Source organism: Bidens hawaiensis, unplaced genomic scaffold, assembly GCF_021521415.1.
Source record: "Bidens hawaiensis isolate Kalapana, Puna unplaced genomic scaffold, B.hawaiensis_p1.1 tig00005453_1, whole genome shotgun sequence".
Classification (NCBI taxonomy): Eukaryota; Viridiplantae; Streptophyta; class Magnoliopsida; order Asterales; family Asteraceae; genus Bidens; species Bidens hawaiensis.
This window is the reverse complement of record NW_027491347.1, coordinates 77,362-221,540: the sequence shown is the minus strand read 5'-3', so window position 1 is coordinate 221,540 and position 144,179 is coordinate 77,362. Positions and strand designations below refer to the sequence as shown.

General features: G+C 36.9%; 7 protein-coding genes and 4 pseudogenes across 9 annotated transcripts; 6 read left to right on the top strand and 5 right to left on the bottom strand.

Annotated features, from left to right (window-relative positions):
* The first annotated feature begins 30,032 nt into the window (after window positions 1-30,032).
* LOC143629768 (uncharacterized) lies at window positions 30,033-32,009 on the top strand. The gene is made up of 2 exons (XM_077098949.1): window positions 30,033-30,231; window positions 31,167-32,009. Exons 1-2 carry the CDS (start codon window positions 30,082-30,084, stop codon window positions 31,797-31,799), a joined length of 783 nt encoding a protein of 260 aa, XP_076955064.1. The 5' UTR covers window positions 30,033-30,081; the 3' UTR covers window positions 31,800-32,009.
* Window positions 32,010-32,540: 531 nt separating this feature from the next.
* LOC143629682 (UPF0481 protein At3g47200-like) lies at window positions 32,541-34,995 on the bottom strand (annotated as a pseudogene).
* A 39,601-nt stretch (window positions 34,996-74,596) lies between these two features.
* LOC143629767 (RNA-dependent RNA polymerase 6-like) lies at window positions 74,597-80,042 on the top strand (annotated as a pseudogene).
* Window positions 80,043-81,800: 1,758 nt separating this feature from the next.
* Window positions 81,801-83,621, bottom strand: LOC143629690 (mitochondrial fission 1 protein A-like). Its single transcript, XM_077098899.1, has 5 exons — window positions 83,583-83,621; window positions 82,541-82,679; window positions 82,337-82,458; window positions 82,156-82,219; window positions 81,801-82,069 (listed from the first exon to the last, which is right to left on the bottom strand). The coding sequence occupies exons 2-5, from the start codon at window positions 82,611-82,613 to the stop codon at window positions 81,930-81,932; spliced, it is 399 nt and encodes a 132-aa protein (XP_076955014.1). The 5' UTR covers window positions 82,614-82,679; window positions 83,583-83,621; the 3' UTR covers window positions 81,801-81,929.
* A 4,346-nt stretch (window positions 83,622-87,967) lies between these two features.
* LOC143629689 (uncharacterized) lies at window positions 87,968-90,465 on the top strand. 2 transcript variants are annotated; one of them, XM_077098898.1, is made up of 6 exons: window positions 87,968-88,117; window positions 88,957-89,164; window positions 89,236-89,314; window positions 89,393-89,572; window positions 89,648-90,139; window positions 90,264-90,465. In XM_077098898.1, the coding sequence occupies exons 1-6, from the start codon at window positions 88,029-88,031 to the stop codon at window positions 90,368-90,370; spliced, it is 1,155 nt and encodes a 384-aa protein (XP_076955013.1). In that variant the 5' UTR covers window positions 87,968-88,028; the 3' UTR covers window positions 90,371-90,465. The 2 variants fall into 2 exon arrangements, with proteins under 2 accessions (XP_076955013.1, XP_076955012.1); XM_077098897.1 differs by having other exon boundaries at window positions 89,236-89,572.
* Window positions 90,466-95,437: 4,972 nt separating this feature from the next.
* Window positions 95,438-96,038, top strand: LOC143629688 (dolichyl-diphosphooligosaccharide--protein glycosyltransferase subunit 4B pseudogene; annotated as a pseudogene).
* A 704-nt stretch (window positions 96,039-96,742) lies between these two features.
* On the top strand, window positions 96,743-97,952 carry LOC143629730 (uncharacterized). Its single transcript, XM_077098925.1, has 3 exons — window positions 96,743-96,841; window positions 96,917-97,010; window positions 97,250-97,952. Exons 1-3 carry the CDS (start codon window positions 96,743-96,745, stop codon window positions 97,873-97,875), a joined length of 819 nt encoding a protein of 272 aa, XP_076955040.1. The 3' UTR covers window positions 97,876-97,952.
* A 360-nt stretch (window positions 97,953-98,312) lies between these two features.
* On the bottom strand, window positions 98,313-101,390 carry LOC143629729 (uncharacterized). Its single transcript, XM_077098923.1, has 2 exons — window positions 98,780-101,390; window positions 98,313-98,712 (listed from the first exon to the last, which is right to left on the bottom strand). The coding sequence occupies exons 1-2, from the start codon at window positions 101,388-101,390 to the stop codon at window positions 98,384-98,386; spliced, it is 2,940 nt and encodes a 979-aa protein (XP_076955038.1). The 3' UTR covers window positions 98,313-98,383.
* Window positions 101,391-108,859: 7,469 nt separating this feature from the next.
* LOC143629728 (receptor kinase-like protein Xa21) lies at window positions 108,860-111,846 on the bottom strand (annotated as a pseudogene).
* A 23,831-nt stretch (window positions 111,847-135,677) lies between these two features.
* On the top strand, window positions 135,678-137,573 carry LOC143629687 (uncharacterized). 2 transcript variants are annotated; one of them, XM_077098896.1, is made up of 5 exons: window positions 135,678-135,993; window positions 136,782-136,839; window positions 136,912-137,029; window positions 137,107-137,224; window positions 137,455-137,573. In XM_077098896.1, exons 1-5 carry the CDS (start codon window positions 135,745-135,747, stop codon window positions 137,503-137,505), a joined length of 594 nt encoding a protein of 197 aa, XP_076955011.1. In that variant the 5' UTR covers window positions 135,678-135,744; the 3' UTR covers window positions 137,506-137,573. The 2 variants fall into 2 exon arrangements, with proteins under 2 accessions (XP_076955011.1, XP_076955009.1); XM_077098894.1 differs by having other exon boundaries at window positions 136,782-137,029.
* A 203-nt stretch (window positions 137,574-137,776) lies between these two features.
* LOC143629766 (transcription factor MYB3R-3-like) lies at window positions 137,777-141,562 on the bottom strand. Its single transcript, XM_077098948.1, has 9 exons — window positions 141,250-141,562; window positions 140,815-140,988; window positions 140,382-140,430; window positions 140,151-140,208; window positions 139,620-139,714; window positions 139,440-139,543; window positions 139,208-139,336; window positions 138,159-139,134; window positions 137,777-138,066 (listed from the first exon to the last, which is right to left on the bottom strand). Exons 2-8 carry the CDS (start codon window positions 140,961-140,963, stop codon window positions 138,171-138,173), a joined length of 1,548 nt encoding a protein of 515 aa, XP_076955063.1. The 5' UTR covers window positions 140,964-140,988; window positions 141,250-141,562; the 3' UTR covers window positions 137,777-138,066; window positions 138,159-138,170.
* Between the last annotated feature and the right edge of the window lie 2,617 nt (window positions 141,563-144,179).

The following is a 144,179-nucleotide window of genomic DNA, read 5'->3' as shown; positions in this document are numbered from 1 at the left end:
ATAAATGGTTATCTTGTGGCATATATCTACGCATTTGTGTATCTTATGTTTAATTTGACCCATAACAATAAGGGGTATGGGTAAGGGGTATATATATTTTAGATGTTCACAAGTCGTGGACACAGGTTTGATTGTGAACTTGCTTAATCTGCACCATACTATTTAGATCATTTTTATTTAAATGTTTTCATAACTTAAACTCATGAACTCACCAACTTTTTAGTTGACCAAATTATTTTAAGCATGTGTTCAGGTACCTTTTATTCGGTTATGGAGATCTAAAGTCTTAGACAAGAGCTTGCTTGGAGATAGAAGATCCTTTTAGAAGACTTATGTCAAATCGTAGAGCTTAACCCAAAGAAGCCATGATGGATAGTAGAATATTTTCACCTAATTATATGGTAGTTGAATTTCTAGCTTTGTAGGTGTATTAGATATTTTATTGTAACTTTGACTTAGTGTCTTAATATAAAACTGTTACCTTATTTCCGTTGTGTTTTGGTTGGTATTCAGTCGTCACGTCCAGCCCCCTAGTCGGGGTGTGACAATTTATAAAGTTGTAAAGAGTTTGGGCGTATTCACCTTTGTTATGATCAGCGTAACCCACTGATTTAATCTTCCTATTACCTCAGACCTATAGTACAAGAATAACCTTTAATAAATACTAGATCAATGATCTAGCTTTAGACATTTAGTCTATTTTCATATTCTTTACCATGGTAGTCAATTCTTTATAGTTGAACCTTTAGCCCAAAACGTTTATCAAATAAACACTACGTGTCTTCTTCATGAAGAAACGTATATATACTAAGTTTCTTCTTTCTTAAGAAACATTATAAAACTTTATTTTCAACAAATAATTAATATTTTATTAATGTACATAAAATTATACATCTTTTTAGCATCAAATAATCTCTAAAAACTACAACTTCTATCAAATAACATAGCTCAGAAGGCTACTTATCATAATAAAATGCAATTTCATGTAAACTCAAGCCTCAAACGAAGAAACAAACGAAAAGACAAAGAAAAAAGGAAGAAAACACAATAAAAACAAGAAACACGCCCCATGCTTCTGAACACAATAAAAGAAAAAAATCTATAAGAAAAGACAAACACTGAAGACAAAAGCACGGGGTCGTGCCTCCTCAACCACGGGGTCGTGGTCACCTTCAAATAAGACAAAAATAATTCAACACATGTCATTAAAAAGCACGGGGTCGTGCCTCAAGAAGCATGCCTCTGTGGTGAGTCATCATGTACGATCTGACAGCATGTGACTGGATACCTGGACACGGGACCACGCCTCATAAAGCACGGGGCCGTGCCCCTTTCTTCAGACAGCCTATAAATAGAGGCTTGTATTGCACTCATTTGGTGTGCATGAAGAAAATCTCTAAACGGGATTCTCTTATAAAAACACCCACACTACACTCATATTGAAGATCTTGTGGAGAGTTTGAAGGCTTGGAAGTTATTATCATCATCATCATCATCTACCATCATCATTAAGAAGGAAAATTTATTCACATGTGGTTAGATTGTTCTAGTTTAATCATGTGTTTGTTATCATCATCCATTTTAATGTTCATCACCATGCTCATTATGAGCTAAACTCCGTTTACCATCTATAATGAAGAAGCTTTGTTCTATTTGATGATTCTGTTTAACATGTGATTTAGTTTAGTAAAGTACATGGTTATTTTGCAATTATCCTTTGATGAGAAATGTTTCACTATCTTAATTCAACAATTCAAAGTTGGTGTATAACAATCATTCATGATTGATTCATATTCTTGAAAGAAAGAATACTTTGATAATAATTTATCGAAACATGCATCCTTATGTTGTACTTAGAAATGATGAGATATAATCTATGATCTATTTCTCTAGTTTTGATAATTATGAAATAACATCGTTAACACGATTGCTTAGGTTATCATGCTAGTTAAAGAAATCATATGTTAATGGAATGTAATTATAAACTACTTAAATCAACCAATGGGAGGTTGTGTGACTAAACTATAACCACCCAAAGTTGTTAGAATTGGTATTTGAGAAATCGAAGTCAATCCTAATCTTTCTACTTTACTAAACTACTTGCCAACTCAAATTGACATTCTTGTGGTAGCATGCCATTAGAAAAGGGTTGACTTTAAAATGTGCATGCTACTTTGTTTTATGTCATAGGATATGCTCACTTAGAAATGAGGGGCTATTCTATCATATATTATTACGGCAAGTTTATCACATGTTTACTTTATAATCATCAAGGATAAAAGGAGTGGATTCTTGATCTTAGATGGTAACCTCCATATATTTAAAACAATCATTTAGAATATCTCTTCTTGTCACCTATATATTATATATAAGTATTTCTATTGTATAAAAAGTTTAAAAATCAACCCCAAAATGATTAAAACTCTCCGAATGAACTAAAGCGAAGATTCATTATTAGAAACATTTGTGTCCACGGATCGATACTTGGTTCTTACCAATACTATTCTACATATACAATAGGTACACTTGTCTATTTTGTGTGTGTTTAGTCTTAGTAGAAATCACTTTTATAAATTTAAAATACGATCTTGTGTGAAAGCTAAAACCTCCCATCTTTCATATTTTAACCACACGCACGACAAACATCATTTATCTATATCCTTATGTTATGAAAATCATATTTCACTTATTTTATGCTCAAGGTATAGACTATACCGTCGACTAGTGTTGGGCCTATATTAGATTGGTTTGTACTTAGTCTATGTATATGTTTGGGCCGCGTATGTAAACCGAGATCCAAGGGATCTCGGTGGGCTTTTGGTTATTGTTGGGCTCGTGTTTTGGTTCCCTATATATATATAGAACGTATTGTATAGGGTTGAGGGTTGTTCATTGAGTTGTTTGTTTTGGCCGTCTAAGTACTTTACTAGACGTGTTTCTAATCATCGTGCTTAAGCACCCGACGTATAATAATACATGTGTTTTGAAGCAACTATTGTGTTACTTGTTTGTATTCCTTTGTGTTCTTGAATCACCTAGTATTGGAATTCCGTACCAATACTTAGTTTGTTGATATCATAATTGTAGTGATCCAGATTCGGGACTTACAATTGGTATCAGAGCCTTAGACCTTTTTAGGCTCGTTATTGTGATATCAAGGATTCAAGAAATAGAGGATTTGTGGCCATTATAGTTTTCTAACGGGTTCCTGATTGGAGAAGAAGAAAACAGTTTTTTTGGTAAAAGATTGACCTTAGTTTGGAAACAAATAAAATCCCTGATTCCTCGGAAATTTGTTACGATTCAGTTTGACTTTAGGTGCAAAACCAGTGTTCTCGGCTGAGATTTAAGTGTTCTCGGCTTCAACTAGTTCTCGGTTACTTCTAGTTCTCGGTTATAACTAGTTTTCGGCCAAGTCTTGGTCAATAACAAAGGTTCTCAGTCAAAGTTATTGGTTCACGGTCAAAGTTGTTGGTTCTCGATCAGAACTACTGGTTCTCGGTCAACTACAGGTCAACGACACCTGGTTCTCGGTCAACCTTGGTTTTCGGTTAACTTGGTTCTGGGTCAACAGAACAGTAATTACCTTTGGGCCAGATCGATCACATTGATTTGGGCCTAATACTTGGACTTCAAAACTCTTTGGACTGTTGTGGACTAATTTATAATGGATCAGTTGACTATTAGCAATGGTTCAACCAACACTTCACTCCATCAAGAACTCGATTCCATCATGGGGACCACCACTCGTATACCCCGTCTCTTGTCCCAAGAGGGGTTTAGTGAATGGAAATTTCTCTTTGAGAAATATGTTAAGATGAAAGATGCCAAAGTTTGGAGAAGTATTGCTAGGGGGCCTCAAAGAATTACTTTTCAAAAGGAAAACTCAACTGAGGTTATTGTGAAGCCCGCTGCATTGTATGACGATGATGACTTTGCTAAAGTTAAGGAAGATGAAAAGGCTCTTTCAACTCTAACCATGGCACTCTCACTGAGATTTCCATTGGCTTTAGATAACTTCAATCTGCTAAAGAGTTGTGGGAGGCGTTGATTGAGGTGTATGAGGGAAACGAAGATATGAAAAGGAGTCGCCAAGACTTGCTGCGACAAAAGTTCAACATGTTTAATCATGATCTGGGAGAAACGTTGGAGACTCAACTCCAAAGGTTCATAGCATTGGTGACTGAAATGAGATCAGCTAGTATTTATCTAGCAACCTCTGAGATAAACAACAAGCTGGTGAACTCTTTTCCAAAGAGTTGGGAAATGAATGTAGCCGTTATCAAAAAGACTAAAGATCTCAATAGAATGTCTCTCTCTAAGATGATGGCTACTATCAAGGCATGTGATATGTATGACAAGCAACGTTCAATAAATCATGCAAACTCCTACAGTGCATCTGGGTACAACGTTGCTTCCAACAGTGCTCTCATTTCTCAAGAAAGTTTCTCAATGTTTGAGGCTACTCAACAGCCACCTCAGGGAAACTTTCAAATGTTCACATCCACTCAAAGCCAACCATCTTCCATTCCACCCCAACCAGCTCTAGTATTTTTCACTAAGTCTGGTTAATCTTTAGCTTACAATGGAAAAGCTTCATCCTCGGGGGTAAATCACAGTCAGAACTCCAGTCAGATTCTGTCCGTTCCAAAAGAGACTCAGGAGAATATAGCTCTAATGGCGGGATTCATGAATTTTTATAATGCATTTTTAGCTGGAGACTTGGTTCAACCTGTGGTTGCTGCTGAACTCGATCAGATCCATCCCGATGATGTTGAAGATATGGATATTTCATGCAAATAACCATGGCGGTATTTCGGGCCAAGAAGTTCACTAAGAGGACGGTTAGAAACAACTGGAACATGCCTAATAATCAGAAGGTGGGTTTTAACAAAGACACTCTTAGATGCTACAATTGTCACGAGTCGGGTCATTTTGCTCGTGAATGTACTAACCCAGCAAAGGATGGAAACACGGAAAGGGCACTGGTTCCAGTGGTAATGCTAGAGGTGAAGCTGGAGGTGGTTCAGGAAATGGTGAAAGGGGATTGGTTGCTCAACAGTTCTCTTGGGAGGGTCAGATGGTTCCGCTCAACACTGGAAATCAGACCGCAAACTTGGCAAATATTGAAGACACTGGAGAAGAGAATGCTACTGAGGAGAAGATCAATGAACTTCAATTCGCATATATGGCGTTCACTTCCCCAAATTCATCTGAGGTAAGTTTTCAACCATGTTCTCTAGATTGTGTTGATAAGATAGAGTTATATAAGCTCCATAATGTTAACTTAATTAGAGACATGAAAAGAATAAAATCTGAAAATTTCAAACATAAGAAAAATGAAAAAGGGTTTCTTGATAAGATAGAAGCCACTCAAAAGGACCTTTCAAAACTTAAGTCTGAATTTAATCTAAAATGTTGTCACTTATTTGATGCCAAACAAGAAATCTCTGAATTAACTGCTAAACTGTAAGCCTCCAAGTTAGAAATTTTGAATCTAACTAGTAAATTCGAAAGGGCTGAACTAGACTTTAAAAAATTCGATGGTTCCAGTAAGGTAGTCAACTCAATGATTGAAAATCAATTATGGTGGAAAGAAAACAAAGGTGAGGTAATAGGATACAGTCAAGTTCCCCCACCCTACAACCACAATTATGTCCATGCTCCTGTTACCAAAGAACAGGAAGGAAAGGTAAAGGACATGAAGTACGGTAAACAAGACAAATGTGATGGAGTTAGTTCTGTGAATGTAAGTCTATCTACTTCAAAAGTGAACGATACTAACGTGTCTACTTCATGTGTAGAAAAAGTAATTGTGAAGGAATAGACTGATGAGGACGACGAACCTTGTTTTGAATTTAATAATGACATTGTTTCTGATGTCTCTTTGAAACTTCCTGTTTTGACTTATGTTATTTCGACTATTTGTGTGGGCTCTGTTTTAAAGAGCAAGGTTTGTGTGGTTAATTCTGTTGAAACTTTGAATTCTAATCATGTGGTTTCCAATAAGATTAAAAATTCAAAAAATTCCAACAAATACTTACCCCCTAAATTTGTTAAAGAGTGATGCTCTAATGACAAGCAAGGTGATAAGTTCAAAGATGTTAAAAATGGTCCTCGCAATTTTAAGCAAACTGGTCCACACAAGTAGTCCAGACAAGGAGTTGCCCAAAATGATTTTTACATAAAACGTCAAACATGTTTTAATTGTGATACTCCTGGTCATATTGCCAGAAATTGTCCACATCGTCCATATGTTCCCTATTATGGATTTTATCAGAGAAATATGCCCTATGTGCATCATAATTCGTACAGGCAAAGATTCAGGCATAGCCAGGTTAATTTATCTGACGATGATTGGAACCGAAACAAATCTGGCAGGTTTACTTCTCATCAGACCAAGCCTGAAATGTGTCGTAATAGGGTTAGAAAAGGTGCTTCGGTTTCAAAAGGGAACACACATCCTAAACCGAAATAGGTTGAGAAGACAAATTCGTGTCCTTCCAACCCAAAATCACCAGAGATGAAGTCAATCATTCATACTTATAATGTCAAATCTTACAATGGTAGGCATGAACGGTTGCCTAAGTCTCCGGTAAAAGAGTCTGCAAACCAAACGCTTAACGATCAAAAGGACATGCCATGGCAACCCGTGACAACCTTAGATGAGTCAGGGTCACCTAGTGTAACTATGGACTGGGTACCAAAATCTAACTAATCCCGCGCTTTGTGCAGGAACAGCTATGGAGGAATATCATCAGACCTTGGTATGTTGATAGTGGTTGTTCCAGGCACATGACAGGAGACATTACCCAATTACACGACATTCAAACATTTAATGGTGGGTATGTGTCCTTTACGGGGGGGGGGGGGAAAGGAAAGATCACTCAGAAGGGTACTATAAGTACCGGTGTTCTAAAATTCGAAAATGTTAATTTTGTTCCAGAATTGAAGCACAGTCATGTGAGCGTGTCACAAATTTGTGACAAAGAGTTTTCAACTCATTTTACTAAGAAAGAGTGCCTAATTTTGAAACCTGGGATAACTATAACAGAAGACTGGATACTTGTTCGATCACAACGAAAAGATAATGCTTATGTGATCGACATGAACAAAAATGTTACTGATGAAATAACGTGTTTGTTTTCATAAGTGTCAGAACATAATGCCATGCTATGGCATCGTCGTCTTGGTTATGCTAATACTAAAAACTTGAATCGTCTTGCTAAAAATGATTTGGTACGTGGTCTACCCATTAAAGATTTTGTGACCTTGAAATGTGTGTGGCTTGTGCCTTGGGTAAACATCATCAAAAAACTCATAAGCCGAAGTTGATCAATACTATTTCATCAATCTTTCAATTGCTACACATGGATCTTTTTGGACTTGTCCATGTCTTGAGTCTTTCTCGTAGCTCTTATTGTCTTGTTATTACTAATGATTACTCACGTTTCACTTGGGTGTTTTTCTTGTCAAATAAGAGTGAAACTGCAGATTTGATCAAGAGGTTTGTAGTGCCCATGGAGAATCAACTTAATTTGAAGCTGAAGGGAATACGTTGTGATAATGGCACGGAATTAAGAATGCATCATTGAATCATTTCTGTTCAGAAAGGGGGGGTACTCCGTCAGTACAACGCAGTACGGATACCACAGCAAAATGGTGTGGCAGAAAAGAGAAACAAAACTCTTATCGAAGCGGCAAGGACTATGCTGTGTGATTCTAAGCTGCCATTGTTCTTCTGAGCAGAAGCTATTAATACGGCCTGTTATGTTCAGAATCGGGTGATAATTAACAAATCTAAAATGAAAACCCCATACGAGATTGTCTATGGTCATAAACCCACTGTTGCACATTTCAGAGCTTTTGGTTGTCCTTGCACACTATTGAATCTTGAATCTACTCCAAAATTTGGGGCCACAGCTGATGAGTGTTACTTTGTTGGTTATGCGGGCAATACAGCTTACAGGGTCTACAATAAGTCAACCAAGTAGATTCTAGAATCCTATGAGGTTCGTTGGTTGGAAGAAAATGAGACTGATGCTCGTGTTGGTCCGGGCTGGTTATTCGATTATAATGAACTTTTCAAACCATTCAATGTGTTTCCGGTCGTCAACACAGAACCTTCAGGTGGTCCTTCAGTGGAAGCTGCGAATGATGACCCACATGCAGTATCTCACATCTCTCCATTTCTGGTTGATGATGCCACTGAATCAATTAATGACACAACTGCATCCGATAATCAGTCAAAAGAAACTCCAGAAACTGAATGTTCGCCGAATTCGTCTGAAGATGTTGCTAAAGTTGAGGGGGAGAGTTCTATTCGTCAGATCTTCGGGAGCACACTGTTTCCCGATGCCATTCCAGATGAATATGTTACCAGTACTTCGTACTCTCACAGTACGGCGACCTCTGGATGGAAGAACCCTCTAGCTGATGTTAATAACAACTTATCAAACTTGAAACCTACCGGTGATGTTTGCGATCAATTAATTCCATCGAGGATTCAGAAAAATATCCAATTGAGAATGTCATAGGTCCTCTTGAAACGGGCGTGTCCACCAGAAGTCAGACAGAACACATAAACAGCTGCCTATTCTCTTGTTTCATTTCTCAAATTGAGCCAAAGACGGTAGAAATGGCACTTCAGGAACCCAGTAGGGTTGATACCATGCACGAAGAGTTGAATCAGTTTGATAAGTTGAAGGTTTGGAGATTGGTTGAATTACCAGAAGGTAAGAAAGCTCTCGATACAAGATGGGTTTTTCGAAACAAGCAAGATGACACCGGGGTTATTGTTCGAAATAAGGCACGGTTGGTAGTTCGTGGTTTTCATCAGGTTGAGGGACTAGATTACACTGAAGTCTATGCCCCAGTGGCTATACTTGAGGCCATTAGAATTTTTCTGGCTTACGCATCATTTATGAGGTTCACAGCGTATCAGATGGATGTCAAGACCGCCTTTCTATACGATGAAGTCAAAGAAGAGATTTAAGCGGATCAGCCACCAGGTTTTGTTGATTCTAAGAAACCAAATCACGTCTACAAGTTAGAAAAGGCGTTATACGGGTTACATCAAGCTCCTCAGGCGTGGTATGCTACATTGACCGCGCATCTTCTAGATCATGGCTACAAGCGAGGAACCATTGATCAAACCTTGTTCCGAAAAACTGTCGGAAAGGATTTGATTTTAGTCTAGATCTATGTAGATGACATTATTTTTGGATCCACCCGCGCTGAGTTGTGTAGAGAATTTGAAGATGTAATGAAGAAAAGATTTGAAATGAGCTCATTTGGTGAAATGACAACATTTCTGGGGTTACAGGTTCGCCAAAGCTGGGCAGGAATTTTACTGCATCACGGGAAGTATGTTGAGGATATGCTAGCAAAGTTTGAACTTCAAGATTCCAAGAGTGCTAACACTCCCATGGCAGAAAGTCCTCTACTGTCATCTGATCCCGAAGGGAGTCCCGTAGATCAAACGTACTATCGATCAATGATCGGGTCTCTGATGTACCTCACAGCCAGTCGTCATGACATCATGTTTACAGTCTGCCAATGTGCTCGTTTCCAGGCTAATCCTAAACTCTCTCATTTAATTGTTGTTAAACGTAATTTTATATATCTGAAGGGACAACCGATGTTAGGTCTTTGGTATCCCAAACAATCAGAATTTGATCTTTATGCTTTTGTTGATAGCAATTATGGTGGAGATGATATTGACAGAAAATCCACATCTGCCGGATGCCAGTTCTTAGGAGATCGTCTCATTTCATGGCAGTGTAAGAAACAACATACGGTGTCTACCTCGACCGCCGAAGCGGAGTATGTTGCCGCATCAGCTTGTTGTTCTCAGGTTATCTGGATGCAAAACCAACTGCTAGATTACGGTTTGGAATTTCTTCATACTCCCATATTTTGTGATAATGATGTTGCCATTGCAATTGTTAAGAATCCAGTTCAACATTCTAAAACCAAGCACATCGATATTAAAATTCATTTTATTCATGATTGTTACGACCGAAAATTAATTCACCTTGAGCAAGTCCACACTGATAACAATGTGGCGGACTTATTTACAAAACCGGTCGGAACAGCCAAATTTAATGTGCTTGTGAGTTTTCTTAAAATGCTTCGTTTCGAGAATTGAGTCTTTTTGGGAATAAATTTGTACATATTTTATCAATTTGCACAATTAGGGGGGGGAATTCAAAAAGTCAAAAATAGTGTGTGTGCTTTGTTTATTTTATTGAAAAATCAAAAAGACAAAAATAGTGTGTATGCGTTGTTTATTTTATTATTATAATAAAAATTAACAAAAAAACTCACTCTCGCTTACAATTATGTAGGTTGCTCAAGTTTGAAGGACATGTACTTGTATATGTTTGTTCCGGTGTTCTACTCTTAGATTCACAGGACAGCCATTTACCTAAAGACTGAAAGCATCCGGGGCGATTGTGATGTGTTTTGTGTTTTGAACTTTTTCACTTAAATTATGTCTGTAACTCTAAGCTGGAAGGACATGTATCTTCATACATGTTTGGTCCGGTTAACAACTTATGGTCATTACAGGATAGCCATTTACTTGAAAGCTTAAAGTGACCGGGGTGACTGAATTCTTAACACGTGTGTCATCTGTAACTCCTTGGGAAATGATATTACTATTCAGTTAATTTTTAGAAGCTTCAATTTTTTTAAATGAAAATTGACCCAACCTTTGGAAAATGATAGGAAAATTGTTTTTGTGTACCTAACGGGTGAAGTTATTATGCTTAAAAGGCTCTAGAACAGTCATTGATTTGTATGGTAGCTTTCCATGATGCGTAAAAGTTGAAGTGATATAAACTAAATATGCTAAACTTACTGTGGAGAGTCATTTTGAAGAAATGTGAATGCCTCCATATACATCTCTCCGAATGATAGGCAGAAAAGCAATTATCCATTCATACACGAGCCCGTTAGTTTCTTGATCACCAAAAATATTGTGCTATTAAGTTAAAAAAAATGTTACAAAAGAGTTTATTTTATCTTGTTGAAGTTTATGTTTTTAAAAGCTTAGAGGGTCAAACTAAAACTAGATGGGGGCACATAAGTAAGTCCTGTCATGTCTCGAATGAAAGGCCTGTAAGTCTGGATGGCTTGTAAGTCCAACGTTCAATCTTAAAGCTTAAATTATTGTTCAATTATCTATAAAAATCTTTTGATCAATCATTAGGGGGTTGGAGTCAAATTGGGGTGATCTGGGGAAAGCCAAATACGCTTTGAGAAGATATAGGAAGCACCACAGGTCCATGCGTGATGTCCATCTAAGCTTTATGCCAAACTGAACTTAATTCATATCACTGATGCAATGAAAATCATGCTAAGTTTGTTATACATGCTATCAACCTGTCTCTTTATGTCATAATAACGCTGAACATGAATCCTTGTGACAGCAACTTAAACAATATGATTCCATGTTCAGATCTTTTCATAAAAAGGCGGCGTTTTTATCAAAAACTGAAATTTGATCCCAATCTGCAAAATTCGAAAAGTTTTTTTTGTACTGTTTTTTATCTTATTTTATTTTTTTAATGTTTTATCTCGAAACTACTCTCCTCGAAATGTGTGATTTAACTGGGCCATTTTCAATATGTGTTTAAGATAATTTGGGATGTCTGTTACTTTTGGGTCAACATGATTTTGGGCTGACTAGTTTTGAGCCCGCTTAGGGTTCTCGGCCCATGAGAGTTGGGGTATAAGTAGACCTCAACTTCCATTATTGTTCTCTATTGACTTTAAACCTTTCATCTCTCTCAATAATTCTGCCAACCGAGAACTATCACCGGCATAATCTAATCACATTAAGCTACCATTATTATCCGTGGTTGTTGATTCACATGTAAATGAGAAAAGGCTCAAGCTAATGTTTTTTTAAGATTCGTGGACTTAAAGTATTTGACAGATAAGATGTTTGATAATTTGGACGAGCGAAGCAACATGGGATTCGTGATTGATAATCTCGATTGGGTGTATCAGGGTTAATTGTTGGGAATTTCAAATGAGTTTGTTATAGGTTTCATGGAGTTTTCGGCCTTCTTGGAGAAGACAACACGTATCTCAAGGAGAAACCCAAAGGGTTTTCGGCTTCCAGCTGTAAACCAGTCAGAAGGATCTCGGTTGACTTTGGTTGATCGAGATCTCCTGGCTCTGACTGAGAACACACGTTCTCGGTTGATTTGTTGACCGAGATCTCCTCGCCCTGACCGAGAACACACGTTCTCGGTTAATTTGTTGACCGAAGTCTCTGATCTTGACTGAGAACTCATGTTCTCGGTCAATCTTGACAGAGAACTCCCTTCTTTGACCGAAAACCCTTGTTTGCTCAATATTATGTGGACAGAAAACTCATTGTTTGGCCTGACTTATTTGCAATGTTATTATTCGTGATCTTACGGGCCAACTGATGAGATGTTGGGCCTGATCATTATTCTTATGGCCCAATCAACAAGACCTTATGTTTTAAAATCAATTAACCTGACTAACTAACTCTAAAAATATAACTATAGTCAAGTTTACATTTACTAACTTGATTCGTTTGGTGCAGTAATGGCTGATCAGACTCCGTTAAAGTTTGTGGATACACATAATATTGCTGGATACTTATTTGATCCACCACTGGCTCACAAAGAGTTCAAGTCTATGATTGTCGGCCTCGACACTTGCAGGATTTCTCACGCCTTACGAGAAAATCCAGTCATTTGCAAGAAGATGATCACTGACTTTTGGAATAATGCATCAATAAATCAAAAAGGACCAGGTGGAGTCGTTTGTATAGATTCAACAGTTCAAAAGAAGCCGGTTGTTGTCACAGAGGCTATCATACGTGAGGTTCTTTTGTTTGGAGATCAACCCGACTACCCGACAGAATACTCTAATGCTGTCGTCTTAGAGATTCTCACCAGAATGGGCCATGAGGGAACATTCCTCCGGCAATCAAGAAATTATTTCATCCCTACTGGAAGTTTTTGATACACACGTTCTTCACATGCGTGTCGGGAAGAAAGGGGGGTTCTGACGAGATAAGTCATACTCAGATGTCTGCTATCACTGCTCTGATCATGGATTGGAATTACAACTATTCCAAGTTTGTTTTCAATGAGATGATGAGCAATCTGAAAGGGAAGAAGAAAGAGATGTTTCTCATGTATCCAAGATTTCTAAAGATGATTTTCAACTCACACTACACCGACCTCGTCAGATTCGTTGATACTTTAGATATGAAGTCGATGGGACCCAACTCCTTTAGGTTAATGAAACAGTCCAGGAAAAGGTCCAAGATTTTCTATCAGGGCCTTCATGCTTTGGAAAAATTTGGCAGATTTGCTGAAACTGAAGCTGTACAAGTTACTGCTCAAGTTGCCGACGAACATTTGACACCAGTTCAAAGGCGTTCTACTGCCTTTGAGATTAGTTCAGATGAAGAAGATGAGACAGAACATCGTGAGACAGATACTGCTCCGAATGCTGAGAAATTAAGTGATCTTGAAGCTGTCAAAGAATTATTACAATCAACTGCTCTGAAGCCTCCCCAGGCACTTGATGTAAATGAAGAAGATGATGTTCTCGAGGAACCAGCCAATAACCTCATTCCACGAAAACGCAGAAAGAAAGATCCTAGATTAGACGTGTTGGTTCCTGAAACTAAACAACAACAACAACACCAACACCAACTGCAACCATTAGCCTACAACAACAAACTCACCAACCTGAGTCACATTCTCCAGAGATTCAAGTTGAACCAAGTTCATCCACTGCAGAGCCACTGATTCAAGATCAGGTGTTAGATGGCATTGCTCATGATTTTGATTTTGAGTCAGATATTCCACACGCTGATAACGCTGATATACCATTCACTGCTGCTCCCTCCGGCTCATCAGGCCTAGAAAATCAAGGTCAGTCAAGTTCTGGTGTTCCTGATAAGATTGTTCATATTCTTTCCATGCAAGAAAATTTTCTACAGAACAAAGGCAAGGTTATTGTGCTTGAAGATGCTTCAGTTGATGTACAAGCTCTTCAACGTCGAGTCTTTGAACTCGAACAAGATTCTGTCGTTAAAGATGTACGCATTCAAGAATTGGAATCCAGCAACACTGATAAAGATTCCAAGATTAAAGATCTTCAATCTAGCATGGGAGAACTAACTATTATATATCTAGATCTCCAACAAAAACTTGTTTAGAAATTTGGAGATGAATTCAAGAGCAGTACTGATATAACTTCAAAGATGCCCAACGTTGATCAAGGTGGTAGCTCTACTATTCACCCAGCTGACAACATATATGAATCTGAGACGTTGAAGCAGTACATGTTTGCACCACCAATCACTAAAGAAAAGTCAGATAGAATTCAGAGAAAGCTGCTGGTGATGAAAAACTCTAATCAGAATGTCGAATCATCAGGTCATCCAGACAGGTTCGTTGTTACTTTTCAGAAGGGTATTTCAGATAAATATGGTGATCGTTCGGGAGTTGTGTCATGGGGTTTCGATTCTGAAAAGAACATGTGGTGGGTTAAGAGGAAGTCCGGGACCACTGAGTATTATAAGAAGATGAAAGACTGTGGTTCCTGGACTAAAGTGGATCTCAGTGATTTGATAAATTCTCCGTTCCACAACCCAACTAATGAAAAACGTGGGAGGGACTTCTGGAACTTCTTGAAAAATCAAGTTGATCGAGGTTTTCAGACAACGCCAACTACTGAGTCATCTTGAAGAAAGCAAAGGGGGCCGTGGACCCAAAGACAGTGGTCAACGTTATGTGGCCTCCTACAAAGAAGGCCACTCACATTCTTGTACCTGACGCGATTCCAGACAGTACATTGGACAACATGAGGTTCTGGATATATGATAGTGTAACTGCCACAGTTGTTGTCAAATTACAGAAGGGCAAAGGGCAATACATATTTGTTGATCCAAGGGATTTGCTAAAGTTTGGGAGGAAGGATATCAAGACTCTCAGCACGTTCCAGATAATAGTTGATCCAATTTTTGAAACGGCTGCCAAAGAATACACATGGTAGCTTCTATTATAAGGTGCAAGTTTTGGGCTGGTACTTTGAAAGATGCTGACATTGATTACATGGAGCATGCTTGAAGACCAAACTACAAACCAAGGGGGAGATTTTTTGGCCAAGATTAGATTGGTTAGTACTTAGTCTATGTATATGTTTGGGTTGCGTATGTAAACCGAGATCCCTTGGGATCTCGGTGGGCTTTTGGTTATTGTTGGGCTCGTGTTTTGGTTCCCTATATATATTGAACGTATTGTATAGGGTTCAGGGTTGTTCATTGGGTTATTTGTTTTGGTCATCTAAGTACTTTACTAGACGTGTTTGTAATCATCGTGCTTAAGCACCCGACGTATAATAATACGTGTGTTTTGAAGCAACTATTGTGTTACTTGTTTGTATTCCTTTGTGTTCTTGAATCACCTAGTATTGGAATTCCGCACCAATACTTAGTTTGTTGATATCATAATTGTAGTGATCCAGATTTGGGACTTGCAACTAGGAACTAAGCCATATATAATAAAATTACCTGGCGAAAACCCTACCTTATATGGCTTGTAGTTTTAAAAATGCCTAAGCTTGACGCGGGCTGTCACACCCCCATCTTAGGCCTAGGAGTGCGACCAACAGTTGGTACCATGTTTGTATATAAATCAGAGTTACGGGTTATAGTGGAAGACCTTTATAAAACATCAGGATCAAACTTATAAATATTTACATTACAAAAAAGACGAGACGAAAGTCTCGTTTGGTATTTACTTGTTTATATGTTTTACAAAAACATTATATTTTAATATTCAATCAAAATTATCCGAGCCATCGGATTCTTGAGCCCTTCGTCCGTCAAGCTCTATTCTTGGTTACCTGCAAAATGTTATAAAATACGTCAGCAACGAATGCTGGTGAATATACTGACGCTAAAATATTTTCTTTACTTAATCACCCCTCGAGACCACGTAAGTCTCGGCCCATCTTGGCTTAGGAATAATCAAGTTAAACAATCATCATAAACTCGAGTCTCTACACTAGGTCACCTCAGCAAAACACCGCAGCGTTTCGACATAACTTAGGTACCATAAATATACACATGGTCAGTTTCACTCGGACATAACTTAGGTTCGGCCCATCGTGGCTGGAGGTCGTGACCAAGCGTGGTGCGATGTGCCCACCGCGTTCCACATATGTAAGGATCCAGACAAACGTATACCACAGCCTGAGGGCTAGGCTTATACTCTTATTTACAATGGTTTTAGAGACACATAGCCTCATGTAAAGTTTTACACATAACACGTTTGTTTGTTTGAAAACAAGTTTATAAAAGTGGGGCGTATTCACCTTTTCAACGGGATCGTCTTCCAACACCGTCCGTGAGTCTTTCTCTTGCTATCTCGCACCTATAGTACGAGTATAACTTTTGTTAGTCAGATACATGATCCGGCTTAAGACCTTTAGTCTTATTTATCTCGATGAACCTTTAGTTCATTATCTCTTTTTACTTTAAAACCTTTAGTTAAAAAGTAATCTTTATAAACCTTTAGTTTATTTATAAAAACCCTACGTTTCTTCTTCTTTAAGAAACGTATTTCTTTCTTTATTATTTAAATATACTCATTATACCTAAATAATATATTTTATAACAAAGAATAATCATATACATATATATACTCACATATATATTTTATTTTTCTTTTTCTTTATTTTCTTTGTTATATATTTCTTTGTTTATCGAGAATAACTTCGACTTGGGGTATTAAGCCTATATAATATTTTATTATTATTTTATTCGGGCATTATGCCTACCTTTCTTAGCTCAATACTCCCTACTCACTCGGGCAGCACTTCGACTCTATCCTCCTTATCAACACAAGCTTAATCAACCCTTCGACACGCTTATCGAGACACTAACTCTTCATGGTACGTGCTTTGAGATGATCGTCAGGACGTCGGGGCAGCACCTCTATCTTGATTAGAATGTTTTCGGGAAACGGTACGTATATCGAGATAATGGGCACGGAAAATGAGGAATCGGGCACGCAAAACAAGGTGGATCGAGGGCACGCTTTACGAGGTTTAGAGAGAGACTAGTGAGAGAGTAATGTGTGTGTTTTGGGATGTGATGGATCTGAATTCGTAGCCCTCTATTTATAGGCTGAAATTGGACCCCATCGCGGTACGCGATGGGTCCCTTGGCAAGCCCATCGCGTACCGTGATGTAGGCTTGCTGAGTCAGTGTATAGACCTGCCACGTGGCGACACGTGGCAGGCGTCGCGCCACGTGGCGACACGTGGCGGACGTGTTGCCACGTGGTGACACGTGGCGGTAGACGTTGCCATGTGTCACGTTGTGTCAGATACCCCATCGCGGTACGCGATGGGGCTTCCTTCTGATCCATCGCGTAGCGCGATGGGTCAGGAAATTCAGAATTTTCATTTTAGCCCCTTGAGTTTGGAATTTGATGAATTTGGTCCCCTGACTTTAGAAATTGACATTTTTGGCCCGAAATTTACGTGATGTTACATCCTCCCCACCTTGCAATAAATCTCGTCCTCGAGATTTCTTACAAGAACAAGTGGGGGTATTTCTTTCTCATTTCGGACTCGAGTCCCCAAGTATACTCGAGCCCTCTTCGTGAGTCCCATCTTACTTTCACGATTTTTAATGTTCGTCTTTTAAGTTTCTTTGTTTTTGAATCTTCTATTTGTATTGGTCTTTCAATGAATTTTAAGTTTTTGTTAATTTCTACATCTTTTAATGGCATTGAAAGAGATTCGTCGGCTAGACACTTTCGCATATTCGAAACATGGAATACGTCGTGTATCCCTTGCATTTCCTCGGGTAGTCGCAATCGGTATGCAACTGTTCCAATTCGTTCGAGTACCTCGAAGGGTCCAACGAATCGAGGACTTAGTTTTACTTTCTTGCCTAAGCGAACTACGCCTTTCCATGGCGAGACTTTTAATAGAATATTGTCACCGATATTAAACTCTAACGGATTACGACGGACATCGGAGTAACTCTTTTGACGATCACGTGCCGTCTTAAGTCGTTCTCGAATTTGAAGAACTTTGTCGGTGGTTTCTTGGACTATTTCGGGTCCAGATAATTGATTATCTCCGGTTTCAGGCCAGCACACAGGCGTCCTACATTTTCGACCATATAACTCCTCGAATGGTGCGGCTTGAATGCTCGCGTGATAACTATTATTATACGAAAATTCCATTAGGGGTAAGTGGTCGTCCCAACTTCCACCTAAGTCGATCACACAAGCTCGGAGCATGTCTTCCAACGTTTGAATTGTCCTTTCGCTTTGCCCATCGGTTTGTGGATGATAGGCAGTGCTAAGGTTTAGTTTCGTACCAAGTGCTTGTTGGAAGCTTTTCCAAAATTGAGACGTGAATCGGCTGTCTCGATCAGAAATTATAGCGGTACTCCATGCAAAGCAACGATGTTATTTACATAAATACGCGCTAATCTATCCATTGAGTACGACTCATTGATTGGAATGAAGTGAGCGGATTTGGTTAATCTATCAACGATCACCCAAATGGCATTGTGTTATCGAGTCGTCTTTGGGAGCTTGGTTATGAAATCCATGGTTATTAACTCCCATTTCCATACGGGAAGTTCGGGTTGCTGAAGCAGTCCCGAAGGCTTTTGGTGTTCAGCCTTAACTTTCAAACATGTTAGACATTTCGCAACATGCGTAGCAATGTCCTTTTTCATCCCATTCCACCAGTAATTTGGCTTGAGGTTTTGATACATTTTGTCACTACCGGGGTGCATCATGTATTTGGACTTATTGGTTTCGTTCATAATATTTTCACGCAAGTCCCCAATGATTGCTATATATTTCGAGGTTAAGTGTGTGTGTGATTTGAGGTGTGAGACGGATGACTGGCGCATCACCCATGGCGGCCTATTTAAAGGCAAAAAAAGTGTCCCTTCGGGTCGTGCGAAGGGCTTTAATTTGTTCGTTTGCGTAGCGCGAAGGACTACTAAACCGCCATTGATATCTTTTGTCCTTCTCGTCGCGTGAAGTAGAGGTGCACAAATCGGTTTTTTTGAAAAAACCGGTTCGGTTTTTAACCGGACCGGTTTTTTTTATCCAGAAAAAAACCGGTTCGGTTAATAACCGGACCGGTTATTAACCGGTTATTATTGCTGAAAACTCAAACCGGCCAAACCGGTTTGGACCGGTTTAGAAACCGGTTATTAAACCGGTTTTTTTATAACCGGTTTTTAAAAACCGGTCTAACCGGTTAACCGGTTTTTTTTTTTTTTTTTTTTTTTTTTTTTTTTTTTTTTTTTTTTTTTTTTGCTTTAGGGTTTAGGGTTTCGTTGTTAGCATTCTTTGCTTGGAAGATTAAAAACACATAACTTTCATTTATAGCTTTTACATTAAAAATACAAACATTAAATCGTTATCGCATATTCGTAACTCAAAAATACAAACATTAAAGAATGTTTAGACACGATTACATTAACAAGTTGATGTTTGTTACTCATTTTCTTCGCTACCCGATCCCGAGCTATTCCTTAGGTAATCGTCGTACGCGGCTTCTTCATCGGTCATTGGTTGAGTGTGTCCTTGATTGACCTCGTCTTCATACAAGGCCGCCTCATAGTCCATTTCCCCCTCGAGTGAGCGTTGATGTTGTGCCCTGTCTAAAGAGTCCAAGTAATCCTTGTAGCAAATCGACATCTCTACAGCTGGTGGAGTGAGTCGAGTCCTCCTAATCGATATAACCCTGCCAGAAACAGAAAAAGCAGACTCCGAAGCTACCGTGGAAGCTTGGACCGTTAGTAAATCTTTGGCCATGGCGGCGAGGATCGGAAACTCATCCTCCTTACCTCTCCACCAAGCCAGCAAATCAAGACTTCTAAATTCATCCGGAGTCATGTGTTTCACAAAGTTGGTACCACCATACCTTCCAAGTTCACTGCTTGGGGTGTTTACCCTTTGACGTTTACCGGCGTCTTCCCAAATCATGTAGTACATCCCCATTTCAAGGTCGGTTTGGGATTGGGATTGGGCAACAGCTCTTAACGAGTCATGAATTTGGGAAGACGACCCGTATCTTGTAAGGTAAACATCATACATGTTTGCCAAGGTGGTGTTGAAATCATTCTTTAAAGTTTGGCTATAATAGGGGTTTTGATCGTCGTTTAACCCTAGCTCATCACAAATTTTTTCTATTAAAGCTTCAACACCACCAACATTGATGCAAGGGTTTAACGCAGCAGCACAGGTCAAAACAGCGGGTAGTTCTTGAAAATATTTTTTAAATTTTTCTTTCATTTTTACACCCATATCAAAATAAGGTGCACCCCTACAATGAAGGTCACTCAACTTTGTGCACATGACAGCAATTTTTGGTAAAGCAATGGGGCTTGTTGGATAGTAAACCCCGGATAAACTACTTGTGCAAGATTTAAAAATTTGAAGAACCTCCGTAACGATCTCAATCAATAACCAGTTTCTAGGATCGTACGGTGCACATTTACCCCTATTTGACAAAATTTGATGAAACGCAATTAACGATTGTTTTTGTTGGATGGCTTTCTCAAACATTTCACAAGTCGAGTTCCATCTTGTTGGACAATCCCAGTTAGGCCCCAACCATTGACAGTTAGCTTCTTCACAAAATTTTTTGTATCTTGAAAATGTTGAATTGTTGCTAAAAACATCTCGTAACATTCTTTTAAAATTGTTTCTTTGCGTTTCGATCACGTTTAACCCATCTTGCACGGCCAAGTTGATAATATGTGCAATGCATCGGCTATGAAAAAACGCTCCATCACAGATAGGTTTATACTTTAATTTTAAATGGCCAACCGCGGCCGTATTGTTGGACGCGTTATCAAACGATATTGAAAAGATTTTATCTTCAATCTTGTATTGTCGAATGACTTTATCCAAGAGTTTAAAAATATTTCTACCCGTGTGCGGGTAATCAAACAATTGAAACGCAACGGTTCGTTTCATCATTTGCCACGACCGGGGGTCAACCCAATGAGCCGTCACACAAATGTATGAGTCGGGCGAACCATTAGGTACCGACCACACATCCGTGGTTAAGTTCACACCAGTTTGTAAGTTTGAAAAGTATGAAATTAGTTCGGATTTAGCGTTTTTCCATGCTTTAAGCATATCTCTTCTAAGGGTCGAACGACTTACGTGTTGGTAGCGTGGTTGAACATACGTTTGCATCATCTGCGTGAATTGAGGGTTGTCGAAGTGGTTGAAAGGAAGTGATTGTTGAATCACAAAGTTGCCAAACTGTTGACGTACCGCTTCAAGGTCGTACGTAAACACCGTTCCTTGATTCGTCATCTCCGGCTGCGAACTACTTCCGGATTCGTCCTTCAAGACCTTGCAAGAGGGCTTTTCTACATGAGCTCTTAAACTGGAGTTTGCTTCTTTGTTATAAAACTTCAAACAATGTTTGCATCTAGCTTTTTGGGTTCCGTTAGACATTTCGCATAGGTCGAAATGTTGCCAAATATCTTGGTTTCGTTTCGTGGGGATGACCCGAACGACGGTTTCTCCCGTGTTCGAGGCACCCATGTTGACCGATGAAGCAGCACTTTGGGAGGCCATGATAATCGACTACGAATTAAGAGTGGTATACTCGAGTATGAAATAAACGACTACGAAAGAAGAGCGTTTGGAGTTGTATAATCGCGTATGAAATAAACGTTTAGAGCTTTTGGAGTTGTATAATCAAGTGTGATCTAACCAATACCCAACCTAAACTATATATAGATGTTTGTGGGGGTAAAATGGTAAAAAAACCAAAAAAAAACGGCTAAAAAACGGTCAAAAACACAAAAAAAACGGCTATAAGGCCGTTTGGTAACGTTCGAAAACCGGTTAAACCGGTTAACCGGTTATTAAAAAACCGGTTAACCGGTTTTTTTTATAACGGTAATAACCGGTTATTTTAAAAACCGGTTAACCGGTTTTTTAATAACCGGTTATTAAAAAAAACCGGTTTTTTTTATAACCGGTTATAAAACCGGTTTTGGGTCCAAAACTTATAACCGATACGTAAACCGGTTACGTAAACCGGTCAAACCGGTTTTTAAAAAAACCGGTTTTTAAAAAACCGGTTTTCGGTTAAACCGGCCAAACCGGTTCCGTAACCGGTTTTTTTGACCACCTCTAGCGTGAAGCACTAGTTTGCGTCGCGCGAAGTAGACTTGTAGGGTCGCTGAGTTGACACGTAGACCTGCCACATTTCTCCACGTGTCAAAAATTGTCAGGATAAGATTTGGGTTCCTTCGCGTCGCACGAAGGAATCACTTGTTGCTCCTTCGCGTCGCGCGAAGGGTTTAAATATCAAAATTTTCTTTTTAGTCCCATGACTCTTGATAACTTGTCACTTCTTGGTCTTGATTCCATTTTCCAAAAATGCTAAGGCGGCTCTCAAGCAGCTCGCGGTGATGCGAAGTGCAAAGTGCGCCACATTGCGCCCATCGCCCGAGCCCGTGCGCGTCGGGTGTTTCGCATCCTTTGCTAGGACCGCTGTTGCATGCGTGACATATAAGAATATTATTATAGAAACTCAACTCCTCATAAAGAGCTTCCAATTTTTTCTTACTTTTCATGTGGGATGGACTTCATCTCTCACATTTATATCCATGTGAAAGACTTCCATTTTTTTTCTTCTTTCCATGTGGGATGGATTCCCTTTTTCCCATTTCCTTAACATGGAATGCTTCCATCTTTATAACCTATATATCTCATTATTTCTTTAACATATTATTAAAATACTTTTGGGTCCATGGACTTTCAAAATTGACATTTTTAACCCAAAATAAATATAATATGTTCCGAGATGTTACAGAGTTTTAGTGTTACGCTCATTGACGTGTCTAGCGTCATTGTCAAAAGCAATATTGATGTAGTTATGGGCATGACCAGTTAACAGTCTAGTATGCACGTAACACATGTGACCAGTGATACTTTTATAGAGATCGAGACATGGAAAGTCTTGATTTAAAAATTAAACAGATGATTAACTTAAATTATCAACTAACTGATTGAGAGGCTTATTACAAATACAAATCAATGACTGAATCATAAGGTTTGTGTCATGGATTATTTGAGTTTGTTAGCTTCGAACTGCTCACTTGGAAATGAGTAGGGCTGCCTATTAATCTCATTTAAGTGGTTTATGGGTAAGGATAACATTTATGGCATGTAATCTTAACATAGAGTCTAACAATGATTCCACCAAAGAGATCGTATTTTTCTATGATTGGAATTTGCTCGAGAAACTTATGAAGATAGGTGCATCAAATTCAAGGTACGCATATGAGAATGTGCTCACTATTTGATTTTTACTGCAAATCATAGAAATCAACATGGACAACGAATGAGTATGGTTGCAGACGTTGAAGTTATTTCTTTTAGACTCAAAAGATGTCCTTTATGAACAATGATGGGTTTTGAGTTTATAATGATTGAAATGGATGACAAGACTCTAGAATGTGATAATCATGATTTATAATCCGTATCGTGGTTTAGGAAGTCTTATGTCATTCTGAGCCTACTGAGCCTATTGGTACTATCAATCATTTCAACCTCTAGTGCCAAAGTTTGTTTATTGGAGTCGATCAGTAGATAGTGTCGCTTATTCCCTAAGCGAACACTAGGGAATTGGTAGTTAGGTAAAAGAATGTTTAAATCTCATGTTGTGTTACAATTGAGTTCCAATAGTAAGATTGCATCATTATGGCCCTAGAATCAACCAATAGTGTTTTGGTTTAGAAATAAAGTAAATTAATTTTTCTAGCCCCTACGAAGTAAAAGTGTGTGCGTAAACAATGAGATAACTATGAGGTTAAAATGAGATTTGAATGATCATAAGAATTTTTGGTGGAGTGAAGTAGAATCATTTAAGGGAACCATTATACGAAAACTTAATGAAGTCAAGGCCTTTAAAATCTTATAAATAACAAATAATTTTCCATGGGATTTGCTGAGACTCACATTATGAAGATTGAATAAAGAAATGTGGATTAATTATTATTACTAGAACAAGTCGATAAAAGAATTTCAGAATTATATGGATGTTTATATGTTTCTTGAAAATTCCAAATATTAGGTAAGAAGTTTTAAAAATAGTTATATAGCTAATGTTTGTGATTTAGTCATTCATAAAATTTTTATATATGTATTACCAAAACTATATAATCTCTTAGAGGGTTTTGATAAATATAGTCATCATAAAAACTTGAAAATATTAACCCAAGAATTTTGGAAAACTTTTAAGTTTTATATAAAAATTTTCTTATATGACCAACGTGACAGTTTGAAAGTTCAAGTTTAAAAGATAGCGTATACACTTGCTATGATAGTCTTGAAGAAGAAACCTATCATATATATTTCTTCATGAAGAAGAAACTCAACACAAGATTGATAAATAAAGAGAAAGACTACATGTCTAAATATTTTATTCAAATAATTGATCAATCAATGTTTAAAGCTATCAAAACCAGACTAAATGTCTATAGCCGGATTAAGAGACGATCTGAATATATATGTAAACCTATTTTGTTATATGTTAAGCATCATTCATTCATAAAGGTTTTCAAATGAGATCACCACACCATTTGGAACAAACAATCACACGTGAATACGTTAAACCTTTTACAATCAGTCATTAAAATAAACGGGTTGTTTATCTCATCAAGTCAGACAAATTTTTATATGAGATTACATGATCTCTAACATATAAAGATTTTAAGGGATTACGTGATCCCTATTAAATTACAAGATAGAAAATAAAAACAACTCAGACTGAGTACACATGTGTTTGGATCAAAACATATATGTATAGCCTATCATGCAAGGCTACGTGGTCGCGGGCTAAAATTCATAACCAAGTTCTCCAATAGGCATCAGTTCCCGGAGAACCATAGTTGTGTGTGTATGGCAAGTCATACAAATTCCAGAAATAAGAGACGTTTATGCTCAGTTTGTTCAAGAAAACTATCTTGTCAGATAAAGATTTATTAAATGTTTTTTTAGAGTCAACAATTCATCATCATATCGCTGACTTATTTTCCCCACATTTTAGGGAAACAGATTTAGCACGGGTAGCAAGAAATTAGAGTCACTCATTGAGTTAAATGCTCGCTATATAGAAATGGTTCAGTTTTTAAATTATTAAAATGTTGCAAACAAGATCAAACACGGTTTGTAAATCAAACACTCGGGTATTTATTATTCAAGAAGTTTTTGAAATAAATTAATATTTTAATTTAAACAAAGTCTTCCGCTAAATAACCTGCAACTCTGATATATTTACAAAACAGGTACCAACTATTGGTCACACACATAGGCTTTATTCGAGGCGTGACATGCAATAACTTTGCATTTAGTTTAACTGTTGTTGCCTTGTTCATAGTGTTTTAAAATTGTTTTACCGGGTCGAATGAAGTACCATTTGTGATGGCGATTGTTGTGCATTGAGAGAATTATCGTACTAATGTGTCCGAAATCAACAAAACTGATTTTGCAATGCATCTCATTTTGTCTAAAATCAACAAAATTAATTTTGATGAATTGCATTACGATTTACGAGAGTAAATTACTGCAATGTATCTTAGTCATTGAAATCAGTTCGTTATAGTTCGTTGACATTGTATCCATCATTTCAAGTTTAACTGTTGTTGCCTTGTTCATAGTGCTTTAAAATTGTTTTACCGGGTCGACTGAAGTACCATTTGTGATAGCGATTGTTGAGTATTGAGAGAATTATCGTACTAATGTGTCTGAAATCAACAAAACTGATTTTGCAATGCATCTCATTTTGTCTAAAATCAACAAAATTAATTTTGATGAATCACATTACGAGAGTAAATTACTGCAATGTATCTTAGTCATTGAAATTAGTTCGTTATAGTTCGTTCATTGTATCCATCATTTCAAGTTTAATTGTTGCTACCTTGTTCATAGTGCTTTAAATTTGTTTTACCGGGTTGACTGAAGTACCATTTGTGATAGCGATTGTTGAGTATTGAGATTATTATCGTACTAATGTGTCCGAAATCAACTAAATTGATTTTTCAATTCATCTCATTTTGTCTAAAATCAACAAAATTAATTTTGATGAATCACATTACGAGTGTAAATTACTGCAATGCATCTTAGTCATTGAAATTAGTTCGTTATAGTTCGTTGACATTGTATCCATCATCTTCCTCTCAACTATGAAATCGAATCATATTTTCTTCAGTCGATTAAAACGAATTTGGGGATATGGAGCGACAAGAAGAACGATCGAGTAAATGAACGTTAAATATGCCAATAATAAGGGTATCGATAAATTTATAGTTTCACCATTATATGTGTTTCACGTGTTGTTAGTTAACACAAAAATCAATGGAAGTTAGATTAAAGGATGAAAATTTAAATAAAATGTAAACAAAAAGGATGAATAGAGTGTTTTTGAACATAAAGTACGAAAACTGTAAATGTTTATGAACATAAAGGATGATTGATGTAATTTTGACTTGTTCAAAATTTGAAATCTAGATCAACTGCGAACATGTGCTTCTTCAGTAAAATTAGTTCCCTCGCTTTAAAATTTAGGCCGCACACAAAAGAAGGCAAGCATCAATAGTTTCAATACTTTTGTTCAAAACTTATAGAATCATTTTATATCAATATATCAGGTTGTTTCAGAATACACAATATCGGCTTGTATTAGATTATTTGAAAATGAAAAGCGTTTGATGAAGGAGCTAAGAAGGCTTAATACTGAGCAATGTTACATTCCATCAATACTAAAGGACCAAAATGGCAAAAACGTGGCTACGTTCAGAATGATAGACAACACACGCCAAAAGATATGTAAAGACAACTATTGGGAAAACAATGGTTTAAACTTCAATCCATGGTTTTGTTTTCTCTTTTTTTTTTAATCAACTCTTAATGATTTTGATAATGATTAGTTAACTTAATGTGTCTTTAAATATTGCTAGAACACTTAGATTAATCATCTTAAGTCATAACAATCAACAACGAACAAGTCTAACACTCAATGCAACCATCCAAGTCTAAAAATAATCCACAAATGCCACAATCATCTACCAGTGATCAAAATATTTGTTAGTATCATCAGAGATTCAAAGCATAATATGAAGATTATTCTGTTTGAAACAATAACGCTAAACGACAATTGAGGTTGGTTATGTTTATGAGGATTGAATAAGATCCAACAAAAACACGACATGAGCAATCAAAACAACAAGTGACCTATTCATAAATTAGCAAAGTCCAAACTGCTTAAAAGATATAAAAAGATTGCTTGAAGAAATGAATCAAGAATGTAAGAACTTCGATATGAGCAGAGCCAGTGGCGCATCTATCATTTGTGTGTATGGGTCATTTTACACTAATAGCCGAGCTAAATAATAAAACATGGCCCACTTAGACGCCAACAAAACTTGCTGCCCCATCCACCTCGCGACAAGTGTAATATATTATGCCGACAAAGCACTTTTGCGATTTGTTCATTACATACAAAATTCATTTTTACTTTTTCTTCTTCCTCTTCAGTTTTTTCGGTTCTTTCATTTTGAGTTGCAAAGTATAATATTAATTCATCTAATTTATGTTTTTATTACTTGAGAATAATTATGGTGAATAAATAGGAAACTTTACCCTTTCGTAATGTTATTGTGATATTGTTAATATTATTGTGTTAAATCTTATAAAATTTCGTATTGGAGAGATTTGTTGATAAGAAACAGGTGATGTAAATTGTAAATCATAAATTCCATACCAATAATAAATTATATCTATAATTTAAGATCGTGAATAAGTAATAGTTTGATCATTCACAACATAGGCTTCAACCAAAGCATTTCCTTGTCATTCAATGTTATTTTGGGTTTTTAAATATTGGTTGCAAATAAAATATAGGAAAATCACAAGCATATCATATAAAATTAGAGTGAACTGTGGTTTTTGTGTTTATCTATATATACGGTTTTAGTCCAATAATTTTAAATTTGCGATGTTCGTTCTTGTGGTTTCATTGCACTTGCAATTAAACCCGAATTCACTAATCCCGTTATGGCCGTTAAACCCATCAGCGTGGCTTTCACGTGAGGGGCAGTTTTGTCCCTTTTTCCCCTAATACAACCCAGCCCTTCACGTAAGGGGGCTTGCTAATTAGGATTGTGGTTTATTTGAGGAGAAAAGGACAAAACTGCCCTTCAAGTGAGGGGCACGCTGATGGGTTTAACGACCAGACTTAACTAGGTTAATGAATTCGGGTGATATTGCAAGTGAAATGAAACCATAGGAACGAAAATCACAAATTTAAAACTAATAGACTAAAACCGCAGATTTAAACAAACCATAAGGACGAAAACCGCAGTTTACTCATCAATTTAACAAAATAGATATTGGAATTAAGCCACGGTTAAAATAAACAAATACAAACCGACACATTTTGAGAATACAAAATGGAAGCTAAGATAGCTAGGTTTCAACAGACACAAAAAACCTAATGGGTTCTATAAAAACAACCAATAAAATAACACATGTGTAAATCATGGGCAAATCTTATTTTTAGCCGATGTCATAGCCGACCATGAGGGGAGGCATGGTAGTTGACATCTATAGGCCTAACACCCCGCTAATCCTGAAATATTTTAAAAAATAATATATATTTATGAAAAAAAATATGTATAATCAATGTTCAACACAATTACATGACAACTAGATTGGCCTAGTGGCAAAGAGGTATGACATCTAACCAAGAGGTTGTGAGTTCTAGTCTTATTTGAGACATTTTTAAGTTGATTTTTATAAAAAAAAATATTAAACAACTCAAATAATAACCAAGTAAGCTTATTAAAAATTAAATTGTTTAAACTCAATAAAATATTACTTTTACTTATGGTTCACAAAATATTTCGCATTTAGTCCAAAAAAAATTTTGCCTTCTCAAAACCGGCGCTGGCCGATGTCAATAAGCGAAGGCTAAGCTTCAGCCGGTGGCAAAAGCAAAAGCTAAACTTGAGTCGGCAACAAAATATTACCATTCTTTATACGTATATTAATTTTCTTTGAACGACCGACAACTCGTACACCCATATTTTTTTTATACTTATATTAATTTTCTTTAAATGACCGACAACTCGTACACCCATATTTTTGTTATAAACAAAGTATTTTTTGAATGGCTACAAGGAAATTATTGTTTTATCAATATCAAAGAAAAGATCAATTTGTATATCTTCACGACTTTCCCATGCGTATAATACTTTATTAAAACATTGGGTAATTTATGTGTCTATAAATTCTAAAAGAGAAAAATTCTTAAAATAGCACATTTATAGAATGTGGTTCCAAGTTTGCCCTCCCAAATTCAAGTTTTCAACTTTGTCTCTTTGGTATCTCGTCTTCGACGACATGTTAGCGAACACCGACGATGTGTTAACATAATATAGGGTTGACAATGCGTTATGTTACTAACATAGGGTAGCAGCGATGCATTAATGTTTAAAGCAGGGGTTCCACGATGCGTTAGCTAATAACGCATCGCTGCTACCCTATGTTAGCAACATAAACGTATCTCGTCTTCGGCGACATGTTAGCGAACACCGACGATGTGTTAACATAACATAGGGTTGACGATGTGTTATCAACTAACGTATTGCTGCTACCCTACGTTAGCAACATAACGCATCGCCGCTATCCTACGTTAGCAACATAACACATCGTCAACACAGATTCCGGTCACGTGTCGTTATCCTATTTGTTTCAATAACGCATCGTCGGTGTTTGCTATCATGTCGTCGACGACGAGATACCAAAAGAACAAAGTTGGAAACTTGAATTAGTGAGAATAATTTTAGAAACGCATCCTTTAAATGGACCATAATGAGAATTTTTCCATTCCAAAATATCGAATAAGTCAATAACTCAATTTGTACCATTTGAGGCGACTGACAAAGATACACGAGGAGAAAACCCAATTTCCTAGGTTATTAAGTTATTAACTATGGCTGATCTGTTCTTGAAGCAAGCAAAGCAATACTGGAAGACACGACCAGGCTATCCACAACAACTCTTTGATTTCATCGCCTCCAAGACCCCCACCCACGACGTCGTTTGGGACGTCGGCACTGGCAGCGGTCAGGCCGCCACCTCCGTAAGTTATTCAACCCCCCCCCCCCTCACCGCTGCTAGTTTCTAGTTCTCTTATTTTTGGTGGGATCCGTACCAAAAAAATTAACTTACTGAACATATAGATAACTAGTGTAATTACAGTTTTGAAATAAATTAATTATGGTAAATAAATTAATTATGTTATAAAAAATAAATTAATATGATTATAATTACTCTAGTTCATAAAAAGTATTACAGTATTAATAGTTACACCAGTGTCAAGATAATAGTTATTTGTATATTTGTCAAAATAAAATTAATTTGTATTTTACCCCAAAAAAATATATATAAAAACCGGAAACAATGGAAAGTATAAACTGCAAAATGTATCGATTTTCTCGGCTTGACGCTGGTGGGTACCGGTATTGTAAATGCTAAAAATTACTGAAACCGAGTAATACCAAAACCGTAAACATGGAAAACAAATAGAGTTTGGCTTAACCGGTACCATACCACTTTACTGAATAGTGTATTGATTTTTTCGGTTTGATACCGGTATAATTGAAATTTGAAAATGTCTAAACATACCGAAACCAAAAACAATGAAAAACGAATGGCGGTACTGATACCACTTTACTACAGTATCGAGGTGGTACTAGTAGATGGCATAGTTTATGTGCACGTGCCAAACGGGTACCGTATATAAGAATACCGAAACCGAAAACAAGTGAATCTATGAATTGAATACAATACCAATTTTTTCGGTTCGATACTGATGGGTCAGGTATCATTAAAAATAACGTAGTGAATAATACTAAAACTGAAAACATAAAAAATGAATATGGCACTAGCTTATGTTCAGTCGGTTTGGTACTACGGTATATGAACAGTACAAGTATTCGGTAATAAAATGCTCATCCCTAATATTATGTTTACGAGCAACTGAATTTCGTGATCGATTGTACATGTTCCTCATAGCTTGCAAGCATATTCAAAGCCGTAATTGGCACCGATACAAGCAAATCACAACTAGATTTCGCTCCAAAGCTCCCGAACGTTCGTTACGAGTGTACTTCCGCCAATATTTCAAGGTCTGAGCTAGAAGAAAAGATCGGGACAGAATCAAGTGTCGACTTGGTTACAGTAGCTCAAGCGCTCCACTGGTTCGATAACAACGCCTTCTACAATCAAGTCAACTGGATACTGAAGAAACCGAATGGTGTAATTGCAGCATGGTGCTACACTATTCCAAAAATCGACGACCAGTTCGATCCTGTGTTCCAAAAGTTTTACTCGGAATCAAAGCCTTATTGGGAACCAGAACGCGGATTGGTGGATGACAAGTATACCAGTGTCAAGTTTCCTTTTGAACCGGTGGAGGGATGTGATAACACTGGCCCGTTTGAGTTTGAAACGAAGCAGGTGATGAATTTGAACGAGTTCTGTACGTATATTAGGTCGTGGTCAGCGTACCAAACGGCTAAAGAGAAGGGTGTGGAGTTGTTGAATGATGGTGTGATCGAGGAGTTTAGAAGTGCTTGGAAAGAAGATGATAATGGCGAAAAGTGCCTCACGTATCCGGTTTATTTAAGGATTGGGAAAGCTGGTTGAACAGGGCATGTGTTAAATTCGTAATATGAACCATAATTAGTGAAGGGTGATTGCTGTGTGTACCAACAATTAGCTTCTTTTCATATAGTTAATGATGAATAAAACATATGATAATAGTCATTATATATGTGTAATGACGAGTGTAATGATTTTGTAACTTTGGGGCGCTTTTAAACAAGAAATATTAAACGCAATGTGCAATTGGCTGAATGATTTGATAAAATAACCAGTAATCAGTATAATACATCTTGCCTAAAGAACTACTTTGCATATGTATGCCTGGTCCTATGTTGTGCGTGGAATATTATTTTGATCAGTGATCACATACATATGCAAATTAGCTATGTGTTTTGGAGCTAAAATGATCTATTTGTCCATAATCTGTTGATTCAAACTACCATTATCATTGCATTTGGTACATGATTTTGACAAGACCAATGTGGAGGGAAGCAAAAAGTAATAACTATGTGTTTTATCGTTTAACATTTACTTCTACCATTTTATAAAGAAATTAGAGACCCCATTTATATTACTTGTAATGCAAGCTAATCGAAGATAAAAATCAATGTCTCATACATCTAATTAGTTGCTTAATATTTATTTGTTACACTTTTATAAAAATAAAACGACCGGATATATAATTATTGGCCAAGACTCACCTTCTGAAATGTAAACGTACAGAGAAATATATTCAAGTTAAAACAATTGAAAAAAATGCCGTGATTTCATCTGAAAAGTAGCTTACGCGTGTTTTGGTAGAGGATTGGAGGCATCCGGAAGTGGGCTGATAGTGAAGTAAGTTTGCAGGAAAGTAGTAAAGAGAATAGCAGTAGCCACCAGCAAAGCCACTGTCTTCCATGGACTACTAAAGTACAATGAAACCAGCTCCCCCGCCCAAGTCTTAAACTTGCTATTGCAAAGCTCCTCGGTCCCTTGCCGGAGCTGATTAAGCATGTAAAGATTATCCTCTGGCGCTTCAATCTCCTCGTACATCTTCACCACTTCTTCATCACTACCAAGACTATGTCGCAATATGTTTTTTTCCTCAACTCTGTCACATCTTCACGCTGAGTAACCAACGATTTCATTACTCGAATGTAAGTCGAAATCCTAAAGTCGTTGGGGTTATGTGCACACATCTCATATGCGATCATGTTCATGTATATAGCTTTGGTATTTGAGGAGACTGCTCTACCCGCAAGCTCAAGCTCACCATAGCAACAATGTGACACAAACTTAATGCCGTCGTAGTTGGAAGATCGTTTCAAGAAAATCCCTTTGGCTTTGAGTTCCGTAATCGAAGCAAACGGTCCATTTGGCTGCACATTATCATTTTCATTTGAACTGATCGCAAAACTCCCTCCACTCCACAGGCTATAAATAGTGGAACTGAAAGAAGCCGAAATTGAAATGAAGGTGTTGTTTGTTTTTGCAGACATAAACTGTCTGCAAGCTGATTTCATCTGTTTTCATGTCTGCAAATGAAGATGTGGTCTGAAGATCTGCAAGCTGAAAATATAAGACTGTTTGTTTTTATAAGCTGATACTGTCTGCATAACTGTCAAACTTATCTCACAAGATAGAAGTCATTTATTCAAGTTACATCTAGTTTTTAGTCTTTGCTTGCCATGCCGATTTGGTTTTGGTGGGTGGTGGAAGGTGGTGGTGGTGGATGGTGGTGGTGGCGGCGGACGGTGGGTAGTGGTGGTGGATGGTGGTGGTGGACAATGGGTGGTGGTGATGGATGGTTTTGGTTGGTGGTGGACGGTGGTGGTGATGGATGGTGGTGGTGGTGGGTGATGGATGGTGGTGGTGTTGATGGATGGTGGTGGTGGTGGATGGTGGGTGGTGGACGGTGGTGGTGATGGATGGTGGTGGTGGTGGCGGACGGTGGTGGTGATGGATGGTGGGTGGTGGACGGTGGTGGTGATGGATGGTGGGTGGTGGACGGTGGTGGTGGCGGTGATGGATGGTGGTGGTGGTGGCGGTGATGGATGGTGGTGGTGGTGGGTGATGGATGGTGGTGGTGGCGGTGATGGATGGTGGTGGTGGTGGCGGACGGTGGTGGTGATGGATGGTGGGTGGTGGACGGTGGTGGTGATGGATGGTGGGTGGTGGACGGTGGTGGTGGCGGTGGATGGTGGTGGACGGTGGCGGCGGGGTACGGGGGTGGTGGTGGCGGCGTACGGTGGGTGGTGGTGTTGGCGGACGGTGGTAGGAGCAGTGGATGAGAGGGTGGCTGCAAAGGGAGAAGAGTAGGGTTTTTTTGTGAAGATGTTTTAAGCAAGATTTCCTTGCTTTTCTTTTAAGATGAAAGAAGATAACTTCAGATCTGTTTTAAGAAAAAAAACAAACAGTCTTCAAGGGTAATGTCTGCGCGCCTGCAGACATTAGCTCCCTTGAAGATGTTTGAAGAAAAAACAAACACCCCCGAAATAAGACCTGTAAAGCTCGAGGAGATGAAGTGGTGTTGTCTGTGTCCTGGTTTCGAGCACCTTATCGTGACTTCTAATGATCACCTCCCCATAGTTTAAGTAGTTAAAGAATCCGTTTAGAAGATTTTCACCTTTATCGTTGAATCTCATATCCAACAAGGCTTCGAGTACCAAAAACGGGATTTGGTTCTCTAGCAAGAAAATGTCACGGGTTACGTTAGCGACCCCTAACGCACCCAAATGCTCGTTACCTATCAACTTCATTTGGTTTGTAATCGATATGCACTCTATGAAGAACAAAACAAAGCAAGCATCGCGCAACATCATCCGAGTAAACTCCTCATCGTTGTAACCATCTGTAGAGCCATCGATATAGCACTTTCTGGCTTCATGAACCACCTTGTTGTATAAGTGACCAATGGTTTTACCGCAGCTCATTAGGAACTCTCCTAGTGTTATGAGTTTGTATCTCTCGGCTTGGGCGAGTTCGGGTTGGTTATGGTGGTATGGGCCAAGTGAAGCGACTGCAGGCTCGTAGTACTCTTGGTTTCTGCGACCTTTTTCGCCTTTTTTGAGAAGTGGTGGCACTCGGTCAATATGTCGTTCGCGTCCGAAGCTGTTGGTGACCTCTTTGCCTCTTATTAAGCCGTCCCACTCCTTGACTAAGCCGAAGTTGTAGTCGGCCGGATTATTGTTATCACGGATTTGAAAGATTACGTCCTCATTTTCGGACATCTCCATCATTTCATTTGGGTTTGTGTACGTGTTTCTGTTGCCCAAATGGTAGATTAATCATTAAAGAGTTAGTATCTAGAATCATTAAACTTATTTATAAATGGCGAACAAGGACCAATTACTCAGGTATGGCAATGGCCGGGCTGGGTATTGCTAATCTCAATTCCATACCCGACTCATTACCTGTCGGGTAATTACTCGTCAAGTATCGGATATACACGTTAGTTTGTTAAAATATTCCAGTTAGGATTAATACTGACGGCATCATTACCAACATTGCTTAAATTTGTTTTGCATTTTCGTTCTAGGGTTTAAATCGTATTTATAACTAGTAGTTATCAGTAGCACTAGCACTACAACAAGAATGCAAAATGAATAATTAATTAACTAAGTCCATGAACTCATATGATTATGTTTAAATTCGGCATATCAACTAATATGAAGTCCACCAGTATGATACGGATACAAATTATTAGTTAAGCTCACTATAGATACAAATAATATGTACACACACGTCTAAGGATCCGATCCGGTTTTATGTGATCGGCTTATGACATAAATGTAATTAAACCAAACTGTTTAATACGATTTGTAAATTTTGAAACCAACCCCGAAACTAAAACAAGAAAACCGACTGCGAAACCAAACCAATGATCAGTTTGGATAATTTTACGGTTTTAAACCAAACTGTGAACACCCTACCTAGGTTCTAGATATTAGGGACAATTAAATGTATTTATAATATGTATTATCTAGTCAAAAGTCATAACCAAAGTTTTAGTTAAAGTCATAGTAAAATGTTATTATTAGATTAATTCTAGGTAGGTTGTGTTTCTTTTCCATTGTATATTTATTGTATATATAATGTATAAAAAAATGTTGTTTAGCATTTTCTTATATGGTATTAAAGCCTTTCTTCAATGAGAAGCTCGTGATCCTGCAACCTTCGATCATTTCTTTGGCCAACACTCCTAAATATGTCTAATGTATTAGTAATGGCTTATCCTTCATTCCCACTTCAACGTCCCATTTAGTCTTTGATAAATGTCAATATTGATTTATCAAAGGTCAAACAAAATCTCCTTTCTTCTTTCTCCATTCAAGTAATAATATTCCCTACTATCACAATATTACTCCTTCAAACACCATCACCCTCTGCCACGTACATCCATTTTCCAGCCATCTTCTTCTCCTTAAAAAAAATGAAGTCGATCAACTGAGGTGCACCACTACTTCCGCACCCAACATACTTATGCACTAAACCATCTAACATTTCACATTCCATGCAACACAATGAACCCTCGTCACCTTTACAACTTATTAATTAAACTTCTCCACCAAACTCCTCCACTTCTCAGCATATTGATGATGAATCCATACCATCATCGCCTTCGTCCTCATTTGCACCTATCCCACCTTCTTCAAACGCAACTACTTTTCTCTCCATATCATTTAGGTTTCGGAAAACCTAAATTCATTTCAATACGGCAACCATCATTTTTCTGGCGAACTCTTTTTTTTTTCTTTTTTTTTTATATCCTATCTTTTGTTTCATTCACCCAAAAAAAAACGAAAAACAAAAAAAACCCACAAAATATGTTCGTCTTTCTTCATCAACTTCATCTCCGTTCAACTAAATCAACTTTTCCTCACCGCTATCATCTACTTTTATTCAAGATTGGACTAATATACGGTCGTCCGGACATATTGGGGCCATATTAGAGACAACTAAATGTATATTATAATATGTACTCCAATGTTACTATTAGTATCAATTATAGATGGGTTATGTTTCTTTTCATTTGTGTATATATGTTGTATGAATTATGAATTAGAAAAATGTGGTTGATATATCATTTTCCAATACTAGATTCATATGGGTTTGCATTCATATTCTTGATATGATGTTAGATGACGTAACTGTTAGACAATGGTAAATACAGACATGATATTACTAATAAACCCCAGTTTGTCCAATAGCAACATGACAAGTCACAATTTTGTTTTTCTAAAACTTTTTTAAATGAACGAGAAACGACATATTATGATTTTAACTGATTTTATCTCTGTAATTACGAGTCATCGGATCTAAACTTAAGGAGTGGTCCATTTCCTCGTGAACCCAAACTAAAGAGTGGCCCAATGCCCCCTAAATCCCGAAGATTGCATCAATATAAACAAGTCTTATGAATTTCTAGTATGACATGAAAAACAACACAGAATTCTCATTTTTTAGTTTTGTTGAATGGGTTACCCCTGTTTGGGTCGAGTCAAACACGTCTAATTAAACGTGTCATGTTCAAGTTGATTATAGATAGGGATCTTAACAGTAATTCCAAGGGAGACGATCAGGATTTTCACATACGAATAACAATAAATAAAATAAATTAAGGTGGGCGGCCACACTCCTCTCTAAGAAGCGGGTCCGCCACTGAACCTTAGGCAACTAATATGACAACATAATCACTAGTGATGAGAATAGAGCACACTATTCCCTTAAAAAAACAACCGAATGACATGTCCTTTGATTAGGACCTTGTCACCTAGACAAGTACAAACATAAGTGTGACTGTGTGAGTAAATATATAATAGAGAAATAGAGAGAGTTACCTTTGTGGTGCTATTGAACTATCGAAGACATTGCTTAAACTGGTTATTGAATTGATTGCTTGAAATGGAGAACTACGTGATTAAGTTGGTGAATATAAAGTAGTCAAAAGTGTATATTCTAGTTCAGGGAATAAGTAATTTGCTTGCAACTTTGGCTATCCTACCCCCTACACCACTCGAGACTTACTCCTTTTTGCTTTAAATTAATCTTATTCTTCACAAAATACACCATGGGTATGTTTGGCAAAACTAGCTGTTAGCTGTAAGCTGGAAGCTGAAGGCTGGAAGCTGGTAGTTGTTAGCTGTAGCTTTTTAAATATATATGTGTTTGGCAGAGTAGCAAAAGCTTTTAATAAAACTAGCTGGGTTCCCGCGTGGTGCGGCGGAATGGGCGCAAAACCTAACATCAACCGCATAATCAGTGTCGGTACATGATTCACCTGATGACAGTGCATACATAACCTGAATGTAGACGTGTAATTCATGGAAAAGCAGTAAGCTTGTAAATGAAGTCGAAAATCAAGAAACAAAGCTAAAATATACAATAATTTCAAATAGATAATTTTTTAAACCAACATATTTTGATATGAATCCCTTTCTGAACATGCACTGTTCTAATCTGAAACATGTTTTGACCTGATCTCTTTCGACTCAAAAGCGTATCGACACAAATCGAACTAATTTAACCTTTTTTGTATCGACTCATTTCTGACCCTAATTTGGTCTTACACGTGACTCAAGTTCATCTGACTCGACTCCTAATTTGGTCTTACACATGACTTGAGCTCACCTGACTCGACTTTTACCGATTCTACTCGATAATCACGTAGTATGTTAATTTTTTAAAGTTAAAGAAGTATGACAATATGATACTCAAATTAAAGAGAATAGAATGCTCGTTTTTATGATATAATTTGTTTAAAAAATTATTAACGTGTGAAAAAGTTATGGCTCCTAAAAAAGTCGTGGGGTAGTTAGTTTTGAATAAGGGTTGAATGTGTAACTATAATATAAATTAACAAAAGTTGATATAAGTTCAAGTACTAAACTTGTAAATTCAAATGTAAAAGCTTGTAGCTAGCTTTTTCACAAACGCTACCAATACTAGCGTTTGAAAAAAGAGCTTTTTCTACCAATTTAAAAGCTTGAAGCTACTTCAACCAAACAAAACTTTTTATTAAATATGAGCTTTTTCATAAAATCTTAAAGCTTAAAGCTCCTAAAAGCTCAAAAAAAACTCCTTACCAAACATACCCCATGTCGTTTTACATGCACGTTGTAAGATAAAGCTTATTGCCGATTATCAAATAAATATGGCTAGTTATAACTAATTAAAATAATATTTAGCAAAACTATATAAGAGTTTGGATCAAATACAAATTAAATTAACGTACTAAATACGATAATCAAATTGTGTAATTATATATAGAGCATAGTATAATTATAGTGTAGTGCAATCACAACATATTGTAATTACACAACTTAATTCTCACAGTTAACACGTTAATTTAATTTGTACGTTAACTTTTCCCATATTAGGTAAATCTATAAGACTACAATCAACTTGACTTTATTATAAGAACTAGAATTGAAACTCTTGTGTTAAAAATTGAAACTTGGAATAAGCCCCGCTTTCATGCATTGAACAAGAGCTCCTTTACCATTGGCTCGTAGCATTTCACATTTGCATCATCCGGCTACAATTTCTCAAGCCACCACTATAGTTGCCAATGATTCTCTATCAAAAGCCTCGTGTCGCTCCGAAGGTTGTCAATTTGTTCCCTACATTTGTTTCTTCGTTTTATGTTCCATATTAACTTGAGATTCGGTTACAGTTTCTACTTTGTTTCTCAAACATTGGTCTTGACTGAAATCTTGCCAAAAAAGAGGTGTTTTTATTAGGAGAAAACTGAGTGGTTATCTGGATGAAAATGGTTGTGATTTGTGAACTACTTTCAGTTTCAACTCTTTACACATTGACTTCAATTTCATAATTGGTGCATCTTTTAGTTGAATATTAGAAAGAAAAAGTGACAATACAAAAACAGTTTTATCCATTTTGTCTAGTAAAATTCTTCTTGATTACACTCGGCTCTTGCTACCTCTGACGATTACATAAAAAATATGATTATTAATGTTGTAAGGTGCTGATTGTGTTAAGCAATTTCATTTTGAAGATTGTGTATGATAATATTCTAAAACAAGAAACAAACACTAAACCAAAGTAGTAAAACTTAAGCTAGAAATAGTTTAACAAAATCTATTAACTTATAATGCTTCAGGTACCAAAACACCATTCTTATCATAATGAAGCGCACCCGAAACGTTCAACGGTCGGCACTTCTTCCCCATCATAATCCTCTTCTTACACAGTTCCAAACTCCCATCTTCTTCATCCTCATGTTTACGCATCGAAACCGCTCTACCAATCTTCTTCAACCCTCGGCTAGGAACCCGAGCCAACGACGGCAGCAACCCGACTTTATAAAACACAGGAGACTGCTGATGGTCAACAATATTGTCATGAACCTTGTGATCATGGTCTGCATGAAATGAAAATGACTTGAACTTGAAGTTGAGTTTGAACTTGTTGTTGCTGAGAAGTGTGCCGTGGATGATTGATCGTAAGAGTTTTGTTTTTTCCCTCCATTTCTTGGTGATTTGGAAGTCTGACATGATGGGTTTAATTTGCAATATTATTGATCTGAAATGGTGAATGAAGATAATTAACGAGAGTGGATGTGATGGTAACGGATGAAACGTGGGTACATGGAACGTGAAAGGTTTCTAAGCCTAAGGACGTGGGTTGGGAGTATTGGAACCGGTTTTCGGTTGGTTTCAAATTAGGAATCAAACCGTTATTATTATTATTATTATTATTATTATTTTCTATAATTTTCTTTTTTTGGTTTGGCTTGTGTATTGAAGAGGTAGGTCCCAGCAGAGCCCAGTTGGACTCGCAAGACTCACCTCGAAGAGGGACGTCTGCGCAGTTGCACTCGCAAGACTCCTTACAGGGACGTCTGCGCAAAGACCAACTGGATCCGCAGGACCCACCACGCTCAGAGAGATGACGTCCTTACGCGCAGTACGCAAGCTGTTCCCGCAGGAAAAGCCTCCCAATGGTCGAAGTACTCCGCCTGTTCCCGCAGCTGCGGATACTAGCCATCAGGGAAGGCTACCCGCACTAACAGCAAGGCTACACGCACAAGGCACTAACTCTCAATACTTCAGTGTCACCTGAAGAAGGAATGAGCAAGGCGGGAGGGGGAATACTCCCGCCCAAAATGAGCCAGTCTGTAGGCTTCTGGAAGATCTTTTGTACTATACCTGCCAAGGTATGGACAAAATAGACAAGATCTGACCAAAGCAGCCCATGAACCAATCACAGGGTGACAGCTCACCGACAATAGTACGAGGAGGAGCACCCTCTAGTACGAAATGTCACTATTAGCCGCTGCCTACTCACCAACCCTCATCGTGGCACGTACATAGCCTGCAGTTGGTGGAAAAGGAATAGTACATAGCCGGCCTTGTCACTATCAGCCGCTACCTACCCACCAACCAGCATGGCACGTAGCCCACAGTTGGTAGAAAAGGATTATTATACAGCTGGCTGTACCTGCTTGGAAACCTACCTTCGGTTATAAATACTCCAACACCTTGGAATGGTATGATCATCTGATTATCTTATATCTTCATATATTACCTGATATCTGCTCTAGTCATTCTCTTAATATACACTTATATTCAAGAGCAATCTAGTCTGATTCTCACGCCGGAGGGTGGTCACAAGGAGGTACCCCCCCCCCTTCTCAGTGACGAGCTCACGGTGTCTGTTTTGCAGGTCATCAGAAGAACCATCTTTGCCGGACATAACCCTCGTGGGAAACATCTATTTAACCCCCAGATTATCCGTAATCTGCCCGGGGTAGATTAGTGTTTCTTCATTGGCGCCATCCGTGCATAAAAGCTAGAACTTACTCTGTTTCAGTTTTTTCAAAACTTCTGGAAAGATGGTTAAGGTTACTCCGGTGCCAAGGCCGGCGAGTGACCAAGAAACCCCGGTAACCACAACCCCAGCTACTGGGGGGAATACCGGCGAGTACACAGTTTTACGAACACTACCCCGGTTACCCAAGCCGGGGCAAGTGTAGTAAATTTTACGAACACTACCCCAGTTACCCGAGCTGGGGCAAGTGCGGTAAATAATCCTTCACTGGGATTCACCGATACCCGGTTAGAAAGACAACGGACGAGGCTTCCCCGCCAAACACTTGATGAAGTTAAAGCGTGGGCGGAAGCACGTCAAAAGGAATTCCAAACTGAGTTGGATGAACGCTTACGTTCACTTCAACAGGCTGATGAATTCGGCGAGTACTTGGACGATGATTCGGAAGAATCCGATAGTGACGCAAACCCTCGTCATAGGGCGAAAGGGACGCGTAACGAAACGGACTCCCAACCGAGAAGGCATTTTGGAGAAACCTTCAAACCAAGAAACGCGGGTGGAAACCCACGTGACTTCTCCAAAACCTTTAGACCAACTGCTGCAAATGCGGGAACGTCCAAATTTGCAAGGGACATTGCGGAAGCAATCGCCCCGAAAAGTGCCAAACAGATGTCCAACATCGGCACTTATGATGGTATATCCGACCCAGACGATCATTTGAACAGATTCATAGCGGGGGCAACCGTTAGCAACTGGACGGAACCCACGTGGTGTTATATGTTCCAGATGACGCTGGTTGGAGCGGCTAGAGCGTGGTTCGACCGTCTACCGGTCCACCACATCTACGATTGGGCAGACTTCCAGCAGAAGTTCAGCCAACACTTCAGCCAACAAAGAAAGTATACCGAAGAGCAATGGACAATCCTCAACTGCATCCGAGAGGAAGATGAGTCTTTACTAGAATTCATCACGCGCTTCAATTCAAAGAAGCTAAGTCTGGGCACTATTAGCGAAGATCTTGTTCGCGCTGCTTTCATCCAGGGCGCGAAAGACCCAGAACTCATCCGCACCTTAACGGGTAAAGACGGTATGCCATCCACATGGGATGCCATCATGACAGCAGCTAAACGCTTTGCGGAAACTGAAAACAACTGGGTAGAGATCTTCCTCAGAGCACAAACCTCTACACCCAGAAAACAAGAGAAAACAACGTTCTTACCGCCCGACTAAACAAAAAGAGGAAGCTAGGCATTTGGCAGTCAAGGGTAAACTTTGACACCTCATCCGGCTCGCACCCTCGGTTGGGCGGAAAGGATAACATGCGGTCGTCGAACCGGAACTCCAGATGGACGCCACTCACCAAAGCGTCACCGAGATATTTGACACCGAGAGGCTCCCATGGCCAGAGGCTCCAATAATCCGACAGCGTCACAACACTGATCAAAGCAAATTCTGTGACTTCCACAGGACAAAAGGCCACACCACTGAAGAATGCACAGACTTGAAGGACATCGTCGAAGCATTTGTCAGAGATGGGACGCTCGCGCACCTCGTGGCGTAATGAACGCTGAGCAGGCTAATGCGTGTAGAACCCCAGTTGGGGAAAACACGGATGAAACTGCAGCTTCAATGTTGGAGACTACATACTGCGTAAACAACGAGATTCCGAACCAAGTGCATATCGGCTCGAAAGGCTCGATGACACTCCCATCCCAAGAACATGGAAGGGAGCTTAATTACACAGGCTCCATGTAGATTAATTCCAAACTTGTAAAGAAAAGGCCCAGAGCCACTTCTAATGGAAATGATTCTCCTTATCACATTGACGCTGATGGTCTTACATTTATATCTATGAACTTTCCGCACTGATATGCCGGTATTCACCACATAAATAAGTGGGGAAGTCGTTGCGTGTGGACGGCGGCAAAACCCGCATAAACACAAAAACCGACAACCTTCACGCAGGTCAGTTATAGGTGAAGTTTGGTCATCCCACTAAATGAATGTGCCGGTCCTATCCGCACAATCATGATAGAGGAAACTGAACACTAACCTATTAACAACCGCGCGTCGAACGGTTTAAATTATTCAAAACACTGATATGCCGGTATTCACCGCATAATCACGTGGAAAGTCGTTGCGTGTGGACGGCGGAAAAACCCGCATAAACACAAAAAACGGCAAACCTTCACGCAGGTCAGTTATAGATGAAGATTGGTCATCCCACTAAATGAAAGTGACGGTCCTACCCGCACAATCATGATAGAGGAAACTGAACACTAACCTATTGACAACCGCGCGTCGAACGGTTAACTTATTCAAAACACTTGGAAAATTGCAAAATTAAGCTATAATATGCATGAGCAAGTCATATAACGTTTATAAAGCAAGTCATCCACTGAAAATGGCGGTCCTACCCGCACAAACATTTATATTTCATAAAAAATTCAATTACAAGAATGGCCGGGTATCTACCCGCCTACAGAAATATAAATCTATCCTAATCTATCCTAACGGTGGGAAGGGATCTTAAGGTTCAAACTTCAGGACCACTACCCCCAAACCCACTTGAACCCACACCATCAGTTGGCTGTGGCGGTTCAAGGAAAGCCTTGAGGATAGCTAGCCTATCATCAGCAGCAGCAACTTCGTTCACCTTCTCCATCACCGGATGCGGGAAGGCAGCGTACTGGTTCACTGCTTGGTCGTAAGCAACTTCAGTATCTACGTCATAAAGAGGGAAGTTGGAAGGCGGGATGCCCTTCTCAACATACCCCAGACCAAGCAGGAAACCTGCCTTTTCCCCATCATCATGGGAAGCGTTGAGGGCTGCGCTCATAGCATCGTCATAAGATGTATCCGTGAAGACCCGATGCACAACCTACAAAAAAGAAAAAATGTGTCAACCTTTTCTAAGTACAAAGAAAAGCGTGAAGACATTATGAAGCTACGCATACCTGCGACAACGCTTCTCGAAGAAGCCATTCCTTGGTAACCAGAGCCTCCTGGAGGGCAGCTTGAGCTTGGTTACGGGCGCGTTCGGCTTCACTTTTGTTAAGGTTGGCAAGCAACACTTCCTTAGCAGCAGCCTCTTCAACGCCCTTTAGCTTACGCTCAGTATGGTCAAGCACCCCCCTCTGGTCCAAGATCTCTTGAAGCTTCTTGGCGTCTTCCATGGCCAAGGCATCATGAGCCTGCTGGAGCCTCTCTAGCTTGGCTTTAAGCTCCTCATTCTCGGCGCGCAGAGGCTCAGCAACAGCTTCAGCCTTGGTGGCCCTCTCGGTCGTGTTCCGAGCAGTTTCCTTAGCCAACCGAAGCTCTTCGTTAACAGCTTGGGCAGCCTTGGAACGGGCCTCGAGACGGGCCTGAACTTCAACCTCGAGGGCCTTGAAGGCCTTTTCCTTCTCCGCAGCAACAGCGGAGAGTCTCCTGTTCTCTTCCCGGATGGCCCGCGTCTGAGCCACTTCTTGGATACGCGCAGCCTTTAACTTGTCGTTTTCACGACAAAGCAACTCGACGCGCAGATGCATCCGGGCAAGGAGAATTTGAAGCTCAGTGGTTAGCCTACCCTCCTAGTAGCTAGCCATTGCTTCCCCCAACGCACCATTGGGAGCTGCGTGGCGCGCCCATTCCACGCAGTCCACAGACGTGCGAAGGGTTGTTTCTCGGCGGATGTTCCATCGTGGAACATACACTTCATTGGAATCCGACACTGCAAAAAAAAAAGCAGTTAGGAAAAGATGATATAGATAAAAAAAAAAAGGCCAAACTAACCCTACGCACCTGTAGGGTCAACAACTGGCCGGTAGCCGCCAAACCCATCACCCGAACCTAAGGGATATCCATCCAAGAGGTCAGGCAGATGGGAAGGAGGCAAAGATTGGCTAGAAGCCCCAAACATACCTGCTGGACCGGCCGGGGACGAGGTAGTCGCCGGTGCCGGAGGCACGGTTGAAGCCGCCGCGGTAGAGACCATCGGTGGTGAACTCACTGGAAGTGAACTCACAACCGTGGCCGCCGCTGCGGAGGAACCCGCAGAAAACATCACCGCCGGCTCAGTGAAAGATGCAGTGAAGATGGCACTGACAGCCGACGGAGACGAAGTTACAATTGGAACAGTTGCCTCAACCGGGTGACCAACCGAACCAACACCTGAAACAGGCGCAGTCGCCTGGGTCATCGCCTCGGGTAGGTTGACCAAATATACCGTCATGGGTCCAGGAACGATACTTCCCGCTCCACTCGGGAATGCGGTTACATCCACGCCTACACGAAGACAAGATATATAAGTATGATGGCGGAAATATATGCAGTTAAGATAAATAAAGAATACTTACGAGTTTTCTTGAGCTTGAAGGTTCTGATCGGCGGGGACGAACCAGATGGAGCCGGCCTCTTCACGCCGATCACCGTCCCCATACTGGGCTGCCCGGAGGTGACAGCAGTCTCAACATCCGGAACAGTGGTCTCAACACCACCAAGGTTCCCCGCCGCCTCCTCGCTTTCGGTCTCCGACCCAGACCGGTTTCCCTGATCGGCAGTGGAGGCAACCTTCGCCTTGCCCTTCGCGTCAGCAGCCCTCTTCTTCCACACGAGAAAAGGACCATCTGCGGAATCCTCATCAGAAGATGACAAGATTAGAGGAATTCCAGCAGAGGTTTGAGCATGGAGAGGGCGGGGGTTAAAGAGTTCCTTACCTGGCCGCGTGGCACTCAGAATATCGTGGCCTGGCGGGTAGACCTCCACAAACCGATCCGCCGTTTGCTCCAAGATGGGCAACTCGTTCTCATCAAGAGCGCGAGTACCCATCCGAGCGGGACCACCAGCCTCCCGCGGATGCAGGAGCGATTGTAGGTCATTCCCCTCTGAAATAAAAAGAAAGAAATGGTTAGAAGAAAAACCCTAAATCAGCAAAGAAGACGGAACATACCGTAAGGGATAGAGTTCAAACCGTATTCAAGGACGATGGGAATCTGTGGCACCTCTGCCCCAGCATCCTTCCATACTCGGCTCATCCCGAGCATCACCATCCCAGACTCCGCAAAGCGGTAGACCGGAGTCTGGATTCGGGAGATCTTAGTAAACCATTCCGCCTCCTCGTAGTTGGAGGCGTGAAGGTTCGGGAGTGCTCTCCCGTTCTTGAATGTCATCGCAATGGGGACGACACGGGAAGAGATGTAGAAGAACTCCCGCTTCCAAGAACGAAGACTGCGCTCGGTAGCGCAGATCTTCAGACCCTTGATCCGGGTGACCAAGGTATACCACCCCTGGATGCACCTCCATGAATAGAAGGTCATCAGGCGGTCAACGTGGGGCTCAACGCCCAGAATGCGGCACACCAATTCAAGGTGGCGAACCTTTGCGATCGCCATCGGGTGCACCTCCGTCAGATGTACACCGTGTCTCTCCAGAACACGGTAAACAAACTTCGTTAATGGGAACCTGAGATTCCCATAGACGAAGAATGCAGCATATACCCCTATCTTGCCCTTCGGGGCATCGTACACCGTCTGATGAGGCTTAGGAAACTCAGGCTCGAAAGGCTCGAGCATGAACTTCCTAACAATGTACTGGTACAGTTCGACGGTAAGAGCACACTGGCACTCGCCAGCAGTACTCTTATCGTCCTTGTCAGACGTGGACGACGGGTTCTCAGTATACACCTCCGACTCCTCGGCTGTAGCCTCAAGATCGTGAGTAGAAGACATCTTGCAGGTATGAAAGAAAACGATTTCAAGAGAATGCTCGACGGAAAGGTTAGAGTATTCGCCGGAAATCGTTGAGAAGAAGAGAAGTGAAAGTGTGGATTAAGACGCACCCTCTCCCCCTTTATATACTCATCGCAATGAATGCGATGAATTTAATGTGGAGGAGAGAGGAAAGTGCAGGTACAATGAAATTATGACACGTGGAAAAAGCAAGTTGGCAACAGCTGTTGACAGGATGCGCGCCGTAAACTTCGCGGCCACGCGCCCGAAAACTCGCGCCCACGCGCCTGAAAAAGCGTCTGGAATGACCATATACTGTCACGTCGCCATAACTTCCTGCACGTCCTGAAAGTGTCAGAAGAAACCGTCGGACAACGTAACCGTCCCTTCAACAGTTGGGACTGTTCTTATCCTTTCACCAACTCTTCGAATTTCAAAAAATTCAAAAAAGATTCAAAAAGATTCAAAAGTAAGCGGGAATATACCCCCTTACCTTGGCAACCAAGTAACCGTAAGACAGGTGCGGGTACAGTGTCAAGGCAAAACCCTTCACATACTCAGCACCCGCAGGGAATTGAAGCCAAGAATACCTCGGCAACCAAGTAACTATAAGACAGGTGCGGGTACAGTGTCAAGGCAAAACCCTACACATACTTAGCACCTGCAGGGAATTGACGCCGGGAATACCTTGGAAGTAAAGCAACTATAAGACGAGTGCAGGTACAGTGTCAAGGCGAAACCCTTCACATACCTAGCACTCCGCAGGGAATTGAAACCAAGAAGGATCTTCTGGGCAATGCTTGCGGAAAGGGAACTAACATCCCCGCATAGCGGGAACGTTGAGAACTAGATTGTTTGAAGCTCCAAGATGGAATTGGTTGTTTAACATAATTGATCACTATGTCAAATTACCAAAACCTCGTGGAGAATCTACAAGTGAAACTCAACGCTCCTGACTTGCGAGGAGGTTACACACCTACCCGCATCATACCCAAAGATCAAGCAGAACAGTGGGAAATTCTGCACGTGACATTAGGAAACCCGCGGGAAGAATCCCCGCGGAGAACCTTAAAACTAAACCCCTTTTCAAAACCCTTTGCTTAAGTCCAAAAGTTCACCTCACTTATTAACAATTCATGAGAAGAACATTGGACTGGGGGGACTTGAAGAGGTAGGTCACAGCAGAGCCCAGTTGGACCCGCAAGACTCACCTCGAAGAGGGACGTCTGCGCAGTTGCACTCGCAAGACTCCTTACAGGGACGTCTGCGCAAAGACCAACTGGATCCGCAGGACCCACCACGCTCAGAGAGATGACGTCCTTACGCGCAGTACGCAAGCTGTTCCCGCAGGAAAAGCCTCCCAATGGTCGAAGTACTCCGCCTGTTCCCGCAGCTGCGGATACTAGCCATCAGGGAAGGCTACCCGCACTAACAGCAAGGCTACACGCACAAGGCACTAACTCTCAATACTTCAGTGTCACCTGAAGAAGGAATGAGCAAGGCGGGAGGGGGAATACTCCCGCCCAAAATGAGCCAGTCTGTAGGCTTCTGGAAGATCTTTTGTACTATACCTGCCAAGGTATGGACAAAATAGACAAGATCTGACCAAAGCAGCCCATGAACCAATCACAGGGTGACAGCTCACCGACAATAGTACGAGGAGGAGCACCCTCTAGTACGAAATGTCACTATCAGCCGCTGCCTACTCACCAACCCTCATCGTGGCACGTACATAGCCTGCAGTTGGTGGAAAAGGAATAGTACATAGCCGGCCTTGTCACTATCAGCCGCTACCTACCCACCAACCAGCATGGCACGTAGCCCACAGTTGGTAGAAAAGGATTATTATACAGCTGGCTGTACCTGCTTGGAAACCTACCTTCGGCTATAAATACTCCAACACCTTGGAATGGTATGATCATCTGATTATCTTATATCTTCATATATTACCTGATATCTGCTCTAGTCATTCTCTTAATATATACTTATATTCAAGAGCAATCTAGTCTGATTCTCACGCCGGAGGGTGGTCACAAGGAGGTACCCCCCCCCCCTTCTCAGTGACGAGCTCACGGTGTCTGTTTTGCAGGTCATCAGAAGAACCATCTTTGCCGGACATAACCCTCGTGGGAAACATCTATTTAACCCCCAGATTATCCGTAATCTGCCCGGGGTAGATTAGTGTTTCTTCATGTATGTTTTATATTATACTATGAAAACCCAAAGTTTGTATTACTTTATAATCCTGATTCGTACATGAAATAAATAATAATCAGACATACTAGCTAGATTACTAGGTTATTAATCATATCATATTCTTTGCTCCGCAAATCCTGTTCTGTCTTGATGAACAATCTTATTTGCCTTTAGAGGACGACAAGTCTTGTGCATTGGCAATGTTACACATTTGTTAAGTCGGTGGCTTATGTGCATAACTAAGCCTTAATTGGACGTTTGATACATATGCGTTTCATTCTATTCTATTCTATTTGGTTAGTATAATTAGTGGGAATTAAAATCTAGCTAGTTAAATGTCCGCGCGATGTAGCGGTTAACAACACTTAAAGGCTATTAGTGAGCCGAGCCAAGGTTAGCTCGAGCTCGACTCAAACCCCATACCATGTCGACTCAACTCAACTCGAAATCAAAACTGAAATCTTAAACTCGAGTTTGACTTGACTAAAAATCAAGTTGACTCGCTCTACTCGGTTTGGGTTTACAAAATATTTTAACACTTCGTAATTATTTAACTCTTATATAAACTTAATTTTTTGTTTTTTTTAAATATGTTTGTAATATAGTATAGATTACAATTACAATGTTTTTTCTTACTTGAAGTTGTTTCACCTTTAAGAGTTATGTTTAAATAAGAAGTTTGATTTTCCTAAAAAGGCTATGAAAGAGGGTATTTTAGTCTACTACAATAATAATAAAAACTCACTTCATTTAGTTTCAAAAAGTCACTTACATTTCTCAAAAACCAACTTACATCTTCACTCATCTCCTACAACCACCACCACTCCATCGCCCACTGCCACCACCACTCCATCGCCCACCCACCGCCACCACCTCGTCGGAAAAGTCTTCGGAAATTTCGCCTTGAAATTTCACCGGAAAAGTCGTCGGAAAGTCACGCTAAACAATCCCCGAGAAATTTTGCAGGTGAAGTCACCGAAAAACAATAGTCGGAAAGGATCACCGGAAAATGAGCACCGAAAAAATACAATGGAAAACACTATGAAAAAAAACATAATTTAAAAAACACTAAGAAAGAAACACAATGACAAAAACATAACGAAAAACACAATTGTATGACATAATGTAAAAAACACAATGGAGAAACACTGTGCTACATCATAATTGGATAAAACACAATGAAGAAAAAACACAATGCATATAACATATAACATAATGTATAAAAACCCACTAAATTTTTTTAGTATAACAATATGATACTCATATTAAAGATATTAAAACGCTCATTATTAGGGTGATTTTTTTAAAAAAAGATGTCGTATTAAAAAGTTGTGGACGTTTTAAAACGATAGGGGAATTGACGTGTGTCTTGCATGTGGGGAGAGAAAGTCAACAATTATGGTTATTCCTTTTTTGCTCTTTTTCTTGTTTTATACTTAATTTTTCCCAAACCAATCTCAACCATTTAAATTCAAAATTAAAGGTGTACATTACTTCTTATTCTTCTTACAAATATCATATTTATTATAACTTGATCCTCACCTTTAATTATAAATTACAATTACAACTTCTTTTTTACTTGAAACTGTTTCACCTTTTAAAAAAATTGTCTAGTGATAAGAGAATTATTCAGCGCATGTTATTGTGGATCTAAAATAACTAAAAGGATTTGAAAATAGTAGTAAAAATAAACCTTAGTTTAAGAAACTTACTTTATGTTTGGCAATTTTGAACTGAACATCCATGAGAATTTCCAGTTTGTTGTGAAGTTGGTATTCCGTGTGAGGTAAAGAATAAGGTTCCTCGTCTTATATGTTTGACAATTTCGAACGACCATGAGGATATTAATATAAATTGTTAAGGAAACAAACTATAATTTGAACACTTTCTATGGAGGTGCGTTTTTATATGTAATAATATAAGAAAAAGTAATTGCATTCCATGTGTGCTATATATTTGTTTGTGCCGATTTGAAAAGATATGCTGATTTGAAAACTCAAAAAATGCATTTTGAAAAGGTGTGACGCTTCCATGGCAGTTATCAAATAGATAAATGATATGTTGGTTCTTTTGATCAAAGAATGAATGAATTTAATCAACGAAGTGATGCCATGCTGAACCGATGAAATGATAAATTTTATTTTACATGATTTTACATTTATGACGGTCAACACAACGTATATATTTTTTTTATAAAAAAACACGTCAATAATTACTCGTATATAATTTCAGTATTTATAATTTCATGATTTTTTTAATTTTTGATTTTGTGATGTTTTTATTCAATTTGACCAGCCAAACACTAAATAACCGGTTAGATTATTTTTATAATACATTAATTGTAAATTTTTCTAATTCCTTTCGATTATTAATGAGCGAAAGTGAGAAAAAATTAATACACTCCTTTTAATATCATAAAAAGTTTCATCTATTCAAAATATATATATATATATATATATTCAAAATATATATATATATGAAGTGGAATGATGTTTTACATTTAAGTAATAGATGTGATGTTAAAAATATAGAAAGGAATATGATTTTGGTTTATAATGCTTTAATTCTATTTAGCGAAAATAAGTATATGAAAATATGTTGTATCTCATTTGACATCAGTTCTAATAACAAGAATTAGATTTATATTTTAATAAACAATTTTCAGTTTTCTAGCCTCAGAGGGAAAATCGGTTTGTGGAGGTTTTCTTAGGGGGGGGGGGGTGTAATTTAAAAGTTTGTAATTATCAACCATTTTATAATAATGCTTAATTAAGTTATACATTAATGCATAGTAGAGTTGTACATTATGATCGATAAATCGGTAATGAATAAAATCTACATCGAAACGTTGACAAAAATATGCACGTCGCAACGATAATTTTGGTTTTTTTTATAGCATAATATATAAAAAGATATAAAAAGAATAAGAATTTTAAATTAAGTTGTCAATTTGAGGTTTAAAGATGAAGAAGGGACAATATGTAAGAATATTTAGAATTTACAAAATATAACCATAATTTAAGGGTAAAAGTTGTAACTTATTTTATTTAAAATGAAACACACGTGATATTTGATGGTACAATGACTATTTTACCCATATTAAATCTTGTAACATGTGCTCTATGAGTTTTAAAACTCTTAAGATCTCACTCTTATTTTTGTCCATCACTCATGCTTTATATATAGTAGAGATTAATCTAGTAGTAACAAACATGGTTGAATACATGGCTTAGAATTGTGAAAGAATACAACCAAAAAAAGAAAAAGAAAAATTTTGATTTGAAACGTCACCCACTAAATTCCAAACTCATTTAGCGGTAGCCCGTAACCCCATGACCTATGAAAAGTCGTGGGGCGGGTCGGAGTCTCACCAAAAGTAATTTCTTTCAGGCTGAGTCATAATGTTTTATTAGGTGTGTGTTTAATTCGTCTTAGGTGAATGTACAAAGTAGTCATGATCTGTTTTTAGGGTGATCCTGGATATCCGTGTCCAAAATTAATTTTAATCATTGACATGGTAGTTTATCATGTACAACAACATGATAATTGATACATATTCTGGTGGGAAGGCTTAGTCCAGTAGTCCACTAGTTCACTATATAGTGGGCCGGTTCCAATTCAAGTGGGCCGGATCTTGGTCCAGTGAGCCAGATCAGATATGGGTTGTGTTCTCTTCTCTCTCCATCATAACTTTAATTTCAAATTATAATTCAATGAATGTTTATGGGAAAATTCTCAAAATAAACGTTTATAAAAACATTTTTTAGGTTTTATGTGTCATTTGCAATAAATTCTCAAAATAGGTATTATGAACTATTTGTGACGAGTAGTTTATCATTACACACGAGTAGTTTGTAGAACCAGTCTAAACTTGCCACGTGCCCTTAAACTAACCGTAATGAACAGGTTCACTAATCATTTGCTCGTCACGACTAAATAAGTTACATGCCTCGTAAACAACGCCCACGAGTAATTCACAAGTCATTTAGCCGCGACGACTAATTTATCTGTTTACATTCCCCACACGAGTAGTTTATTAGTAGTTAACTCGCCGCGACTAGTTTAACCTTACAATCTACTCATCGCGACTAAAGAACTTATGAATTACTCGTGGGTAGGCGTTGAATACGAGGCATAAAACTTATTTAGTCGTGACGAGTAAATGGTTAGTAAATCTGCTTGTTACGGTTAGTTTAAAGACACATGTCAAGTTTTAATTGGTTATACAAACTACTCGTCACGACTGGATTATAATACCTATTTTGAGAATTTCTTACATCAGAGTTTGGTAAATTTGTTTCTTTTTCCTTTTTTTGACATTAGCGGTGTTACACCTTTTACAAAAACGTTGCTTGTTTTGCATGGCATATATATATATGCAAACCTTCATTAACTTTGTGCACTTTCAACTTTGTAACAAGTAACAAGTAATAACTTAGAAAGAGTAGGATGATGTCACACCCCAACCTAAAACGGAAATGCGGGGGCATGAGCTGATTGTTCACAGCTCTCAAGGTACTATCATGCAATAATTAAATTTATAATATCTATTAGTTCAATTTAAGTAATCCAACCATTTTTAAGTACCACAATACACAGTCTATCAATAAAATAAGTAAAGACAAAATAAAATCTAATTTCTTGTTTCTTCTCTCTATCATGCAATCGTAAGTGTCTTCAAACAAATCTTGCTAATCACATCACACGATAACCTACATATGCGTTAAAAATACAATAATTTTGTCAACACTAGGTTGAGTGAGTATAACACCAGATTTAAGACACTACAATAATAATAAATAAAAGTGTAAACTGTTCCTATGAGATAAACAGTTAAGTCATAGCACATAAACAATCAATCAAACCATAAAGAAATGGTTCAACCAATTCCATATAAATGGATATTGGTTACCAAGCAAGGACTAAACCGTTGCCATAAAAATGGACATCGGTTGCCAAAGATAGTCGTATGATCATACTATAATGAGGAACTTCACCAAAATGCGTTCAAGTAAAGCAAGTAAGCAAATAGCAAGTTAGACAAACTTGTATACACACAAGGATAAACAGTTGTGGTTGAATACTATATAATATAAAAATAGCTAGTTGCGCATATGTCCCCAAATGATAAAATAAGTAAAATAGGGGAGTGAAATACTCACTTAAATAGACGAGCAAACGAGAATAAATACGGTAAGACGGTAAAATAACGTCACACTCTTCGAAAATTACCAACGAGAAATCCTAAGTAACAATAACTGAGGAAAAATAAATATGAATTTAATAAGGAGTTTAAAACTAATTAGAGGTTAGGGATTTGATGATCGAGTGAAATCTTACAAAAGCTATTTATTTCATTAATTTAATATCAATTTTATTATTAAAGTTTTATAGTAATAATTATGATTTAATTATATAAAATACTTAAATAAATATTTATAAAACTTTATAGTTTATATAAGGAGATTTCAGTCTACAAATACGTTAAATGTATTTATATATATTCTTATTATAAATAAAGATTTCCTTTATGTTAATGTTGTAAATAATAGATAACAAATATTAATAATAATATTTATACAAAATATGATCATTTAATAAATACGTAAACCATACTTTTAATATATGAATATACGAGATAAATTTTAAGTATATATTTTAAATCAAACCCTTTAGCAATTTTTATTAACTAAAAAAATATATACATATATATATATATATATATATATATATATATATATAGTGTTTTAACCAAAGTTCGGGAAAAGTAATCGGTCAATAAGTCAGTTTTATAAAAATATTGACTAGTTATTGTATTTATAATATTTGTAATTTAGTTTAAATAATTAAATATATTAATAAAATTGGTTAGGGGAATTAATACCAAAAACAACTAAAAAAACGGGCTGGCCGGGACTCGAACCCCCGGCAGTGGCCGGCTCAACAAAGAGTACGCACACACAGCCAACCAACTGATCTAGGATGATCAGTTGGTAAAACTCAGGAGCAAAAATATATAGTCAAACAGAGAAAGAACCAGATTAGCTCATGAACCCTAGAAATCCCAATAGGTCAATACGTTAATTGTTTGGTCGTTTGAGCATAGGGCTATTGATCATGATATAATGACGAGTTTGTCACACCCTCATCTTAGGCCTAGAAGTGCGACCAACAGTTATTACCACATTTGTATATAAATCAGAGTTACGAGTTAATGTGGAAAACTTTTTAAACATGTGGATTTAAGATATAAATATTTACATTATAAAAGACGAGACAAAACGTCTCGTTTAATGCGGAAGACTTTATAAAACATAAGGATTAAAGTTGTAAATATTTATATTACAAAAGATGGAGCGAAAAGTTCCATTTACGGTTTCATTGTTTATAATTTACAAAACCACCATTCTTTTAATATTTGTTAACAAAACATCCGAGCCATCGAAATCATGAGCACTTCGTTCTTCAAGCTCTATTCTTGATTACCTGCAAAATGTTAGAAAATACGTCAGCAACGAATGCTGGTGAATATGCTGACGCTAAAATATTTTCTTTTACTTTGTTACCCCTCGAGGGTTACGCAAGCCTCGGCCCATCTTGGCTTAGGAATAACAAAGGTATAATACAATCTACAAACTCAAGTATCTACCTAAGTACCCAGCAAACACCGCAGCATTCAACTTAGTTAAGTACCGTTCGTATACACAAGGTCGTGCTCCCCGCAGGAAAGCGTACTACGACCAGGTGTGGTGCGATACGCACACCGCGTACTACCACATATGTAAGAATCCAGAAAAACGTACATGACAGCCTGAGGGATAGGCATTTACTCTTGTTTATAAATGTTTTAGAGACACTTAGTCTCACGTAAATTTTTCATATAACACATTGACTCGTTTGAAAACAACTTTGTAAAAGTTGGGGGCGTATTCACCTTTTTGCTTTGGATAGGCTTCAACACCGTTCGAGGGTCTTTCCCTTGCTATCTCGCACCTATAGTACGAGTATAACTTTTTGTTAGTCGGATATACAATCCGGCTTAAGACCTTTTGTGACATTCGTCAATTTCGGGTCACTTTTGTATTTGTTTTATTATGTAAACCGACCCGTTTTGTAAAACGAAACCTTCGATAATCAAAACAATGGATTTTATGTTACATTATTGTTTTATACTTGTCGGGTCTCAAAAACACCCTTTTTGGTCCTTAAAATGGCCTTAAAACGCTTAAAAACAACTCCGGGGGCCAAAACTGCCAATTTTGAAAGTTTAGAATTTCCACCAGGTGACTTTAGCACCGCGCTAAGGTCAAAGGGCAGAGACCTTAGCGCCGCGCTAAAGGCAGTCTGCAGCAGCTGCACGTTTTTGCTTATTTTTAAGCAAACATGTGACCAAAACACCCCATTTTCATGCAAAACCCTTTATGCTTGACCCTTTCAACTTACCCTATATGTACACCACCCTTTCCACCCATTAATCTCTGCTACAACACCAAAAACTCTCTCAAATTCAAAGATCAAAAGGTTGTTTTCTTAGTTTTCTTGAAGGTTTGACTTCTAAAAGTCAAACTGAGTTATTTCTTTCTTTCTAATTAGCTTATGTAACCTTATTAATACTTGTTTATGGTGACACAACATATATATAATATCACGCCCCTTTTTCCCTTTGGTGGTTACTTCTCCGGTTCCGGCCGGTGAGGTTTCGGGCCTTGTAAGGCAAGGCTTCATGGAGGACTTCGTGTTCTTGATATATGAAAACTTATATAACTTGTTTATACGTATTATTTATGCTTAACTTCTGCTCCTTTTAGTTTGTTAGTCACATTTACAAGTCTTGGGTATGTGGAGACCATCTATGAACTCTTTTGTGAGATGGAAACCGAACCAAACCGAACTTTTGTTAAAAAGACTTGTTACCTTTTTAGTTGTAGAACTTCAATATTTTCATTTGTACATTTTTATACAAGATCAATGATATGGGTATGTAGAATCCATCTATGAACTTGTTGTGAGATGGAAACCGAACCGATCCGATTTTACTCGCTTAAGACACACAAGTGTGTTTTTAGCTATCAAGACTTGTATATTTCTTTAAAAATAGTTTACAAACTTATTTTAATTATTTCCTTAAGTACTTAAAAATGTTGGATCCAACTTGGTCTCATAACATAGTTGGCCCGACAAAACCGAACACCGCCTAACGTACGTTGTTAGTTCTAAAACAATAGATCTACATACTTGGTTAAGTGTTATTATGTTTTAATGAGTTATATCATAATAATTAATATTTTGGGAAGTTGACTTTGGGTTTGACCATTTGTCAAGACCCGAACCGACAACCCGAACACTCGTTAAAAACCCATTTTAGTATCTTTGTCCCAATGGAACTTGCATTTTAGCATTTTTCTCACCTTAATACTTAACATTGGTTAAGTAAATATTAAGGTTAGATACTTTAACCCATTTTTGAGCAAACTCACATTTTTAAAGGGTTAATATTATAAATTCTTAGATAGTTACATTTTAAACCTCGAACTTTAAATTGTTTACTTTTTGCAACATTTATTTTATTTAAAGATCTCCAAGGCAACCTTTCTAAATCTAAGACTTATTTTATTTTAGGCTTCATACGTTAACTCGTCGTTCCGGCAAATCTCCAAATAACCAAACTTTCAAGTTTATTACTTGAATGTGAGTAACTTCATACCCCGTTTTCTATCTTTTGTTTTGCGGTGACATTTCATACTTATTCAAATCAAATGCTTTATACTTGAGTCTTAAACCACAAACGTTATTGTATACTTTACTTAAATAAATGCTCGATTTGGTGTTCTATGCTTACATGATTATATGCTTATGTGTTTACCGCTTTTGGAAGGTTGATTCATAAATCCGTGAACTATTTGGTATTCTCTTATTGCACAGTGCCGTTAATGTATTCTTATTAACGACTTCATGAAATCCGAATCTATTTGGTATTCTCTTATAGACGGTGCCGCTAATGTATTCTTATTAGCGACCTCATACTATCCAAATTATTGTTATTTATTTGTGGTTTTGTATACAAGATTGTGGCGTTTCTTACTATATACATACTGTTCAAACTTATGAATTGCTCACCAACCTTTGTGTTGACAAACTTTATTTTATAAAATGTTACAGGTTTGCATCTAGGTTGATTATGGAGTTCGGTGAGGAAAAACGTCACAAATACCGTTAGGATATTAGCAAAACTGAACAATATTTGATTTGCTATATTTTGTCATATTTTGTTGTATTTGACTTATGAATATTTGGTTATGTGACATTTTCGATGTTGTGAATTGAAATGAGTTTGTTAAATATTGTCACTTTAAAAAGTGTCATACGCTTATGGGCAATCGTTACACCCCTGCATGTTCCGCCGCCTTTGGTCGGGGTGTGTGACAGATTGGTATCAAAGCCATGCCAATTAAGATAGGTGGTTAGACGTAACGACCTAGAATTGTTATGCTTAGGGTCCTATACGTGTGTTCATACGTGTTTACTCTATTTTATTGTTCATATCACATGTTTATTTATAAACTTGTTTAAAATTCACCAATATCCTAAATGTTCACATACACACACTTTCATAGTATTTCCAAGGTATCCTTACCTTAAAACACAAAAAAGTAGATTTTCATTGTGTTTTATGGATTACAAGATTAACTTGGATACCGTTGTTTCAAATCTCTTAAAGGTTGCGTTTATGTCGGGTTTTTAGCCATCATAGAAAACGAGACACTATAAAATGACCATTTGACAAAAAGATTCCAAGGATCGAAGGTGATTTACTTACCTGGGATGGTTGGGTTATAGTGCTCGTTTTCTAGGCCATAAACCGTGTTATAAATGTCAATTCTTTAAGTAGTCGAATGCGAGCGTTCCGGTCGCCATCATAATTTTCGGTGTTAAAACAATAGGACTACGATGATTTTGTGGACTAGTGTTTTGGCATGACGTTGTATCTCGATTTATTGTGTTATCATTGTTATTTGAGTCTAAAACATGAAAAAGTCGCGGTGGTTACGTGCACATGTTTAGACTCCAATGTGGTGTTTTATAAAACTTTTTTTTAGTGTTGGAATATCGAGCCATGGTGATTTCATGCACGGTTTTTCCGACTCTATAAATCTCAAAATCTCAAATTTTCAAGCTTTAACCATCTCAAAAATCATTTACGTTTTGTTTACAGTTTTGTTATTTATAAACAAAGTTTTATATTTTATCTAACACTAACATCTTCTCCATACTAACTCTAGGATTCACAAATCAAAAATCAAAATCTTATTTTATATTATACACCTTTATATTCATTTCCTTTACCCAAAAACTTATCCCATTTTCTTTATAAATTTTAGCATGCCTCCGCTAAGACGCCAACCGCGCAAGAACTCCACCCGACGCATGGCCGCTCTCGTCGCCAAACAAATGGATGCAGTGATTCCCGAACTTATAACCCAAATCCAAGCCACACTACCCGCACCCGTTGTTGCACCCGTTGAACCCAAACCCGCATGTTACTTACTTAAGCAATTTACTAGTGCCAACCCGTCCAAGTTCCTTGGAACCAATTGCACGACTACCTTGTTGCAATGGTTCGAATCGACGAGAGTGTGTTTTTTACATAGCGAATACCCCGACGCGAAAAAGACAAATTTTGCATCAAGCATGTTTAGAGAAACCGCTCTAACATGGTGGGGTAGTATTATGCACCTCCAAGGTTTGGATGTGGCTATGGCTATTCTGTGGGCCGAGCTCAAGGCACCTATGATGAAGAAATTTTGTCCCAAACACGAGCTCCAAAAGCTTGAGGTAGAATTTTGGGACCTTAAACAAGAAGGTGGTGATAACTCCGCTTACTCGCTCCGTTTCCACGAGCTAAGCGTTCTTGTACCTCACTTGGTTACCCCAACTGAACGTCAAATTGACAAATACATTGGGGGTCTACCAATGAAAATCCGGGACTCAGTCATGAGTAGCAAACCCGCGAACCTTGAGGAAGCCATCACATTTTCCGGTGCGCTATCGGAAAATCATGTGAAGGAGGGTACCCTAACCCTCAATAAATCAAGTGAGAAAGCCAAAGTCGAGCCCGCTCCCCAAGCCAAGGTTGAACTCGCACCACAAGCCATTAACTACTCAAACTCTTCCCGACACAACAACAATAACAAAAAGAAACCCAAATCCAACTACCGAAACTTTTCCATTACCCAACCTCAACAACAAACCCATACTTCTCAACAAAACCAAAGGCCCTATACCGGTACCTTCCCATTATGTAACAATTTTCAACACCACCACCCCTCACACTTACCATGTCGCCAATGCACTATTTGTAACCGTTATGGTCATCTCAACACCTCATACCGATCCGCGTAACAAACCCAACCTAACCCACCAAACCAACCAAGAACCACTCCTCAAAACCCCCAAAACCGATATGCACCCTACCCACCAAACCAACCCCAATCACCCCGAGCTTGCTTCAATTGTGGGGATCCAAACCATTTCCACAACAATTTCCCTCGCCTTACCTTTGCTAACAAAACCATGACCGTACCTTACTACCAAACCCAAGCTTACCAAGTTCAAACCTACCAACCCCAAATTCCCCAACTCAATGCACCACTTATCCAACCCATCCAAGCACCACCTCCACCTCCACAACAAGCACCACAAGTCAACCATGGCAACCAAGGGCGAGCTTTTATGATGAATGCAAATCAAGCTCAAGTGGCAAACGATGTTGTGAACGGTATGTTTTTGGAGAACTATCATTTGGCTTCTATTTTATTTGATACCGGTGCTGATAGAAGTTTTATTTCTTTAAAATTTGAGTCGAAACTTGATATGCCTCGAACTAAGCTTTCCCGACCGTTCTCCGTTGAAGTCGCCAATGGCAATTCTAATACCACCAATTCCGTCGTCCGCGATTGTTCTCTCATCCTTTCTAAGCATAAATTCTCCATCGATCTCATCCCAATGCAAATGGGTAGTTTTGATGTCATAGTAGGCATGGATTGGTTATCTTTGCACCGTGCCGAAGTCGTTTGTTTTTATAAATTCATTCGCATCCCGCTCGTCAACGGCAAAGTTCTTAAAGTCTTTGGAAACACAACGTCTCGAAGGCTAAATCTCATGTCGTGTGCTCAATCGCAAAAGTACTGACGCAAAAAGTACGTTCCGCTTTTAGCTCTCTCGGTGACAAAGGACAAAAAGGAAAGGAAAATCCAAGATATTCCTATTGTTCGTGATTTCCTTGATGTCTTTCCCGATGATGTCGCCGGTCTTCCTCCCGTTCGTCCGATTGAATTCCAAATCGATCTTGTGCCCGGCGCGATGCCCGTGGCCAAGGATCCTTATCGTCTAGCCCCGTCGGAAATGCAAGAACTATCAAACCAACTCGAAAAACTTTCCGATAAAGGCTTCATTCGCCCAAGCTCTTCTCCTTGGGGCGCTCCCGTTCTCTTCGTGAAAAAGAAGGATGGTCCGTTTCCTATGTGCATTGATTATCGTGAACTCAACAAGCTTACTATTAAAAATCGTTATCCATTGCCACGTATCGACGACTTATTCGACCAACTTCAAGGCGCAACTTGTTTCTCCAAAATTGATCTTCGATCGGGTTATCATCAATTGCGTGTTCCCAAAGAAGACATTTCGAAAACCGCTTTCCGTACTCGATATAGACATTTCGAATTTTTGGTTATGCCCTTCGGGTTAACGAATGCACCCGCGGTATTTATGGACCTCATGAACCGCGTTTTCAAACTATTCCTTGATAAATTCGTTATTGTCTTTATTGATGACATCCTTATCTTCTCTAAATCCAAAGCCGAACATGAACATCATTTGCGTTCCATTTTCGAGCTTCTTAGAAACGAACAACTCTATGCCAAATTCTCCAAATTTGAATTTTGGCTCGAGGAAGCTCAATTTTTGGGACATATCGTAAACGACAAAGGTATTCATGTTGATCCTGCTAAAATTGAGGCCGTTAAGGATTGGAAAACTCCAACGACTCCCATGGAAATTCGATCCTTCCTTGGTATTCTCGCTAAAATTGATTCATAAATCCGTGAACTATTTGGTAGTCTCTTATAGCATGGTGCCGTTAATGTATTCTTATTAACGACTTCATGAACTCCGAATCTATCTGGTATTCTCTTATAGACGGTGCCGCTAATGTATTCTTATTAGCGACCTCATACTATCCAAATTATTGTTATTTGTGGTTTTGTATACAAGATTGTGGTGTTTCTTACTATATACATATTGTTCAAACTTATGAATTGCTCACCAACCTTTGTGTTGACAAACTTTATTTTATGAAATATTACAGGTTTGCATCTAGGTTGATTATGGAGTTCGGTGAGGAAAAACGTCACAAATACCATTAGGATATTAGCAAAAATGAACAATATTTGATTTGCTATATTTTGTTATATTTTGTTGTATTTAACTTATGAATATTTGGTTATGTGACATTTTCGATGTTGTGAAATGAAATGAGTTTGTTAAATATTGTCGCTTTAAAAAGTTTAATGCGCTTATGAGCAATCGTTACACCCCGTCATGTTCCGCCGCCTTTGGTCGGGGTGTGACACCTTTAGTCTTAGATTTATAATTGCCACCTCGATTATTTATTCTTTATTTTAAAACCTTCAGTTAAAAAGTAATATTTTATAAACCTTTAGTTTATTTTTAAAACCCTACGTTTCTTTTTCTTTAAGAAACGTATTCTTTTATTATTATTTAAGAATACTCATTATTATACACACATACATATTCGTATATATATATATATATATATATATATTTCTTTTCTTTTCTTTTTCTTTCTTTTCTATGTTATATATATTCCTTTTATTTATCGAGGTATCGAGTATAACCTCGACTTAGGGTATTAAGCCTTTATAATATTTTATTATTATTTTATTTAGGTATTATGCCTACATTCGTCGGCTTATTAATCCCTATTCAAATGAGCAGCACTTCGTCGTCTCCTTGCCTTCTTTACCTTCTCGATCAACACCTTCTCTAGGCACGCTTATCGAGACAACAATACTTCACGGCATGTACTTCGATATGATCGCCGGGACGTCGAAATAGCACCACCTTCTTGCTTGGAATGTTTTCGGGAAATGGCACGAATATCGAGGTAATGGGCACGGAAAACGAAGTTCGTCGTGGCACGCTTTCAAGGTAATTCTAGTGAGAGAGTGGGTATTCTAGAGAGATATGAGAGTTGTGATTTTGGTGTGAGTTGGAGTGATAGCCGATGGCCTCAATTTATAGGCTGATACTGGGCCCCATCGCGATACGCGACGGCCTTTGGCTTAGCCCGTCGCGTATCGCGACGTAGGCTTGGCCAGTCACATGGTAGACATGCCACGTGTTGCCACGTGGCAGGCGTTGGGCCACGTGTTGACACGTGGCGACCGGTGTGCCACGTGTGGCCACGTGGCGGGACACGTGGCAAACGGTGTGCCACGTGGCTAGCCACACGTCTCGCTGTCAGAAAACCCATCGCGATACGCAATGGGTTTCTCTTCTGATCCATCGCGTATCGCGATGGGTCAGGGGACAAAATTTTCAATTTTGACCCTCAGGTTTGGATTTTGATATATTTGATCCTTTGAATTTGGAAACTTGGCATTTTAAGGTCCGATATTTTCATGATGTTACAGAGTTTAACCATATAATTTAATTACCTTAACGAGGATTAAACATGGGTTAGATTGGAACGAACATGGCCGACAAAATAAGATGACAAACAGGTACCTCTAGATCGATTTAATCCAATTAATCATAGGGATTAGATTGGCGCTACAATAAGGAGGGTGTGGGTAGGTTTAATTGCATTTTAATGATCGTTAGATGATCTAATCATAAATGGGTTGAAGGCGGTGAGGTATATTAAGCAATTCGTAGCATCTATAATCGTTTTAGCATAATTACGAGCGTCGGTGAGCCGCGTATGGTAAGAACAACAAGATCCCTGATTCAATTTCCAAAATAACGATGAGAATTAAGGCACAAGTTACAATCGGGTTAAGGGTTCATGGTTTACGGATATAGAATATGGGTAAAAGGGTTAGGAATATAATATAAAATGCAGATTTTGCTAAACAGTCCCTCTGGAGTATAGAGATGAAAACAATAATAGGTTAAATTATAGTTTAGAGTCAAAATGGTATATAAATCAAGGTTGTTTACATATTAAATAAATATTTAACCAATATTAATAACATAATATTATCTCGAACAACGCGCTATTTTCTTGGAAAACTTTCCAAAATATAAAAATGGGTCGGGTAATATAATTTGGAAAACCCGAGTTGTTACAGTTTCCCCTACTTTAGGCAATTTTGTCCCGAATTTAAAGGATACTATAGCAAAACCATTAAAGTTTGAGGAAAATAAAATTTAAAAATTTATCATAACACAGAAATTTGAATAGTTAAAACAACACTCCAAATGCAAACCTGATAAGGGCACTTATATATAGGATGTACCAGCGGCGTATCCACCATGTTCTTATCATCTTTACGTTTGTACCGTTATCCCAACTACTTTCGATTCTATATTATGAATCACAATTGCACGTTTCATGATTTCCATGAGAGGACTTCGATAATTATGTTCCGGACCATAATTATTTAGATCGTCGGATGGTCCACATGATTCGTCCAATCGTGTGGCTTTACAAAACATTTAAAGAACATAATTTTGAGAAAACAAAAGTTTTAAGGAGTTTTAATTATAACACTAGAAAATCACCAATGTATAAAACAATTTCAAAAGTCGCAGTGAATTTTAATAAAGCAAATAAATTTCTAAGACATCTTTTAAATAGACAAAATTTTATAGTTTGGTTATTTAAAATGGGGAATTTTATAAAACCCTTCTATAATTTTAAACTTTACTCGAGGGGCATAATAATAGAAAATCTTAATTAGTACTTCAATAATTCATAAAAACGTTAATTCAAAATTTATTAAATAGTCGATACAAGGCAGAAAAGTCAAATTCAAGTAGGATAGAATACGACGAGCGGCAAAGTCTTCTAGTAGCTTGAATCTTCAGTTGCGCATGACTTGGAACCTTAAAACTTGAGCATCTTGAGTGATTTGATCCATAAGAGCTTGATCAGTCGAGGTAGATTGATTCGGTATCGTTTGGATAACTGGAGCTTGAACGGTTTGCAAGAGTGTTGTTTGATTAGTCTAGGTTGGGTAAACTCGAGTCTGCGGGTGCGGAACTTGATAAGTTTGGGTTAAGTATGAATGATCTTGCTTGACGAGAGGAGCTTGAAGGACGTGGGATTGATAGGTTTGGACTTGATAGGTAATGTATTAGGGTGTAACTATAGTTTGAACTTGATTGGCATGGAAAATCTTACGGCATTTATCGCTGATAGGATTTGGGTCTCTTGTATGGTAGCAAGCACGGGTAGTAGGGCATCCAGTTGAGCATGAGGGGTAGGCTGTTGTGGGACAACTTGTGCATTAGGCGGTGTAGGGCAAGCATATGCAAGGATGATCGAAGCGATTACATTGGATGCAAAAACGACATGAGGATTGAGTCGAATGATGAAAGTTACTATTGGGGCATAACGAGTGAATACCGATGGGGAGTTTCTTGCTCGGGATACTTTGATTTTATCGAGGTTGAAGATGGATTTGATTAACATAGTTTTTATGAATAGACTTGCGCTAGTTGTTGTCGTTGTTGTTGTTGCGAGGATGAGTAGGGGTAAATTAATTAAAATTTCAATCAAGGAAGTTTATGAATAAGTTTGAATTGGTTGTATTAATGTTTTGAATTTGAGTTTATGTTTTAGAGGTTGCAGCAGTTAACTCCTTGGCTATACACGCGGTGGTCAGGAGAACTAGACTATTGATGTCGAGGACGACGGTAGTTTCTTAGGTGAGACATTCTATGAGGACCAAAAATAAATATTATAAGATGAAGGATAAGTTGAGGAAACTAATTAAATATTAAAAGTTTAATTGTCTTAGATAACATATAATAACCTTTTTTTAAGGAAATTGTGGATTTGCGTCACATCATGAGGAATAAAAGTAAAAGTTTATAAGATATGGGGGTACATAGCGTAAATACTTATGAGTCGATGTAGTCAATATGATTAAAGTGTGATAACTAAACGAGGAGATGAGGTCAGTTTAAAAGTTAATTTTTTTAATTTGATTAAGTCAACTTAACAACAAACTAACGAAACATAATTTGTGTGTTGGCCTCCCATGAACTTTCCATGGCAATTTGAATGGCCCAACAAAACTAACGAATAAAAGTAACTGAGTTGGACAGCCCATGAGCATTACATGACATTTTAATTGTCCCAACTAGTTAACGAATTAACGATACAATATAGTTTGTCGGCCCATGAGCGTTACATGGCGTTTTTAACCGACCAAACTAAATAACGAATAAACGAGAGAAAAATATGAGTAGTTGGAGCATCACGTGAACCACCACGTATGATGAACTCCAACAAAAATAACATTCAAAACAAGATGAGGAATGGATAGTAGGAGTGCCCATGGATACCATGGATTTTTCACCCAACTAAACATTTAAATAGCAAAACACAATAATCGGAATTAGCCAAGACCCACCGTGAATTCGGTTTAAAGTCAACCTAAGGTGTCGATAGAATGACAGTTGTGTTCCTCTTTGGCCGAGAGGAACTTGTCATACTACCTAGCCTTAAGATGAAGAAGTAAAAACAAAAGTAAGGAATTATTAAGAAATTTCCCAACTATAAAAGACACTCTACTTGATTTAAAATATTTAGAAAAAATTATCTTTGAAGGTTGAGGTATAGCCTCAGAGTTGTGTGTGTGTGTGCATAGCAATACAATAATAATTAATAAATAATTAATTATCTAAGAAAGCTGTAAACAATTACTTTTGAACAAATAAGGCAAACAGATAAGCACGTATTGGGGCTCCTAAGCATGTTACTAAGGCACCACTAACAACCTATCTTAAACCTACGGCTTTGATACCAATCTGTCACACCCCAACCTAAGGCGAAAATGTCGGGGTGTGAGCTGATTGCTCACAGCTCTCAAGGTACTATCATGCAATATTTATAATGATAATATCTATTAATCAATTTCAAATAATCAATAAAGTTCAGATAGACAAAGTACAAAATTTTCATAAATAAAACAAATATAATAAAATCTAAATTTAAATCTTGTTTCTTCTCTCTAACATGCAATCCTAAGTGTCTTTAAATAACTTGAGAATCACAACACACGATAACCAGCATATGCGTTAAAAATACAAATAGTTTTTGTCAATACAAGGTTGAGTGAGTAAAACACCAGATTTTGTGAATATATAATAATAAATAAAAGAGCAAATTGTGTCAAGTGAGATAAACAATTTAACCAATAAGCAAGTAAATATGTTGTCGGTAAGCTCGATGTCATATGAAATGAACGATGTCTAACACGACGGGCATATGATCATACTAGAATGAGAATATGTTGGACCTCTCCGACATGTATTCAAGTAAAGCATATAAGCATATAGCACGTTAGGTATAAACTGTTAAACATACATGACTAACAGTTGCAAGTTGAGTAATATATATTAATAAAATAAATAGAACGCATACGTCCCCAAAACGGTTAAAAATAAGTAAAAAAGAAGGGGAGTGAGATACTCACCTTAGTAATTAAACAAGAGATAAACGAATGCGGTAAGAAGGGTAGTAAACAAGAGTCACGCTCTTCGGAAATTACCGACAAGAAATCCTAAGTAACAATAATTGAGGAAAATAAATATGGATTGAATAACAAGGCTAAAACTAGATAGAGGTTCAGTATTTGATCGAATGGGTACTTGCGAAAGTTAAATATTACATAATTATCACTTTTATTTATCAAATATTTATATGTCACACCCCGACCAAAGGCGGCGGAACATGCCGGGGTGTAACAGATTTCTCAAGAACACAAGACACTATTAAAGTGACAATATTTAAACAACTCATTCCCTTCATTTAATCATTAAGAATAACACAACATCGTTCATACAAAATGACACCAAATGCAAGAATTTAAATTGTTCATTCTTCTAATAACCCAAACGGTCACAAAATGAAATAGCGTCTTCAAACTCCAATCAACCAATAATCAAACCTGTAACAATGCATAAAATAATATTTGTCAACGCGAATATTGGTGAGAAATTTCATAGTTTTGAGTATATATAATATGAGGCAAAATCCACAACTCGTATATGAAACTATAAATAAAAGCAACAATTGCGGTATATAAATCATAAGTAAATGAGGATCTTTTCTAATAGATAACAACCAACATACTCGGATAATGAGACCCTATTCTACTAGCACAAGGCTAAGATAGTTAGGGGTGCGTATGATCATACTTATTGAGGCTCAACAACAACTTCAAAATAAACACTCGTGTACGTAAAGCATATGAAACATATAACACACAATAAAGTAAGTATTCTAAGTATCATACACCCTAGAGTTTGTGGTTTGAGGATCGAGTATTATAAATCATTCTTGTTTTGAATAAGTATGCATGTTACCCCTAAAGTATAAAAAGGAAAACGGGGGATGAAATGTACTCACATGAAATAAGTAACTTGAAGGATTAGTTTGCGAATAAATGGAAAGGTAAATTCAACGAGCAATAACTAGATTTAAAAGGGTCTTGAGTTAGTAGATGGTCTTAAAAGCTTTAAAGTAAAATAACATGATAAGTAAGATAAATAATTAAATTTTGGGAGTTAAAGTGTAAATACATAAGAAATTAAAGTAATGGTTTTTGAAAAGTAAGTTTACTCGAAATCGGGTCTCGGTATTCTTTTCAATAGTTTTACTTAACCTTTGTTAAGTAAATATTTGGGTATAATTATGATATTGCAAAACCCTTTGTTAAGTAGATACTAAGACGAGATTTTACGAGTGTTCGGATTTGTCGGTTCAAGTCTTGATAATTGGTCAAGCCCGAAGCCGAGATTTCAAAGTGATAAATGTTATGAGATAACTCAATGAAATCAAAAGAAACTTAACCAAGTGTGTAGTTCTATTAAGAAGAACCTCGACGTCAATTAAGCGGGTGTTTGGCTTTGTTGGTCCAAACTTGTTATAAGATCAAGTTGGATCCGACATACCAAGTATTTTGAGAAAACAATTAAAATTGCTTTATAATATAATTTTAAAGAAAATATGAGATTCGGTGGCCCAAAACACAACTAGTGTGTCTTAAGCGAGTGGACTCGGTTTAGTTCGGTCTTGGTTCGGTCCTTAACTCAGAATAAGACAGAGGATGGTTACCACATACCCAATACCATAGAACTCATAAAATAAATTTACAAAATGATAATACCCAAGTTTTACATACAATATGTTAATAGTAAAGTATTTAAACAAAATTTCGGTTTTGGTTCGGTCCTTGACTCTATTAAAATAATTTGATAACTAAATTACTAGAAACTAAACAATTATAATAAGCTTAAACAAATTTAAAGTGTTAAAAATGACTATAATAGTCCTCCATGTAGCCTTGCCTAGCAATACACCTAAACCGACAATGGCCTGAGAAGGAAAAGCCAAGGAAACAAGGGAAGTATGTTTTAAAATGTCACACCTCCATCTTAGGCATGGGTGTGCGACCAACAGTTGGTACCTTCTTTTATAAAACAAGGTGGATGATGATGGAAAAAGTAAGGGTTATCCATTAGTTTAAAACACCCCTTTAACTTTGGTTGTTTAGCAATTTTGGGTCCATGAAGTTCGTTTTAAGTCGTTTTTAATAATAAAATGATGTTTTAAGGCACCATAAATGATGTTTTCTTGATCCGACAATTGTGAAACATAAAACCCAATATTTTATTAATAACGAATGATCCTAAAGACAAAATGGGTTGGGTCCCCGATACAAATACAAGTACAAGTTAAACCAAAAATGACGAATGTCACATTATAGAAAATAGCATATTTTAATTATATAACATTATAATGATAAGTTAAATACTTAAATAATATTTATAACTCGTGGAAACATTATATAAAGGAGTTTGTTTTAAATATTCATTTTTTAATTAGAAATATGTTTAATGTATTTATATATATATATATATATATATATATATATATATATTAATAAAGACTTCTTTTAAAATTTAGCATTATAGATAATAGATAATAAATAATAAATAATGATATTCATATAAAATATGTAAACTATATTTTTAATACGTTACTTATCGTGATATATACTTTATATATATATTTATATTAAGTTAAAACCCTTTTAAATAACTTAAAACCTTAACAAGTTTTAATAACTAAGGTATATACATACATATATATATATATGTATCTATATACACACATATATATGGTTTTAATCAAGATTCAGAAAAGTAATAAGATGTTGTGTCGGTTTAACAAAAATATTGACTAGTTACTGTATTTATAATTTTTGTAATTTAATTTAAAGAATTAAATATATTATTACAATTGATTAAAAGAATTATAAAAAAGAAACACAAAAAAACAGTGTTGGGGGTGGCTTGAACCCGCGCCCCCAACCTTAAAGAACTCTAGCGCGCCACCCCCTGCCCAACTGGGCTAGGGGGTTAGTTTGGTTATGATCATAAAAGATCAAACTTAAACAGATAGCAGAGAACCATATGATGCACATGAACCCTAGATTGTAAATCGATCAAACTAATTACTGATCGATCAATTAACATTAAGGCTATTGATGAGGGATAAACGACGATAAATACCATATAATTAATTACCTCACACGATGTCAGATTGATTGTGAACCATAACATTCACCCGACGACTAAGATGCAACTAATATAGGGGTTTACGGCCAAAATAAATGCAATTCAGTTTAGGGGTTTAGATCGCAGGGTGAATAAGATGATGTGTGTATGTTTAATAGAAGTTTGGTGATCTCTAAATACTATAACCCCGAGTATGCAGATGACGGGTTCGTAAAATACGACAGTACACATCAATTGATCCACTTTCCTAATCCATCGTGTCGGCAAGGTCGGAATAAGCATGTTAAAAGAAGTGGTTGATTCAATTACCAAGTTTAAGCCGTAAATTGAGGTCCAAGCAAGCTAAACGAGTCACTATGTGGGTATACCGGTCTGAACCATGGGTTAACGGGTTCAGGGGCTAAAGAGATACAATAATAATATGCAGAAATTTCAGTTTAGTCCTTGGAGATTTGAGGTGAAAACAATAAGGGATTCAAGTTTAGATTTGGGTAAAAAATGTATACTTTTCAAAGTTATTTTATATATATTAAATAATTATAATACCCAAGTATTAATAAAATAATATTAACTCGATAGGCGCGATATTTTCTTGGTAAAATTTCCAAACATAAAAGCGAGTCGGGTTATGACTAATAAATATTAAAAAGTCCGAGTTGTTACAGGTCAGGCTAAACATACCCCCCCTCCCTTGCTAACCATTTGAATGTACAGCCTTCCTCAAGTAGAAGATTCTTTCAAGATTTAATTGATTTTCAACTAACTTAGTTTCATAAAATGGTTTTTATAAAACACCAACAAGATTTATAAAATTCTTCAATTTTATAAAATCTTTGTTATGTAAATTATTTAGTCTTAGAAATAAAATTACTCACATGTTGTAAATTATTATTTTCACCATCTTTGCAACATAACCCAGGTATTTCATTTAAAGGGTTAAACATTTTTTGGTTTATCCATCCAAAATCTCTACGCATTCTATTATTATATTTAACGTAACCATTTTAGGCAAAGTTAAGTATTCATGGTAGGTTTTAATGAAAGACATTCCCTAAATGGAATTACTCTTTCAAATATTATTTGGATTTCAAATGATATGGTCAAGTTATTCTACAAATGGGAACAAAAATAAGAAGGATGAGAAGGATTTGTAGCCATACAAAAAAACCCTTCAAAAAAATATCATAACTCAAAATTAATAAAAAAACGAAAAAAGTAAAAACACAAAAATGTTTCCACCGTTATTCTCGTTCTCATAAAACACACACACACACACAATGGTAAGTGAAAAAAATCGTGTCTTTTTGTTTATCATTGTGTTTTGTGTTTATTTTCGTCATTAATTGTGTCTTTTTTCTTTGACATTGTGTCTTTTTCTTTATATTGTGTTATATTACTCAACATTGTGTTATATTTTTGTTTGGCATTGTGTTATATTTTGCGATCTATTATGTCTTTTTTTAGTTATAATTGTGTCTTTTGTTCATTTTCGTCATTTTGTCTTTGATCTCAATATTTTGTCTTTTCGTCAATTTTTTTTGTATTTTTTTAATGGGAATTATGGCGGAAACATTTTAGTTTTTTAATTTTTTCGTTTTGTATTTATAATTTGAGTTATGATTTTTTTATTATTATTATTTTGAATTTATTTTTTAGGGATTTTTTGTGTGGTCACAAATCCTTTTCACACTTCTCATTTTTGTCTCCCTTTTGTATTTTAACTTTACCCTTCAAATAATATGCATTTAAACAAATTTGTTTAAATATTTTACAAACTTTTCCTAAGTTTATAAAACTACCATTTATATTACATAGAGATTTCTTCCAATGAGTTGAACTTGTAATTTCACCATCTTTAATCTTGGATGTAGAATCTTCAATAAACACTTTGATGATTAATCTTGCAATTTTTCATCTTCAATGTTGATGTAGAAATCTTCATGTAACACTCTATGAATTAAACTTTCTTAATTCCACCATAACTGATCTTAGGTGTGTAGTCTACATTAAGTGTTTCAACTTGCTTAATTGTGACTAATGATGATCAATCAAGTGTTATGGGACATGCGTGTGACATACAGCATAATTGATGTACTAATTCTATTTTATGCCACATTGTCCTAATTAAGTCATTATCAAAACGTTAAGATTGATTAGAGTTTAAACCATTGTTTTTCCAACACAGTTGATACAAAAAGTTAGGTCATTAGTACTTAACAAAACACCTAACTCAAACTACTTAAACCCTACTCTATTTGATCCCGACGTCATGTAGCAAACCTGAAAGTGAAGATCATGTTAGGCCAAGTCTTCAGTTACACCACCAAATCAACATTGAGGTGGCTATAGTTGATATCCACCCATACCACATCTATAAAATCAATAAGATAACCGGGTAAGCTACAATCATAACTAGAATTCATAAAAAACAAAATCAATATTAAAAAAACAGAGCATATGGACCAAAGCTAAATGGAGTTAAACAATTGAAGATGATGAAATGAGAAAACCGATACCTGCAAAAGCCGCAGTATCTAAAATTGCGTTGATTATCCAGACCATTTCATGAACTATTAATTGCTGAACAAAAAACGAAAATGATGAATGAAAAATACGAAGAAGGCGACAACTAGGGTTGTATATTGTGAATAGGGGGTCTTTCTTGCAGGGGTGGTTAATCGAGTGAAATAACGTGTTTTCCATTTATTTTAACGGATAAAATTAACGGGGATTAAGGAATAGGCCCGATTGCAAAAACAGTGCAGGCCACCATGGGGTGTAATCCTACAAAACGTTGTTGACCATAGGCCCCGACTCCGAAACTGTTACAAAATTTTGGGCCGAAAGCGAGAATTTTCTGATCCGGCTCTAAAAACATTAAAAAAAATGGTTTTGTATATGGAATCTACTTCACTTGCATATATAAATAAAACAAATCTCCAAAGAGAAAGTAGAGTAGTATTATACTTTTATCCAACAGTTGTTTCCCCAAAACCCTTTAGCAGAAGAAGACAGCAACAGCAAGCAAAGGATTCATTTCACTTTCAAAGGTCTGGTCTTTATCAGGTACGATCATCATCATGTTTCTTTCTTTTATGTGCTTTTATCTCAATCGCTTTACATTAATCATTCAATTAGGGTTTCTTTGTATGTTCTTCATTTCACTCACTCACTGAAGGTTAATAATCATAAATTCCCAAATGATTTTCAAGTATTATTTAATTATATAGTTTACTTTGATTCGTTTTGCTCATAAAACCAACATTAAATCAGCAACACACAAAGAGGGGTTTTGGCATATTAATCAACATTTTCAATAAATGTTGTATAAGTTATGTTGCTATTATTGATCTGAATTTAGGGTTATATTTATTATTGTTATTGTTTTTATCATTCTGCATTAGTTTCGACTAATAATTGTATTGTGGGTTTGGTGTTAATCATTTACGGGTTTGATAATAATAGTTGACGAAAATGGACTCAGAAAGAAACGATAGAGAGTTGATTGTCACACAAGTCGGTGTAGGTGGTTTTGGTAACCAAGTCACCGCACAGATGCTTTTAGATTATCTTGAGGAAACATCTGGTCAAATATGGAGATGCAGATTGAAAAAGTCTTCAACTCCACCTGCGACATACCCGATTTTGCTGCCAACCTTGACCAGATCACGATAGACAACGACTACGCCAAGGTCGAACCGCACGCCTTTGTGCATTTTGTAGACCCCGCTTCTGCCCTCTCAGTTTTAGAAGCTTCTGGAAGAAGGCAGCTCGTGCTTAACAACAATGTATTAAAAGTTAATTTAGGCCCGGAAAACCCTTACAGAATGAGCCAAAGAAGAAGAAAGACATCACCATTTAAGTTATCAAACGTCGTTGTTGATGTCGGATTGATGACTAGTCGGGATGACTTTGTTGTCGCTTGGTGCGGGCCTGATTTCGGTGTTGACTTTCTTATTGACCCCTTTGACCGCTGCTGCAAGTTTCTTTTCACCAAAGATACCGCCTTTGCGATCAAAGATACAAAAAATCACGCGGTTATAAAGTGTAATTATAAACTTGAGTTTTTGGTGCGGGACATTAACGATATGAAAGAATATACGGACTTCTCGGAGTCGTTCATGGTTTTGGTTTTTCAGTTGGGTTCATGTCCGTTAATATCTTATCGAACCGCTGATGATGACATTGTGAACACGTACCCGTTTGAGATGTTGGATGACGACGACCCATGGATCCGAACCACTGATTTCACTCCAAGTGGCGCGATAGGGAGGTGCAATACTTACCGGGTCAAGATCCGGATTCGTGATGGGTCGAAAGTAAAGAAAGCTCTAGACTTTCTGAAAGATCAACGAGTACACATTGAACGGCGTAGCACAAAACTCAGATCACAAAACGAGCCTGAGTTTGGGTTCGCCTTACCCGACCCATTTTCCTCGATTCATTACAAGCCTGACATCTCTTTTAAAGTCATGTTCTTGGTCAATTCGGTCTTACACAGATGCATCATAAATCAGCATCAGTTCACGAAAAAGTGTTTGACTTGCTAAGAAGTGAACACGAGGAAGTCAACATGGCTGCTTTACAGCACATCTGTTCTTACCGACACCCGTTGTACGACGGGTTTAAACGTTTGAAAATCGTTCAAGAATGGCTGTAAAAGACTCCAAAGCTGATTGAAAAACAATTGGAGCAGAACGATGTCATTGGAGTTAGAAGACTACTCATTGAAGAAGCATGAATCGACTTACTTGTATACGATCAACGTTCCTCGGGTATGAGTGTGCTATATCACCAATGGTTTTCCGGAATATGAGTTCTTCCACCTACAAAACGAACAGCACCTTGAGCTTACCCCTCAGAAAGGGACAGAGGGGTCCTCTTTGGGGTAACCCTCCGGTGTGAGAATAAGATATTGTAGGAGAAGATGATACGAATGTGAAAATGAGTGGGACTTAGAATATATTTTCTTGCTTGCCCCCAACTGTGGAGGTGGTGTGGTATTTATAGTATTAGGGTTTCCAATGATTGGGCTCAGACCCAATTAGGGCCTTTTTGGCCTCCTCCCTTTGCTTCGCGCCACGTGTACTTAGGACACCTGGTGCTTTTTCATTGATTATTCTCTGACCAAGGTATTTCACCTGACCCATGTGCCATCACGTGGTGGCACATGGGTTTTGCTGAGTTGTCCACCCTTCATTGGCAGCTGTCAACATCAGCACATTCTTTATTCCTTAAAAGATACCTTCTGGAAGGTTGTCTGATGAGTACAATCATGGTTGTCCTTATCCTGATTTGGATTAGACTATTGTCTCATTTGTTGTGTGTCGCTTACGCGCGGCCTTTATGCGCCTATCCCGGGGATGCGCAAGGTCTTCTCTTTATTCTCACGCGCAGATGTTTCATGCGCGGATGTGATATGCGTAAGCATATGTGATACGTGAGCATATGTGATATGCGCCACGCGCAGATGTGATATGCGTGAGCATATGTGATGCGTGAGCATATGTGATGCGTGAGCATATGTGATGCTTGAGCATATATGATATGCGTGAGCATATGTGATATGCGCCACGCGCATAGGTTTTGGCTTTGTGTCTTCATGACATCCTGATTTCAAGCCTCTTGTCTATATCTTGTGGGTTGACCCGCCCCGCTCGATGTTAAGGCGGGTGCATACCCCTTCACTCATCACTCCAACTAAAGCCTACTCGTTGCCACCCGAAGTTGAATTGTCAAACCGTGTTCTTCGCCACTACCGAGACTTATCCGATCGGTTTTTACGGGTCACCTTCATGGATGAAGGCATGCGAACATTAAACAATAATGTTCTTAACTTTTACCCCGCCCCGATCTTTAGAGACATCACACCAAGCGTTAGTGCACGAAACACAACAATGTTTAGGCGCATAAAAGATATTCTAACCAACGGGTTTCATCTATCTGGCCGACGACATTGTTTTTTGGCTTTTTCGGCAAACCAACTTCGCGATCGGTCCGCGTGGTTTTTTGCTGAAAATGAAAAGATTACGTGCAGAAGCATTATATCATGGATGGGACGATTTAATAATAAGAACGTCGCAAAATGCGCAGCTCGAATGGGCCAATGTTTTTCATCAACATACGCGACGGCTGAGGTCCCACGACATGAAGTTGATATGAAGCTGGAAGACGTGAAAAGAAATGGGTATACCTTTTCGGATGGAATTGGGAAAATTTCACTGGAATTAGCACTTGAAGTTGCTGAAAAATTGCAATTAACTGATAATCAACCGTGCGCATATCAGATTCGGTACGCGGGTTGTAAGGGTGTTGTCGCCTGCTGGCCCCATATGAAAGGTGGACGATTCAAACTTGCTTTGTGAAAAAGCATGGATAAGTTTGAATCAGATCATTCGATTCTTGAAATCTGTTCTTGGACCCGGTTACAACCTGGGTTTTTAAACTGACAGATTATAACCTTACTCTCGGCATTGGACGTTAAAGATGAAGTCTTTTGGGACATGCAGATAAAAATGGTTACAAAGTTGAATTTGATGCTTGAAAACACCCAAGTGGCGTTTGATGTAATTAACGCTTCGTGTGCTGAAAGCGGGAACACGGCTTCAATCATGTTGGGTTTGGGTTTTGACCCGAGAACCGAACCGCATTTGCGAGGTATGTTGAGTAGCATACGCGTCGCACAACTTGAAGATTTACGGGAAAAATCGAGAATTTTTGTGAATGATGGGAGGTGGTTGATGGGCTGTTTTGATGAGCTGGCGGTTCTTGCGGTTCTTGAACAGGGTCAGTGTTTTATTCAAGTATCGAATCCGTCGGTTGAGAATTGTTTTGCCAAACATGGGTCGAGGTTTAGTGAAAGGACCAGGAATTTGACGGTTATCGAGGGTGATGTGATAATTGCAAAGAACCCGTGTCTTCATCCGGGTGATGTTCGGGTTTTGAAAGCGGTTAATGTTCCGGGTTTGGAACATTTGTTTGATTGTTTGATATTTCCTCAAAAGGGGGACCGGCCCCACACGGATGAAGCTTCTGGAAGCGACCTTGATGGCGACTTGTATTTTGTTACATGGGATGAAAATCTTACACCGCCTAGTAAAAGGAGTTGGCCCCTGATGGAGTATACTGTTGCTCAAACTGAACATTAAATTGATAAATTTTTAAACTTTGGACTGAATTGGTAAAAATATCAAACCATATGGACTAAGATGACCATTAACTCAAAATTAAAAGAAGAAAAACAAAAATACCCTTAAACTAACAGCATAGCTGGATGCCGTTAGACGGATGGGACGTAATTGGCTAATATTTAAAACTATAAGGACTAAATTGACAAAATTACAAATTTTGGACTAAAATGACGAAAGTAGCAAACGACGAAAATGGCCATTAACTTTTATTATTATTATTATTACTATACTCTTTCTAGCTGCATAGTATTCAATAAGTTGAATTGGGCATGGAGGGCATATTTTAAGGACAAAGTGGTCATTTTTCTTCAAATTATGTTCTGTGGTGTACTCTTGACCTGACTTGACTGACTTGAGTTTTGCTCATCCAAAATGCAACTTTTTTCTTTATCTTCTGAAGTTTTATGCAACTTTCAAAATTTGTTTGTTCCCAATTTTGAAGCTAAAAGTGAGGTTTTGTTTTACTTTACAAAAGTCTAATTCTAAATTATTAATTATTTCCAACAGCAAATAATTGAGTTCTTCGCAAAGAACATGGTCAACGACAGTCTAGGGACAATTTGCAACGCGCATGTTGTTCATGCTGACTTAACTGATTACGGGGCCCTTGATGAAAACTGCATAAAGTTAGCTGAACTAGCAGCGACAGCTGTTGATTTCCCAAAAACCGGTAAAGTGCCAAAACTGTACCCTGATTTCATGGGTAAAGAAGAATTCCAAAGCTACAAATCTGAAAAAATTCTGGGGAAGTTATACCGTCAGATTAAAAACTTCTATGACACTGACGTAACACCAGGTCCCGAGTATACCATATGATAAAGACCTCGAAGTTGCTGACTCAGAAAGCTTTCTAAATGATGCGCGGGGATGCAAGTTATCATATGACCGACAACTAAATGGGCTTCTCGGGCAGTACAAAGTGGCCCGTGAAGAAGAAATTGTAACAGGTCATATTTGGTCGATGCCAAAGCATAGTAGCAAGAAACAAGGCGAGATGAAGGATAAAATCAAGCATGCTTATAGTGCTTTACGGAAGGATTTCCGGAAGGTGTTTGACTACCTCGGTGCTGAGTTTGACCATGTTTCTGAAGAGGAAAGAAATGTGATTTTTGAGAAAAAAGCATCTACGTGGTATCAAGTCACGTATCATCCGGTCTGGGTGAAGAAAGCTCTGAAGTTGCAAGAGCCTGATCAGGAGGGCGAAATGGTAAATCTGAGTTTTGCTTGGATTGCGGCGGATTATCTTGCAAGGATTAAGATCAAGCGTAGGGGAGCGGGGCTCGGGAGTTCTGATAAACCGATCGATACGCTTGGGCGTTATATTGCTGACCGGATTTGACCAACTCGGGGGGGTTGTTTTTGAAGTTTGTTGCAGCAGGGCCACTCTGCCATTTTTGAAGGGTCTGTTATTATGAAATAGATATTATATTATAAGTGATATTTTTTTCCTGTTATCAAACTAGGCATCAAGTTTCTAGCTTTGTAAATCTTTTCATGTTTGTTGACCTTGCATTGGTGCCTACTTATATTTGGGTTGTTTTCGTTCAAATTAAAAGCATTTATAATATATCATTTACGTCTATGTGCAAATGGTGCTGTACTATGTGTTTTGTTGTTTGTACGTTTGTCTCCTTATTTCTGCTTTGCCAAGTGTCTGTGGTTTTGTATACTGATTGATAAAACACAAAAACATCATTCTTATGAAAGTCGTCCTCTTCCTTCAATCGTCTTCTACTCCGGTTTGTCTTATGTCTTGATTTCTGTTTTTTCGTATTAGCTTATTCGACAACGTGTTTTCGTTTCGCAGGTCATGGCGGTCGGAAATTGGGTCGTGTTCTTAGTTTGTCATTGCTAGGTACGTTTGTTGTCTCTTATACTTGGTCTTCCTATTTTTGCATTTAGACCTGAGGGTCATTATGTTTGTGTGTTGTGTTGCACTCCAATTGTTCAACGGATGTTTTGCGTTTGGTGACTGTTTTCACTCTAGTAGGCATGTACATTAACCGAAAACCGAAACTTATCAGGTTACATGCATTTTCAATGAACTTAGTTAGTGTGGCTCCAACAATTAAGGAACCAATATTTGATGGAATGCTTAAGAGATGTTTGTTTTCTTGGGTCTGTCAAACCTTTTCATTTATGAACCAAACCATTAATATGTGCAGCTCAAATATTTAGGATGATTGGAGTTGCTCGCACTTACTTAGCCTCCAAACGACCACAAATGTGCTAGGTAATTATAATAATATTACTGCACTGTTATTTCATGGAGTGTGACTGGTGGTTACCCAAGTTACTGAGTCCAAATGACTAAACATTGGCATGGTTTGTGTAGGTGGTGAGGGAGTTAGACTTAGACTCATTGTTGACTACATGACAGATCTATCAAGTTGAAAGTTGCTCAGAGTGAAAGGATGACTTTTTCGGATTGAGGTCTTTGGGTTTTGTGTTTGTCAAAATCTATCCAGGTTCTGAGCAAGTATATGATGCCTTAATTAGGTTGTCAGTTTTCCACTTACTAAGATGGCCATTATGTTAATTTGGGATGTCAGCTTTCTTATGATTTTCATGTCAATAAAATCCTCATTGTATTATAAGTTGAAAGTTTAAAACTACCTATGGAAACTTTCAAATGGACCGGCCGGGGACATCAAAATACTAGTTTTATATAATTGTAAGCACTGTGTGAGGCTGTGAGCTTCTATAGGATCGTATGTCACTAGAAACGCTATAAATTATGAAATTTTGTCACACTCATCAGAAGTTTGTTCGCTTCGTCTAGATAGATAAGTTATGTAGGTTACGCCATCTTAACTTCCTAAGGGGTTGTGGTAAATAAAAAGTTATGGTTAAAATATTTCTTGCAAATGATATCTAAAACATGAAAAACGTTTTCATAAACGCTTATTTTGGGAATTTTCTCAGTGTTTATTCAAATTTAAATTTTTGAAAAGTTTGTAAACAAAACAATATCCAATACGCTCATCATCACCTTTCACCTTTAATAAAGAACGAAAAAAAGACCCTGACTTAATATGAACACGTGACGTAATATACATTTTGCGTTATACTTTCGTTAACAATTATTAAGCTTATCAAAAGACAATAATCATGAATGAACCCAAATCATTTCTCTAAGCCTGATCCTAACTCAAATTCACATTTATTACTTTATTTGAAACAGACTGCAGAAGAATTGCACATTTGTCCTTTTCAAGGAATTGAGTCATTACTTCATATAAGCTTACTACCATTTCAAAATTCAAGTCTACAGATACGTTTTTGCACCTACAAAATTCAATCACAGAAACGACGATTCAAAGAATCAAAGGTGCATCAATAACCGATATATTATGTACGGCATTATTAAAAAAAAGGTAAATACTTTATACCAAGCAACAAACACTAGTTAAAACTAAAGAGGCTGCATAACTCGTTACCAGTAAACTACAAAAGATGAAACCACATTAATCCTTAAAAAAGTTGAGTGATGTAATTGTTAATGTAGTCATAAAAGTTAACAAGTTCCTCCTGATCAACGCTGCAGCAATCCCGCCAGCTATAAGTCCAACAGCAGTAGCAGTAATACCAATTCCAATCACACCATCTGCATAATCATAATAATACTTAATTCAATGTTTACGACCACACGTTGACCTAATGTCACAATAAAAAAACACATAGAAAACCAACCTTTAGTGATGCGATCTTCTATCGCCTTCTTAAGTGACAAAGCTTGGCTCCAATCAGGTGCAATCTAGATTATATGAATTTAAAAATGTACATACTAAATCTTCTTTATTAATTAGATCAAAAGCTGAAAACAATAATAATTTGTTGTCTCAATAATTAAAAAAACAGAAGTAAAGTAAACCTCTAAAGCTTGTTCAAGGAGCATCCTACTCTTTGCAAAGTCACCACTTCGGTAATATCCAACCGCCAACAGATAGATTTTCTCTCTCTTTTGCAGCGGGCTGTTGGTGTTGACTATTGAAGCTGCAGACACAAGTTTAATTAGCTTCATGATTTCAAATTACATATGCTGATACACTAATCTACAATATTATTTTATTATTACCTTCAAGCATAGCTATCCCGCGCTGCACATCTTCCGGTTGCCTAGAGTGAACCAAAGCCCACGACAACCGCATGATGCTTTCACTCTTCGCCTCATCAGATGCATCATTTGCAGCCTCAGCAACTTCTTTCTCACAACCCTGTTCAATAATATTATCAAGGATCATTTAAACTAAGACTAAAAAGAACTATACTATTATATTGAATTGTAATTAGGTGTATTATAACCTCAAATTTGATAATACAATGCTTAAATTCACAAACTCAGAGAGACAACTCTCAGAACAGAAAACAAAACTAGGGCAGCTGCAAATCTCAATTGATTAAGAGCCTATTTATTATTATTTGGTTCAGTTAGGCTTGTAAACGAGCCGAACATGAACAAGGGCATGCTTGTGATCATTCATTTAACTTAGACGATCACAAACACATATTTTATGTCCGTGTTTGTTTATTTAAAAGTTAAACATGTTCTTATTCGTTTATGTTCATTTGTTTAAGTTCTATACAAACAGTTCACGAACATAACTGAACAAAGATAAACAGACATAAATGAGCATATGTTAACAAATGCACATGAACACAGACAGACATAAACGGACATAAATGAACAGATATAAAATCATTAAGTAGATGACTCTTCAAGATAATATTTAATTATTTTCTGTTAATATGTAAACGAAGGGCATAATAAATGAACATAAATAAAAAAAACATTAACGAACGTTCAGAAACATAAAACAAAACATGTGTTCATGTCCAATCGTTTATTAAATAAACGATAAACGAACTTTCCGTCGAACAGTTCACCGAACGTTTGGTTTTACAGGCCTAGGTTCAGTAATTACGCAAAAGCACATTAAACCTTATGGAAAGGCCAAAACCTTCAATTAACACACATATTGAAAACTGACTGAATACACTTTTGGTCGCAGATAGGTATATAAAGCCAAATATATAGGTCGAGTGTTAATTAGAAGTTAAATAGCAGGCACGGTTGATGATGAATCGAATAATAAGAGGAGAATTGATTAGGGTTTTACCGCAATGACATCACGAGAGCACCATGGAAGCTGATCGCCGCCGCAACGACTCCAAAAACTTGTTCATTTTTGCACAAACCTTGATGGCTGACGTAATCAACACCGAAACGTAGAAATAGAATGAATGAATAAATTGAAGTATATTTATATAACCTTTTTATTTCTTCTCGAACAAGTTTTTCTTTATGTAATTTAAAATAAAATAATTCTTAATAGTAAAGAAATACGTTTTTGATAAGTATAAAACAATAAATAAATGGGAGAGAAAGATTAGATATATCAAAAATACACAAGACATAAAATAAAATATAATATCAAGACATTACCATTGTATTTTTACCTACAAAGTAAAGATAGCATGAGCTGTTTTTGAAAAAAAAATTATATAGTATTCAGTTTAATTTTCACTTGCTTTTTATATGTTTTTTAGTACGTCGTGAGTTTAATTTCTAGACATGCCTAACTTGCATGTTGTTTGGGCATCCTTGTGTTCAGGGCATCAACCAACTATTCAATAACATAATGGGCGTGGGTGTGCGTGATTCATCACATAGTTTCACTCACTGCTAGGTTAAAAGTCGTTGGAAATTGTTTCAAGTTGACATGATTGATAAGATGTTTCGTAACTGATCGTAAGTGAGAACAGATTATGAGTCGTTACCTAATATAAATAGTAAATGAGCATAAATGGTAACCGAGCGTTATTAGGAACTGTAGTTAGTAGCATATGTGATCAACATTAACTTGGCTTATAAAAAAGTTAGTTTGCACCAACAAAAACTTGGGTGATCAATAACATGTGCATCATCACCAAATTTGGCAATTGACAGTAACTAACTCAGCTCCTGCTGAAGGGGCTGTTGGCAGCAGGAGCTGTTGGTGTTAACGAAGTTATTATTTATGGTAATTGAATAACCGACAACAATTATAACCATTAAATAACAAACTTTTTATCTAGAATCATGATGTTTCAACTTAAGCGTTATGATACTTCACCACCTATAAAAAGAAAGTAGTTGGTCTCTTTATAACATATAAATTGAGCTTCGTTTTTCATTGATGAAACATTCTCTCTCTTGTTAAACTTTATAGATCCTTGATGGCTTCTATTAATTATACTACAAAGCGTTTGCAATAAAGTGGCAGACAAACGGGTAACAAGCTGCGACGCAACCCCCTTTTGAATAGCAAAGCCAATCCTACTAAAAACGAAGCTTTGGGACCTAGGAGCTGAAGAGGTTCGATGTATGACACGCTGAACCCTACTCAAAAATTTCACAGCCTCTGGGGCCAGAATACCAAGCGTATCAAAAGCAAATGGATAAAAGACATGTTGATTCTCTAAACAAGTTTTCTCATGTTTAACCACTTTGCCCGATTCAGCCTTCAACGCAGCCTGACCCACAACAAAACCACGGTCCCTGAGCCCAACAAGAGGAGACACTCCGGTAAGATCCACACAGTCTTGTTTCCCCCTGCCCACCTGAACACAAGAATATCAGCCGGTCGTAAAGTAGAAGTCCCTTCAAGAGGATCCGTGAGAAAATTAACAGGGGCCTCCTTTTTTGTCACAGCCCCCGACCCCTATACCCCGGGAGGGGAGCCGTAAACATTGATTGGTGGTATCGGTGTTTATTAAATTATTTTGCAGCGGAAAATTTAATCAGAACCGTAGTTAGGAAAAATTATCAGAGTTATAAAAACACCATGATTATTATTATGATAAACCGGGAATTTAATCCCTTTGATACAAACATAATTTTTATAGGGTTAAACCCTAATTTACAAAACACGTTTCTTTATTCTGGTGACAAGCCACTTATTTAAGCTGGAAGCCCGCTGGCATCATTCCTTTGCCTCTAACAAGTCACCTGAAACATGTTTAAAATATTGGATCAGCAATAAATACTGGTGAGTACATTCATTTGTAAATGACACATTTTACAGTTACAGCATTAAGATGTTTTTACATCTGCCTGCTTACAAATTACCGAAAGGTACTTGTCACTCGACCGTATCTATGACTATGGTCATATTACTTATTGGCTAATACTTGTCCAATAAGTAACGTGTAATAGCCCAGTAGGCAAACCTTGTATACAAAACCCCACAATACCAGTAGTAACCATCCCTTAAGTCTACAGAGACTTAATCACTGTAATGTATTTAAAATACTTTTAAAAATATATATTGAAAACATTTAGACCATCTGTCATGAGTTTTATAGGTTTTGAAATTAACATAACAGTGTCGAAAAAACAGTTGTCTCACGCAAATGTGAGTTGTACAAAAACTCGAATGTCTCACATTGCAAGTTTACAATTAAAGAATACCTCTTGGTATTAAGCACCTAGGATAAACACAATGTAGTATAACTAGATTAGTATAAAACCAATAATCATAACCATAATCACGAGAGTAGAAATTTTACACGATAGCACAATGTTATACCTTAACAAGTAGAGCTTTTGGATTCGTGTATATTAGTTTCTTTCGATCGAATAGGATATCGTTACAATAACTCGGGTATTATACCAAATATTTAATATGTAATTATATGTGTGTGTGTGAATTGCGAGAGAAAAGAAAATTTTGAGCAAGAATGAATGTCCCGTTCATAACCTATTTATAGCTGATTTTGAACCCCGTCGCGGTACGCGACGGCCATAGACAAAGGCGTCGCGTATCACGAAGCATCTTATAGCTTTGCTGAGTTAGCCCTAGGCTTGCTACGTGGCACGCCACGTGGCAGGCTACGTGTCTCATATGCGTAACCTCCACGTTGCGGTACGCGATGGCTAATCTAAACCCGTCGCGTATCGCGATGGAAGGATTTTTAAAAAAATCTTAATTCCCAACAAAAATACTAAGGCGGCCCTTGGGAGCGTGTGAAGTGCAAAGTGCGCCATCAAAGCGCCACATTGCGTCCGAGCCCGTGCGCGTTCGCTTCGGGTGCTTTGCACCCTCCGCTAGGATCACTGGGTGTGATATGTCTTATAAGAACATTAACATATAAATTTTCTTTCTTATAAAGAGCTCACTAGTTTTATAATCTAGCGATGTGGGACAAGAACTTACAACCCTATTTATACTATGGTGGTACCTTCTCCATTTCTTTCCTCAACCAATGTGGGATGGAATTTACTTCACTTATCTCTTTATTCTTTATTTGTGGCTTGTTATATTTTTAGTATAAATCCCTGCCCATTTAAGAACATCACATAGAACATCTCTAACCAAATCATGTATGTATTTAAAGCCAGACAATTCTTTGCAATGCACCGCATGGTCTCCAAAAGAATCCAAACAGACCTTGCGACAAACTGGGCAAGGCTCATTAGTCGGGAACATAGGGATCATTAACCGGTACTTAAGGATAGCCCGATACTCCAAACCCGACATATGTTGGCCCAATCCTTCAATGGGGATGATCATTAGAAAATCCTGAGCCCGAGGAGCTCGAAGGCATTCAAACACCGCCTTTTGGCGAGGGGATAGATCAAACTTCGCTTCTAAACTCTGGGTGATTCCACTAAATAAGGAACTTGCCACAACATGCTGGGCTTTAGGGGGCGGTGTCCTTATTAGAGAACCCGCTAAGATCAAAATCTGGAAGTGAAGTATATAAACGATCCATCGCCCACCCATAATCAGAGTCCAACCCATAAATATCACAACCCCGAAGAATATGGTATTGAAAACGCCATGATTGTGCTCTCGAAGCCACAAAAGCATATGTAGATACATCCTTGGCCGAACATAGAACCAACCCCCCAAAACGGTTCGGAAGCGATGCCAACCTCCATTGGAGATCCCCGAAGAATGGACCCCCACAGACCACGATGCCCTCAATCGCCCTTCGAAGGCCATTGTCAAATATAGAAACAGCTTCTCCCATATACATAGGTTGGCACGTTCTCAAACCGAACAAAAGTTTTGCGACTCCCATACATGAGAGAAGCAAAAGAAGCTCGCATTGAGGATCCCGAAGTCTTGGGAGGCAGCTTATCAGTTCCACAGCGCTAGATGCCCTTTTCATAGCCAAATTGCTGATAAACCTCGCATCCCGGCTTACAGCACCACCAATGAGTTTCACGCCAAGTACCGGCCTTCCAATCCCGCAAGGGAACAACCCCTCCTGCACCTTTACCTCATTGCATATTAGCCAAAATAACTCGATTAACATTTTTTTATGAATTACTCTAATCTGAAAGTCATATTTTGAAAATTGTGAAGGGTAGATACGTGTATTTTCATTTTCCTAATTTTAATATTGTAACTGTGAAATGGGGCTTAATCAAATTCCATAACGGTATGCAGCAGTACTAGTTCTATGTACCTAAAAAAGAAAAGGTTGGTCTGAATCAATTATTATTTATTAACCATACCTTTCATTCTCAGTATTCCACTCACAGCTACTTTCCGATTACCCTGCTGCCTTCATCAATGGCGGATAACACCGATGCCTTCGAGCTGGAACTTGAAGCCATGAGATTAGCCGATTACTCTTGGCACCCTTGCCAAGTCCATCTAAGGTCACTCTCATTACAAACAATCCAATGTACTTACTTGATTTCACTTTCATTTAATTGATTATCCTAATTAATTTCTAGTATTCGTTGAAGTTAATTGCCTATTAATTTCTTTCTAGTTTGAATGTCTACCAGATTAGGAAAGTTCAGCTCCGTACAGGATCATTACACCTTCTAATTTTGACTTGTTGTGAAGATTTAGTATAGCAATTTAACACTAATTTCCTACCATTAACAAATTAACCATTTGCAACTTGCAAAACACTAACAATCATAGCAGGTAGGAACTGATTAATACTTAAAACACTAACATTGAGCACTAATAACTGATAATTAAAACTTAGAACACTCTGGAAATATCGGTCAATATCGCTGATATTATCGATACCTACATTTTTAGTACAAAAAACATCACTGATAGTCTCAGTTTGTTCAAATTATACAGTTAAGCATAATCACAAAAGCTCAATTAGATTAGAACTATTATTAGCACTCTGCAACAATTAGAATGCTCAAGTTTGTATACACATAATTTAGATAGAATAAGATACAATGCCTCTACTCACTTTGTTATGCGTGACATAAACAACATTGAACATCTTTACTTTACCATATTGGGAAGCATATCTATCTCCATTAGAAACAGATCACTCTTACCACTTCTTTGCCGCTCATCGGTTAAATCTTGACATCTGTATGATTTTAATTTAATGAAGTGATCAAGTTAGTATTGATAGTTGTAATGAAGAGATTATCATAATAAATTTGTATTAATGTTAAAGACGTGTTTTGAAGCAAATAGTAAAACCTAATATTAAATATGTGACATCTCTTATTTTCAGTCCAAATGGCGCTGGTCTTGTTATAAAATACGAAAATACTGATTCTGAAGATATACTGGAAACTGAAAAGGAAGTAATGATTCGAATTCGTGCTCGTTCACTTCCTCTTCAAGATGATGAGTGCACTCACGTTAAACCAGGCGATCATGTTGTTGTCAGTCAAGACTCACTGTCTGAAAATGGCTTCTTTGATGCGGAGGTAGAAAAGGTATATGTTCTAAATTATTAATAATTTGGTAACATTGGTTATCCGTAATCTAATTATCTACAATTTAATAGGTGATAAGGGTACGGCATTCAAAAAGGGCAAAGTGTAGATGCAGTTTCATGATTAAATGGCTTCAACAAGATCTGAATGGTGAAAGTTTAAAAGTTCCTTCAAGTTCAGTAGTGAGATTATCAGACAAAAGGATAACTAATCATCCAACAATTTCAGCCTTCATAGATGCAGTGGAGTTAAATAACTCAACTCTCTCATGTTTGTCCCCACCGCTTAATGTTGTCAATGATTTCGATATGGATCTACATGTTATGTTGGAGAAACAAATAGAAGGAATCAAGAACTTGGTCAATGGCTGCAAGAAAAGAATTAGAGATGAAATTCTAGGATTAGAAGGTAAAATCCATAACCGAAGATGTGATTAATCTTAAATCTGTTTATTATATACTGTTATGAGGTTTCTTGATGCAGTTAAAGAAACAGATATCTCTATGTCAAACGTAAAAGAATCAGAAGTTCAAGTTATAGACAACCGGTCCCCTCTCAACCCGCTAGCTGCTCGTGCAGCTCTTGCTTCTTTGATGTCCGCCGGTGCTAACGGCATCTCCAAAATGACGGAAATACCCTTGGAAATGGAAGTTACTCCTAAACAAGGTATAAGTTTGAAGAAGTCTCTTTTCTCTGAAAGTAAATCATCAGACAAAGATATTAGTACAAATGATGGGCAACAAGATAAGATGAACCCTAAAAGTGAAACGAGGTGGAGTCGTTCAAAGATTCAGAAATCGAAGGGCATTTCAGTCGATGATGATAATGAAAGTAGCAAGAAACCGAGCCCTGTGACTAACAGGAGGTTTACCCGTTCAGTACAAAACCATGAGGCTGCAAATATTAAAACAGAAGTTGCAGACGATTCCTGTGTTGATGAACTTCCAACTCAGCAAAACAACAAAGATTCAGGAGGTATGTGGATTAATTTTGTATTTATAATTATTTTATCTCACGCTGTCGTTTCCAAAACACAATGTGTATATAGAAAGTTATGATAACTTTTAATTTCTAAAATTTTTATAATTATGCATGGCAGGGAATGTGACAAGCAATGGTGGAAGGAGTTATGGTTCTAAGAAGAAATCCCTTAATTTGGACAAGCAGAAAGTTAGATCTTCACCAAGGTTTACCTCTAAGAGTTGATCACAAAACAAAGGCATAGTTTTGTGATTGTGTGATTAATTAGGTATGTATGGAATTTTCCTTATGTAAAAGAGGCTAAACTAGGAGTGGTTAATTGGTAATAATAGAGTGTAATTAATAAAAAGACTAATTATGGCATGTTGGTGATCATTTCTAAGATCTTGTGTATCTAATGCATTGCCTCTTTGCCTTGCTTAATCTTCTTTTTGTATTCCAATTTCCAAGCATGTGGTGGTGAAACAACTTTTGTTACAATGTTACATGTAGGGGTGTTAAACGGGTCAACCCGATCGGGTTTCGGTTAGTCGGGTTTTCCTTAAAAAATATCTAACCCGAACCTCAACCCGACCCTATTAAGGTTCGGGTTAGTCGGGTTTGGGTTATTCGGGTTTCGGGTTAGTCGGGTTAATCGGGTTAACCATGTTACTTTATAATTTTAAGTTGTTTTTTGTGTTTGTAACTTATAGGTTGCGAAATTTCTCATTCCACTTGATTTTCAAATTATTTTACAAGTAATTGTCTTATAAATCATATATAGACCTGTAAACGAATCGAATCGACATGAACAAAGGCATGTCAGTGTTCGTTCATTTTACTTTTAACAGACACGACACTTAATCGAACAAATTTTTGTGTTCATGTTCGTTAGTTAAAAACTAAACATGTTCTTGTTTGTTTATTTAAAATCTCAACGAATAGTTCACAACCATAATTAAACAAAGATAAATGAACATGAAGGAACATATATGTACATACATTAACGAACACAAATATACATAAACAAACATAACTGAACGCATTTAAATAAACACAAACAAACAAATATAAAACATATTATGGTGATATAATTTCTAAATTCAAATAATATTTAATAATTTTCTATTAATATGCAAATGAACATGAATGAACTTAAATGAACGATTATAAATGAACGTTCACAAACATAAATGAACGAGTGAAACATGTGTTCATGTTCGTTCGTTTAATTAAATGAACACAACATAAATGAACTTTTCGCTTAACGTTTCATGAACAAGCAAAATAATTAACTCATCTATAAAGCTTACAAAATTGCCGCTTATTTCACCATTTCATTATTGTATTTAAAGTTAAGTATAACCACTAATCGGGAATAAACCCGAACCCGACCCTATTAATAATTCGGGTTAACCCGAATAACCCGATTAATACTTTTTGACCCTATTTAACCCGACCCGAATTAGCTTTTCTGGTTCGAGTCTGGTCGGTTAATCGGGTTCGGGTATTTTGAACACCCCTAGTTACATGTGCTTATTGAATTATTGTGGTCTTTACAAATTATTGAGGGTATTGAATTATTGTGGTCTTTACATGGCTTACTAAGCTCGGCTTAAGCCGGTGTAATACCTTAAGTGAGCCAAAGCTCGAAAACTGTCGCATATTCCCTTTGTCGAAACAATTGTGGCGGTATCTACTGATTTACCAAAGGTGTCATGTTCACCCTACAACCATATGTAGTGGCCGTTAGACTAGCTCCAAATCATCAACCTGCCGGGGGGAGGGGGTTCTTTAAACCGTTATACATTTTTGATGGTTTAGCAGTGAGTGGGCCCTCCTACGTGGTGTAAGGGTACTTGTGACATGTTGGTTGATATTGGTTGTTCGTGGTGGGTGTTTAAGAATCAAGAATTTGTCATCGCTAATAAAGATGGTAAGTACAAAAAGCGTAAAAAGTAAAACTTAAAATGATAAATAATTTATATGGTGAATAGGTATAAGATAGCAACTTAATTAGAATATTTAGTAAATGAAAATATTTGTTTTTATTTCTTTAAAATGTTTTTCATAGAAAACTTTAATTTTTATAACTTTATTACAAAATTTATTAGAATGACAAAAACAAATAAACTTTTACATGTCTCTTTTAGTCTTTGCTAAATGATGGTGGAGATTTAAACGTAAGGTAAATAGTCTTTGGTCTAGACACATTAAAACTTTACACAACATTAACCTTGTCGATGGTAAACCAATTGCCAAACATGGTTTACCTGGTGTGTGGCTTTCTAGAATCGAAAAAGACTTCGATGATTTGGATGTATGCTTTCTTCTTTATTTGAAAGGGGAATCAGAGTGGAAATAATATGTATTTTTGAAAAATAGGTGGTGTGAAAACATGATTCGTAAAGATAAATAAATAAATATCCTTGTATTTACGTCAATGTATCATTTAAAAAAAATGTTTCATTAGACAAAGAATTAGAATAGGAAGAACTTGAATTTTAATGAGCAATTTTTTTTGCTTTGGAGAAGAGAGCCGAGGAGAAGAAGGGATTCGGTTGTGTTGTGTGCTAAAATCATTATAACGATAAGCTTCAATTCATAGATTCGGTCGATAATTGAGATGAAGGAGAAATGCCTATGAAATATTTTTGGTTTACTTGATGAGATAGCTCATGATTAGATCAAGTATCGGGCGGCTTATATATTAATTAATTGGCTTTCATTGAATATTAATTGTTTTTATATGACGGACACCCATAAATACCATTTCGGAAATCTTTTATCTAGAGGAATTACGGTTTCTTCATCTTTGTGTCATTGCAGTGGCTAAGCTGAGTAAGAGATCACTCATACCTTTTTTGGGTTTACATTCACAAAGGGCATTTGGAATTGGCTTTGAAATTGTTGTAGATCATTTCGCTCACTACCTTTAAATCAATCGCATGGACTTGGATTTTATTTTAAATATATAACTACTTGTGGTCTAAATCTAAATTTAGACTAAAAGGACAACTACATTAGTTTAACCGATTCAAACTACATCTCTTTCTCCTATAACTGATCCAATTAAACATGGAAACCTTGATATTGCCCGCCCCTTTTAATGAGAAACATATTTATGATCTAAATATTAGCACATTTCTCACTTTTTAAATCTACCAAAGTACCATATAGAAGAGTGTCCTTGTCAGCTTTGTTATTTTTGTAAAAGAAGGACAAATGAGGTGGAGCCTGCCTTTAGTTCGTGTTACAAATTTTATCTTTAAACTGTAAATAAAAATCAACCCCACATCAATAAAAACCTATACAATTTCGTGTGCTTGTTTAGTGTCACATTGACACCGTTGTAGATGCTCTTAAGAGTTAAGATTACGAACGGGATCATACTTATTTTATTTTATTTTATTTTTTGAACGGCCAACAAACCTAGAATGCTTAGGTACTCCGTACGGGGTGACCCAATGGCAAAAGGTCACCGCCAGCTGGCCCAACCCAGCCATACGGAGCCCTTAAGCGCCTCCAAGTTATCTCCAGTTCCGGGGAAAATCCATCCGCCCAAAGGCCCACTGGTGGCAAAACCTGGCCGCCCTCAGGATCGAATTGGAGATCACAAAGATCACCGTCTTCTTCATTAAGCCACCTATGTCCTTTCAAAGTGTTGTAAGTGAGGTTTGAACTTAGGTCTCCATTAAAAAATGCATGCTCTCTACCGCTACATCACATTGTGAAGGACTCTTTTTTATTTAGTTAGATTAAAAACACATCTAAGATTCTAAAATGTGTAATTTGGGTTTTGTAAATTGTAGAAAAATTAAAGTCAAAGTCAAACTTACTTTTTCCTTTGGAAGCAGGAGGTATTTTCTGGTGCGTTATCGCCTACAGGAAGAAGCCGGATTTATCTCTCAAAGTCATAGATAGCAAATGTCAGGTTTTTTCTTCTTATTGTTATTAATTTAGGGTTTCTAATCATCCTGCCGATTAGATTGCCGTCTTCTTCTTTTTAATTCATTTAATCGCATTTGAATGTGTGAGTTTTATTTTGAAATGGTTAAGCATTACGATTGCATAGTATGTTGATCTGATTAATTAAGATAACATCATTACTTGGGATGGATTTAAGGTTTTAGGTTCTTGTTCGATTAAATCAGGGCTTCTAATTCGAGCCGATTGGGGATCAATTTAGGGTTTTGGGAGGCAGATGTCATTAATTTGGAATTCAGATAAGTAGACACAGGGAGCTTTTTTATGAAATTGTGAATTATATATAGGAACAGAGGACTAATCATGAAACAAATTTTACTTTTACATAGTTCTTGAAAGCAATGTAGTTTCAAAAGTGAGAAAAGATGTCACAAGGAAATGAATTTAAGTTAATGCTAGTAATGTCATAGTTAGATCTGTAACCGAACCGAACCGAACGAAGCCTTGTTCATGTTCGTTCGTTTAGCATGTAACTTGTTCACAAACGGTTCATTAACGCAACCGAACAGAAAATCTTGTTTGTGTTTGTTTGTTAAGGAATTGAACTTGTTCATTAGACGTAGTCACCTTAGTTAAATATAAAGTTAAGCACTTGAGATATACTATTTATCATTAACATAATCATCCCCAATCGGCGGTTTTTTACGATAATGTCAACAAAGCACAACTTAGATTTGTTGTTACTTAAAGAAGATTTTGTAAAACAAATCATTAACGAAACAAACTGAACATAAACAATAAAATTATAAAATTTAAATGTTAGGTTGGTTATTACAAATTAAGGGGGTGTTTGGGATTTCTTATTTTGCCTCCTTATAACTTTTCATTAAGTTAATAAGTTACAAAAGTGTAACTTATGAAACTTTTTCTCTCACAATATAACCAATCCCAAACACCTTATTACTTTTCAAAAAGTTTTATAAGTTATAAGTTGGTGAAAATAAGCAATCCCAAACACCCCCTAAATATGTACACAATATTCTTTTAACTAACGAACATAAACAAGTGAACGCAAACAAACATAAATGAACACATTACCAAACGTTCACGGACACAAATGAACACACGCAACCTCTGTTCATGTTCGTTCATTTAAGTAAACGAACAAAATCTTTTGTTCGTGTTGGTTAATTTATTAAACAAATGAGCATAAACGAACTTTCCGTCTAAAGGTTCACGAACCGGTTCGTTTACAGCCCTAGTTTATGTACTTGTATGATAATTACATATGAAGTTATGAAAAGAGTCCAAATTTAAAGCATATTTGTTCTAATTTGCATACATTCCTTTTTATGTGAATTCTTTTAAAGGCTGTGATCAGCTGGATCAATCATTGTCAAATGACTGTAATGTTCTCTGATATGTGTTCTTGCTCTATGTTTTAAACAGATGTTTAATGATCAGGATCTGGGATTCTTTGCCAATTCTTTGGGCATCGTTATACTGTTTCTAGTTATCGGTTATCATTTTGTGATGGCTGATATCAAGTATGAAACCAACTGATAGCTGTTTTATGTTGATTATGTTTTGATGTGTAATGCAATAATGTGATGAATAAGTTGCTTTCCCTCTAGGTAGACCTTGAGAATCTGCTTGCTTTGAGTAAACACATGGATTGTATTGCATATTTGCATATGCTTTTTTTAAACACATATTTAGGTTTGATTACAAGGTTCCCGGTTAATGTGTTTCGGGTTGGCAGGTTAATGAATTTCATGTTGGAGAGTTGAACACTAACCCAACCTGTATACTTATCGTGTTTTGTTGGACCCACTTAATATCGTGTCATGTGTGGGTCAACCCATTACATGTTTGTTTGTGAATATGAGTAATATTTTGTTTATGAATATGAGTAATACCTAATGACTTAGATAGAGTGAAAAGCTTTCACATATGCTTCTCTATCTTAGTCCATACAACTAAAACTCACATTTATATATCCTAAAGTGTGTTCATATTTTAAAAACTTCCTACATCCTAATTTAATTCAATTAAATAGTAAACTTTAAATTGCTTTTTATTATACTCTTTTTTGCCATTGACTTTCTGGTCAAATGGCATAAGAGTGATGGTTAAGGCTTGAATCTTATGGCCTTAGGTTTGCAACATGATTTAAGAAAGTTTTTCTATAATGGTGGGTTTTCCTTATGTCCTGGGTGGCTGGGTGAGTAAGATCTGAGGTATCAAAATTAGTCTCGATGGTTGAACCGTTTTAGGAAGACTCACTTAGGCATTGTGGTAGTTTCAAACGCTGTTAAAAAACAGAATTGTCATTTTTTTTCACTCATGGTCACTCACAAAATATATGAAGAATATGTATAGGAAATTAATATTGAGTTCTTAAATATGAGGAATAAGAAGTGATCATTATTAAACTTGATCACTCTATTGGGGATTAAACTTTTAATATGGTCCACAAGGACTATTTGTGCCATCTTTTTAAAATATAAAGGACATATTTAATCTTTACGTTTTTGGTTTGACAGAGAATACGAAATCGTGGGTGTTTGGAATTGCTTTTGTAAATATGATTCTTTTAGTAATACTTTTGGGTTAAAATGTTTTCTTCGTGTATGCACGTGACTTAGATTTAATAGACAAAACTACAAAATTACAGTCATCTACCAACTGATGCCATTTTTTATTCTAGATTGCAAGCTTGAGTTCAAGGAACAAGTTGAATTGAAAACTAAGAAAAGGCCGCAGCCCAAAAAGATAACCGGTTTTCAGGTACATATATGACTTATACATGCCTTTACCTTATTAGTTTTTTGTGTCAAGCTAACAATTCGTTTCAACTTGCAGTTTTCTACATTGAATCCATCTGAAGTACTCGTGACATCAGCGGATTCACGTGTTAGAATCTTAGATGGAACAAAAACTGTCCAGAAATTCAAAGGTACGCATAATTTGACTTTCTTCAGGTCAAATAGGATAAGTTTCAAAATCAAAATTGACATGATATTTTTTTTTGTTTCTGGAAGAATATAATGAGGTGATTGAGACCAAGAATGAGAATAAACATCCAGAAGTGAAACAAATTATGGAATGAAAAACATTTGAACATTGATTTAGATTAATAGTAAAATGAATTTGACTTCAAACATCAACTTACACTACTGACTATTGTAATGGCAGGTTATAAGAACAATAGCAGCCAACTTTCTGCTGATTATAGTCTGGATGGCAAATACATAATCAGCGCTAGCGAAGATTCACAAGTATACATTTGGAGGCACGAAGAAACCAAAGGGAAACACAAATATCCGATTATTACATCTTACGAACACTTCCCTTGTAAAGAAGTTTCTGTCACCGCACCGTGGCCCGGAAGCAACAAACTTGAACAACCACTGGTGGCAATGCATTCCAAGAGACACACAAAAAGGTCCACCACCACCCTGCGACCATCGGTCACTGGCTCTTCTCCTATACATGATGATATTGGCCACAGTAAGCCATCGTCAACAACGCTGCCACCACTTCCTAAAAAGAGTAATCCCTCAACGGACGTTGTTGAAGACACAGACCACAATGCAAATGTTGATTCGAGTGTAGGGCCCTCTGAGTCGTTTAGCGCGGTTGTCAGTTCATCAGGTAGGTTTGATGAAATGACATCACCTACTCCCGTTTGGGGTGGTAACCGAGGTCACAAGACCATCCAAGCAACGGCATGGGGGTTGGTGATTGTGACTGCAGGATTGGGTGGCGAGATCAAGGTTTTCCAGAATGTTGGTCTGCCTTTTAAGGTTGGCCGTTTGTAGAGTAAATTGAAGAGTGTACGTTATTTTCTTTTTGTAGTTTCTTATTGCATTAAAACATATATCAAACTTCTCAATCTAATGAAGACCATCCAAGCAACGGCATGGGGGTTGGTGATTGTGACTGCAGGATTGGGTGGCGAGATCAAGGTTTTCCAGAATGTTGGTCTGCCTTTTAAGGTTGGCCGTTTGTAGAGTAAATTGAAGAGTGTACGTTATTTTCTTTTTGTAGTTTCTTATTGCATTAAAACATATATCAAACTTCTCAATCTAATGAAAACTAGAACACCAAAACTAGCTTTTCAACCACAAAATGGTGTTTAGTTTTTAGTATTTCTTGAGTATTAACAAACATTGTATCCAGCGCGTACCGTACGAATATCAACATAGATAAGAAACATTCTTTTATTCTTATTCAAACATCAACTTAAAGGATATAAACCAACAACATAAAACAATCACATACTAGATTTTTGGGATTGCGAAATTTGATCTACGGATGCTTAACAAATTAAGACCTGGTTGCAATTGTTATTGATAAGAGCTCGTGAACAACAGTCTCAATATCCATTCGATCTTGCGGAGACTCAGAAGAGCATTTCACTCCAATTTTCACTAATGAAATCAAACTCCTTTCATTGGCATCCTCACTTAGAAGTACCGAATCCAGAATCTGAAGCACGGAACCATCAGTCAGGGCATTCGTAGCATAGGAGTGCAAAGTTAGACCTTCTTTAAACATTGGATCAACAGGTTTCTTCCCTGTCATCATCTCCAACAACAGGATTCCAAAGCTATATATGTCCCCACTGGTTGAGACTGCACTTCCAAATCCATATTCTGCAACTTATATAGAGTTAATCGTATAGTATAACACAGTAAAATGGAATAGTGTTCGTTAGCTTACCTGGAGGTGCATACCCAATGGTTCCTCTAAAAACACTTGAGCTATTGCTGCTTGCGTTAGAAACTCCTTCAAGGGAAAGAATTCTGGCAAGCCCAAAATCTCCAACATGAGCAACCATATCAGTGTCCAATAAAATGTTGCTTGGCTTCAAATCACAATGGACAACTATGTTTCCGCATTGACAATGTAGATACTCAATAGCACAAGCCACATCCTTGATAATGTTGATTCTTTGAGCAAAATCTAGCGTTTGGTGTGTTGAATGCAACCAGCTCTCCAAACTCCCATTTGACATGAAATCGTAAACCAAAGCTTTGAAATCATTTCCTTGAAAATCTATACTTGAACAAGAAGTTATAACCTTCACCAGGTTGCGATGGCGAATATTTCTCAAGGCATCACACTCGGCCACAAAACTCCTAAAACCTCCTCGGATATTAAGGTTCAAAACTTTGATTGCCACAGTGAAGCCATTTTCATTAAGAACTCCTTTGTAAACTGAAGCAAAGCTACCGGTACCAATCAGATTTTCTAAAGAGAACCCTTCGGTTGCTTTGAAGAGGCTTCTATATGAAATCTTCTCAAATGATCTGGTCGATGTTGTACCAAATGATTTATCTGTTTTCCTTTTTATACAAAAGTATAACAAAAGAATTAACACAAGAGCCAAACCTACAACAGTGGAAGATAGTGAGATCGCTACGACAACACCAACATGAAGCTTTTTAGTACTTCTTTTGGTTGTGCATTTCGGTAGGTGAAGTTTAGGTATGCCACCACAAAGTCTATGGTTCCCAATGATTGATATCATACTTGTGTTAGCAAAAACACCTTTAACCGACACCTCTCCCTCAAAGTTGTTATATGAAAGATCTAGATACTTCAAATCCATTTCTTGCAAAAATGTTGGAATGGGCCCAGAAAAGTTATTTCGGGACAAGATAACATATTCGAGGCCTCTCAAAGAGCTCAATGCCTCTGAAATCAACCCATGGAAGAAATTTCTGGAAAGATTTAGTGTTTGAAGGCTAATGCAATTGCTAAAACCACTTGGAAGTTCACCTGATAAACGGTTTCCCGATAAATCAAGATTTTCTAAGATCTTGAAGTTTCCAATCTCTTGTGGAAGCACTCCACTCAAATTGTTTTGACTCAAATCTAGACCAATGGAAAGTGAAGACAATTGGAATATTTCTTTCGGTATACTCCCTCTTAGGTTATTACTAGAAAGGTTTACATATAACAACTTTTCACAACCGCCTATAGTCGATGGTATAGTGCCTTCCAATTTATTTGTACTCAAATATAGTACATTTAGAAATGACATGTTTCCTATGGATTGTGGAATAACCCCAGAGAAAGCATTCAAGCCAAGAGACAATTTTTCCATGCTTCGAAGCTTTCCTATGCTTTCAGGAATTATGCCTGTGAAGCTATTTAACGCAAAATCAATTGAATTCATGCCAAACAAATTGCCTATAGATGAAGGGATACTGCCTGATATATAATTCCCAAAAAGCCCTATGTAATTCAGTTTAGATGAGAAGTTCCCAAGTGAATTCGGTAACACCCCTGTTAACTGGCTTTCGTAAAGCTCCAATTGCTCTAAATTGCTACAGTTGGACAAAGAATCAAAGAGATTCTTGCAATCAATAGGGTTCGTTTCATAGTTATTGTGACCAAGACCTAAAAACTGAAGTTTTTGCAGTTTTCCGAAATCAATCTTTAACCCTCCCGTGAAATAATTATCAAAAACATCAAAATCTATCAACTCTGAACAATTTGATATTGAGAGTGGAAGTGACCCGGTAAACCGATTATCACCTATCACCAGTGTGTTGATATGTGGTTGGTTCAAACATAAGTTACGGGGGAGATTGCCATGAAGGTTGTTTTGTGGAATATTTACAAATTCTAACTTTGAAAGGTTGTAGGAGAACAATGGAAACACTCCAACGAGGCCATTTTCCGCGATGCCTAATTGTCTCAGTTTGTTCAACTGATTGAAAGAATCGGGAATGCTCCCTCCTAACGGATTTCCACCAAGATAGAGATTTTCAAGATTTGTGAGATTGCAGATGGATGGTGGAATCCCACCTATGAAGTTATTTTTCTGTAAGACTAACGTTCTTATCATGCGCAAGGAACTAAGAATAGTTGGAATTTTCCCAGACAACTTGTTTGCTTGTAAGCTAATTATCCTTAGTTTTGAGCAACTTGATATGTTAACCGGGATTTCTCCGGTAAGAAAATTTTTGTCAAGGGAAAGCTCTTGTAATCGTGCTAAACGACTTATTTCATGAGGGATACTTCCATAAATCCGGTTGTCATCTAAGATGATGGACCGGAGGAAGCTGAGGTTTCCCAGAAAAGGAGATATAGAACCTGATAAGTTTTCGCCTTTTAGATTCAAGATTGTGACTCTTTGGTGTCGTCTACCGCACGTCACTCCTCGCCACATGCAAAAAGGAAGTGAATCATTCCATGATTTTAAAACACCGTGAGGGTCGTCTTTCATCATGGATTTGATTTTTAGTAATGCAACATGATCCGTAGGCAGATTCAAACCAGATCCAGCAACATTCATTCGTGTAAGAACAAGAAGAAGCATGACTGTTTTTAAGAAGAATGAAGAGCACATACTTCTCGGTGTTCAAGATATATGTATTGAGCTTAATTCAAGATTATGAATGTAAGAAAGGAAGCAATCTATTTATATCATATATCAAGTAACAATGGAAAACATGTTATATTTACAATATTGCCCAGTAATTAAAAAGATTTCTTATTTTGATTTGATACCATTAAGACTTTTGACTTTGCATTATTATTGTAAGTCACATCGATCTATTAACTTTAGTGGGTTTTACTTCTAAGACTATAGGGTATACTCTAATCCACCATAAATTAAGATGACATACTTTAAAGATGAATTAAACCACTCTTCACTTGTATTAAATTTGTTAAAAAGGGATCATGGATTATACTTTTCACATGTTAAAAGGCAAAAAAAAAAAAAACAATATATTAAATTAACAATAATAAGAGTGAGATGAATTTAAAATGATTAAACCATTTTCTTTAGGTGAAATGCAGTAAAAAGAAAAGAAAATAGGTGATGTTATGCTTATATAAAGTTAAGAAGGGTTATAAAGTCCAGAAAACATAATTAAATGCTCGACAGCTTGAGAGGTCTAAAATGCTTGAGTTTCTATCATTAAAGTTTTTACTTGACTTTCTATGATTAAATTTCTTACACTTTATAATCATATATGTCAGTTGTACTATTCATATGTGTTATTTGATTTTTGTTTAAATTTCTTACACTTTATAATCATATATATGTCAGTTGTATTATTCATGTGTTATTTGATTTTGGTTACGTGATTTCTTTTTACAGCAAATGTTCGGACATTTAATATCACCATGACAAATGGATTATACCTTCATTTGAAGAACATGAAACCCATAACTAAAATCACATTTAGATGTTCCAATTTCATAGTCATATGTAAAAAAAACTCAGATCAGTTCTATGTTTTATTTAGGTAAAGTTCATCACATAATAAAAATACGATACAATAATAAAAACGACATTGTCATTAGAAATTAAAAAAAACATAATATTAATGAAATGGTCTTTACGAATTAAAAAAAACTACATATCGTTGTTTCCTATAAGTTTTCATCTTTTGAAATTGTTGCATTACATCTTCGACCCAAACTGTTGGAGGAACTCCCTTTCTATGTAACAAATGCAAGAATCATTCATGCACCAATTACCCATCCTATTACGCAAATCCTTTTCACATTCTTCACTGAAGAAAAACATCTTTCAGAACAGGTCGTTGCAACTGACAAAACTAATAACTTTATTAAACGATAGAATAACGATAATGTAATCTTGTTTTCACCATCAGTTTTGACAAGATCACCTACCCCATTTAAGTTGGCGAACAACTTATCTTCTTTCACATTGGTAATTATGTAGTAGCCGAGTTCATATATAAGCTTGTCTTTTTAATCAAATTCATATGGATACATCTCAACCAACTTTAACAAGTTTAATTTACTAAAGCCACTAAAATTACAAATCGGACTCATAGAACTCAAACACGTAAGCAAGTTAGTGGTTACCTTGTTAACACGTTTTCAAGCTTTTGAATTTGCATACCGATAACCATTTTAAAATAATTAAACTCATAATGGTGACGATTGGTGATGCTAGTCTTGTTCTAGGTGTGACTGGAATCCATGACCCATGAGACTGTCACTCGACTAATAGACCTTTGGTCCAATTTGTTACTAAACCAAGTTATGCCACTAGATTAGAAGTCTTATAATTTGGAAAAAAAGAAAAGTAAAAACGAAAATAACACTGCTATACGATTGATATTAACTATGTAACCTGGTGGGTTTTCTAAATTGGTGTATCTAATTTTGTGGGGCTAACGGCTTGCTAGTCTCGAAGTGTTTTTAAGAAAATGATTGTTCAAGGAAAATGAAAAAAAAGAAAAAGAAAAAAAGAGAAAAAGATAAACATAAATCCGTAATCTTTAAATTACTTGATAATTATATTCAGGAATTAATTATGGTACTTTTTTTAGTTTAAATTTAATAAAAAGTTATGGTATAAATAATTAATAATAATCGGAACATAATGGGAGTTTCTACGTCGAAGTCAATTTCAATTGACTCACAAGTCAGCAGTGTTTTAGTCTTTCAGACTTTCACTCCTGTCTACACGTATTCTATCACTACCATAAATAGAGGGGGCCATGCGTTTCTTAAACGTCCAAGACACACCACACCACCCCACCCAACCCTATAAGTTAACTTCCTTTATGTATTTACTTTTAAGTAAGGCCGTCTAAACCGTACGTCGCTCAAAATTGCTCGTCGCTTGCTCGGAAAATGCTTGCTCGTTTTTTCGCTCGATTGAAAACGAGCCGCTCTGCTCGGTTCGGTTTGTAAGCGAGCCAATCAACGAGCAAAGGTCTCCTCGGTTCGGTTCGGCTCAAATATTTTTAATTTACTTTATATATAATTATATATGAACAAATATATAAATATATAGACAAAACACATAAATATAAGCTTACAATTATTTTTCTCTCTTTAAATTATTCATATTCCATCAATTTTATAGTTTTATTTGTTTGCTTCAAGTTTTTAAAATACTAGAAGTTTGTTACATGAGCATTATATCTCACTTCAAACTTATTTTTAATAAAAATTTACAATCTAGTACACGTTTGTCTAAACACTACTAATTTATTTATAAAATATATTATTTACAACCTTTAAATTTGTTTCTTATTTATAATTTTTAAGTGAAAAAGAAATAAATAGTGCTCGAAATCGCTCGATGCTCGATCGAAAAATGCTCGATTCGATTTTGGCCCGTTTCGGTTTTCACTCGGTTCGAATTTCAGTCGTTCGGTTTCGTTCGGTTTAAACGAGCCAAGCAACGAGCAAGACTTCGCTCGGTTCAGCTCGGCTCGTGAACAACCCTACTTTTAAGACAGAAATAATATGTTATTCTTTCTTTATCTTTTTTAACAACACACTCAATCAATCAATCAATCAAGCCCTGTATATCCCACCGTATAGCACGCTATCGGTAGGGTCAGGGGAGGGTGGGATGTAGGCAAGTCTTTCCTCTATCCGTAAGAATAGAGAGACTGCTTCCAGAGAGACCCCCAACTTATAAAGCTACATACAGGTAAACAGAGTAAACATACATCCTACAAGCAAAGACACTTAGCAATATATAGATAGCAAACTACCAAATAGCAAGGAATATGTAGCCTACTAAGAATAGGGCATAAGAAACAAAAAGCAGCATCAAACAAAATATATAAATACTCCTTAATGTACATCTCTGTTCACTACGAGACTCAAAAAGAAAAAAACACCATTTTAAGGCTGTCAATTCGTGTCTTAACAATTAATATATATAAAAGGTTAGAAGTGTGTGCTTAACACATGCATGAAACATGAATACAACTCATTTAACTACTTTAAATGTCATTGTTATAAGACAATTTTAAATTTCATGTACCAATAAGAGAAATGATGGAGTCTACCCTACTAATATCAATTATTTAAAAAACAAAAATAACATTACATATTGCACTTTTTTAATTAACAAGCCATATCGTGTCTTAAACAGGTACACCATTTAACACAACTTAATTGCTTATATTTTGATATTTGATTCTCTACTTTTTTGATTATACTACCGGCAATATGCTAGAGTAATACAATCAAAATAGAAGTAGGTAATTAAATATCAAAATTACCGGATTTACTTTAACCTATATTTTTATTTTTGCCTTATTGTTTATCAAAATGGAAATGCTCGCCTCCATTTCCTTCAAAACTTTAGGGATAAGCTAAACGTATCCTTCTCGTCTATTTGTCATACTCCGTCTCTTGAACCTTTAGTTCCTTTAATATATTACTCCACTGCAACATTTTATTGTATTTTATGGCCTCTCATAAAAAAGTTTAATTAAAACTATAAAGTTTTTATTTATTTTTTTCTCTCTTTTTATGCTATTGTCCTTGATCATAATAATAATAATTTATTATCAGTGTCGATGCATTATTATTTTTATAAAACAATATATATGTGTGTGTTGATACAATTAAGTTAAAAAATAGATATTATAAATATTTACAATATTAACACTTATAAAAATAAATTAATAATAATAGCATTTGTTTTTAGTTTGATATATGTAGCGGAGACTAGTAAGTGAAAAAAATGTTGTAAGGGTTAACATGTACGTAAATAATGTTAAGAGCTACTAGTAATTGATTTAATCAGTTAAAGGAAGGTGTATGTTTAATAAAAATGGTATGAAGGGGGGGGGGGGGTATGTTTAACAACACCCTAACTTTATCCTATAGCAATAATTTGTTGTTGAAAATTATGTCATTTCTAACTTTCCAAAAACACCATAGAGTCATCAAGTAGATCACATGTTTAATCTTTTTGTAGATCTTTAGGTATTTCCAATGACATCGGGACTGTTAGAAACTCGATATCATAAACACAAGTATACAAAGATACGAATTGAAAAGATGAAACAATAAGGGTGGATCAAAACAATAATAATCGATTGAATGATCTTGGTGAATATCAAGGTTTACAATGTGTTCATATATATACAGAAGTGAATAAAGGGTCGCGACGTTTGACGAGTAACCGTTTTAGACGGTTATGTATTCTCGTGACTTATGCAAACCCTAATATTCTTAATCTATCCTAACTTATATTATGTCACAAATAATAATACAAATAATAATAACATAAAGTCTTAAACCTAATAATGTTTATTTAAATCTAACATGCCCCCTTAAACATTATTAAGTTCAAGAGGGTTCTTGAGTAGGCTTGAATGGGCTTCATTCACTGCATCGGTTGCTTTTGCAAAGTCGAACTTCTTTCGCTTGATTAATCATTTTGCTGCGTTCCAGTCTTCTCCCTGATAGTATGCATATCCTTCCTCATTGATGTCTGTAGATCCTTTGTCATCTATTTCTTGATTTTCTATGTAGGCTGAGGAGGATTCTTCTATCTTCGGCATCCTTTGTCTTTTAATACTTTGATAATTCCATTCCAATACATCAAGGTACTGAGTGTAAAGATTCCGAATCAGATCACAATCTTCATAGTCAAGGCTTAAATCTTTTGCAATTATGACCCACATATTGTATTCTTTGACCCGTTTATACCCTCCTTTGATTTTAACCATCATATAGAGATCAAATAATTCTAATCTTCTGTTTATTTTAAACATCGGAGGGATTGGACGATTTGCATCATTAAATAAAAGTGTAGAAACCAATCAACCATTTGCAAGAATTTATCTTTAAATACTTCACGGTGGTACCACACTTCATTTGTTGTGTCAATTAAATCCAATAGAGCAACACAATCATCAAAGGAATTAAATGTAAGATCATTTATCAAGTTGTTTATTTTGTGAAACCGAATCTGATCTTGACTTAATTCCAAGTGTTTAAAATAGGAATTGAGATGCTCTTGTTCATAATTATCATGAATAGATGGATCTCCAAATTTTTAAACAAATTTGTATTACTTGAAATAAACTCATGAGATTCTTGAAACATATTATTAAGCGTGCATTTGATTCCTTCGATCTTAACAATAATTCCTTATAATCTTAATTGGTGCATGCTTAACACATTCTTTCCTAGATTAGGAGAGTAATATACACTATTAATCTTTATCTTATTTCCATCAAGATCTTAGGGTCTGTTTGGTATGATGTAATGAAATGAAAGAAGGAATGAAATGAACATGGTAATGGAATGGGTAAAGGAATGAAATGAATTATTACCATTCCATTGTCATGTTTGGTTACCATATAGGAATGAAATGATTCTTCACTTTTTTATTATTATTATAATTATTCACCAATGATAATAATTATTATCATTGGTGAATATTATTAATAGTAAATAATACTAATAAACGTACTCGTAAAAACGTTGAATAATAATAATTAATAATATTAGTATTCATAATAACTAGTTTTTAAGACCCACGCCTTACAACGAGATTATTTAACCAAATAAACATACTCGTAAAAACGTTGAATCACACATGTATGTTGTGAAATGTTAACTTCTCAAAATTTAAATATAATAGTAATTCTAATATAATAATAGTTATATTAAAATATGCAAACTAATAATAATATATTATTATAATAATATTGATAATATACCATAACTATAATATAAATAAATAATTATAATATAATATTGATATAATAAAAATAATAGAGATTATTATTATTATTATTGGTTCATTCCATTCCTTGAAGGAATGAAAAAAAACACCCCCTATTAAAGGAATGAAAATCCTATAAATGGAAGGAGTTTCATTCCTTAAGGAATAAACCTATTTCATTAACACATGACAACCAAACATGCTTTAATTCATTCACTTGAAATGATTCATTTCATTATACCTTTTATTCCATCATATTAAACACTACCTAAGTGTATTTGGCCAATACCCCTAATGAAAGCAATATTGTTTTCTCTAATCCGGGTTTCTATCCCAAACGATTGTTTAATATCATTAAACTGAGAAAGATTACCTGACATATGTTGATGAAAACCTGTGTTGACAACCCAAATATCTGTCCATTTTCCGTTTTATGTGCCACTAACGATATATTCTTTTGTGTAATCATCAACACCGTTTTCCATCCGAGTCCCCGTATCAATCACATGGCGGATCAGAAGTGTGGCCTCCTCCCGTTCTTTCAATATGCACTTGTTAATAAAGTGTCCTGGCTGTCGGCAATAAAAACACAGTCTTCATTCTTCCTGGGATTGTTTCTAGCGATTCCTGTATCTTCTTCTTGTGTTCTCCATAATCGAGTTTGTGTGATTTTGTGTGTGACGAACTTGGCTATGATACCAGTTTGTTAGAAACTCGATATCATAAACACAAGTATACAAAGATATGAACTGAAAAGATGAAACAATAAGGGTGGATCAAAACAATAATAATCGATTGAATGATCTTGGTGAATATCAAGGTTTACAATGTGTTCATATATATACAGAAGTGAATAAAGGGTCGCGACGTTTGACGAGTAACCGTTTTAGACGGTTATGTATTCTCGTGACTTATGCAAACCCTAATATTCTTAATCTATCCTAACTTATATTCTGTCACAAATAATAATACAAATAATAATAACATAAAGTCTTAAACCTAATAATGTTTATTTAATTCTAATAGGGACAACTTTCACTTTCGCCATGGAGTTGCTTGATGTGCTGATGATCTTACACCATATGTTTACTTGTTCCCAGGCTACCTTCGCAAGGTGGTCAGCGGTCTCCATCTATTGATCACAACATGTACAAGCCAAATAATCCATATGCATCACCCGCCTAATTTTAGACATAAGAGCAAACGTTCATTCAGATTCAAACATTAACTTAATACGATATAACAATTATTATAACCCAGTCACATACTAGCCTTTTGGGGGTTGAGGCACTTGATGTGTGGAGCTTTCACTAATTAATATGTAGTTTCCATTGTATTGAGAAGAGCGCCTGAACAACAGTCTCAATATCCATCTGATCTTGTGGAGACTCGGAAGAGCATTGCACTCCAATTTTTACTAACGAGATCAAACTACTTTCATCGACATTCTCATTTAGAAGCACTGGATCGAGAATCTGAAGCAAAGAACCATCAACCAATGCATTCTTAGCATAGGAATTCAAAGTTAGATCTTCTTCAAACATTGGATCAACAGGTTTCTTCCCTGTCATCATCTCCAACAGTAGGATTCCATAGCTATATATGTCCCCACTGGTTGAGATTGCCCTTCCAAGTCCATATTCTGAAACTCATGTAGAGTTAATCATACAATATAATGTAGATTAAAAGAAAACATTTCTATGGACTATTGATCACTAGCTTACCTGGAGGCGCATACCCGATGGTTCCTCTAAAAACACTTGAGCTATTGATGTTTGCATTTATGAACTCCTTCAAGTGAAAGAATTTTCGCGAGCCCAAAATCTCCAACATGAGCTACCATATCAATGTCTAGTAAAATGTTGCTCGGCTTCAAATCACAATGTATGACTACGTTTCCACACCGACAATGTAGATAATCAATAGCACAAGCCACGTCCTTGATAATGTTGATTCTTTGAACAAGATTTAGCACTTGGTGTATTGAGTGCAACCAACTGTCCGAAGTCCCATTTGGCATGAATTCATAAACTAAAGCTTTGAAATCATTGCCTTGAAAATCAATGCTTGAACAAGAAGTTATCACCTTCACCATGTTGCGATGGCGAATATTTCTCAAAGCATCACACTCGGCCATAAAACTCCTAAAACCTCCTTGGTGGTTAAGGTTTAGCACCTTGATTGCCACAGTGACGCCACTTTCATCAATAACTCCTTTAAACACCGAAGCAAAGCTACCCGTACCAATCAGATTATTTAGAGAAAACCCATCGGTTGCTTTGAAAATTCTTCCATATGAAATCTTGTCAAAAGATACAGCCGATATTGTATCTATTTCTTTATTTGTATTCCTTTTTATACGAAAGTAAAACAATAGAAATGACATCAGAGCCAAACCTACAACAGTGGAAGATAACACGATCACAACACCACCAACACCAACAGAAAGCTTTCTAGTTGTGCATTTGGGTAGGTGATACTCAGGTGTAGCAGCACAAAGTCTACGATTTCCAATGATTAAAATCGTACTAGTGTTGGCAAAAACACCTTTAACAGACACCTCTCCCTCGAAGTTATTATATGAAAGATCTAAATACTTCAAATCCATTTCTTGAAAATATTTTGGAATAGGCCCAGAAAAGTTATTTTGGGACAAGTTAACATATTCGAGGCCTCTCAAAGAACGCATTGGCACCGGAATTGATCCATGGAATAAATTTTTAGAAAGATTTAGTATTTGAAGGCGATGCATCTGCCAAAACTACTCGGAAGTTCACCTGATAAGTGATTAGCAGACATATCAAGATATCCTAACATCTTTAGGTGGCTAATCTCTTGTGGTAGCACTCCATGCAGATTGTTTTGACTCAGATCAAGTGCAATGGAAAGTGAAGAAAGTTGGAATATTTCCTTGGGTACCTTTCCTCTAAGGTTATTTCTAGAAAGGTCCAGAAATACCAACTTATTACAACTTCTTAAAGTCAGGGGTATAGTGCCTTCCAATTTGTTTCCACCAAAATCTAGTTCGGTTAGAAGTGAGAGGTTTCCAATAGACTGTGGAATAATCCCAGAGAAAGCATTTAAGTCAAGATATAGCCTTTCCATGTTTCTAAGCTTTCCTATGCTTTCAGGAGTCATACCTGTGAAGTTATTTAGCGCTAGATGAATCATAGTTAGGCCCAGCAAGTTTCCTATAGATGAAGGCAGCGAGCCTGAGACATAATTTCCAACAAGTCCTATGTAACTCAGTTTGGATGAGAAGTTCCCTAGCGAATTTGGTAACACCCCTGTTAATCGGCTTTCCTTAAGTTCTAGTTTCTCTAAATTGCTACAGTTGGACAAAGAATCAAATAGATTCTTGCAATCAACACGGTTTCTTTCAAAATTATTTTTACCAATACCCAAAAACTGAAGTTTTTGTAGTTTTTTAAAATCAATCTGTATTCTCCCCATGAAATCATTTACAGAAGCATCAAACATTCCAATTCTGAACAATTTGATATCGAGGGTGGAAGGAATCCACTGAAGTGATTACTATCTATTTCTAGTATCCGGAGATGAGGTTGGTTCAAACATAAGTTTGTGGGTAGATTGCCATGAAGTTGGTTGAGTGGAATATTTAGATATTGTAACATTGAAAGGTTATAGAAAAACAATGGAAACACTCCGATGAGGCCATTTCGTCCTAGGCTTAATTGTTTCAATTCTTTCAACTGATTGAAGGAGTCGGGAATGCTCCCTCCTAACGGGTTTCTACCGAGAGAGAGAGAGTTTCCAGATATGTGAGATTGCCAATGGATGGTGGAATCCCACCGGTGAAGTTATTTTTGCGTAAGTATAACACTCTCATCATCAATAGAGAAGTAAAAATATTTGAGATTTTCCCAGACAACTTATTTGAAGATAAGTCAAGTAACCAAAGTTTTGAGCAACTTGATAAGTTGGCTGGGATTTCTCCAGTGAAAAAGTTCTTGCCAAGGGAAAGCATTTGTAATCGTGATAAATGACTTACTTCATGTGGGAAACTTCCATAAAACCGGTTGTCATCAAACATGATGAACCTGAGAAAGCTGAGGTTTCCAAGAAACGGAGATAAAGAACCAGCTAAACCTTCGCCTCTTAGATCTAAGCTTGTGACTCTTTGGTGTCGACGACCACATGTCACTCCTTGCCACGTGCAAAAAGTAAGAGAATCATTCCACGATCTGAAAACACCGTGAGGGTCGTCTGTAATCCTGGATTTGATTTTCAATAATGCAACATGATCATCCGTAGGAAGATTCGAACCCTTAATCATTTGTATAAGAATAACAAGGTTAATTAGCAGGACTGATTTTAAGAAGAGTGAGGAACACAAAGTGATGAACCAGTGTAGTGTTGAAGATTTTTAGAACTTGAATCTAACATTATGAAGAAAGAAAGTACTTGTAGGAAGCAATCTATCATTCTAATAATAGGAGGGGCCAGGTGAGAATTGTGTGTACTTATTAATTGATGGAATTAAAAAAGTGAGAGAAGTGTGTGTACTCTGCATATGCATTGTAGAACGGTAGTTGGATTCAGTACTAAGCTATTAAATAAAAGTGGTTTCAAATAATGGCCTTCCGTCGACCCTTCGGGAATAATGTTGCAGGCTTGCAGCCCAGTTTCCGTTGCTTTAATACTGAGATAAAGTGACACGTGACGGAATCATATGGACTTTTGTACCTGTGTTGCCTTGGCATTGCTTTCAAATTCACAGAAATTGAATATACTAGTTCATGTTTTTAGATATATGTTTTGTCAAACTAATTAAAGTCTTTAAAAGATGCATATATACATCTTAAATTTGAGATTCTTGAGTGTATCCGACTATCCGTGCACCCAAAGCAATTGTGTATAGACACTGCTCTTAAGCAATTGTTTTTAAGCCTGCTTTCAATATGCATTGATTTATATGTTCTTGCATTAAAAGTATAAATAGTTTTATTATATATTATATATCTTGTAGTTTGAACTTAAAACTCTAAATGATTTGCTAGTCTCGTGGTAAAGCGTTGAACAGATCTGTAGAAGACCCACGTTCGAATCTGGCCATCAATGTTTCATTATATTATATTGCAGATTTATTACACAATCTTGTGGATTCTTGTTTGTAGGATGGAAACAAGCTCATAATTACCCTATTTTCATAATTTTTCATTGTGATCTAAAGATGTTGAAAACTATGATGGCTGATTAAATTTTAGGTTTGATGTTATTTTTCTAGGGATGTCAAATAAGCTTGTTATTGCAATACATAACTTCAAGGATGTCAATGTGGTAGAATAAAACCCTTACCACATGATAGTTGAAAACTATACACATATTCAAGCATTGTTTGATTCGGTTTGATGATATTATTGCAATTGTGTTTTCGTTGACCCAAACCTACCCACAAGTGGAGCTTGAGCTATAGAGATAGCTCTAATGAGCCGAACTCGAACCCTCTTAAATTAAAACGAGACGGGCCCTAAGTATTAACAAGCTCGGGCTCGAGCATGGCTCATTTACAACCCACCTTAGTTGACATCCAGTTGAACCACTATAAATTCTTGTGTTTACGTGGTGATGTCTCTCTAACTCCAAATACTTTAGATGCACTCAGTGAAATTTGATGGATGAATGGTCCTGTGGAGGTCGTACGAGCTATTCCTAAATATTATTGGACTTTGTCCTATAAATTCCTAATTTGATATTTATTGAAAAAAATGTCCAATAGTTGGTATGACCAATAGTTGTCCACTGTCACACCCGGCCTTAGGGCCTAGACGTATGACCAATAGTTGGTACCGGTTTTGTAAATATATCAGAGTTGCATTCTTTTAGTGGAAGTCTTTTAAAATATACTTTTATAAAATGTCGAGATTTAAATACCCGTTTGATAATAGAAAACGTATTCGAGAAAAATATAATTTACATTAATTATTATTTCAAATATCTAAGCCATCAGATAGCGTCTAATGACTATATCTCCAATCTTCTATCATATCGTGTTCCTGTAAAATGGGTTAGAAAAATACGTTAGCGATATGCTAGTGAATAGTGTAGGTTCCCAGCCGGATCTACACGAGATATCGCGTTCTACGTAGGTGCGGAATCCCTACGTAAGACGTTACGAGTAAAGAAAACGATACGAGCTAACACACGATACGATAATCAAACACACGTTGTATTCCAACCGTAAACACGTGATACTATGATCACTGAATACAAACTCTCTGACTCGAATACACGAATAAGACTCTCTCCTCTCTCTTTTTCTTAACTTCTCAGCCGTAACCTAGCTGAATATATAGACGACAACTTCGCCTGGTAAGTTCAGGCGAAGTTGTTCCTAACTTCGCTTGTTCCACAAGTTCGCCTATAACTAGCGAACTTGTGATAACTTCGCTTACATACAAAACTCAAATCTAACTAACACGATTACAGACACTCGACACTGAACTACTGACATCATGCACCAACAGACTCCCCCTTGGCAGTAGCTTCATCTCTTTAGCTTCAAACACGTGTCTTGTAATCTTCAACAATCCTGCATCTTCATCTTTTAGCATGAACTCCTTCGCATACACAAACTGATACAATTCTTTGATATTTCTTCGCTTCGTCTTTCCAAGCAGGAATATAAAATATTTTCTTCTCATGCAACACCTGCAAATCAGCTTGTGACAAGTTCACTAGATGCATCGGATCATAAACTCTTAGCAGCTCTTGTTCATCTTCGTCTTCCATCACTGCTTCAGCTGTTTCACAATCAACATACCACCACTTTAGATCTTTGAGCACATCCTTGGACATCTGTTTCATCGGCACTTCTTTAAGGCACCGGATCGGCTTATACTTCATAATCATCCAAGGTTTTCCATCTGCTCTCAAACCTCTATCCTTGTCTTCAACAAGTTTTCCCTTTTGTGGTTTCAACAGCTCAAATTTCTTCTCTTTTATACTCTCTTTCCACACAATTTTCCCAATAACTCTAGCCATATTATCATCACTTCGGTTAATCAACCCCAATCTGGCTAAGTCTTTCACTTCACATTCTGGCAGTGTATTCAACGATCTTAACAGTCTTTTGAAATACTGAACACCGTCATATCTCTTAATCACGAAGAGCCTCAACTGCTCATCATATATCCAGCAAATAATCCCTTTCTTCGCTTCAGCATAACCTTTAATGTTGTAACTCTTCTTAAACATTGTAGGAACCGCTGGTTTCTTCGTTTTGACGAACCACTAAGCATAGCCTTCTTTCCATCTAGGCTGCTCTTCCCATTCAGATTCATCACTTGCCATCTCTTTACTCATATCTGCTTTCTCAACATCTGGAATGTCATGCTCAACATTTTCCTCAACTATCTCTCCCTCTTCTATCTCTGTATCAATCACAATCTCTTCACCAATCTTCTCTATCTCTTCACTCGGTAATACATCATCATCACCAACCAACTCATCATCCATCTCCTCAACTTCCACTACCACCACATCATCACCACCAGCTGCAGTTGTCGACTCCCCCTGAGTTGTGGAAGTTCCAAGAGCTTGATCAGTTCTTGGCAACTCACCACCTGCACCTTTCGATGCATTGGGATCATCGTCTCTATCATTTCGTCTTTTGGTCCTCAACTCATCGCCTTTACAGCTCGTCTCCCCCTGAGATGCCAAGAACTCCTTGAAAGCATCTATGATTTTTCCATGTTCTACCAGTAGGGACGACTGCATCTGATTCTCTGCAACTAGGCGTTGAATAGCCTGGGTCTGGATAAGATTAATCCTTGACTGCTCTGCCACGACCCGTTCAAGTGCTGCTATTCGTTCAGAGTCTGATAGGGTTGCATCGAAATCGAACCTCATATGTGATATATCTTGAGTGTACTGAGGAGGGATTTCCGATGTCACCGGGACCTCAGAAGTAGAAATAGACGTAACCGCAAGTGGTATCGTCACCGATAACCCTGCAGTGGCCACAACAGTCGACTCGATAAATTGTGCCACGACCTCCGTTGGAGTAACAGTCGGAGGCGGCAACGAAACGATCTCAGGAGCCGAAAGTTGGAAAGTAGTCGGTGGGAGGCCAAATGTAGATGAGGTAGCCACCACGGGAACAACCGTAGCGCTTGGCCTTGTAACCTGTAATGATGAGGGAACCATTGTCATACCGGATAGTGCTGGTGGAGTGAAACGTACCACCCTAGAGCTCTCACCGGCTCCCGATCCTGCACCTATCCGTTCCCTTCTTGACCTCCGGATCAACTGTTGTACCTCTTCCTCATAGTCTGACTCGCTGTCATCATCAGTTCTCTTTCTCTTCCCATGAGTCCGTTCATGTGTTACCAAAATATGTCTCGCTTCGGCCACTTCATCATCAGAATCTGAGCCAGCCACCGTTGTAGCTGCCCTAGTAACATTCACACCCGAAGCACGTTCAACCGGGACCTGTACATTCTCCTCTGGATCAACCCTTTCCATGTCAAAAAATCCGTGACCGCCAAACGCTGCGTCAAGGTCAACGGTCTCCTCCGGTGACACAACAGGAGCAGCAGGTATAGCTTGAGGTGCCCCTGCCTGTTGTGGTGCAGGGTCCCTAAACTCGTCCCCACGAGCAGGCACATACCCCGGGTTGATCAAGTACCCAAAAAGTGGAGTATGCCGAGGACGGAGCTCAGGTTTGCTCCTCGCACTCGAAGATCTGCATTGGGCGAAGATTCTTTTGTTCACACTCTCTACATATCTGATTGGACGGAGCTGAGGTAGCGTAGGAGCAACATGATTCAAGATCATTTGTAGGAATCTTGGATACATGATGAATCTCTCACGCGCCATCGCTCTTCTCTGACGATCAATCTCATAGAAGACCATCTGACTAAAGCTGTATCGCTTGTTGTAAGTCAGAGCAGTCATCGCCGACTGCATGGTCGCACCCATGCCATCAGTGCCCGCCTTTCTCCCTGACATGCATACAATCATGACATGCATGAGAAAGCGCCACTGGTCAAGCAAAAACCCTTTCCTTCTCTACGTATCCCCCAAGGGACCAGAGTATCCCATCCTCAAAAACGCTCCATCACGGAAAGGAGCTACAAACTCTGTCGGGTCATCCCTTGTCTCATTTCCAAACCGTAAAGCCGCCCGGATTTGTTCAGAAGAGAACTGAACAATCTGATTGTTTACTGTTGCGCGCATCACCGGGGGTTCGACTCTACAGTCATATTCCACGGTCTGCCAAAAATCCTCAATGTTGGGCAAGGATATCGGCAGAGTTGTTGTAATCGCGTGGAATATCCGCGAGCGTAAAAGAAATGTGATGATTTCGCGGAAATCATCAACTCCTCTCGCCTCCGGGTCTAATGTTATATACATGTTGTGACCCGGGAAGAACTGTCTCTGGTTATCACCTCCGTCATCATCGCCTGCACCACCTGCTCTAGCAACAGCAGCCATATCTGCAACAAACAGGTTAAGTTAGATAAGCGTCAAAGCAAATCACAAGTTCGCCTGTTACCATGAGCGAAGTTGTGATCTATTCTGAATAGGCGAAGTTAAAGGTGGGGCGAAGTTGGTAAACAACTTCGCTTCAACTTGAACTTCGTCTGTTAACCGTTAAGTAAAATGGTCCAGGCGAAGTTAAAGAGAACTTCGCCTAACCACAACATCGCCTCCTAAACTGTTTCAAAATTAATTATCAGGCGAAGTTAGACCTCAGGCGAAGTTACGGATAACTTCGCCTAAACTGTAACTTCGCCGAATTCGAATCGGCAACAGTTAGGTTTATCGAACGATGTGTAGATGATGAAATTGGAGATCGAGGACTCCGTAACACATGATTTTATGAAGTTTTAGACGTTCAAGTAAATTACTATCACGTAATAACAAGTTTGAAATCGGGTGTTTAAGGTTCGAAAGATCGAGGTCGTTAATCGAGTCGAAACGACCGATGATTAACCTCAATAGACAGAGATTATACGATAAAAGAACCCTACACACCTTGAAATCAGATTGAATCGAAATAAGAACACAGATGATTGATCGGTTATACGATAAGTTCGCTTAGGTTGACAGGGAGTAAGTTCGCTGGTTTTGAAATAATGAACATGTCTGACCTTAAAACTTCTTTATATAGGATCACAGATGTACCGGCGAAGTTATGGATAACTTCGCCTATCAGGCGAAGTTATGCAGAACTTCGCTGATATTAAAATTTTCAAAACAAACCCCATACTTTGAACAATTTGCAATTAAGTTTTAAAACATCCTTTAAAGCGTTAAATGATACGATCAAGACCAAGTAACCAGGTATAAAATCATACAACTACAAAAATAGAAAAATATTTTAACTATAAAGTATACGGGATCAAATTTCAGTCTCGACAGGGACTACCATGTTTTTGAAAAGATCCGAACAGGAATCATACTAACTACGTGACTGTCACACAGATCCGTGTTCAGCTGTATTATGACATAAAGAAACAGGTTGGAAGCAGGTAAATGACTTAGAATGGTTTTCATTGTTTCTGTGATACGGGTTAGGTTCAATTAAGCTCAAAACTTAAGTGGGCAACAACTCAGAGATTATGATGCCTCCTATCTATTCTCAAAGCGTATTTGGCTTTCCCCAAGTCACCCCGAATTGACCTCGACCCGTAGTGTCTGATTAAGTAGTAATTACTCTTCGATATTAGACTCTGATTCCCGTTCACCTTCTTGCGTCTTGATTGAGAATCATTAACATTATGAACTCTAGAATACATTTTTTTTAACATGTATATACACAACTTCAAGTAGAAAACAACTGCAAGTCTCGAATCTGGATCACTGCAGTGTCTTGACACGTTATCTTCACGGGAATCAGAACACTCACGGGCTCGTGTATGACTGGGTAATCGCTTTTCTGCCTATCATTCGGAAAGATATGTATGAAGACATGCACAACTCTTAAGGAGTTTCCACATAAAATCGAGTAGATTTAGTTAGTATCACATCTACTTTTACGCACCATAAAAAGCTACCATGACATACAATGACTGTTCTAAAGTCTTTTAGGCCTAATAACTTCACTAGTTAAGCACACAGAATCAGTATATCTATCACTTTCCAAGGTTGGATCAATTTTCTGTTAACATAGTAAAGAAACTTCTTACGAAGTAGTAGACTTGAAAAATAATTTCATCTCCCGTAAAGAAAAAAATTTAACTTCAAACCCCCCGACCAAATCAAAGTCTTCAGGGAAACGACTATCCCGAAGATCCAATGGATCAGCTGGACCGACCACATACAAGTATGTGTCCTTCTAACTAAGTATGATCGATTAATTTTCAACGAAAGAATAAAAACACATCATAAACCGCCCCGATCAGTGTCAGTCATCTGGTTAATGGCTATCCTTATATTCTACAAGTAGAAATGAGGACCAAACATATCCGAAGATATGTCCTTCAAACTGAAGTAACCAACATAATTCTAAGCGATAGTGACGTTTTTTTTTTTTTTTTAATCAAACACAAACACACGACATGGTTACTCGGGATTGATCATCCCATTTAGCTCAACAAGGTTTTGAAATCTAGTTTTGTCAAACGCTTTCGTGAACAAGTCAGCGAAATTATCTAACGTGTCAACCTTTTCGAGCACAATCAGTTTCTTCTCAGCACAATCCCGTATAAAATGATGACGAATGTCAATATGTTTAGTTTTACTGTGCTTTACGGGATTGTTAGTTACTGAGATAGCAGCAGTGTTATCAATGCAAATAAGAGTAAGTGAGAAATTCAGACCATAATCGCGCAACTGTTGTTGAATCCAAAGAACCTGGGAGCAGCAGTTGGATGCTGCCATATATTCTGCTTCACAGGTTGAAATGGCGACTGAGGTCTGCTTCTTGCATTGCCATGACACTAATCTGCCACCAAGAAACTGACATCCACCTGTCGTTGACTTCCGACTCTGATTGCACCCTCCATAATCAGAATCTGTGTACGCAACTAGCTCCAAGTCTCCTCCTCTCGAGTACCACAACCCCAGCTTCGGCTTGCCTTTGAGATACCGCATGATCCTCTTCGCACCCTTCAAATGAGATTCTTTTGGGTTTGCCTGAAAGCGTGCACAAAGACAAACAGCAAACATTATATCAGGCCTAGAAGCAGTTAAGTACATTAAAGAACCTATAATTGCCCGATATTGGGTTGGGTCCACGTCTGCATCGTTGTCTGAATCAGCACCCAATTTGTGATTGACGCAGACTGGAGTATCATATGAAGTGCTGTCCTCCATCTTGAAACGTTTGAGAACATCATGGACATACTTCGTCTGATGAATGAACATCCCATCTTTCTTCTGATCAACCTGCAATCCTAAAAAGAAGGTTAGTTCACCCATTGCACTCATTTCAAATCTCTTCTTCATGACGGCCTCAAACTCCTGACACATGGCGACCTTTGATGCAGCAAAGATAATGTCGTCCACGTAGACTTGCACCAGTAGAAAGTCGCTCCCTTTTCTCTTGAAGAACAATGTGCTGTCAATCTTACCTCTTTCAAACTCATTCTCAAGCAAGTAATCGGATAACGTTGAGTACCAGGCACGAGGTGCCTGATGTAGTCCATACAGCGCTTTACTTAGCTTGTACACGTGATCGGGAAAGTCAGGGTCAGGAAAACCCGGAGGTTGCTCAACGTACACAACCTCATCGACTTTACCATTTAGGAACGCACTCTTCACATCCAACTGAAAGACCTTCATCTCCTTATGAGCAGCAAATGCCAAAAACAGCCGAATGGCTTCCAACCTTGCCACAGGAGCAAACACCTCATTGTAATCAATCCCCTCTTGCTGATTAAAGCCTTTAACAACCAGCCTCGCCTTGTTCCTGATAACAATCCCTTTCTCATCTCTCTTACATTTGAAGACCCATTTCGTGCCTATCGCATGCACATTCTTCGGTTTTTCAACCAAATTCCATACTTCCATTTTCTTAAACTGAGCTAACTCTTCTTGCATGGCTTCGACCCACGAGCTGTCCTTAAGAGCCATTTGATAGTTCTTTGGTTCAATCTGGCTGATGAAGCAGGTGTACAAGCATTCGTTGATAATGCCCGTGTCTTTAATGCATGTGTAAACACAGGTGTGCTCATTCAAGCTTTTTCTTGTTTGTACACCGGCGGACAGATCACCTATCACGTTCTCCAAAGGATGATCTTTGTGAATTCTCGTAGTCGGAACCGAACTGACATTCAGATTATCTTCCAAGTTCGAAGATAGCTCATCAATGGGTGATTGATGTTGAGAGTGAAACGGATTGATGAATTCCTCTTCAGTAGAGGCAGCAGGGGTATTGACAGCATTTGACAAGGAAGGCTGACATTCATCATACTGTGGTCGTTGCACCAAAGTGTCTTCCTCATCGCATATCATCTTCGTAGCAATTCTTTCCTCAACTTCTGCAAAATCCAGATAAGGTATGTTAAAAGATTTAAAAAGTCTATCATAGTCGAAAACCCCAGCGGGTCCCGTGCTTGGTTTTGGTGATTTGTAACTTGTGATATCAGTGTTACACACCACCTCAACCTTGCTGGTCGATGTATTAAAGACCCGTCTGTTGGGAGTCCCAACAACGTATCCGACTAAGATTCCTTCGTCGGCTACTTCACCAAATTTAGAATTGGTCTTTAATATCGAACACGGGGACCCGAATGGTTCAAGACCACTCAAGTTGGGCTTTCTCCCATGCATAAGTTCATAACAAGTTTTATTTAATCTTTTAACAGTTAACACTCTATTAAGGATATAACAGGCTGTTGCAACAGCTTCAGCCCAGAACACCACGGGAAGTTTCGAATCAGCCAGCATGGTTCTGGCTCCTTTAATTAAGGTTCTGTTCTTCCTCTCAGCCACTCTATTTTGTTGCGGTGTATACGGTGCGCTGTATTGGTGTTCTATCCCCTTCTGTAAGCAGAAGATCTCCATCTCATAGTTCTTGAACTCAGTTCCATTATCACTCCTGATGAATTTAACCCGTTTCCCCATGATATTCTCAACCTTGGTAATCAAATTCTTTACCATCTGCACTGTTTCATCCTTTGACTTCAGGAAATCTACCCAGGAATATCGAGAGAAATCATCAGTGATCACCAAGCAGTAAGATGTTCCTCCTAGACTTTTTACATTCACGGGACCGAAGAGATCCATGTGAAGTAATTCTAGGGTACTGACAATTGAATTGACCTTCTTGGTGAGATGGGATTTCTTGTGTTACTTTCCCTTTTTGCATGATAAGCATTTGTCTTCAAAGTTGAAATTCTTCAAGGGAACACCCAGCACAAGCCCATTTTTGACAAGGTAGTTCATTTTCCGAAGATGAATATGCCCCATTCTCCTATGCCACAACTCGGACTCCGATTCAGTTGCTTTTGACAGAAGACACAATTCTTCTGTGGCCATCTCAGTCGACCTCATATCCATGATATACGTATTCTTCACTCTTGGAGCCTTCATAACAATCCAATTCTCTGGTATCTTGAAACCAGGATATAGCACGATCGCCTCATTCTTTGTAAAATGTACGGTGTACTCTTTGTCACAGATCTGCGAAACACTCAGCAGATTGTGCTTCAGTTCTTCAACAAAATTTACTTTCTCCAAAGTCATCTTTCCATTCAACACCGTCCCTATTCCTGTAATCCTTCCACCGCTCTCTCCTGCGAAACTCACTCTTCCTCCTTGAATAGGTTTCCAGTCGTGTAACAATTTCTTGTTACCTGTCATGTGCCGGGAACAGCCGCTATCCACAACCCATTGATTATTGGCAGCCCTGTTCAACTGTTCCTGCACGATTAAAGCAGATGATTAAAATCTGGGGACCCAAGACCGATTGGTCTTGGGTCGATACATCCCGTACCTTGGCTGTCCAAAGTTAGTATCATAATAATTTCTGTGAGTCCTAACAGGATACCTTCTTGTGGATTGTCTATGAGGCCATTCAAACCTTCGTGAATTAAAAGAATTATTACTTATGGTTTGGTTGTTAGCAGTGAAAAACTGAGATCTTTTTCTTTGAAAACCTGAATTAGACCAATTTCTGAATTTTGATGGGTTTTCAGTTTTAACATTTCCGTTAGTTCTATTCTCAGTTCTCGAAGGCCTCACATCTCTGAATCTCTGCTTCAGAGGGCAATCAACAACTAGGTGTCCCAATTGATTACATCTGAAACAACTCCTGTGTTCAACTTTCTTATCAAAAGTTGTCTTAGATGTTGAGGCTGTATTACTTCCCGTTTGTCTCACATATGGTGGGACATACGGGTTTAGTGGAGACTTCTTTTCAGGTGTTTTATTTTTCTCTCCACTTTTTGGTAACACTTCCTCTTGTTTTGTCTCACTCGACTCAGATGACTTGTCCGTGTTTGATGAGACAGGACTCGAAGCAGAAATCTTAACACTAGTAACAGGCTTACTTGTTTCCCTTTTACTAACTTCTGGTTCTTTAATCGTTACTTTAACCGGAACTGTCTGACCATAGTCAACATCGACAGATTTCTGATTACTAGGGTCATAAGTGTAATTATGATTGAAAGGTGGTGGAACTTCATGATAACCAATTCCTCCCCTTTTTGGGGAACCTTGATCACTAACGAGGTGATCAAGTATAGCGGAGGAATTTCTGAATTGCTCAAGTTTCCTGTTAAGTTCCACCACTTTCACCTGGTGATCAGCTATCTGTTTATCCCTTTCAGCTATTAGTTTGGTTTTCTCTTCTAGAACTTCATAGCTAAGATCAATCACTTGAATTTTTTCAGCAAGCTTTGCTTTAAGACTTTTAATATCTTTTCTCACTAGCTTTAATTTTTACTTTGTAACTATTTTCTCTAGCTTTAGTGAAATGATGATCTTCTTTTAATGTTTTAAATTGCGCATCCAAACTAACAAACTGATCAGTTATAGTTGTCAGTTGTTCAGACAGATGTTCACACTTAGTACAAGGGAGTTCGGTACTTACCTCGGAGAGCTGGTCTGCCACATCTGCCATGTAAGCTTCATTTTCGCCAGTTCCCTTCTCACTATCTGCAGTTTCGATGTTTGCCAAATTGGCCTGTTCAAATACTTCTTCAACATGCAGATTCCAGTTGTACTCCTCATTCTGTCTGGAAATCATGGCTCTATAGTCATTACCACTACCACTCTGCTGTGTAGATCTGTTTTGACTGCGTTCTACACGTTCATTTTTGCACTCTTTTGCAAAGTGGCCATTCTGCTGACAGTTGTAACAGCGAACCTTCGACTTATCAAACCCTAGCCTCTCACCGACAAACTTCCTGCCAGTCTTCTTCATGAACCTCTTAACCCTTCTCACAATCATAGCCATCTGCCACTGCAGATCCATCTCCTCCAGATCATCAGCATCGATCTGATCATAGTCTTCATCCAAAATTGCAGGATCAATAATCTTACCCTGAATGTAATTCTCATACGAAGCAATAAAAGATGCATAGAGAGCAAACTGCTGTTCAGCAGATTTAACACTCATGGGCATCTTCGAGTAGTTGTTGTTTGAAACACTTGGGGAAAAACTACTCTTGGTCGCTTGAGGTTGAGAAGCATTTGATCCTCCAGCTACAAAGCACACATCACCGTTCATGTTGAGAGATACATGTCCTTCATGTGTTGAGCTAGCGCCTGACTCTCCCTTAGAGTAATAAGCAGATGATTCAGTTTTTGAACTTGATCCTGAGTTAACCTTTGCACCATACATACCCGGATCTTGAACCTGATCGGTAGGTGTCTCCTTTCGTACCATGTTCAGTTAAAACGTTCTTAGCTTGTTAACTGCTGTCTCCAGGTCATAGTCAGCAAAGTCTTTGTCTTCTCTCATCAACACAGTATACATCTCCCATTTCGGTGGGAGAGCATCAAGAAGCTTTTCAACAATCTCATCTTCTTTGTAAACAATTGAATAGTTGCTGAGTTCAGTCATTAGATGATAATATCTAGTGATGATATCATCAAGTGATTCATTCTTCAGATACTTGAAGACCGAGAATTGGGTTTTTAGAAGTTTAATCTTCGATGCACGAATTCCCACATTTCCCTCAAACCGGTTTTCAAGCGCTTCCCAAAGCTCTCTGGCAGTTTTATACTTTCTGAAAGTGTGCAGAATCTCTTGTGGAAGAGCCATTGTAATTGCTGCATGAGCTTTGCTTTCGGCCTCATACATTTTCTTCTCTTCTTCTTCCATCTCTTTGTATTTCTTGATCTGATCACGACCCTCATACTCAGCAGTAGGTGGAATATAACCATCTTGTATGCACACCCACATCTTAGCATCTTGGTACTTGACATATTGTTCAAAACGATCTTTCCACGCTACATAATCGGTTTTCTTAAGCATCTTCGGTGCCTTTGTAGCCGAACCCGCTTCCACTTCCATCTTAACTAGTTCCGTAATGTTTATTGAATACATCTTTCACGAAACCCAAAGAAACTCGAAAAATAAAAAATTTTATTTTAAACAGAACTGTAGGCGAAGTTGTGGATAACTTCGCTTAAGTCTGAACTTCGCTGATTATGAACTTCGCTTCCGTTTTAAATTCGCCTGATTCGGCGAAGTTGTGAATAACTTCGCTTGAGGTAAGCGAACTTGAGAGGTAGGCGAAGTTATGGGTAACTTCGCTTGAGATAAGCGAACTTGAGAAGGTAGGCGAAGTTGTGGATAACTTCGCTTAACCTTATATCTTCGCTGAAACCCTACGAACAATGACGGCAACTTCGCCTGATGAACACGATGAATATGCAGGTTTGATTTCTGGATTTTACGAGGTTTGTGAAGGTGTTATGGGTTGTTTATGATTGTAGGAGATGAGTATGACACAAAAACTCAGAAAACTCGTCCCGCGAATAGTCGAACGGAACGATTTCTACACCCGCGTGATAATCCCGAACCACACAATCGAGCAAAAGCTCTGATACCAATTGTAGGTTCCCAGCCGGATCTACACGAGATATCGCGTTCTACGTAGGTGCGGAATCCCTACGTAAGACGTTACGAGTATAGAAACGATACGAGCTAACACACGATACGATAATCAAACACACGTTGTATTCCAACCGTAAACACGTGATACTATGATCACTGAATACAAACTCTCTGACTCGAATACACGAATAAGACTCTCTCCTCTCTCTTTTTTCTTAACTTCTCAGCCGTAACCTAGCTGAATATATAGACGACAACTTCGCCTGGTAAGTTCAGGCGAAGTTGTTCCTAACTTCGCTTGTTCCACAAGTTCGCCTATAACTAGCGAACTTGTGATAACTTCGCTTACATATAAAACTCAAATCTAACTAACACGATTACAGACACTCGACACTGAACTACTGACATCATGCACCAACAAATAGTTGACTTAAAACATTCTCTGAAATATTGTTACAACACAAATATAGTTTTCTGTATAGCTCAGCGGAGCTTCTGCTCTATACCCTGGGGTGTACCACTAACATACACACACAAGTCAACAGTATTTCCGGGAACTGTGCCCATTGGAAATATGGATTGAGACTGACGCATAACATGCCTGCTACTTGTCAATTATGTTTGGATCCAGTGTTGATCAGTTATTCATGTAAGTAATAGAAAACATTATAAATATTAACCTATGAACCTGTTACAGCAGAGAGAGTAGTAACCGCAGCAGGGTATGATGTAGTCGATATGTTTGTCATCTTGATCGAGTTCCCCTTTAGGATGTATAATTAATGATGGTTAGGGTTCTTGAGAGGAACCCGGTTTAGAAGAGAGAGGAGACATATGATTTTCTTATGTGTGTGAGATTAGGTTATGATGTTAATTTATTCTCTTATATATACACCTAAAGGGAAACCCTTTATTAGCTATTAAGAGTAATATGGCCCATCAACAATTACCAAGTTAATATATAATAAGGTATAATTAATTATTTTGATCTATTATTATACAAATATAATGATGGCCATTTAAATAAATATATAAAATATATTTATTCTTACATTCTCCCACTTGGCCGAGTAATCATTTATTATGAGTATTAGATAAGCCTGATCAGGAGTTAACACTCATTTTAGTTTTAAACTCAAACTGAAGCAGAGAAATACAGTCATTGAATTGAACATCAGCTCAAGACCCCCTGATGTTCAAGACCCCCATTTATCATACTGCAGCCCTTATTTAAAACCTAAGTTGTTATGATAAAAAAATTTCAAGTAAGCCCTTCAAACGTTTGATTTGTATAATAATTTGTCTATATGTCATTATGCATGCAGAACATATTAAGAGATATACAAAATCAAAACTGATGAGGAAAATTAACAGTTAATCATTCATAGTACGATATGCAGTTGTACGTGGTCATTAATAAACCCATCATGATTATAAGCGCTTTCGTAATTCTTATGGGTAATAGACATTTAGTTATAGGATCCTTAAGCATGTCATGAATGTATTCGATATGAAAATTTATATTCCTCAATTCGTTCATAAACGAATAATTAATTTCATATCAAAATTTAATGCATCACCTCTCAAACTATTACTGTTTGAGAAAACATGGTAGCTAACTTTATCACAATAAGTCTTCAATATATAATTTATATGGAGTTTAATAAAACTTATGATTTCACTAATAAATGTTCAACGACATTTATTGACAACAACGTTGTAATTAATCAAAAAATATTATGTCGTTATGACTTAGGTCGTTGTTATCAGTTCATTATGACTCATCCATTAGATAGATTTGTCTACTGACATAAGTATATATCCCAAAAATTACATTTTCTTATCTATGAATATAACAAACTTTAGAGTAATCTACCGGTTTGAATTCTCACTTCTTCTTTTAAATTAAGTCTTTCGTTTCTTTTAAAAATATCTTAGTACTCTTTTAGATGCTTCACTTTAATCTAGACATATCTAGTGTGTTACAATTTTGAGTAATATCTAAACGAGTATAGACTTGAACTTATATAAGGCTTTTACTTGATGAAGCATAATGAAATAATCTATGTGTTCCTATTATCCTCTAAAGTAGAGCAGTATTATTTGTTACATGTGTAAGGTATATCTCTAAGATCTATAATATCAAAGTGTGTGAACAAAGCTTTGACTTATGTAACATATACTTGTCAGAAGAATGTCATCTATATAAGGACAAGTTTGTTTTTAGTTTCTCCCACTCATCTTGAGGTATGTACATTTTTATCCACTTGTTTTTTATGAAAATAATTGTATAAAGAATTCATCATATTTGATGTTTGCATTAACCCATATATGGGTTTTATTGACTTATAGACTAAATGTTCTTTGACCTTCAGTTTAAAACTTTTAGGTTGTTTTATGAACATATAAATATGTAAGTCGATTGTTAGGGAAAATTGTTTTAATGTTCATCTAATGTAGCTCTTAACTATTATAAGCTACCAGAACAATAATGATCCTTAAAGAAATCTTTTGTAATATAGTTAAGAAGATTTTTTTGATAATTGATTTATCCTTGAATATAACCTTTAACATCAATCGTGCTTCTTAATGTCTTAACTTTTTTTTTTATTTTGATTTAGTTTAGTTATGAACACTCTTAGGTGATTCAACCAAATCTCAAATGTTATTCTGACTTATGGAGTCAATTTAGCTAATAATAGCTTTATTCCATTCAGAAGATTGATTGATTTAATGGTTTAATTATAAGAGGTAGGATCATTAAACTTTCCAACATCCATTTCAACTTTAGTTAGGGAGGTTACATAATCATCAATGTCAGTAGGTTTTAAAACCTAAATGGCCTCCTAAGTTGATTATTAGGTAATTTTAAAAGTCTCAGATTTATGGATTAGCTCTTAGTTAGGTTGCTATCATTTTCAGGATTCTAAGTGTGTAATAGTTGGTGCAGTATGGTGTACAAGAGGTGTAATTGGAGTTAAATTTGGAGTAAAATTTAATGACTCTTTTCCCCGCCTCTTGTACTTTTAACAAGTCATTATAAGGACTTTTAACGCTCCCACTAACCTTAGAAGCCTTTAGAAAATTTACATGCTTATTGTTAATATTTATAGACCAATAGATTCTAATAGAGAAACAAGTTAATAATATAAGTTATTGTAGTTTCTGTTGGTGAGGATTAATTTATTAAGAAATCTGAATATGCCCACGTTTAAGCAACAATGAAACTTTTGTAAGAGTAGTAGTAGTAAATTTTGAAGAGATAAGTTTTGATAAAATAGTGTTGTGATGGAGCAGTGTCTTGTACAATAGGTGCAATTAAGATAATATCAAGTTTTCACTCCCCCACCTCTTGTAAATCTTGTAAGTTATGATTAAGACACTTAAGGCTCTTACTGATCTTTAATATCTCCAGAAAAAATACAAGAGAAGTTTAAATGATGTACATGACGTGGGAATATGTCATATATATGTTAGACTTGATTTGATTCCATTAACGTTCAGATGTCATAATAACTTAAAGGACATATTTAGAAGAAATCGTATTAAGTATATTTGAAAAGATCTCTTTAAGACCGTGGACCATAGAAGACTGATTAGATACAAGTAAATAGCATTTTAAATGATAAAAGAATTATGTCTGAATATTCCGTTTGAATAAGTTCCACGAATGTCAGTGAAATATAACTTATGGAGGACCCATACTTATTTCTTAAGCCAAGTAATGTTTAGGGCATCTAACACATGATTAAAAACACTAAGAATGAGATTAGATGAAAAATCACCCTCATCAACCATGTCATGATTTCTCATGAAATTTAGTTTTAATGGATGATTTTATAGGTCTCATTTATCTTTTGTTAAATTTTTATTTGCATGATAACAAAAGTTGTGAAAGTATATAGTATCATCTAGTTCTATTTTATAAATGTTTCAATCCAGATATTAATAACAAATAATATGAGAGTTTAAGGTAAGAGTGACTTTATGTTGGCTATGCAAACCTCATAACTGTCAGAATGTAGCTTAAGTATTGATACTAAATTCGGATTAATCTCCAGAATATTTAAGGTATCATAAAGCGTAATTAAAAGACAGTTTATCATGGTTCTAATAACCTTAACATGTAAATATATCACTGACACTCATGTTAGTTATTTGTTGATTTCGGGTAAACATATAGAACTAGACTCAACCAATCATGTGTTGATGGGAATATTAGGATTAGCAGACTTAAATATCATTTATACAACTATCAGTTTTAGCCAGTTGTTCTTTTGAATTATGGATAGTCTTGTAATGCCTATGCCTAATCTAATGACATATATTTGCAATGAGACTTCTCCTTAAAGAACTTAAAGCTGTAAGTAATACTTGTATTTTTTTTATGAACCTTAGAATTATCCTTTTTTAGGTTTTAGTGGCAGTTAGTTGAATAACATCTTATTTTCCAGTACCGGACGTTTCTTTTCTTGTACATATGTTGCTGATCAACACACTCATTTTCCTTTGGTACTTCTGAGTGTTATAGTTGATCTTTAAAGCACCAAATTGTACTATTAAAAATTTTAGAATGTATAGAAAACTGTACTTATTTTCATATGTGAGCCCTTAAATTTTATAGGCCACGTATTGTACATTATGATGTATTCAGTAATGCCACTTAATCTTATAGTTAGAACTTTTAAGGAGTGCATGAATCGTAGAAGTTATTTTGATTAGTCTTAGGAAAAACTAAATCTAGAATAACTCTAATGATAACATTTATTTATATAAGTTTTTGATTATCATTATCGTAAGAGACATTATGATTGACTCATTCTATTTGTTATGTTTCAGTTTTTAATGGAATGATTGTTATAAGAAAAAACAGTATGATAGTCATATCATGTCTTAAGGGATAATTAAAACTGAGAAGAGTTAAAAATTATTGAAACTCTTTATAATGTAAAACTTATATTATGCTTTAATATTAAAGTGGATGATTTAAATGAGATCATAGTTATTTATAGAAGAAAATTATAGTGAGTTATGCTATGAGATATTAAAGTAAGATAGATTAAAGTTTATGATCATTAAATTACTGAAGGATCATTAATGTGAGGATCATTATATTTGATTGAAGATGTGATATGTCTATTATTAACATCAAACTAATATACAATAACTAAAATATCTACTTAAAAAAAATCACCTTTGAACAGAATTAAAATTTATTTAAGTATGTGTGCAAAACAATTGTAACACATCACCTTTGGGCAGAAGTGAGACAATTGTTTTAATTATACACGAGCTAGTTTTGCTAGATTAAATGTAACACATCACCTTTGGGCAGAAGTGAGACATTTGTATCATGTTACGCAAAAACTAACAAAAGCTTGCAGTTAGACTTGAATGATATGGTAAATGTAACTCATCACCTTTGGGCATAAGCGATACATCAAAAGTTCATTCAAGTTAAGCCTTTTTAGTTTTGTAAAACATTTAATGTAGTTTAAGTTTAACAAAACGAATCAATTAAGGAAGTTCATGGTGGTAGGATGAGTTCTCGGTCAACGCTTGAGTTTTCAATCAATGGGATGGTTCTCGGTAAAATGAGGGTTCACGGTAAAATAATAAGTTACCGGAAAAATAAAATCAATAATTGTTAGCCTCAAACCTAATAACCGTTAATCCTAATAAACTGTGAAAACATGAACCTAATCCGATAAAATTGATGAAATTAGTTATAAAATATTGTGATTATAATTTCATAAAATGGTATGCATCCATCTAAGTTTTAATTAGATTACAAATAATAATAATAATAATATTGAAACTCACATGTGAAGATACACACTTTTAGAAAATATAATCATATTCTAATGTTAAGGGATTTAAAATCTTATTTCTATATATATTGTCTAATTTTTAAAATTTAAATAATAAATAACTAATCAAAATTTAAACAAGATTGCATAGAATAATCATGAAAGTATGATTATTATTATTTAGGGATTTTCTAACATGTGCCCTAATGGCACATATAAGAAACATTAATTATGGTAATATTCTTGTTAAAACTATATATTTATGTTAGTTACATTAATAACTACTATATTTAAATTTATATTTTCCTATTTTAAATCTTACCTTCATTGATAACTATTAAATAAAAAAATGTAATTCTCTCTAAAATTACTATTTCATCTCCCACCATTTTTATATTCATTTTTATGTAAAGAATATTCAAATATGAAAGTAACTTTGGAAATTCTTATAACATCTTCAAGTGTTGAACCAACTCAAGGTCAGCTTGCTCTAGCGATTCAATATTCGGCTTGCAAAGAAAATGACACAAGTTTTGTTGTCAAGCATTACAAAGCGGCTCGATGTCATAAGGTTATTTGGGATGGTAAGATGGCTGTCAGCACTTGCAAAACTTTGAATTTGTTAGGATACTTTGTTGTCATGTTTTGAGTGTTCTTCTCCATACGGGTTGTTTTGAAATTTCTTTTAGTTATTGGCTATCACGATAGAGACGAGAAGAGGCTCAATTCAATAACGTCTCTCAATTACACCAAGAATGAACTTTGGATATTACATCGTCTTTTACAAAAAATAATGATCCTATAACTAATGCAATTGGGGGGGTTCAACAATTGGAGACGTTATAGGAATTTCAATAGTTACTTTAATATTTTAATATTCTTTACATGTAAATGAATAAAATGGTGGGAGATAAAATAGTAATTTGAGGGAATTAAAATTTTTGTATTTATTAGTCACCAATAGAGATAAAATTTAGAAGAGAAAAATATAAAGTTAAATATGGTAGTTATTAATGTAAGTAATATAAATATATAGTTTAACAAAAATATTACCATAACTAATGTTTCTTACATGTGCCCTTAGGGCACATGTTAGAAAATCCCTATTATTTATTATTATTAATAAGTGAATTCCATGTAACCATTCGAAAAAACTGATGAACAATTTATTATTTTTTTTACTTTGTGAATTGATATCTTTAAAAAACAGATCTCGAAAATATTATGAGATGAAAACTTGTTTTTATTAAATATAAACACCTTATGAACCTAAAACATTAAAGGTTATAATCAATTTTCTATGCGAATTTGAATTAGGCTTTTTAACCAAAGCATGAAGAACTGATTAATCAACATCACTCTGATGTCACATGTTGATCAGATCTTCATGTAAGTAATAGAAAACATTATAAATATTAACCTATGAACCTGTTACAGCATAGAGAGTAGTAACCGCAGCAGGGTATGATGTAGTCGATATGTTTGTCATCTTGATCGAGTTCCCCTTTAGGATGTATAGTTAAGGATGGTTAGGGTTCTTGAGAGGAACCCGGTTTAGAAGAGAGAGGAGACACATGATTTTCTTATGTGTGTGAGATTAGGTTATGATGTTAATTTATTCTCTCTATATATACACCTAAGGAGAAACCCTTTATTAGCTATTAAGAGTAATATGGCCCATTAATAATTACCAAGCTAATATATAATAAGGTATAATTAATTATTTTAATCTATTATTATATAAATGATAATGATAGCCATTTAAATAAATATATAAAATATATTTATTCTTACATCCAGACACATGTGTACTCAGTCTGAGTGCTTTATTTTCTATCTTGTGTTATAACGTTTCTTTTTATAAACGTTTTTAGATTCTTCAAGATAAACAGTAATTTGTCTTTTCGATTCTAAGACAAATAATATGTCCATCCTTTCAGAATAAAAATCAGTTTGACAAACAATCAAACATATTCACCTTTCGGCTCAGTTGGTGAATCTGTTTAAAGGTTTTTATATTTATAAACATGTTTTGACTCTTTGGAGACAAACACCCATTTGTCCCATAAGAGTATGACTAAGAAAAAAAGAATAACGTATTCACATTATATAAAAAGGTGGAACGTATTCACATTCTAAAAAGTTTAAGCGTATTCACCTTATAATATGAGTTGACAATTGACGTGACTTCTTGAACCGTTAGCTTGACTTGACTAATGACCCGTGCTCTAAACTGTTTATTCCCTTGATCGGTTGTTACAACTCACTGATTGTTACAAATTATTGATGGGATTCCAAATACTCTTCTCTCTCCCTAAACTTTGCTCACAATGTTGGTTTTTATAGAAATACATGTACGTGTGTGTATATATATATATATATTATGTTGAGTGATTATCTAAATCTACATATCTCATGTAGTTTTCATATTAGTGGCAATCATAAAAACGTGGCACTCTTTTAACTAAGTGAGGTGTGTGCTATCACATTATCACTTACTAAATATCTCATAAGACGGTTGGCCACATTTTAATGTACATATATTATGTATTAGTTAAATATATACCATATTATAAATAATATAATGACTAGTTTCAAAATTTACATATATAAATGTTGTCTTATTAATATACATATTTTTAATCATATATTTGATGATGGTTCATTTATCTCAAATCATTAAACAACGCTTTATAATTTAAACGTACGTTTCAAGATTTAACAACTCAAACTGTTGTTTCTTTTGCTAAACGTACAAATAACAATATTTCGAACATAAACTGAAATATTTTATTATGTCTAAAAATGACCCTAGCATGTATTTACACTCACTTTCTTATGTTGGTTATTTACTTTGGTTATTCAACTTTTTAAAGTTGGCAAATTTGGCACGAATTTTTGTTTTTGTTTTTGTTTTTGTTTTTTTTTCCCCGGGATGTTACACCAAGTTAACTCATAGTAAGACAGTCAGATTCAGAGTAAGGCAATTAGATTTCAGAGTAAGGGATTTCCACCCAGAGTAAGTTACGCCAGGGGTCAAAGTAGCTTACGATGGGTCGCGAAATTCAGATTTAAAGCATGAGGCCAGCTGCTATATAGGCCATAAAAACCCTAAATCGTAAAGTAACTCATTCCAACCATTTTTGGGACGAACTTGGCCATCTTGGGAGCTCCATAACGCCTCCAATCACTACAAAATCCATGTTTCATCATCCAAAATCAAGAGTTGAAGATCATATGATGACCTTGAGCGGCTAATCTTCTAGATTTATACCCGGGATGTAAAGTTTGTATTATTTCAGTTTTCTCATGTGTTAAAGAACAACGTGATTATATTTATCTTTGAGTAATTTATGACTTATGAGTATTGATGTTTAGTATATCCTTGCATTCAGTCGGCTTAGGTTTATGTCTATCTGAACGATTAGTTTGTTGGTTGCTATGATAATTGTTTATATGGTTGTTTAACTACTATGAATATGATAAAGCATACAGTTGCCCTTAGTTGGGTCACACTAGTAAGGATTGTTTGATAACCAGTGCCGTGCGTTAGCGATTGTTGATGCCTAAGGTTTGTCTAGTTAATCAGTCTATGTTGGTCTTTGATAAATAATCTGTTAAATTTACATGAGATTACTGTTATATGCTTACTTGAACCGTGGGTGTGATCTGTTTCTATTAATGTTTGAGAGATTGTTAATTGCTTGTTTAATCATTAAAGCCAAACTTGAATGCTTGTGTGATTAGCACTACAATTCATTACTTCATAATCATATAAAATTTGTTACATGTTACACTGATCACATACTCCTCGTGGTTCGACACCCTATTTACCCTATCTTGCTTAGGTGATTAGAAACTTGTTTTAGTTGTTTTTTACTAGATAACAACAGTCTAGCATCACTTCTTTCTCTAAGGTATTTGGAATCCACATAAAAAATTCTAATAAATTGGAGTCAAAACGCCGTCAACAACATTTTGTAACTGATGTTGATGCCGTCTCCCAAAAAATAATTGCCTAATTGGAGTAAAACCCTTTTTTTTATAATTGTAACTTTGTAATACTAAATGTAGTTGGGTGATAAAAGAGTGAAAATCGTCCCATATTTCTAACATTTTGACTTTGTAAACATTTGAATTATCATCAGCACGCGGGCTTTGCTACAGACTTCTTTCTCTCTTCTCTTCCACTATGTTCTCTCCGATCAATCAAACCCTAGACGACACCGACCTCGACGACGAAGCTCTCTGGGCCGTTATCACTTACCATCACCAGATCTCTTAAACCTCAATCCAATAATAATAATAATAATAACAATCGTTTTCACTCTCCCAATCATCTCAAATTTCAACTCACCGTCACCAACATCCCCCATTACAAACCCTAGAAAACATTCAATTGCTAATGGAGATGAAGAGAGCTTCACCAACCAGCGGCCGAAGAAGACTTTCTGTGGCTGAAGCAACGTCTCCACCTCTGGCTATGGTGAAGCACGTGCCACGCACGCCGACTACGCCGTCCTCCTCGGGATATCAGATACAGAGTCCTCCTGCTGTTAATTGTTCCTCGGATTGCTCGACGATGACGCATAGCTTGTCTGGTCGGTTCCCTAGTGTGGAGCTGTTCAAAGAGTATCAGAATGCTGCTATGGCGGTCGGTACATTTTATAATTATGTTGTTAATTGGTTTATATATGTGTTAATGAATACATATAAATAATGTAGGATGAAGTAAGTTTGATGCTTGTTAGTTGTAACTTCATATGAATTTTGTAACGACTGATAGTAAACTTACACGGATAAGTAGTTAACACTAGGATAAATCTGCAAGAATTTTATCAAGTTGAATGATAAAGGTTAACATTGAACCTCATTGTAAATTGATATATGCATATTGATAGACCATAGAAGTAGTCAGCCATAGGTTAAAGAAATCTTGTGCATTTGAATCATATTAAACATTGTGGGCATACATAGGTCACACCACTACAATATGTATATGACAAAACGGTAATTGTACTCATGATATTCTCTATAAACGAAAGCTTGCAACTTACAAAGAACATCTCACATAAGAAAGCACTGCAACCTTTGTTGGATGCAGGAAGTTTTCTTTTTTTCATTTAGCTGGACAAAGAATCGAGGTCTTTGTTAGACTTATTTCCATGCGTGTGTCACATTTTTAGCAGGGTCAGTTGAAACCGTGAAATAACTTAAAAGGCTGCAGTGAATAAGGTATTCTTAAAGTTGATATAAACAGCTGTATTAATAAGATTATAAGAACTTTTATCAAAATCAGCTATAGGAATTGATATAAGTAGCCGTCAAATATAAAACTAGAGAAGCTAAATGGTACTTGATTCTCCTAAATCCTACTTCACTTCAAATTTCATTACTCCATATCAAGAGTAACACAGATTGACACCTCTCACCTGTTTGCAGATATTGGAGAAGGGTGACTACACTATGATCTCTGGAAGTCCTTACATAAAAAAATCTGGTAAAACAGTTTCATCTCCTAATTTGTTTGGTCCTCATAAGTGTTGCTTATGCAGAGTTGTTTCAAAAACAGGTTGGAGAAAGATATCATGTTATTTCAATATCTCTTATGAGATCAAAGACAAGACTATAGAGTTTGATGATAATCGTAATGTTCAGCGGGCTGAATTCATAATTCGAGCACATATGCAGTATGTATCTGTACTTGACTTCTGTTTAAGATGCGGAGGTGGTTTCTGTGATTCATATATTTTTGTTTAATTTGTAGAGGGGGTAGGTTTTCTGATGGATGGGGTTCGTGTGACAGACGCGAGAAAAGATTTATAAAACCAAATCATGATATTCCTAGCACCGCTGAGACCAGAGCAAAAAATAAAGCTTGCCAGGTAAATCTCTCTTCGCATTTGCATATACTTGGATTAATCAGGGCTGCTTAGTTGGCCCAGCTAGAAACTAAACGTCCACTAACGCGAAGGCAGATACCTTATAGAATATTTTCATAAATCACATTACTTCAATTAAATAATTTTATTTTATATTTTGAAGCATGTGACATGGAAACACTATCAATTTTTTAATTGTAGCAAGATTAATTTTTGGCAATGTATGTTTGCAGGACCTGCTAGGCATTGGAGAGTATCGTCCAGGTGCCAATGCGCAAAGATAGAAGAAGAGATCAATTTGTGTTTAAAATTGCGGATATACATGCATACAACACTTCTCGTGTTTACTGCTCTGATGACTTCCAAATATCTATACCCAGCTGGGTTTTTTACATGGAAATATGGAATTGCTTGAGAACTTCAATTTATGACCAGTAACTGTAATAGTGTGATTTGACTCATAACCATAAACCAACAGTTGATACGTTTAAACAAACATGTCAAGTAAAACATAGCCTGATTGCCTCCTCCTAAGAATATATTGGATGTGCCCTTTGTATCAAAATCACCAAATATCATAGGCATTGTTCAACACAAATGCACATATTGATACACCTTTGTTGTAGTTCCTTACTATTCATCAAAACCTGCTAAGCTAACTAAATTCAATTATGTCCATAAAGAAAAAATGAAAAGAAATCAACAGTCAAAAATCTATCTGTTTATCTATTTCGAAGCATTAAGTTTTAATAACAGTCTTTTCCAGAGATCTTCGATCGCTTTGTTCAGCACCCCTTCAATGCAAGAATACAGTCATAGACAACTTCCAAAATCCAAGAACAAACCTAAAATAGAATGAAATAAACATAATTAAACACTTGTGAATATAATCTATTTAAACAAAGTGCAAGTAATCAGTAACACAAAACATACTTACAGTTACACTTGATCATGCTTCTGTCACAGACTTATCTTTAATATTCAAATCTTCAGATCCAGTTTCACTCTTACCAACCTCTTTATCAACTCCAAACTTAAGCTGCTTTTCAACAGATTTCGAACTGGACTTCCGTTTATACATAAATCTATAAGGCGGAGATGCATTATATGTGTTAGTGGTCGCCACCCCACCTTCCGCACCTTTGTCGCCACCGCCACCACCTTCTTCCACCCCTTTGCCGCTAACAGATGACTCAGATTCCTCCAAATCATTACTACTCTTTTTCACTTCTTCTGATTTCAAAATCTTGCGAAGTGAAAAAGACGACTGATCTTTTCTCTTTCTTAAAATAGAAGGAGTGTTCGGGAAACTCCTAGCAGCAATCTTTAAGATTGATTGTGGTGTTTGAGCATAAGAACCGCCACACTTGTCAGCATAAGGCGGAGTTGAGTTGTACTCACGGGAATTCCAAGGCATATTAATCCCAATTTGTGGCGGTTCATAATACAAAGAATCATATGTTTGAACACTGGATTGTAAAGGTGTTCCATTTAACGTTTCTTGATTCATTCCATCACGAATGGGACTGCAGTTATCAAACTTTGGAATCAGATTCCGGCTGAGATGACTAAGATCAAATTTGGACGGCTGTGATTTGGTTCCAAAGGGTTCAGAGTCAGTAGATCCACTTGGAAGAAAGCTTGATGAAGCATCTACATCTTGTGAAGGGGTGGAGCATTCTATATCATCTATGGTGTCTGGTTCTACCTTACGGTGATCTGCAGTTGCAGGTGATTCGTAACCAGTTGCAAACGACGAACCAATCAGTTTTCTAGTTAAAGGTGTTTTGATTATGTCACCACCTTCATTAGTATCATTCTTTGGGACAGTTGGAAGGCTCCCGGTGGCTAAATAGAAATCTAGCTTCTTCTTTAAGGAACTATTCCAATGGTTTTTTATTGCATTATCCGTCCTGTATGAGGGCATTTTAGTATATGTGCAATGATAGTCAAAAGGTTTTTATTGTAAATAGTAAAAAAAACAACCTTCCAGGCAACGCCTTTGCAATTTCAGCCCATTTGTTTCCGTGCACACGATGTGCATTCATGAGGGCATACTCTTCTTGCAGGGTCCAAGCATCGCGTTTTATATCCGGATTCAAATGATTGTGCCACCTGGAATATTATGTATTTTGTCTTTAGAGATAATATAAATGTACACAATTTAATATGAACCAAATAGTAAATATTAAACACAAGTGTAAGTGGATCAATGTACCTTTCACGACACTGTTTTCCAATACGTCCAGGAAGAGACTTTGCTATGAGAGACCATTTGGTGGCCCCGTATCTTTTCACAAGCTCAACGATTTTTTGATCCTCCTACAGCCCAGACAAAAATAAGAGGCCGAGAAAGTTGTTTTAATCAAATGTTTGAAAGAGAATATAATATGCAAACCTCATGAGTCCATGGACCTTTAATAAGTTCTGGATTAAGAACTTTCTGCCAGCGATGCAGACATTGGACTTCTGATCTATCTGGAAAATACTCAGCTGCGAAACACCAACATTTTTAATTCATTAAACAACAATTTGACCAATAGATTCCTTTCAAATAAGTCAACTGAAAATTCATATGCAGTTTATATGTTTTGAGCATCTATTTATAAACTCTTATCAGTAACATTTTCACATAAGTTCTTGAAAATATGGTGACAAAGCTCTCTAATTATTGATTAAATTAGAAAAGTTAGCTCACGTATTTGGTCAACAATATTTTCAACTTGATGGTTTTCATTCATATACAACTCATTGTAGGTCTTTGATATGATTCTCCAAGATTCCTTACCCTACTATAAACAAGATTCCAGAGTGTGGTCTTATAATCTTACAGTCACAGTAGTCAACTTAACCGTAAGAATACATAAGAAGGCAATTTAGTTTATCATGTGAATGAACAAAATATAAGCAATAATAAAATAAGACTCGCCTATTTTCTTCCAGGATTTTCCCATGAAAAGCCCAACAGCCTTTTTTAAAGTCTCATCCTGTGAAAAATCAAAGAAACATTATAAAACAAATCTATTACCCAACATGCTATTATTTTACAAAGTAACATCATGCAATGTTTGTTTGATATAAACCCATGTCTATTATTTGTATATGAAAAACATCATATGAAGATTTGAATCCAAGTGTGTAATCCAAACAAACTGCATACCTCCTCTGGAGTCCAACCCCCCTTTGCTCTTCTAATCGGTCCACTTCTCCTATAATTATTCCAAAATCACATTGTCAGTTCAAGAAACTCAAGGGTTGTAACTTGTAACGATTGAAGGAAAATTTTAGATTGACAAGAACTAATGAATAACTTTCCATGCTTTTTTCTGTTATCCACGTGTTATAAATGCTCTAATGAGTTACAACCTAACTAGACCATTAACAGTAAGTTTAACCTCATATATCATATCTTTTTTAATCACAAGTAAAATGTCCAAAATTGCCCTAACAAATCTAAAATGTAAAGATATGCAGTTATGCACCAACATTGAAGTACACTCAAAACTTTATATCAAAGGCACAAATTCAGTTCAATTAAACAAATAAAAACCGATTTGCAAACCATATACACAAGTAAATACACAGAACCATACCGATGAGACGGTGACGTGGCGGTCGGGCTAGAAACCCTCGGAGACTTAGGTACCACAATGCCACTACTACCTTCTGAAATCGAAGAGCTTGATAACGCTCCGGCTTGCTTGTTTTCGACGCAAAATTCTTGCAACTCCACCTTACCCATACCAAATTCTCTGTAACCCAAACCCCTAAAAAGCACAAAAACTGTTAACTTTTATTAATCTTTCATAACCCTCACAACGGTTATATTAATATTAACATCATAATCCCTAATTAAATTACCAACCAAAAAAGCCCAGATCTAAAAACTAAAGTAAACCCTAATAATTAACTAAACCTAATTGAATTCCACTTTCTATAAACAAAAAGCTTCGAAATTTAATACGGGTTTTGACTAATAACTAACAATCCGTTGAATTAAAGTTAATCGAACATAATAATAATAATACCTGTGACAGTAGAGAGTGAATTGAAATCAAGAGCCCTAATTTAAAACCCAATTGAGAGCATAATAATAATAAGTTTTGGGTATCGAAAGAAGCCTTTGCCCGTTGAAAGATCGAGATATAATATAAGAGAGAGAGAGAGAGAGAGAAAGAAAACGTATATATTTTGGTTTGTATTCTAACGAATAGAATGGGGGTTACGTCGCCGTTTAGTGACGTTAAGTGTAGGGCTTTCAAAGTTAACGGTCGGTGACGGTTGCCGTTACCGTTAAGTGTGGGTACGAAAGTTTGAACCTCAAGAAATAACAGCACACAAGGTTTGAGAGCCGTCCGTTATATGCCGAGTGTGCTTTGCAGCCGTTGGATGGGTTATATCGTTCGTTGTTGACCAAACTGACGGTCAACGAATGGGGTAATTAACGTTGCTTCGTTAATGATTTTTCTATAAAACAAAATGAGTTATTGAATTTGCATAAAAAGTGAGTAAAAATTTATTGGCATATCACTAAATTTGTTCATGTTAGGTAATCATACATTATAGGTAATCATACATTATGTTGTATACACTTTTTTTAGAAAAAATCTTTTCAACGAATTTCATTTATAATTTAAAAGTTTATAAATATTGAGTTATAGTTAAAATGCATACTTATAATGATTAGTACCACTTATAATTGTCTAGAATCACAAAATCTACTGGAAAATTTTTTTTATCAATTTTGACAAGCATGTTTTTAACAATGCCCCGAGGATATTTAACAGATCGATCAGCTAATTGAATGCTCATGCAGGTAGGCTTTGGTTCTCCTATCCCTAGTTTTGCAAAAACCGTATACGACATTAAATTAATACTAGCTCCTAAGTCGGCCAGGGCATTGCTAACAGATAAATTTCCTATGAGACAAGGGATAGTAAAGCTCCATGTCGGTCATTTTTGTTGGCAGCTTGCTTTGGAGGACTACTGAACATTCTTCACTTCCTTTTGTTTTTCAGCACTTTTTTGAGAAACTTGGCATATTTTGGCATTTGAGCGATGGCTTCGACAAAAGGATGTTGATATGGTATTGTTTGAAGAGTCCTAGAAACTTCCCATACTGAGCTTCCAATCGTTCCTGCTTTAGTCTTCCAGGGTATGGAATAGGTGGAACATAAGTTCGGACTAGCTCCTTTGGTTGTATGGTGCCCGTCGGGGTTAATCTTTCCTGTGTTTCATCAGGAGGCTCCTTTTCCGTAATTGGTTATGAAGTTGGTGAGGCAACAGTGGTTGTACCGCTTCTGAGTGTAACAGCGCTAGCTGTTGCATTCGGGTTGGTGATTGTGTTGCTTGGAAGAGTGTCAGGTGGTCTTTCGGATAATTGTCGGGCAATTTGTCCGATTTGAGTTTCTAGATTCTGTAGTTATGCTTGTTGACTTTTGAGGTCGGCTTCATGTTTTAATAACACTCCGCTGATATCAACAGCTCTTGAGCCGGCCTTCTTTTCTGCTTCATTTGTTTTAGTCATGAGTTGGATTAGCATTTCTTCGATTTTCAAGTAGCTTGGGTTTTTATGGCTACTAGAACTTTGATCTTGAAATTGGGGTTTTGGCTGGAAGGGTTGATTCATCAGTCTTTTTTCGAATCCTGGTAAGGGTTGAGTGTTACCTCTGTCTTTCCAGCTGAAATTCGGGTGGTTTCTCCAACCTGGATTGTAGTTGTTCCTGAAAGCGTTGTTCTGTCGAGTGATGAAATCGACTTCTTCCATAGCCATGATGACTTGTTTACAGTCACTCATTTTGTGATTTCCTCCACAAGTGTCACAGATGAGTATGGTTTTTGACAGCTCAGCTTGAAGTTGTTCGAATTTTTTAGAAAGGGCTTCAAGCTGTGCTGTGACAAGAGAATTGGAATCAACGTGGTGTAGTCCTTTATGGGTAGGTGTAGATCTTGGTGGGTTGTAAGCGAAACTTTTCATTGCTGCTTTTTTCAGGACTTCAAATGCTTCGTTAGGTGATTTGGATCACAGGACTCCGCCGGCGATTTGGTCGATTGCATGTTTGTTTTGACTGGATTGTGCGTCAAAGAAAGTTTGTACTTACAACCATATGCTCAGTCCATGATATGGGCATCTTCTCAGAAGACTTTTGTATCTTTCCCATGCTGCGTGTAACGACTCATCATCATCGGTCCGGAATCTGGTAATACTGGCTCAGTATTTGGAAGTTTTATCAGGCGGAAAATATTTGAGGAGACATTGTTCGACCATCTGGTCCCAAGTGGTGATGGAGCCAGAGGAAAGAGATTCTATCCATTCTAAGGCTTGACCCCTTAGAGAGAAAGGAAAGAGTTTGATCTGATCTTCTGAACAGTTTAGGATTTTAAAGGTTCCGCGGATTCGTAAGAATCGAGATATATGAGAAAGGGGGTCTTCATCGAGGAGACCATGAAATTGAACTGAATTTTCTACCATATGAATGGTGATTGATTTGATTTCGAAATTTTCGGTGATTTTGGGTGGAGCCACTCCATTGTCGTAGCCTTCGAGGCTTGGCTTGGCATACTGGCTCATGTTCGGCTCATTGTTCTGGGCCGCCATCATTTCTTCGGTTTGATTTTCTCCTGATGTAGTGGCGTCTACTGATTCGTGTTTGATTGCTTCGGCGGTTTCTGTAGTCCGTTTGCGTGCCCGTCGACGAAATAGTCGTTCCGGTTCAGAAATTGGAGAAACAAGCTCGGATTCAAAAGTAGAGGAAACACATGGGACTAAATCAAAATGAAAACTAAAGTAAAAGTTAGCTAAAGTTAGTCTAAATTAAATTATGAGTTAGGCTAATCTATTTTAAAACTAAACTAAGGTCTAAATAAATTAAGCTAGAGTAAAGTAAGGTAAATAAAGGTAAAAAGTAGGCTAGCCGTAAAATTATATATTTTCGTATTTAGTAAAAAAAAACAAAGA

Coding starts and splice junctions, on each gene's coding strand:
- LOC143629768 (XM_077098949.1), top strand. CDS start 30,082: ATGGCTGATCTGTTCTTGAAGCAAGCAAAGCAATACTGGAAGACACGA. Junction 30,232..31,166: donor GCGGTCAGGCCGCCACCTCC/GTAAGTTATTCA, acceptor TGTTCCTCATAG/CTTGCAAGCATATTCAAAGC.
- LOC143629690 (XM_077098899.1), bottom strand. CDS start 82,613: ATGCGGTTGTCGTGGGCTTTGGTTCACTCTAGGCAACCGGAAGATGTG. Junction 82,459..82,540: donor CGGGATAGCTATGCTTGAAG/GTAATAATAAAA, acceptor TTGTGTCTGCAG/CTTCAATAGTCAACACCAAC. Junction 82,070..82,155: donor AGAAGATCGCATCACTAAAG/GTTGGTTTTCTA, acceptor ATGATTATGCAG/ATGGTGTGATTGGAATTGGT.
- LOC143629689 (XM_077098897.1), top strand. CDS start 88,029: ATGGCGGATAACACCGATGCCTTCGAGCTGGAACTTGAAGCCATGAGA. Junction 89,165..89,235: donor TTGATGCGGAGGTAGAAAAG/GTATATGTTCTA, acceptor ACAATTTAATAG/GTGATAAGGGTACGGCATTC. Junction 89,573..89,647: donor TGAAATTCTAGGATTAGAAG/GTAAAATCCATA, acceptor TTCTTGATGCAG/TTAAAGAAACAGATATCTCT.
- LOC143629730 (XM_077098925.1), top strand. CDS start 96,743: ATGCCATTTTTTATTCTAGATTGCAAGCTTGAGTTCAAGGAACAAGTT. Junction 96,842..96,916: donor AAAAGATAACCGGTTTTCAG/GTACATATATGA, acceptor TTCAACTTGCAG/TTTTCTACATTGAATCCATC. Junction 97,011..97,249: donor AACTGTCCAGAAATTCAAAG/GTACGCATAATT, acceptor TTGTAATGGCAG/GTTATAAGAACAATAGCAGC.
- LOC143629729 (XM_077098923.1), bottom strand. CDS start 101,390: ATGCTTCTTCTTGTTCTTACACGAATGAATGTTGCTGGATCTGGTTTG. Junction 98,713..98,779: donor CATTGGGTATGCACCTCCAG/GTAAGCTAACGA, acceptor TATAAGTTGCAG/AATATGGATTTGGAAGTGCA.
- LOC143629687 (XM_077098894.1), top strand. CDS start 135,745: ATGGAGATGAAGAGAGCTTCACCAACCAGCGGCCGAAGAAGACTTTCT. Junction 137,030..137,106: donor ATAATTCGAGCACATATGCA/GTATGTATCTGT, acceptor TTTAATTTGTAG/AGGGGGTAGGTTTTCTGATG. Junction 137,225..137,454: donor CAAAAAATAAAGCTTGCCAG/GTAAATCTCTCT, acceptor GTATGTTTGCAG/GACCTGCTAGGCATTGGAGA.
- LOC143629766 (XM_077098948.1), bottom strand. CDS start 140,963: ATGGGTAAGGTGGAGTTGCAAGAATTTTGCGTCGAAAACAAGCAAGCC. Junction 140,431..140,814: donor GCCACGTCACCGTCTCATCG/GTATGGTTCTGT, acceptor GAATAATTATAG/GAGAAGTGGACCGATTAGAA. Junction 139,544..139,619: donor AAGGTCCATGGACTCATGAG/GTTTGCATATTA, acceptor TCTGGGCTGTAG/GAGGATCAAAAAATCGTTGA.